Source organism: Chelmon rostratus, chromosome 2, assembly GCF_017976325.1.
Source record: "Chelmon rostratus isolate fCheRos1 chromosome 2, fCheRos1.pri, whole genome shotgun sequence".
In the NCBI taxonomy this organism is placed as follows: domain Eukaryota; kingdom Metazoa; phylum Chordata; class Actinopteri; order Chaetodontiformes; family Chaetodontidae; genus Chelmon; species Chelmon rostratus.
In genome coordinates, this window is record NC_055659.1 from 25,523,714 (window position 1) to 25,667,892 (window position 144,179).

Genomic DNA, 144,179 nt, shown 5'->3' on the forward strand with positions numbered 1-144,179 from the left:
CCAGGTACGTTCCTTTCAGAGTAAATTATGCATGCAGTAAGCGGCATAAGAGACACATTATGATCTTACTTGCCACTCAGCATGAATGCACACATTTTGTATAACAATGCGAGGCCATGCTGCAAAAGAGAGAAATCCACCAGTGGTAGTGATGACTGAAACATGAGTCCTCTCAAGCGTAAAATGTGTGAGGCTTGACGTTTAGTTTGGCTCCACACCAGCGCTAGATCACATGTTCACTGATGATGCTGTGCTCCGCACGGCAGCAGGTATTTCAGCTACTTCAACCTTTGTGTGTGTGCTGCTTCCTCCCTTGAACAGTGTGGTCGAACTTCTGTGCAGAACGGTGCCTTTAAACAGACTAACCTGCCTGTAACTAGACGACTGACACTGACACTAGTCGACTGACACTGACACACATCTGGATCACCAGTTCACACAGTAAAAGCAGCCTGGAATGCTCAATCATGACCCTCGATAGCTGACATTTGTATGTGTTGTGTTTTCTGTTTATTGATATTGAAAGAAATTTAAAGCTGACTCCTCCTGTGCTCTCAGATCCACGGCTGCAGGCTTCACCACAGCTGATGTTTTTTTTTTATGTCCTCTCTTTCTATCAGATTCTACCTTGAACAGGTCTCAGGGTAAATTTGCATGGCTCTCACTGAACAGCTTTTGATCCGGTTTTTAATTAGTTAAACTAATAGCCCAAGCACCCTCAGAGCTATTTGGCTGAGCCTCACCGTTGCTGTGTTTGATTAGAGTTTAATACTGACGCATTCGTTTAGGATGGCACCTGCATCACAGGTGTCAGGTTACTAAAAACTAATCCACAGCCCCCAGTCAGAATCAAGAATTCTCAGCAGCCATTATTCAGATATCATTAAGCTATAGTAAATAGCAGGGAGCTAATGTCCTTATGGAACACCTTCATCAAACATTTGGGTCTTATTTAACAAATTGTTATTATCTGTAGTCTTGAAAATCCTGTCGGCCCTCTTCAACCTCTGAGGGACTTTAAGTCCAAACTAAACGCTGTCTAATTATTATATCCATCACCAGAGAGAAGACACCGAGCTGCATAAAAACTCCACATCCTCAAAGTCTTTGTGCTCGCCATGTTCAGACATGTTAAAGTGGATTCCTCTTCCACTTGTTGTACACCCTGACAGCTCCATCTCTTCTATGGTAAATGAATCCTCCACAGTGCTGAAATAGTCCATGTATAATTGACGAAGACAGGATGACTGGACCTCATATGTGAGTGATGCTAAAACAGAGAGTGACTTCCTTTCTGTTTTTGTGGAAAAGACGAGGTCAGTGACTTTTCCGCTGATGATCAGAAGGCGTCCGAGCAGGTAGATAAAAACCATAAACGAGGCTGATGCGTGAACATGAATCTTATTTGGAATTCATCACGGCCTCTATCTTATTGATATGCCGCGCCACTGCTCTGGTTCTCACTAAGTCTACAAGACTCGAGTGCGGCTCAACATCCCCATGCTGTCCTTGTATTGATCATTTATTTTTTCTTGTGTTCTGCCAAGATCAGCACCAACACTGCCTCGCTCTAACACACTGACAGCGTCAGACAGCGTGTCCAGTCAGTTTGAGAAGTCAGAGATGCAGCCTACAGATTTGCAATTGAAGCTTGGTTTTAGATCATCTAATTAATAACATTTCTTTTATTCAATCGACCAAATGTACATCATGTCTGGCAAGGGGGAGAAGCGGTCCAGTGCAGCTGAAAGTACACCACGCAGCTAATGTAAGAGATGCAGAGGGCACTGAGGTTGATGGAAGTGCTGCGTTTGATGGAGGCTGTTTTTCATCACTGACTCATGGTGCTCTCAGCTTGTTCTCCATTGATGTAGCAAGCAATCTCCCAGTCAGTCTCCCTCTGTACCTATCTCCTAGTGTGTTCCCGCATACAGCTGTTGGCACCTCCATTCTCTGAACGCTTGCGTTACCTCGAGCTGCACCACAGAGCGCCATCCCAAACAAGTGAAGTCAACAGGACGGAGCTGCCGCTGCTGCCTGTTGCCCCTGATGGTTCTGAGTGAGCTACAGGACCTGGCATTACTGTCAGGATGACTGCGAAAAGTACTTGACCTGTTTCAGCTTCTCTATTTTATAAAACACAGTGATCAGTAGATCACAATTTGTCTTTGCAGAGCTGCTAAAGATCTGTCAAACTGAGGGATTGTGGGAGAGGTGTAATGTTTGAGTGAACTGCAGTCTGGACCCCAACTTGGCCACTGTTGGCCGTTGATGTTGCTGTTCTGAAGCCATTGTAGCTCGTGTCAGGTCTCCTGCAGACTGCAACAGGTTTTGTTTTTTTCTGTAGTTTGTTATTGTTGTTCGTTGTTCAGTCAATACAAATTTCATGAGCCTTCCACTACAAACTGCATCTATATTCAAATGATGGTCAGAGTGCACTTTTTGCCCACTTCACTCCTGTGTCCCACAGGCTTTGTGGAAAAAGTCTCAATGTCATGTGAGTTTTTTCAAGAGCGGTTTTCTCCTTTGTTACTGTGACAGCAGCAGTGACTGGAGAAGCAACAACACTGTCTCCTCTTTGTATCCTCCTTGTCTTTGTCTCAGCACTCTTTCACGCAGTACTCTGGATATTCTCCCCCTGTCTCTTATATTAAAATCACTTTCTGAATAATTATTGCAAACGAAAAAACCTTTCAATGTACATGTGGTCATGTGAGTAGTTTTTCCAGACAGACAGGTGTGAACCTAACCAAACGTGTAAAGACAGCTTAGTGTCAAACATGCTCTTCATCTGTGCTGGCCGTGAACCCGTCAATGCATGAGTAATAAAATGTAACTCCCAAGCCATCCATAAGAACACAGCAGGAGTCTGGTCCAACATTCTTGCATCCGGCATCCATGTTGACATTGGTATTGTGTACTGAAAGAGCCACACGGTTGGTCCATGGAATGTGGTGAGCTTGAAGTACTCCGCATTCTCCTAAATCTGGCGTCAGATTCCTGTCAAAAAACATGGATCAACCTGAGGACTGCAGAGTTTTTAGTGAGCACCGTGCCTCACTTTACATTTGGACTGAGCCGCATGCGTTGGAGCAGTCAGCAGATAACTGCTCAGCATGGAGGACCACACTCAACCGCATCACATGTGAGCCCCGTCATTAACAAGAAGAGCTCATTGAGTCCTTGCAGAATATTTAACAGCCGTCTCCGAGTCAGGAGATCACTCCTTCAAAAGAGGGTTTGGATGATCTGACGATCAGGCTGATTGAACGTTGTGCAACAACATAGTAAAAACCACTTCAACCTCAGCTCTGCTGGTCTGTGTTCAAGAGGAAACCAATTACACAGTTAACCATGGGACATATTTCAGATTCATTAAAGCAACCATGTTGTACATAGCCTAATTAGAATACTGATGGTCTGTGTATTAACTAGGCCACGTGGGTATCTATGACATATGGGATTATTGCTGCCATAGAAATGAGCAAATAATACAAGTGTATATATAAATCCATCTGGGTTAGACTGCGTATACAACAGGTAGTGAATTAAGCCAGTGAAGCCTATAGATATGAGCTGGCCTGGGCTTACAATAAATGCTCTCTAATAAACACACTGATCTCTTGTGCTTCCACTTGGACCATTTTCCTATTCTTGAAAACGTATTCATGTCCAGCTTGGATGTGCTCTCAGGAATGTCAGGTGTCCTGCCTGTCCTCCCTTACACATTGCCTTTTCTCAGCCACTGGGAGTTGAAAATACAATTGTAGGATGATCATGGTGGATGATCATGCGCTCCTTTTCTTCGGGAAGTCACCATTACTTAGCGAAGATAGGAAAATTTAAATACACTTATAAATGTGCAACCTGTTACACATTGTTTTGCAGAATATAAACCCAGCATAATAGCATAATAAAGCTGCATCGAAATGAAAGACAACAGGCAACATTTTTTTCTGGCTAAATGTTCTCTCACTTATTTATTCATCATCCACTAAACCTACCATATTTATACAGTCCAGCAGATGACTGTAGGGTGTGGTTAGGGTACAAATCAGACCTCGTAGACCAGGCATGTCAATCTGATTCCATAAAGGGCTGTGTGGCTGCAGGTTTTTATTCCAACCAAGGAGGAGCACACCAGGCTGGAATCAATTAATCAGCTGATCTCAGTCTTCAGCTGATAACTAAGTGAACCATTGATGTTGATTGGTTGGCCTTGTGTGCTCCTTTTTGGTAGGAACGAAAAACCTGCAGCCACACAGCCCTTTATGGAATCAGTTTGACATATGTGTCGTAGACACAGCTGATTTCACTAACGTGGCTGTGTTTGGTGAATTTGGTGCCACACAGTAAAGGGACTGAATACTTATGTACCATTCTGCTTTGTATTTTATATTTCTTGAAAATTTGGATGAATGTGTGTCAAAAAATCCTAACTGTGCCCACTGTGATGCAAATGTGTGAGCCATTAACACGTAATCGCTGACCTCAAACCTGCGAGTAGAAATATTTCAAAGCCACTACAACCCTTGTCTGGCCTAATAGCAGCTCTGATGAATGGACACATCCCTCAGGCCAGGGAGATAATAGGGAGTCAGACCTATTCCTGGGACTAACAGCCATCTTGAGCTCACAGCCCTGTTTCATTTTAATTAAGATGAGGTCAGGAGCATGAATTATACAGTGCTTTATTCATTTTTGCTCTCTCGTAAAAAGTTTCATGAGAAACTCACGCACGATATTAAAACCCCTCTGTGAAACATCTGGACCACAGCAGCTTTGGAGGGGTTTTCTTTCTCTCCTGTTCCCTGTGTGTCTTTGCCATAAATCCAATACAATGTGTGAAATAACTGAACTGTTACTGAAATGTGCTTTGTCTCGTAGCATCTCAATACACCCCTGACTGATTATTTATGACTTGCTGTTGAAGGCTTCCTGGATGTAACACGCGCACATTGATCAAGATCCCACTTGTGTGCGTTCTAGTTATTGACAGACAGGTGTTCAGTATGAATGGCAGCACGGTCGTAGAACTATAACATTACAAGCTATTCTTATTTCTACTATAAGATGCAGTTCAAACACACAAGGACCTCCCCCCATGTTTTACAATTCAGTGTTCAAGACATGACACATTTGCAGACACACACATAAAGACATAAAGAAATAAATCCATGAACATGTGGAGGGATCAGACGCTGATAAGCGTGAAAACATCGCTCTCTCTGGTTCATGTCATGTGTTCTTCTGTCACAGGTTTTTCCATGAAATGTGAAGAGCCTCTCTGGTATCCTCTCAGTCCAGAGACATGGAAAGGGAACAGACATGGGAAGTGGTTCCATCTATTTGAGTCATTTGACTAATTGACAGGACTTGTGTGGAGTAAATAGAATGATATGCTTCGAGCAAATAGGTGTCTACTCATTTAGAAATCAGTGAATATTTCAAACCTTGACAGCAGCATCCTCATTTCCATCTAGACACATGAACACATCTTTTTCTGATGTGTGCCTGAATGAAAAGGTAATTGTCTTGAATGTATCCAGTATGTGCAATCTGTTAAAGTGGCTTTTGATGTGAAGAGCAATTTAGACATTCAGAACACTGACTCTCTCCAAGAAAGGCTCTTACACAAATAAGCATGAGGTATGTTTACGTTCAGTTAGAGTTCTGCTTCCATTTAATCATGATTCAAAATATTGGCCTATATTAACGAGAATTACTGGTTTCACAGCACAGTGTTTATCTTAAGACCTGCATTTAATTTACATGTGGATCACAGTTCACATTTACAAGAAAACTCATGTAAATTTGCTTTTGCTTAAAAATATTTAAAAGCTACCAAATTTTATTTTGGAAGTTTTTGGTCGTCATTCCTAACAGTAATGGTAACCTTTTACTCACTTCTTAAAAAACAAGGCAGGGATTCTTTTCTGTTTTTAGTTTCATTAATGGATTTTATGTATGTTTTTTGAAAAGCATGAAAAATACCAGGGAGATAACAGCTTTAAGATTCAGTTTGCTACCATCAGGAAAAAGCACTGAGGATGCTGAGGGAAGTGCTCTTATTACAAAGTAAATACTGGGCATGAGGGCATTTTACTTATTCTGACATAGTTAATTCAATGTTAACACAGATGTGTAAACATGTACAGCATTCAGTGCTGGGCTGAAGATGTCTGGCTTTGAGCAGAGAGCCTCTGGGTAGAGTTGAATAATGGCTTTTGTGAGTCACGTGGTAACATTTGTCATTTGTCGAGTTTTCATCTCTTGTTTGTTCTTCAGCAGAAAAGAACACACACGGTGTGAAGTCTAAAAAAACCTAATACCTAACCTAAAAAATCTCACTGGCATGGTACCATGGATGTACTATCCTTTTACTTGTAATACAGTATTTTTACATTTTACATAAAGTTTTTGCAAAACTCTCTTTCTGTCACATGTCAATCAAGTAATGCAGTATTGTTATTACTGTGTGACGCTGAAAAGATTTACAGTTTCCCCTTTCGAAGGTGTGTGTACAATGAAAATCAAAATAGGGTGCTTCATACTACAGTATAGTTTATTTCTAGGTACCATCTAAATGCAAATTTGTCACTTCCTTTTTCCATCTTCTTCCTGTTTACCTACCGAGGTACCCATTAAATATTTCATTGGTCCCCCATATACAAAATATTTACAAAGTGACTTGCTGGCAGCAATCGAACACATGACCATTTTTTCCTCGAAAACAGTGTTATTGTAATGATTCCTCTTATTATATCTCAGCCCCTCTCTGACTGCCCTGCGGCCGGGAACGCTGCATTGATGGTTGCAGGTCGTTCCAATAACGTTAAAGGTCAGAGTTGAGTCGCAGCAGCTGCTGGTCAGAGCACTCGCCGCAGGATTTGCCTGTGCAGCTTGGTAAAAAAATGATTTCACAGGAATACAATACTGAAAGCTTCCATGTAGTGAAGAATATGACATTTATTACAGCCAAATATCAAAACATTAGTGTTTACCATATGCCAGTTTTCGCTCACGTTTCTCACCTAGCCTGACTAATGACCTGCTGCAGCTAATGAGACATCTGCAAATCACTGCGACAAAGCTCAGCAATTACCCTTGAAAAATGTCTTGCTGGCTGTCCCCTGATAGTTTCTTCATCTTCCCTTTCTCGCACTGGAAGATGAGGAAGCTATCAGGTGGCATACTGCCGAAATACAAGATAAACTGCAGGCAACACAAGTCTGAGAATCAAGAGAATCAAGTGCAAATAAGTATTTCAGCTCGAAATCCAGAGGGACATTTTTCTCAACAGGACTGCGCTGTTGGGAAGAAAGGAAACATGAAAAGTCACAACAGTTTATTTGGCGGCACCTCAGAGACCATCAGTCCTCAGGGGTTGAGAGCAATAGTCTATGGAAACATGGAAACATGTAACACACATCAGTGAGTATCATTCTGCATATCTGAAGATACTTAAGATTTAACAAACACAGACCCATCTATTGTGTGATAACTGACTATTTTAACCAACAACTAACAGGTGTGGTCATGATCACACTGTACATATGATCATATACAGGGATGTAAAGTGGACTGAATAATCACATTCAAAGAACAAATTATACATATTGTATATTTACAGGATAAACCACATTTACATTTGAGTGAAACACGTTCAAATCACACAGTACATTTGTACAATTTGTGAAAACTGGAAAATTATTACTCATCACTTTGCAAGATCAGCTGTTATCAGCAAGGATTGCATGCAGTGAAATACGAGGAACATAAATAAATAAAATGCAAAACAGTGTGTCAATTTCATGATACATATCGTGCTGTGGCTCCCGAATAAAATTAGTAATGTTTCAGTGGTAAAGAGTCACATTTTATGCCACCGTAAGTTTGGCTGAAGAAGGTCAAGAGTGTTTGCTCTTTGCTTGGATCGGTGTAGGATTTAAAGACGACATAATGGTACTTCATCTCAGGGCTGGAACATGCTCACAGCGACAGCGCTAAAATGCTGATGTTTGTCAGGTATGATGCTTACCACGTTCACCATCTCAGTTTAGTGTGTTAGCGTGCTAATATGTTCTAGTTAACACTAAACACAAAGCACAGCTGAGGTCTGTAGGAATTTGTAACAGCACAAATTTAAATTTCTCCTGATGATGGCGCCAGAGAAAAAGCTGGATCATGAGTTGTTAAAATTCAGCCTCTGGGTACCATAAATGTCTGTACCCAAATTTCATGGAAATCCATCCAGTAGTTGTCAAGACATTTCACTCAAAATCACAAATGTCAATCTCACGGTGGCGCTAGGCTAGAGGGAAGGTCAGGGGATCACAGAAGTCAGAAGGATCCATCCTCTGTGGACCCTGAATGTCGCTGTAACAGGTTATTACAGTTCAGTCAGTTTTTGAGCTATTTCAGTCTGGACCGAAGAGGCGGGCCAACTGATCAACAGGCTGCCATCTCTAGAACCACACCACCAGCATGGCTATACAAATCTAGAACAATTTGTCAATATTTGAAAAATGTGTGTTATGTAATAGTGACGTCATAGCAACAACATCATACTTCAACTGTCATATCCCCATTAAACCATGATGTGTCCGGTAGTCCAGAGTGAGTGTCCACATGAAAGCATTTCATGAATCACTCTTTCCTGCGATGTGGTCTCACTACAATGCTTGGTTTCTACAGGGACTGATGTCTGTCCTCGCACTTGTTTGAGGATTTTTATCTGCAGTCTGAGAGGCTCTTGAGGCTGATATACAGGGAGCTGACCACGGTGGCCTCCTCCTGGATGGACTCCTTCAGATCGGGCTGGTCCACACACATAAGGGCCACCAGTTTCCGGGGCAGCTTCCCACTGAACAGCAGGTAGATGCAGGGGTTGGCACAGCTGTTCAGACTGGCCAGCAGCATCAAGACGGTGAAGGCTGCCGCTGGAAACATGGAGGACAAAATGAGAAGAAGAAATTTAGTTGGGTTTTACAGGAGAGGACCAAATTCTAGTTATGAATATATTCTTATTTTGGAGTGCCATCATCATCATCATCATCAAGTCAGTTTGCCCTGATTTTCCTCTCAAAGTATAAGGAGTAATAACCTCACAGAGCTGACCTGATGTCCAGTTTCTATCAAAGTGAGTGAGTTTAAGTGGAGACAGCACCCTGTACTGTTATTACTGACTGAGAAATGCAGGGTTGCTATTTAAAACTCTTTTTAAGGGTGAAGATGAAACTCACAGGGAATCAAAGATTATTTCACGGTATTGTAGGTAAACAAGCCAGGACATTGGTTTTAATTCAAACCTCACACTGATCTCTTTTTCTCTGAAAATGCAACGGTTTTCTTATGTCAGGATGTCTTTTTTCTAACCCCTGTTATCTTACTCTGAGTGGGCGCCTCGACGTCCCAGACGGACCAGAGCTGCACGGTGAAGAAAGGCGTCCAGCAGACGATGTAGGCGAGCACGATGACCACGGTCATCTTCACCGTCTTCACCCTCGCCTTGGACACCCCCGCCACGCTGCTGGCCCTGGAGGACAGCGGCTTGTTGACAGCCTTCTCTCCGCCGTGGTGCGTCTTCATGTGAAAGTTTAAGTGCACGGTGCGGCAGATGCGCACCTGGCACACGATCACCGTGAGAATGGGCAGGACGAATATCACCAGAGTCGTCCAGGTCACGTAGGCTTTCGGTCCCCACGGCTTGATGAACTGCGCCCAGCAGTCGTGCACTCCGGGTGCGACCTCGACCCGAGAGAAGATGAAGATCTGCGGAAGGCTGCCGATGAGAGAGACGCACCAGGCGGCGCACACCGGCCCGTTCCAGCGCGCTCTGCCCCTCTGGAAAGTCACCATGGGGTTGCAGATGGCTTGATATCGGTCTATCGTCATCACTACGATCATGTAAGTGGAGGCAAACATCCCGACCACCTGCAGGTACTTCACCATGCGGCACAATATATCTGGACCGACGAATCTGTCAGTGATGTCCCACATGAGTTGGGGGCAAACTTGGAAGAACGTGACCACCAGATCGGCGACGCACAGGTGGGACACGAAGATGCGCATCCTGGAGAGCTGCTTCCTTCGCTTCCACAGCACCACCAAGACCCCGAAGTTTAGGACTCCTGCAGTGACGAAGATGATGGACAGAAGAGTGATTTCCACCTGAGCCAAGCGCTCATCTCGCGGCTCATCCCCGGGTAGAGCGCTGTCCAAAGTGATGTTGCTGGTATTTACACTGAACCAAGCCATGCTTTCACCCCGAATACAGCTACGAGTAGCTCAACACGCTAACATAACCATTCCCAGCTGAAGTGAGGGCATTAAAAAAAAATGTAAGCAGGCAGCCTGGGGTTCGACTTTTAACGCTTTCACAAGCAGGTAAGAGTGAATTTCCTGGAAGCAACAAGTGCTGAGAGCGTCCACTGAGGTGTTGGTAAAGCGGAGGGAGACAGCTTTATATCTCATCTCTGCAGGAGGGAGGAGCGACTACACCCCAGCACAGAAAATATTTCTCACAGTGTCAAAGACATACACGTGTAATGAATTGCAGCTGTGTACTCTGCAGTGCATGCACTTAAACAAACGAATCACCAGCTCAGTCTTTGCAAACAAAAAGGATAACCTTTTTATAGATGTTTCTTTACAAAAAACACAGCAAAGAATGAAGACATAACTGCAGTTAGAGAAAACCAAAACAATCAAAACCAAACATCTGATTTCTAATATTGTTCAACCAATGAGGATAACTATCTTCTGTAGTTACTGAACTGACATTTATTTCACTGCTCACACCAGAGTCCTGCCTTCACCTTTCACCCTCATCACACCAGTCTGACTGGTGATAGTGTGACAGATTAACAGCACTTTAACTGAGGAATATGCTCAACAGCTGAGATCTGTAATAACATGTGGTGACACATGCTTTCTCCTACGGTAGGGTATGGTCGTTGTGTTGCCGAGAGCATCTTGTGTGTGAGCCGCTCACATTTACATGGCGAAGCAGGGGAACAAAAATGGCTCTGCATGGGTTAATTTACAATGATATTTCATTCATGCTGGTCTCAGTTCTTGTCGTGTCCCTTCACAACACCACATACATCAGTCGATTTAATGAATACCTGTGAGCTGCACAATTACACTGTCAGGAGTCCAGATAATTATTGTCAGACACACAAACGCACCCCGTTTTCTGTGTGTTCAAGGCTTTACATAACTGAGGAGTTCATCTTTGTCCATCTCATAACGACTTTTCTTCCAGATGTCCCGCAGCTTCTGTAAGGTGGCACCTATCTCCTTGCCTGACGTGACACCCATCCTCCTCAGATCGTGACCGCTGACAGGGAAGCGAGGGATGGTCCATCTGCAGAGCTCTGTCAGCAGCTTCTCCTCACCTTGATACTTCAGTAGCTCACACACTTTACTCTGGGAGTCCAGCTCTCGACTCTGAAAAGGTGCAGTATGAGAGTGAATTAAAGCTCCTGAAAACTTGGTTTCAGATGGTAAGTATTCTATGACATTAGATATTTATGACTAAATAAGCAACATTCAAATTTAAAGACAGAGGACAAACCCGTTTAGGTATTATTCATTATTATTATATATTATTATTCATGATCTGCTCTATCAGGACTGTGTGGGTGTGGTTCCTGCAACTGAGCCCGGGACCACTTGAAACCAGGGAGATGAGCACAGGGAAAAAAACAAACACAGAATGGGGTCCTGTGTGCAGACACATAGAAGTATTCTACATGTAAAGTAAAGTATGTATTCGTACACATATTCTACATATTCTGAAGTGAGGTGCCAATTTCTCTGTGGTGTGCTCTCTCATCCTGTCTTGTCTACTTCTGCTTCACATCTGAATCGTTTGAAAGACATTTATGTTAAGATGTAAACTGTTTTGAGAAAAGTTAAAGTACTAGACTAAAGAACTGAAACTTCAAAGTTTGTCAATAAAAGAAATAAAATAATATTACCTAACTTTAGAGGCCAATCCTAGTGATTACAAACATTTCCTAGTATGGTGGGAACCTGTTGTATTCAGGTGTGGGTGATGGATGCAGGTGGATCTCTGTCCAGTAAGATCAAGGAAGTGATTCCTGAATTCAGAGTGGGGCTGTAACTGCAATAATTTTCATGGCTGGTCAATCTGACCCACATTTGCCTTGCAAGTTTGCCTCAGTGTCTTTGATGCATAACAACAAAACATAGTAAGTCAAAAAATCTTAAGAGAGATAAAAAGCAACTACTGCAAGTAAAGAAGCATCAACAAAAAACTGACAATATGAAAAAATACACTTAAAAAAGACAATATATGCAATATGGTATTTAAGTGAAAGTGCCAATCAATAAATTGACAGATCGTTTCAGTTCTAATGCAAAGCACGTCTTATGACTGAACTTCGTCTACTGTTTCTAGTTTTACTACTTTACTTTTTAACAGTGTTTTGGTGGACTGCTTGCAGCACTGCAGATCTTTGATCAATCAGATTCAGAACAAGCAATTAAGGTACAGCAGGCAATCACTGGCTACATTCACTTGCACATAACACAATACATGCTGATGAATAATCCTGCCTGCCTACAATGTGTGTGATTTTAGCTTTGCTGTTCTGGTACGTGTCCCACTTTAAATCTCTCCTGCCCTTTTTGTTATGAAACATGCAAACAACTGGCATCTGATTGTTTCCACAGACTACAAACTAGAAGAGGCTGAAACTTACATCGATGATAAAGTCAGTGAATGGTTTGAGGCTGTCTGGCTCATCGAGATTCTTGCGGAGCTCCCGTCTGTATTTCACCAGGAAAAGAGGCAGATTCTTCTCCTCCTTGGACACCTTCAGTCGGATGTCCATCTTTTCCACCTCCTCTGGGCAGTGGAAGAGTGCTGCCAGGATGGTCATGGGTTTGGGAGAGTGGTCTTTGGCGTTGTGCCACACTCGCTTCATCTCCTCAACATTGCCATCTGGAGGTAAACCTGAGGAGGAGCAGGGACAGAGAGGATGAGCAGCTCAAAAGAAATGACGCAATTAAAATAAATTATGTGAGAAATAGGTATTATATATATATATATATATATATATATATATATCATACCTCATACCCTTAAATCCTTCTGTCTAGTAAAAATGAATCACACCATTTAAAAATACAACCAATAAAGCATAGACTAAATCTGACCACTGTATTGCTTGTCCAAGTATGTTTTCAAGGGTTATGTTAGAGGAAACAACATTCTGATTAGCCTACTTCTTTTTTTTAAAACCATGCTATGTGGCGAACTAGTTCTTCACTGACATAGACAAAAAATGCTGCTCACTAAATTACATGGAACAAAGACTGGTGAGGATGCTGCTGGTATGCCTGGAACATTAGCTTTAACCTCAGTCTTTTAGCATTACATCATGTGCACAGTCATCAAGTCCATATTTAAGATCCCTTAAGAGGGTTCTGGTTTTAAAATGTGTCACGTGGAAACATCAGCTGGAGACGGACTTCTCAGCTCACTCAGTTTAGGCATTAGCTTACATTAGCCTGCGACACTAAATCTGCTAGCAAGAGTCATCATTTTAACAAACACAATCCATGGTCATCAGCTAGAAGCCTGCTTTTGTTTACTTCTACGTCAGTAATCAAAGAACTACTGTTACTGTGAATTATGATAGGTCACCATCATCACTGCAAACTCCATATGTGCAGTGAGAGAATGGAGCATATGACAAGGGTAGCCACAGTTACTCAGAAGGTAGGGCTCAGCAAATGCTCAATTCTCTAATGTGTGTATTGTTTTTTCTTGTTGACGTTTGTACCATAACCACCACCTCTTTATCTATTGACTGAAGACAGAAATTATGTCTTCCCTGCCTTCCCTCTTACCTATGTACTGGGCCAGTTCCAGACTGTACATCAGCTCCAGGAGATGAGCAGTATGGTTACCAACTAACATCTTCTTTAATTCAACCCAAATTCGTTCTCCTGATATGGCCGCCAGTCCATGGCCATTTTTCCTGATGGCGTCCAGTGTCTCGGACTCATGGTCATCAGGCTCCAAAGCCACCTTGCCATAGAATCTGTGGAGAAACTAAAGGTTTGAGGTCAAAATGCTCTGTTGTCAAAGAAATCTAAACAATGATTTTCTTATTTCAAGCTCTATTTTTCCATTAAAAGTTTTTCTCCAAGTAGGCAAAAAAAGAAAAAAAATCTAATTAAGCTGCCAATAAAATGAGGGAACCCACCTGAAATAGCGCAGTATTCTCAGGTAGTCTTCTTGGATTCTTTGTTCAGCATTGCCAACAAACCGAACTTTATGGTTCTGCAGGTCTTCATATCCTTTGAAATGGTCATATAGTGTGCCATCAAGGCCTGTGAGGGAGGAAAAAAGTCAGCAAAACATGCTAAAGTCTTATTAGCATAATAAAATGAGCAACAATGTCCCCTGAATGCACCAGAACTGATACCACATGCTGAACATGTCTACAACACAAGCAAACACAGAGATAACTCATTATGATTCCTCAACAAAGTTCATCTAACACACCAATACCTAAAAACATGGAGTTGATAGTGAGGTCTCTCCGCTCAGCATCTTTCTGCCAGTCAGTGGTGAATTCCACCTCTGCATGACGTCCATCTGTCTGAACATCCACTCGCAACGTGGTCACCTCAAAGTTCTCATTGTGTAGCTATGAAAGGAGACCAATAAACAAAACCCAGGTGAACAGAGGCCTTCGTGCTGCTGTCATAGAATCCTATTGACATGTACACATACCGTCTAAACCTACTCTCACTTGTGGGTACAGCAATATTTCAGAAGTCACTCAGTCGTGTCACAATCTGTACAAGGTAAAGCTACCATATGCCATTAGAACATTGCAAAGCTTCTGTATTCATCTAACGTCATGGACCATATGTTCCAGACCACAGCCTACGATCATTAGATGAAACTTATTTACATATTTCAGGAATAAACAAATCAATCAGAAGTAGAGTTTCCATTTACTGACTGCTTCTCTGTGAAACATTCTCCCATAATCCATCAGGATGGCTCCTCCATGAACATCTTAACATCAGGACTTAAGGCCCACTGGTTTGATCGATGAGATTGTATGTGGAAGAGGAAAATAGCCAACGTAGTGCTCTAGCCTCCCATGATGCAACTGGTGAGTCACTACTGCTATCCTTCAGTACAATCCCATTTTGAGTGTGTATGTGCATATACACATTTAAGTGTATGTGAATGAATTTACTCTATATATTTGTATATTTTATAGCCATGGCCATTAGCTATTCCTCTAACCTGATATGGCTGATGGTTTGTTACACAAAACCATCTGTGAAGTCGTCCATGGAAACTGGGAAGGACAACCAGTCAGATCAATGAATCTGATTTTGGGGAGAGAAACCAAAGCCAAAGCCAGTCAGGAGAGCAGTGAAAACATCTTTTTCATGGAGAAAAGCCATCAGTGTCATTCATTGCTCTTTTTTCAATGAAGAAATACTCTCCAGTTCTGATCAAATACAGCAGCATCTACACTGACCTCTTTAGGAGCTACCATTGTTGTTTTCGAAAAAAACAGTGGAGGTGTTTCACATTTAAATCACGACCACATGTAACTGCGAGTAGTTCTTATAGGATGCTGACTGGCCTGAACAACTTGTGTGGTCACAAGCGCATAAATTTAAGGCCTGGAAAGATGGATTCTCGTGTCACATGATCTCATGAATTCAGCTGCCTTGCAAGGTGACTATTCTGCAAAAGTACTGAGCAGGTAGTTTAAGTAGACTCCTAAGAAGCTTTCCAAACAAATATTTTTTGAAAAAGTAAATGCTACATCCTGCCTGCTCAAACAGGTTAGTCTCTTACTCTTGCTGTGATGGTCCCATGCTTCTCTCCTTTATTGTTGATCATCCTGATCCCAGCACTTTGGAACATACGCTTCATTTCCTCTGGAGTGGCTGTGGTGGCAAAGTCTACGTCTTCAGGCTGCTTCCCTGACAGCAGGTCACGCACAGCCCCTCCAGCTATTCTCAGCTCATGGTGGTGCTTCTCAAACAGTTCTGGAAAGAAAAACACACACTTACCCAAAGTGACCTAACTGCAACAGAGGAGGTGTGTCTGGACTGCTTGAGCGCAATGACTTCCATCATCATATATCAGTACGAAAACATTTCAGTTGTGTGCAGTTACGTTCTGACAGCAGTTCTCACTTTGCCTTTTGGACCTTTGGACTCTTTGGTTAACTGGCAAATTTTTGACTCAAACAATGAGATTATTCATACTGTCGGAGCTTCTTTGAAAACATGTTTTAGGCTTATGAGTGCTGTCCAGTCCCACAGCATATGTAGGCGTTCCAAACTGGAGGTGCAGGAGTGAAGGAGACATGTACATTTATCAGACAAAAGCCGCATTTTAAACAAACTGTATTTGTACATGTTATTATGAAAGGCAAAATTAAATAAAAAAAACCTTCCGAAATGTCACAAAAAAACTTTTTGAGTTTAATCTGCCTCTGGCCCAGTACCGCAACTTCATGATGTTATAATCACAACAGCCATTAGAACGTGCTTTGTAGATTTGGATTCACAGAGCCTGACTGATGCTGGACTTTTGAGGCAGATTTTGATATTGATATTTGCTTTTGATAAGGACCCCTTTAAAAAAAACTTTGACCAAGATCTGTACTGAGTGAGGCACTTTACAGTGAAAAATGAAAAACATGTCAGTGCTGTTTACCCTGTTTATATTAATAATTTATCTATTTTGTACATGCAGCTTCTGTTGCTCTGAATGTCCGTCCTGAAACCAGGACCCCATCTCTGTAACCCTAACTCTTACCTGAACTGAGGATAGAGAGTGTTGTATACTGTAAAGATAGTAAGAGTGCCTTGAGACAAATTTGTGATTCATGATATTGGGCTACATAGATAAAAGTGACTTTACTCTCTGGATGGCAAACTGTGTAACAGAGACGGTGTTTCCAACATATCTTAAACAGCCAACAGCAAACTGCTATGTCAATACTGTATATGCTATGAGCTAATTTATGGGCTCATGGCAGGTGTCTGGTCCCAGCTGCATCTCACCTGCTAATTTATTCAGGCCCTCGTTGAACAGAGACTGGAACTCTCTGGTCTTCAGCTGCATAGTGAAGAGACTCCTCCAATAGAAACCTGTTCTACCAATCACACGAGGACTGAAAATCCTGCTCCACATCTGTACAAACAACAAAAACAACAGTCATGCATTTCTGTTGGTTTGTCTGTCAGCTATTAAGCTAGCAACATGTCACTGAAGTCACGCATGCGACCGTTAAGGTGCGCGTGCACTGGTCACGCCGTCAACACAGGAGCAACATGGACATGTCAAATTAAACATACCAAATATAACAGACACAACTAACCTGCAACTTTACAGGAAGATTTCATGAGCATGAAACGCAGTTAACGCTTCATGATATTCTTCTGTGCTGTGAAGCTTTGTCGGAAGTATTTCGACAACGCACGGTTGCTGACCAACAGCGTGAGGTTTCGTCAGGCTCACGGGGCCGGGTTTATGAACGCGTGCTGCTCATGATATCTCGCGAGACTTGCTTGTAGCTCCGGGCTGCTGGTGTTGTGCTGTCAGATTAGCGAACGGAGCAGGAGGCAAATGGCTAAAGTGGAGCTGACGCCGCTCAGGACGTGGGAAGACTTCTTCCCTGGCTCCGAAAGATTCGCTAAACCAGATACGAGAGATTTAGCCAAATGGAACAACAGAGTTGTCAGCAACCTGCTTTACTATCAAACAAATTATTTGGCTTTGGCCGTCGTTGTTTTCCTCGTCGTCGGGTAAGTTAGCTGCTTACGGTAATTTGTGACATCAATACAGCAGCTGCCTAGTGTTTGTTTGGTGTCATCAGTTAGCAGATAAACGGAATATCCTTTCCAGGTTGTTCGTCATCTCTTCTGCGTATTGTTTTTGCTGTTGTTGCCCTTTTAGTGCAAAGCGGGATGTAGCCTACTCTAAAAGGATTTAAAATGGGGGTGTAGACAGGATGCAGACTGCGCTTATGTAGAGATGAGTTGGAAGCAGTCCCAAAAGAATGAATGGAAAGACACTGTGCCAGCTGACATGTGAGGCACTGTTGTGTTCTCGGTGTGAACTCAGTCTGTGTCCCTCGTGTAAGAATATAAATGGACATTTTCATTGGTTATTTATACACGAGTGTTGATATGCAAATATGCTGACAGGATGCACTCATGTGCGCTGTTGGAAACAGACAGACTTGGAGGGAGGAGTTTTTAGCCAGTGTTTGGACCCTGACTGATTCAGTACATGAACCAAAACTAAGATTTCCAGTGCCCTCAAGTACAAGCACATACCAAAACCATTGCAGGCAGGACCAACCTGTTGTCTGGTGTAGGTCCATACAAGGCAGATTCAGTTAGCTCTGAGAACAAGAGGTTAAATCTCTCATCTGTGAAATATGTTGGCTTTGGTTGACACTCTGTTCCTGCTGAATCCCATCTGACTAAAAATAGTGATGCCCTGTAATCCACTGAGCTGTATGATGACATATTGTTGCTATGGTCCTGAGGGCCTCATGCCGTTTGTCTAGTCAGCTGTTGCACTGCAGATAGCACAGTTGTGAGAAAACAGCAACTTAATCAGAAGCTTCTGTAACCCTGATTAGGGAGAGAATCCAGTATCATTTGTCAGTGAGTCAATCCTGACTCATGACCCAAACCAGCAAGGCCAACGCATTCAGCTGACTTGTTTTGTAAAAGCTTGTTATGTTTTTTTTTTTTAAATCCAGTTTCGAAACAGTTCAGCCGTGCGCTTTTGCATGGACCTCATTTGCATAGTGCACATTGTGCAAAGTGTTACGGGTGAGTGAGTGTGTGTGTGAGGACAGTCATTTTGTTATTGCACATTTTCATCAATCCACGCACAGTCCACGCTCAAAAATCCAAACACATCATTAGTCCTAGAGTAAAGTCCTCACCAATCAGACTGACTTTGCAGTGCATGTCAAACTGTTGTATTGAACTTAACGTGGCTATCACTGTCCTACTCTGGGTGTGAAACATAGTCTCCATATCTGGTAGGTAGTTTTATGTAGTGGCAGTTATAAATTGAATTTGCAATTTAATATTATGAGGCAGAGCTTGGCTGATATTACCTATCACTTGTATATTGATACCCGCAAAAATATCAGACAATAAGTCACAAGAAATTGCAGTAAAGAAATGCCAAAGATATTTTTGAGGTAGTTTAGAAGGAGATTTGCCATCTCATAGTCTGTCCACCAGGGGGCAGTGGCAAGTTGATTTTGTTTTTTTTTTTGTTTTTTTTTTGTTTTGTTTTGTTTTTTTTGCAATTGAAAAGTGTCCCCCTCAGTGCAACATGGTCAGCATTCTTTAAAAAAAGAAATTCCTTATCAAAAATGTTTGCACATAGTATGTGTTTATGTAATAAAAATGATATTGGCAAATATATAGTCACCACTTTTTTTTACACTTTCAAATATCCACACCAGTAACTGTATGGAAATCCAGTTTCTGTCAGGTAACTGGAGACAACTTGTGAATTCAGACTGTTTTCATAAATTTAATAATGTATTGTCAGATACATGACAGGGACTATGCGTCTTAGTGGCAGTGATTATTTGAAAAGGGAACACTTATGCACACTATTTGTTTTCTCACGCTGCATTTTGACCACACACGCCCTCATCAAGCTGCGTTTTCTGAAACTTTGTCAGACCTGGTATCCAGGATCACCAACGTTTGTGAAGCCAAAAACCTCAGAATGAGTTGAACTTGCTTTGTGCGACAGGCTCCGCTCATGGTCACAGACTTGGCCTGATGTGGTCACTGTAGTCATGCCAAGGCTGGATTTGTCACACAAAGCTTGCCTATCCAAGGTGTCTGGCCAGGGGGATTACAGCAGTAGATGCAATGTGCATGAAAGTCCATGTCCTGGTGTAAGTGACTGTTATAGCAATAAATAGCCTGTTTAGATTATTATTATTATTATTATTATTATTTGTGTCACAACTAAATTATTGCAGTTGTGAATTTATGATTTGATGTACTTTTTTGAAAAAAATGTTCATGTTATTTTGCAAAAAGAATTTGTTGTTTGTGTCAGCTATTCTTAAAATTCATGCTATTGTTATTAAAAAATACATCCAACTAATGGAGAAAGACCAATATTACATCGTAATCTGAGGTCCTACTCCTGTTCTGTTTTTATGATAACAGTCTGTGATGCTAACGGAAGTCATGTCATGTCAAACATCATCTAACCACTTGGTGGAGCCAGTGACCACACACACGTATGTCCTGCCTGTGCTGCAGCTGTATCAGAGCAGCCTTAACGTGAGCCCTGTGCTCTCACGTGTGCTGTGTCGCTGCCCCGCAGGTTCCTGAACCCTCTGGGGATGTTCACAGCCATGGCCGTGGTGTCGGGCGTCTTCCTGGGTTCAGTGTGGGCCGGAGAGAACAGAGCAGTGATCAACAACTTCAAGAGGCAGAACCCCACAGCGTTTGTGCTCGCTGTCATGGTCGCCAGCTACATCTTGATCTCTATGCTGGGGAGCGTCATGGTGTTTATGTCTGCAATCACTTTACCTCTGGCTTGTGAGTTCAAGAAGATAATGTTGGACGATAACATTTATGGCACTGGGAAGATCATTTTAATCACATAAATGAAATATATGCCTATTACTGCACTATGAATTCTGGCCAGAAAGCAAACAGACTAATATAAATTTTATTAGTTGATTAAGTACATTTTATTGCATAATAGATATGTTTTCAGAGTGTAGCGATCAGTGCATTTGAAGTATTATGAAATTAACCTAAGGCAACACAATTCAAAATCAATGAAACATGTTTTGGAATGAACCCTCTCAGATTGTCAAAGACTGATGTTATAATAGTTTGACTTGAACAAAAGTTTATAGGTTTGTTTTTGCCAAGCATTTCCAACGTTAACAGCCACTTTCCCATCTGCCGTTTCAGTGATACTTGCACATGCTTCGTTTCGCCTCCGCAACATGAAGAATAAACTGGAGAACAAGATCGAGGGAGCCGGACTGAAGAGGTCACCCATGGGCATTTTGTTGGAGGCTCTGGGTCAGCAGGAGGAGAACTTTCAAAAGATCCAGAGCTTTCTGGAGGGAAAACTGAAGGAGTGACTTGGAAAGGAGCACATACATGCACACATCTTTTGGCCAAAGATCATGACTCTTTTTCTGGGTGTAACAACACTCTGTGTCTCTCAGTCTAAACCGCTTAAAGTTTCCTGCATATGCAGTGTGTTCACCTTTGTGTGTTTTGAAAAAAGAAAGTTCCTAATCTGAAGGGCTTTATCTTTACCTCAGGGTGTCTGTCACTCCACCCAGAACTTGTCAGGGCACTTTTCTCAAACAGCGATGGGGGCAAGTTGGCGCTACCTCACATCTCTGCTATGCAATGTGTCAGTGTTCCTGTGCAACACAGCTGCAGAGTCTTTCCTAGGTATGAAATCTGTGTTTAATCAGTCTCAGAAACAGCCATCAGTCCTGCCAGTTTGAGCTCAACTAAAATTGTGAAAGCAATGCAAGCGTTGCTTTGTAACAAAGAATAAAAAGTGCACACTCGACAGACATCACTGCCAAGCTACTCCACAGGCTGGATTGTTTCGAGTTTTTGAGTAATGTTTCCGCACATAAACAGTTTACTTAAGTGCGCGTTTGAATGGAACAACCTTATATTCATGCAAATAAAAAGACAAACGAGACGGCACCACCTTGTCCCGAGCTTTGAAATACATGTGACTCCAGACAGCGACGCAGATCACTGTGTCAATATTTAAGATAAAGACTTCAAAGGAGTGTGAGGTCTTAACCCGTGGCCATCAGTATTCCTCCTGCACCCCTCACTGTTTAATCTCGACAGTGCCCCTTGGGTGATGGATGGGCTAACTTTGCTGTCCTTTCCACTTACCCCAGTTCTAATGAATGGGCTGCAGCAGATTGCAGCGTGGAGAGAGCTGAGCGCTGCACGGTGACGGAGCAGACTCATCTGCAGTCATTCATGTCCAAACCCGAGTTAGTCGCTGCGTCAGCCACTTCAGCTGTGTTCTTATTTTTTCTTTTATTGGATTCCATTTGAAATTGACTGCAGATAACAGGAATCCATGTGGAACACAGGGCTCTGTCATTTGGTTTTAAGTGGCGGTGTGTAAGGATTGGGGGAAACACGAAGATAAGATTGTCATTAAAAAGAGTAATCACTTCTGGCTGGTGCTGTGGGTCCGTGTTTGCTCTGAAAGTGATGAAACCCACTTCAGACAACATCACATCTCTGCGAGGAATCCACGGTATTTTTTAGGTGAACCTTTCTGATGACCTCTACACACTCAGGTAATAGTGTTCCAGTGGCTTCCAGTTTAACTTTGACTCAAGCTGCAAGGCTTTCCCCCCTCTGTGCTTCAGCAGTGATTTATGTCCTTTCCTGCGTTGCCTCCTCTGCATCCATATTGTGCAACGTGGAGGAGTGAACCGAAGAACTGGTGGCAATGAACTCAATTAAAGTCATGTCTCAGAGGGCACAGTGCGGGCCCTTGTTCTTGCTACCGCAGCTGCTTTAAGGATCCTACCGACACGTGTGTGCTGCTGCACACCCAACAGGTGTGCTTTTGGTGCTCAACACGTGTAATCCAGGAGAGGAAGCGCTGTAACACAGGGCAAAACAACACTTATCCTTTCTTGGCATTGTTACATGAATCGACAGCACTTGACCCACTTGTCACTTTAAAGCAACCATAATTGCTTCCAAAGGTAGTCCTCAGTGAGGCAACAGCAGTCAGTGGATGTGACACAAAAACAAAGCTGTGTACTGTTTTTGGACCAGCTGCTAAGTAACAACACTATTCTCCTTGTGCAGGCGTTTGATTTCCAACATCTGGCTCCTGTTTCATTTCCACAGCACAAAGGCGTGGGACAAGGAAGCAGTTTAGTGTGATACAGTACTTCATGTTGTTGGGTCAGGCTCACTTTGGGTTGATCCTCAGCCCGCCTGAGGGGCTTTGGCTTTCTGCAGGCCAAGCCGGTTAGCAAGCCCCATAACTCAAGCGGCCTGTCATTCAGCAGATCTGGCTGCTCGGGCCCACACTACAGCTGATCATGTGACACAATGATGATGACCCACTGTGACCTTTGTGGTCTGCAGTATCCTGTTCAACATCCCCATACACCCACAGTGCTTTTACTGCCTCCATGACAGAAGGTCAACTATATTATCCCACGGACAAGACTTGAGTGCATGCGGCTGCTAATCCAACTACTACCCTTCATAACTTGTCAGAGCCATTACTCCCTGGATCGACGTTAAATGTGCTGATCTCGGGGAAGCCACAGCACAACCTGATTTATAGTCACTTTAATCTGAGCTTGCTGATCCCTGTGGGAGAGTGTACTTGTGTGTGTGACACCTTTCTGCTCTTGCTTTCAGAAATGTTTAAGAATGCTTAAGTTGAGACTCAATTATGCTGCCTGAATAAAGTAGTCTAAATTCTGAAGTGATTTTTTTTACTTAGTGAACAGAACAAGCTGTAAATATAAGAAGGATATTATGTAACCTCATGGAGTCAGTATGGCTTATTAGCAAACAGTTGCCTATTTACGCATCCAGTAGACTCAGAGTGATACTAGTATTCCTTGAGCGTCCTATCATTGTCTAATAGGGCGGCTAAAAACGGGGTTGGTGAGAATGATGAGATGGAAGCAAAACAGTAGATTTGTGGGCAGTAAAACCAAAACAATGAGCGAAAAGATGCTAAAAGGGAACTGCAGAGTGAGGATTCCCAAACCCCAGCCCTGTAATCTGCTCCCCATATGAAAGCATTAGCGTGTTAGATGAGGGGAAAGTACATAGGAGCCCATTGTTTATGCAGTGGAGTGTCAGCTGGAACAGCCTCGCCTGATGTCTGGCTGCAGCTGGTGTGAAGCAGCAGAGGCACAGAGACAGAGGGAGACAGCTGGATACGAAACACCCCCCCCCCCACTGCCTCGGGTAAAGCCGAGGAGCTTGAAGTGTCTGAGACCTCCCCTGAGCTCGTTCAAGAAGCACAACACCGAGGGGCACCGTGAGCAAGTAAACCTGCTCAACTGCGGCCTTCCTAAAGAGGGCACCAGCGGCAGGATACACGGCGGTCGAAAATATGTGTCGGCTGGGGAAGGAAGGGAGGGAAAGGAGGTGAAGGGTTATAGAGTAATCTGTAGGGGAGGGACGGGTGCATGTGCACAGCAGACTTCTCTTACATGGATGCCTCCAGGGAGGGTTTGGTGCTATAAACACTAGTTTGTCATTCACAGGGAGGACAGAAGAACAGGTTATAGCCCCATGTTGGGTGTGACAGGTTTTAAAGACTGGTTTGGTCGGTTTATGGCTTAAGGACACAGAAAACCAGCCTGGCAACACAGCAAGATGGTGGGAACATACGGCGGCGCGACGGAGCTCTGCAGAGGAAGAGCATTTCCAAAAACAAATCATTTATTCATAATTAGCTCTCATCATGACTGATTATAGCCCCGCACTCATTCTCACAAGCTCCAAAAAGAAAAAAAAAAGAAACTGGGATGTAGCCAGTTATCTTTCTAACTATAATGGGTCTCCTTGAATGCACCCCAGATAAACAGTTTCCAAACCATTTATATGTGGAGAATGCATTTATATGTTCCACTTGACCAAGACCACCATCCAAGTGATCTAGCTATTTTCCTATGCAAATGGTGACGATCGTGCTTTCTTCAAACCCCATTTCATTAATTGAACTGGCTGAAACAGCGTTCAGTTGCTGCATTTAATGGATTTGGATTAAAATGCTGTTTTGATGCACTCAGAGGGATGAGACTTTTCCTTCTGATTAAATTTCCTGGAGAACTTAAAAAGTTGGCGCACAGTTCTTATTCATAAACATGACCTACAAACCAAACAGCTGACTCAAATGCTGATTTTTTTTAATTCAAACAAATGCAATTATACAAATTACTAAGAACCAGCTTAACAACAATTGTTTACTATATATTACATGCTTTTCAAGTACATAAAAATGCTCTAAAAAAAAAAAAAAAAGACAGAACCAGTGTATTTACAATACCAACATTTACATACAACTTCATTCTCTTGAGAGAAATTGGGAGCACCAGTCCATGATTTCCAGCATGGATGAAATAACCATGTTAAAATAAAATGAAAAAAACAAAAATGGATTTTCTGTCTTCCTGCACTGACTGATAAGATGTGGCAGTGATATTAAAGTTGGTGACATTGGGTAATACTCGAATGGTGTGACAGAAGCATTTGGCTCAATTGTATTGTAAGTACTGACAGTGAGATGGACTGAATACTTTGTAAATGACAAACAGAGTACAGGAATCACTGTGGCAGCTACAAGCAATGCTTTGATAAAACTGAATCTGGTGACTGCAGAATGTTCCAGGAAGTAGCCATCCCTTTCACTCATTTTTAATGAGTTCCTTCATTTTGATAATGTCCTTATCAATCCTTCATGGTTACAGTGCTCATACATGTGTGTAAGTGTGTGTGTGTTCATTGCGGCTCAGTATCCTCTTCCAGAGATGGTCCTAGTCCTTGGTTTGTGCTGGAGAAACTTAGTCCACATTCCCTTTGGCTAGACCACACAATCCACAGCAGGTCCTGGTTTAGTTTCAGTGCACAAGTGCAATCACCACAAACACTCGCAATCCAGACATGTAGACGCTCCCGCATGGTTTTGTTATGATTTAAAAAGTTTGGCATTTGCATTAAGAGAAGAGAAAATGAGAGGACTTCTTCCCTTTACATGCTGAATTCCGCAGAAGCTAAATTCCTTCATTCTTTGGATCCCCCATACAGAAAAACAGGTAAGTGCAGTCTAAGGCACAGTGACACCTTGTGAAGGTGAAAAATGAATATAGCACGATGACAGATCAGCAACTACACTATTGTCCCTGGTTTTGAGTCTTCGTGCCAATAAATCTGGTCTTCTGGCTCCAGGTTAGGGCTCATTTGATTACTGATGTGTGGGTCCATCTGGCTGACATCTACGTAGGATCTGTAGTAAACACAAAAGATTGATGCACATTAGAAACGGGGCAAACTGAGAGTAGCGTGTGACCAGGTTACAGGAAGTTGAGAATGAATTAACCCTGGGCTGTCAAGAGTATCTGGTCTTATTTCAGTTTTGATGATTAGATCAAGAACTAAATGAAGAAATGTAAGAACAGTTACATTGTATTACGTTACTTCATGTGAGTCAGGTTTGTTAATGTTAATCTCGATTTGAAACAAGGGTCAACCCAGGGTCAAACATTCTCACCCAACAAAAACAGCAGATGCACACAGGCATTACACGCAGAGCCTTCAAATGCAACAATATTCAGGGGTCACATTTTCCCTCTGCCACACAGGTGCTCTCCCACCACCACAAGACACCCAGAGAAATAAAGCAAGAATCGGCAAGAGTAATGTGAAGTGATTTGGAGCTTTCTCTCAGTCCCTGCCACATATTTAAAAAAAACACATCACCATCACCATAACAACCATGTGGGGAAGTTTTACATTCTCGTCTCTCACCCTTTCTTCTGTGCTGTGACTTTGATTATTGAGGGGAGAGGGTTAATTTTCCTTGTCAGTGGCATAGGCAACATCACCACACCTCTCTAAAGGCCCCGCAGGGCACGCCATCCTATCACAGCTCCGCCACTCAAACTCTGGGGGACATCTGTGCATGAGAGGGGGCAAAGGTCAAGGGTGAATGGCAGCACATGGGCAGGGAGCCTCTGCATGGGCCAAGAGGAAGGCAAACAAAAAAAAACTGAGCGGTAAAGGCACACTGCAGAGAAATGTGACCACTGGATGACAAAATGCCGGCTGGAAGAGGAAGTAGGGCAGGCATGTTTTTTTTTAAGCCATGCAGTTACCTTATCATACATGACAATGAAAGATCAGTCAAACCTCTCAAAAATGCAAAGTTCACTCAAAACATCAACAAGCAGACTATGGAGTCACGTTGCAGACAGGCTTAAAGAAGCAAACGCACAGGCTCCGGCCGTTGCTGTTTACTTACTATGAACTACCTTTCACAAAGGACACCTTACTGAGCCTGTGCCCTCTGGAGGATTGTGGCTGCGCAGGGCTGGAGGCCACCTGCCTGACCCGACAGCCAGGGGAGTAGGAGGAGGAGGGAAAGGAGGAGGAGGGCAGGGAGGAAGTGGAAGAGGAAGCTGAGGAGGAAGAACTAGCAGGGAAAAAGGCACAGCGCCTCTGGCCATCAGGGCTGTGCCAGGAACCCTTAAAAAGATGTGAGGCGCCATATCTATAAGAAAGCAGGGGCCAGTGGACAGTTAAGGAGGATAGAAGAACCAGGTTTAAGCTCTGAGGGAGGACTGACTGCTGGCTGAACAGATCCTATAATCCTACTGCTGAACCAGGCTGTCATGTGAAGCAGATGAATGTTTTCTGATTTCCTAACTTAAAGGAAAAGTTGAAGAAAATGCAACATTGGCTACACATCGATCAACAGTATTGTTGTGTTTAAAGAATAACAAAACCATATTGCAGCTTATATTTTCTGTAGCCTTCCATTCTAGGTAATTAAACACTAGCGCTTAGCTCTGGGGATAAGGAGGATCAGGGAGGGGCTTATTGGATAAGGAGCTGAGGCCAAGTTGTTTTTTTTCTCACCTGTTGTGGGCGGAGTGGCTGTAGGGGGCTGTACTGTAAGAGTAAGACTGCGGCGCATGCATGGGCATGTCATATTCCAACATACCACCGGCGCTCATGTGGCTGTGCCAGTTTCCACTGGAGGACGCTGAGGACAAAGGAGATAAAACACGGTACAAGTCAACAAATGACCCACCTACACGTGAAACCAGGGTTAACAACATAATGCACCACAGACTGTAACATATGGTGCTGCGATCTCACCTGAGGAGTAGGAGGTGTTCCTGTTGTTGTGGCTGTAGGGTGTAGGCATGGTCTGATAGCCCAGGCTTTGCTGGGAGCCTCTGTCGTAGTCGTAGTTGTATGCTGCCTGTTTGTGTGCAGCGTTGCGATGGTACCAGCCTCTCAAGTGTTCTGCCACCAAAGCCTTCTGGATGTTCTTGCTGACCTGCTCGTTGCTGCGGGGCGCCGGGCGGTTCCTGGGCGGCCGCAGTGTGGCGTACGGGTTCTGTGACATGCCGTCTATCTCGTCGTTACCATAGTGACTGTGCATGTCATGGCTGTGATAAGCTGTTGGGGTTGGGTGATAGGAAGGATTGACGTTATAGTGTCCCTCCATCTCATTGTCGTACATGTAGACTCCATTAGAGTAAGGCTCTGGTTCTGCGTAGCTGGGATAGCCTGTGACATAGTAGGCTGTCGTGGTGGGTCGGACCCGAGGCTGGTAGGCGTAACAGCGGGTGTCTGGCTGAGCCAGGTTGGGCATGCTGCCTGTGTTGGCATACATGTCTTTTCTGTGGCGTCCGCGAGCTCTGCGTCTGTGGGTGGGGTTACCGGGGACACTGTACTCCACACTAGACTGGCTTGTGTAGGAGGAGCCGTCATCAAGGACCTCAGTGCTGCTGCTGCGCTGGGCTGGGGAGAAGGTGAACACTGGCACAGGGGGTTCGGTCTCCGTCAGGAACTGGGACTGGGACTCCAGACTACCGCTACGCTGGCGGAAATGTTGTGGGGCGTCCTCTGATCTGCAGTTGGAAAACACTTCATTGAAGAGCTGTGTTTTGACTCACAGGCACACCACAACAAACCAAGAGCTGCTGATGAAGCAGATATTCAAGTGAAAAAAAGGCTCTGAGGCCTTACCTGAGCTGGGTGCTGCTGTAGGCATTGCGGGTGAGGAGGGGTGTGGGGGGCATGCTGCGGGCATCACGTGGCTGTCTGGAACCCGGTTTAAACGTGCTGCTGTGGCTTGATAAGGCATCGCGGTGACTGTAGTGGAGTGATTCCTGGACTTGGCTGTAATTTAATCTGGAACACAGATAAGAACAATGGTTTTAGGGCAGTGGCCTCTTCATGGCAGAACTTTGAGTCTCTACCCTCTCTGCACTTGCTCTCAACTGATGGAGAAACAACAACACCTTGGGTTTGCTTGAAAGAGCACTTCAGTCATTATTTACAGCTGAATGCTCGTCATTACATGCTCCACTGAGCTTTTTTTTCCCATGCAGCAGCGTGTATTATGATGGTTTAAACTGAGTTAAAATTTTGGAAACTGAGGGCGACACATCACCTATATCATACTGTAACCACTCATGAAGTAGCAGCCATTAAACTAAGGTTCCAGAGCAACTTTCCTGTTTCCCTTTCCCTCTCAGCTCTGAATTGTTGTCTGCTCCTTCACAGGCAGCGACATGTTCTTTTCCATCTATTTTTAAAGCCTGTGCATTGGGCTGATAAGAAGGAGATTGTTGGAGAGACGGGAGAAGGAGGGAGGAGGTGACTGGCAGGAATGCAGCCCTGGATCTGGTCTACAGGTCTGTACTGGCTCCATGCTTCGGCAATAACAACTGCGAGACACACTGTGAAAATTATAATACTAATATCTTTCGTGGGTGTCAGTGCTTGTTGTTTACCTGCTGTCTGCATGCTGGTCATTGGCAGAGGCCCGTCTGTCTTTGTTGTAGTGGATGTCAAGAGTTTCTGCATGGTGTGGTCTCGGGGAATACTGGACCGATCTGGACCGCTGCCTCTGGGACATGAGCTCATCATCTGGGAGATAAAAATGATCGCTTAGTTAAAATGAGAAAGAGCGAAGAGAGAATCAGAAAGGCAGTAAATGAGGGAGGAAGGAGTAAAAGCATGCACAGTGACCATGGCTATGCCTGGGCGCTTACCATCATCCAGAGTGAGGCTGTCAGATAGAGAACTGAGGTCTGAAGGGTTGACATCATCTGATAACAGAGGAGGGAAAACAGTCCTCAGATACACCTCTGATATTCAACTTCTCATAGAAATGACAGACTTTTCTTCAAATTAAAGAAAATGACAGTCCTTAAAAATGAATTCCAACATCTGATGTGCAAGCAAAGCACAGCCTGTGTAATCTTCACTGAAGCCGTTAATGATATCTACCTGCTAAGATCAGTGAGGCTCTCTGAGTGGGTTTCTTTCCTTTCTTGATCCTGTAGGCATTGATCTCTTTCTCGATCTCCTCCAGCTTCCTCATTGCATCCAAACAGTTGTTTCTCCTCTTTTTCTTCACCGTCTTGCAGAGGTCACCCTCATTGGATAGCTTGATGGCTGCTTCCACGATCTTCTGCTGCAAGGCGAACCTGCTCTCCAGATTCCTCAGATGTGGGTCCTACAGAGAAACACATAGCACACACATATTCACATTTCTTTTCTGATTCATATTCATTTTTCCAATTGACTTGGAGATGGAAACCATGTTTCTCTCAAAGCATTCTGCAATGTAAACCTCAAAACACATGTTAACCTCTTACTCCTCAGGCTCAAATAGTCAACATGATCTCTAGGTAAACACACACAGTGGTGTAAGAACTGTTTCAACAAAGTGTGACACACTACATTATATAACAGAAAGAAATATATCATAGCAACAACACAACACAGCAACAGCTATTCTAACCTCATCGTAGGGGAAAAGGTCGTCCAGCTTGAAGGCGGTGCCAACACGGCGTCGTACTTGAGGAACCTCCTCACCTGTGGCCAAGGGATAGTCTTTAGGCAATCTGCCAGTGAGCTCCTGCAAATGAGAACAACAACCAACAGTGAGCTGAGAGTGTGGATGTCTAAACTTCACTGGAAAAAAGAATAATGAAAGAGACACTCACAGCTTCTCTCATGCAGATCTTCTTCAGTTCCTCAAGTTTCTGTGTCAGTGTGTCTTGAAGCTCCTTTTCTTTCTTTTTCAGCTCAGCCACCTTCTCTTTCCTCTGTTCCTCGCTGACTTCAGAGTCTGCAGAACCTGGAATAGGCACATGTCCGATTAACTCCAAATTATAGCAATAAATCATCACTCACAATCTGATATGAACAGAAGCCATTAGCTGATTAACTCTCTGCTTACCGGCTGAGATGAGGCTCCCGTTGCTGGCCATGATAAGCTGGTCTTTGCTCTCGATGCTGGAAAGCTTAGCGATCCGCGGGGCACAGATCTCTGTGAGGTCCATGGCGATGTCGACTGAACTCCTGGTTGTGGTCATCTTTGACTGCAGGGCAGGGAAGAGGCGGTTAGGAGAGGAAACAGGGACAAGGGGGAGGGAAGTGCAGTGAAGGAGGGATTGGGAGTATTGCAGTTTTAATGATAGCACACTGCGATAGTGGTGGCCATTTGCATGCTTGGTACTCCAAGTGCGCTGCTCTCTCATCAATCAGCATGGACTCTATTCCTGGATGAACACTGACACACCATCTGCCTTTGAGGGAGACAGTGGATGAATAACCTCATTTGACTGCAGCCACACACACTCATCCATCTTCACTACAAAATGCACACACACCACTCAAACTGTATCACAGCCCCGATAAGAAATGTGCACCATACATGCTAACACACGGACCATGAGTGCATGGCATGTCGGCCACTTTCAACTCTCGCACAAGGACCTAGGCAGTGAACACATGGTGCCTTTTCCCATTTATTCTCAATGGTGCAGTCATAAAAAACGTTTATCCCTTCCAAACACTTTTTATATGACAAATTGTAGTTTATTTTGAGTTGAATGTTTCCTTCACTATATCAGAACTCAGAGCAATTACAAGCTCTTGTGCATTTCCAATTTCAGCTACCTAACCGCCCGTTACTTCAGGTTCAAAAGATAACAGCTATTGTATTCCTTTTAAAGCAAGGACGCAACAATTTTTCAACATACAACAGACCAGCATATTAGCATTAAACCTGATGGCCAGTGATGTCCCTTCACCGAGCTATTTACACATGTCACAGGCATGGGACACGGATCAGGCAGTGCATCACATGATGAATGGTCACTGTTACACCAGGCTGTGACACTTGCACAATAACCAGACAGAACAGCCCATATTCAAACTGAAGAGAAAGTCAGGCGCAGTGTTTTTTAATCAGTCTAAAGGATCATTTTACAGCTTGGAGAAAACAAAAATCGAGTTTCTAACCAGGTGACATTACTTACAAACTGAGCAGTGGACAAGACAAACACACAGTGTATATAAGCCAGTCACCACAAGCATGCACACAAACACGCATGTTCACATACTGATCTGTTGATGGGACGCCTGTGCGGGTCATTCAACATAAGGTAAGCTCTCCACACAGGTCAGTCATCAGTGTAAAAGTAGTATTAAAATTTTTCAAGTGAATCAGTGAGGAGAGAACTGACACTCACTTTACTTTGCTTTCTGTCCAGGTAGAACTGGTGCTGACTGATGGCCATCACCCAGATGGTTTTAATCAGAGAGTGGCTGGCATACCACGTGTGAATAACCAGACCAGTCTGTCCGAAAGTTCGCTTGGTCACAGTCCTTCTGTAGAGGATAATAAGACAAACACTCAGTGCTTGTGCTGATACAAAAAGGAAATCTACTTAGTAACTGCATACAAAAACTAAACAGATGATGGTAGATAAACAAGGCTTTAATCAAGATTTAAAAATATGTGTGATGAAAAGATTAGAAAAGAGATCAAATAAAACCTTTAGCCAATTAAAATTGTGGGTGCTTGTGTAATAATATACTGAAGAGGAGATGAGCAGTGGCATCAAACTCATTTTGAAACAGACAGTGGGATTTAATAACACCTTTAAGGGCTTAAGTGCCACATTAAAGTCTGTGTGAGGCACTAAGGTCTTATAAAAACCAGAGACTAATAAAGTGGCCCTTGAACAGCAGGAAAACACTCATTTCACAGACAGGTTACAGCTATTAACATGGTGTCCTAAATGGGCCACTGGCTGCAGATGACCTTCACTGTGTGTAAGGTGTATGAAAGAGGCATCGGAAGAAAGAGGGGCAGCTAAAATGGGAACACTTCAAAAACAGGAAAAAGACCCGTTAAGATCAGTTAAGGTAGATTAAGTGGTTTGTCTTCTCTGACCTGTGTGGGTCGTTCACTTCCACAGCAAATTTCTTCTCACGGAAATACAAATTCTCCAACTGCTTCCACTGAAACAACTGCATAGAGAAAGAGACAGTTCGGCAGAGAGGGGAGGGGGGGAGAGGTAGACAGATATTATACATTACTGAATACACAACCCAACAGGAGTATTGATTAAATGTGGACTAACTGTACATAAACATGCATGTCATTTGATATCACAAGCGCTGTAAAACACACAGTTGCATCAGCTTACTCACAAAAGTTAGAAGCTTCCCCAACGAGTGGGGTCAATCTCACCAAAATACAGCACGACAGGGAGGCAGGTATTAAAACAACTCGCTTTGTTTCAGCCACAGCAGCCTGCCTTTTAGCACAGATTTTACCGATCAGCTTGCAACATTAGCAGAAACATTGTAACAGCTAAAGCTTTGAATGGGGCTCAGTGGGCCGCCCAGTCAGGTATAGGTTTGGGCTAACGCAGAAGCAATTATAATGCTGCTGCAACTGCAGGGAGCAAAACCGTGCCAGGCAGCAAGCCAGCTTCTAATTTCATTCTTCTGTGGAGGAGGCAGGACTTCTCTGTGTCAGAATGAAACATCTGCTCCACTGATACTGGGCTCACGAAACACATTTGGAGCCACTTGCCTGTGAACGGCTCTTCCCTGCTTGCATTTTGGTTAAAAGAAAAGACGCTGCACAAGTGGAGCTGAGAGTAATGTAGGAGAGCGTTTACAACCACCGATTAACCTGACACTGTCCTAGAAGGTTACAACCACAATTAGTCAAAAATACAGAAACGCATCACACATCTCTTCCTCGAGTGACAGATCGTACCTACGTTAAGAAATCCCAATAAGATAACATATCTTCACTTACACAGACTTTGCTAAGCCTAATTCATACCCAACAAACCAACTACAACGCATTCCTTTACAGCAGTGGGCTGCATGTATCTAGAACACAGACAGCAGGTACAACACCACACTGAAGAGAACATTTGGAAGAGCCTGAGGACAAAATAAAAAATTAAAACCCACTGAGTATTTAAAAAAAGCTGTACAGATGATAAGTGGACATAATGAAAAGCCTTACCGTTATCAAATCCCTGCTGAATTATCTTGGGTTTGTATTGAATCCTTTGACTTTGAGTTTCCCACAGGGCTAGAGCTTCCTCGAACAATACTCTCTCTTGTCTGTCTGGAGCCAGATAGGTGTTGCAAGAGTTTCAGCTGAGCTGACCACGCCCCTTTAACCACCCCCCTCCTCTGACATCACAGATACCTCACGCTGCCTTCAAGTCTTTGTACCACTCTGCACTGCTCTCTCTCTCTCTCTCTCCCTCACAGCTCACTTCCTTTTTAGTCAGACCAGATGAGCAGGTTGTACACAACTATTTGCTGGGCAGGGTTTGTCCTTGTTTGAAGACTTTCATCTCTGCTACACTTCCCATCACTCACAGACAAGCCACAATCCTTCACAGACTTTGAATACTGCACTTCCATCTGGGAAGTTCTCTCCTTTTCATATTGTAAATACCACACAAAGCACTGCTGTGCAGCCAAATACTGTCACCATCTCCCCGGCCAGGGCAAACATGTTAGGCATCTGTTACTATGGTCCACTCATTAATAGCAGGGACTGCCTCTGTCAGGTCACTCAACCAGGCAGAAAGAAACACTATGCACCATGTTTTTACAAATACTAGCCAGGAAGCATGGAACCTCAGTTTCAAGATACACGTTTAATCTGTCTATTTAATCATTTGGCAGGAAGTTTCCATTTCATATGATTTTTTATCAATGAAGCAACATGCTGTTCCAGCCAATGTTGCACTCCTTATCAATTACATAGTCAGTCTGCCAGTGAAATGAAGACCATGGTACTTGAACAATGGGAACCAGCCAGCAGGATACCTCCAAAAAGCTCATCCCATTGTAGAGGGGACCTCATGGCAATTAACACCCCCTATTCGATATCATTAGCATCATTTGTAACAGCAGAAAACAAAGGTCTAGGCAATAAAAACACACTTTCAGAGGATCATTCCTCCTATTAGAGGAACTCCACACCTATGTGTCAGTACATAGATGAAACTAGTGAAAGACTCTCCTGTGGCTGAAGCCACAGCCTAAATATTTCAAGGACGTGACACACCTCAATCTCGACAATCACAAGACTGCAAAAAGTCCTCTTAAAGAGGAAACGGTCCAAGAAATCATTCCGCATACAAGTCAGCTGATATAGCGAGTGACTCATCAATACAACTCCTACTGCACGAACAGAGAAACGAAAGTAATCATTTTCTTAAAACCAGGAAACACACCATCTTAAAGAGTACACTCATCATTTGCGTGAATACAAAGAATTTCTGCATCTTTGTATCTTTAGTATTTCCATCTTCCTTGTTTTTGCCAAACGTCTCATTACAGGCAGGTGGAAGTGAGCCAGAAATGCCTGTGGTTTCATATGGGATCAGGCTGTTCAGATCCAGCTCACACCCACAACCCAAGGACCCCCATGGCCATGAGACAGCAAAAAATCATACATGGATGAAAATGTGTCAGAGGGCCTGACTCATACGGCCGTACAGAAAAAGATCTGCCCCACCCTTCCCATAACACGTCACATACCAGCTCTGGCTGACTGGCAACACTGTACAATTCCACAACACACGCACTGCTTAAAGCTGTGAAAACCTAACAAGAGGAGGAAACCAGAAGGAACTTGATCCCATTTGAATCATGATGGGGTTTAATCAAAATAGAATTTCAGTTTTTTTAGCTTTCTTTCTTTTTAAGATTCATCACAGTTTTTTCAGATCTTTACTTTCAGGTCATCAGTACTCCAAGGCTGACACAGTCACCCATAATAACCCAACGATTTATTTTGGTTCTGCCGGCTCATCATAAATGTGGACCAGCATGTGGTCTTAAAGAGTGTCCCATTACCCGCTGTGAGAGGGCCCAAGTGACACAGAGTGAGGAAGGGAGACAGAAATGTCTCTGGCTCACCATCTGCTTCAGTCCCATCGTGTGTCCTGAAGACACATCACACTGTAGTGGTCTTCCATTTTTCTTCTAGTGTCTAATCGTCTTCATAAAATAAAATTTTGCATCTTTTTCTCTAAACACCCCGCCCCACCCAGACCTTTGCATATAATCTATGCTTTCTATCTACATTAAACAGTTCTTATATACACTTCATCTACAGATAATGGAGATGACAGGGCATTCATATTCTTAAATGTGCCCCTTCTCTTAAACACAGCAGGGAGAGTGGGCTTTTGAGTTTCAGGCAATTCAACACAGACTGATGAAACTGGCATGCATGCTGAGAAGATAATGTGAGGTTGAGCTATTGTGTTGATTTTTTTTACAAACTTACATATTTTTAAAAAATGCACAATTGCTGAGCTCCCACCAGCACCACCTCCAAATCCAGCCCCCAGTGCCCCCCACACAGATAATTGTTTTGTATTGTTTGATCAATTGTGTTCCTTCCAAGACACACTGACACACTCACAGAGATTACCATAATGAATGCAGCATGCTGAGAGGGGCTGTGCAGAGGGCAAGGAGGGATGGGCTGAATTGAATACAGGAACTGTGAACTAAAGCAGGAAGCACTATCAATATTCACCAGATAGAGGGGTCTCCCTTGAAGGCAAAGGGAATATAGCCATACACTTCCACATCACTAAGAGCAACAAAAATGTCATTTAGAAAGCCAACCTTATTTTTTTCCCACAACAGGAAACTCTTGTCACTGCACCCCTTCTTGTGTGGAAGAGTTGGAGAAGTTTTGAACCCTCTGAGCACCCCTCCACCCTCATTGATGTCCTCCACCTCCAAACACCCACCCACCCAGCTGGCAGAGTGCCAAGCCCAGTCCCAGAGGCCTGCTGCTTCCCACAGAGAACCATAATTACACCTTCCACTCACAGGGCTGGGAGACACACACTGTGGCTGTACCCAATAATGCCTCAGTGTAACAACACACCCTGCTATGTCAATAGCTTCCTGCTATCAGTGTTGGGCAGTGGCAGCGCTTCAAGTAGGAGCGTTACTAGTTGAACTACACCTGAATCTAATAGTGTTTCACTCAGCTTACCTCTTTGATTGATCAAGAAGTGTGGCAGCGTCCACACAAACTACATGTGTATGTGCACCTGACAGAAACCCTTCCATATGACGCTGACATCACATACCAATCCTTGAAGATATGGCAGAGGGTGAGGACTGAGACGAATTGATCCTGAGGGAGTCGGGATCTTTTTCTACAGTGGTTTAAGTTGAGTTATTACATTTTGAGTTAATTTAGTTTGTCCTGAAAATTTGCCCAAGTCTAAATTGAGCATTCTCATGCAAGCACAAGTGCACACACACACACACACACACACACACACACACACACACACACACACAAACTCTTGACTCCTGCTTTTTGTTATTATGTGCAACGCACGTTTTTTGGTTTATTTTTTTGATGCCATATTGGGTTCAGAGCAGTGACAGCAGTAAACACAGCTTGTTGTTTGATAAAAAACTTAACCTGACATTTTTTGAATGCCTAGGTGATGGCACTGACTTGGAATGAAGTTGGTTCAATTAAAAAAACAAAACAAAACAAAAAAAGTTTTGATGTATTAAATGACTTTGGCCATGTTGCTGTAGCCTAGCTTGCTACATTTCTCTGAGGGGCAGTTTCTATGTGGTGAAGTTTCGTTTAATGTAGCTCACTATGAGTTCCATGTAGCTTGCCCAACACTTCCCAACAGTTATGGTGAGTCTAATGAAAGAGGCTGGGAGAAATGCTTGGTTGGGACACTACTGAATAACAAACAAAGAGGACGGGGTAAGCACAGAAAACAAGAACAAACTCAAACACTGTAGTACAGGAGCAGTGCACTTGTGAGCAGCAAGTATTTTTTCATATGGACACTCTACAGACCACATCAGTAACTTCATATCCACCACAAAGCCAAAATGTTGTGTATAGTTTAAGAAACAATCAATTCTCCTAAATGAAGGTAAATAAATAAAAGTAAGATTAGCTGTTTGAAAAGAAACAGTTTTGACACTTGGGGTGTCAAAATTCTTTATTTTACTTGAATAGTACACCGTCCCAATGATCAGCTTTCACAATAAAAAAAGAGAGTGATACACATTTTTTGCTGAGAGTCTGTTTGTGCCTTTTCCCCTTTAAACTTTGCAAGATGAGCTGTTTTATAATACTGGTGACAATTCATTCCACTGTTGCCCGTATCGTACAGTATATGTTTTCACACCTACAGCCTTGACCTCACACAGCACATACTGATACTCCAAAATATTTTCCCCCATCTGTCTTCCTCTTTGCTCTGACTGGCATGGGAACCAGGGTCTTAATTACACCTATTTACAGTGTGGATGGATCATTAACCAGCTAACAAGATGCTCTGTGCTGAAAGTTGTGTTTTCAACTAGCAAAGTGTTTCAATAGTGCTCAATACTACATAGTCCACAAGAAATTGGAAGCTAATAACTTTAAGAGTTTTACTTGTTTGAGTATAAACATCACTTTGTGAAAAAACAAGTTAAGTCGAGCTTAATTGTGTAAAGCCCACACCCCAAGTTAGTCCCAGAAGGCTTTACAATGTGTACAACATATGAATTCCCGTACCCTTAGATTGCTGACATGGATAAGGACAACCTCCTCACAAAAATAAACACCAAACACAAAAATGTGTCTTAAGTGCTTGAGTTCTGCTTTGTAAAACAACATTTCAAATGAAACACGTGGAAGGCAAAAAAAGCAGCTGTAAAAAGAGGTCAACCTACCTTTCTTGGCTTCAGTTTATCCTGCAAATCGTACTGGCCAATGCCTTTGTAGCTGACTCCCAGCCACCACGGTATTTCTTGCTTGTCCTGCATGAAAGCACACGTGTGTACACACACACAGACACACACACACACACACACACACACACACACACACACACACACACACACACACACACACACACGCACATACACACGAGCACACACACCACAACTCATTAGAGGTAGCTTTATTGGTGGGAGCTTGAAAAAAAAGCAATTACCCCATTAGGCTCACAGCAATAGCAACACAAGAAGAGATCAAATACATTACAGGCCTTAAAATCTCTGCAAGACTGACTGAGTCATTTTAACATCACCGTTTGATCTCCTCAGACACCTTGATTTAATAGGGTTTGGTCGGAAAAGTTAGTGGATGTGAGTAAAAGCAGGGAAAGTGGCAGAAATCACTTAAAACATGCTGAACCGAGCATGTGCTACAATGCTTTACTAGACTCTTCATTCACTCTATTGAATTATTTAAGGTGTAATTTTCTACTAAGCCAGTTTGTACTCTCTTATTCCACCCAAGCAGGCAGAGTATAGTCTTGTGTGTTCCTACAGTAACACGTGTTGCTGCTTTACTTTAGCACAGCTTCTAAAAAGGTAAAGACCTCAAGATTCAAGCAAAATGCAACAAAATTAAGTGAATAAACGAATGATTGATGTGTTAGATGCAGAAAAAGAAATGAAGACAGCATGTTGATAGAAGCTTGTTCAAAGGTTAAGCTTCTGTGTGAGTCAGGGCACCACCGTTACCTTCACTGGGTAATAATGGACTCCATATGTCGGCAGGGACTCCACCAGGGCCAGATACCTTCAGAGAAAAGAGGAACAGGTTAACAGCAAATCCGCCACTTACACTTCATCACTGTCAACCGGTGGCCGTTGTATAAAAGACAGAGTGGGATTTAAGCTACAGTCATTGAGAAGCCGCAGTTATTTGCAGTGGCAAGCTGATCGATTTGTTTCCGTGATGTGACAGAGGGAGGGAGAGTCCATTGATCAGTTCAAGGGCACAAATCATCCGAGGGTATATGACCCAAGGTTGCTCTGAGTTACAGTCCCCGGAAAAACACAGCGGAGGACTGACATCCTCCCAAGGCTGGCCAGCTGCCTACTCTAAGAGCACCTCTTCTAATTAATGACACATGTGACAGCCACCTCTACCACAGTGCAGACATATGAGGTTAAAGAGGAAGGCCTGAAGTACGTGCTGGAGAACTTTGCCATCAGCAGCAGTACTGTATAAGCGAGACACAAGTTCATTTGCCAAACTCAAATTAATGTTCATCATAAAAATACTACAGTTGTTTTTAACTTACTGCACAATGGCTTGTCCTCTGGTCAGCCCCTTCAGTTTCTTGTAATGTTCAATCACTTTGTCCTCACTGCAAATAGATAGATAAAACATTTAATGAATAATCCATCAAGTGTTACACATTCCAGCCACAGAGGGATTGTGAGAGGGCCCTTTATTTGACACACATTCTGCCTGCTCATGCAGAAAATTCAGTCTGGCCTACTGGCCTGCTGATGGCTCTCATCTACCTCTCCTGCAAATGCATCCCATTTACTTCCCCACTGCAATCATCCTTTTTAATAGCCTAGTGAAAGTGCAAACTCACTGCGGCTTAACAGCCAGAAAGAGACAGACACAGACGTGTTCATGTGCTCACCCATACACCGTAAAAATACAATTTTAATTTGGATATTGAAATGATGTATCCGCTTCAGAGGCTGCAGCAGCCTCAGATGACCGTTTAGCCAGAGGGCAGCGGAGCGGGTGAGGGAGGGTGAGGGAGGGTGCAATCAGTGGAGCAAAAACAGCAGTGTGAATTGAAGAGACAGACAGCAATCCTTTAGACAGCCAGTGGCTGTCAGCACCTCCCTCTGCTCACTCAGGGCTAATGGGCAAACGTAATTAACGCAACCCAGGCATTAATTAGTCACCCCATCAGAGGCGAAACCCTCTGCCAAATACCTGGCAGGACTGCAGGCTCCTTACCACCCAAAATGCTCTTCGGGGGAAATTACTGCTTTGTACACCCGAGTGTTACTGACCACTAAGGCGAGTTGACAGCTGAATCATTAGTGTATATTGCGGAGGAAGGCTGCGGTTTTGGTTGGACCACAAGTATCCACTGGGCTGTGATCCCTTAACAATGAGCCCCCTCCCCCCATTCCTCATGCATTTTGTGGTTTGTTTTCAGAGACCTCAACGGCTAAGACAACTTACCAGTAATTGAGAGATGGGTGCTCCCTTAATACTCTGGTGGGCAGAACTGGGAGCTGCTTCAAGTCTGATCTTGCAGTCTCAGCACTGTAAAAAAAAGAAGCATATACTACCTATAAGAACAGCAAACGAATGTATTCATTCAGAATAACAGGAGTCCTTTCATCTATACTTAAGAGCTGGGACAGAACAACAAAGCGCCAAAATTACACTGTTGATTGATGAAACTTGTTATTACTAACTCCAGCATGTGTAAGAATCTCTACATTTAGACATCTACAGTACCTTGTTATGATCTTAACTGAGTGCTCCAGTACACCAGCATAAGGACAATAAGGAAAGTAAAGGTACATGTTTACAAAAAAACCTGAACTGAAAGTTTAAAAATGCACAGAGAACACTTCTCCACATGCTTTCACAGTGTGGTCTGAATTTCTATCTTAAGGCATGGGAGCAATAATTCATGTTTTCAACCTTTAGAAAAGGTGCAGTGTCAGGATATTGTTTTCATCTTTCTTATCTATAAAGAGTAGCACTGCCTGCCAAGACTGAACTTGAGCTTCACTCATGTCTTGCCAGACTTAATTTATAAAAGCACATGCAGGGCCTTTAAGTCATGGGGAGCTTTTTAAGGGGGAGCTTTTTAAGGGTGAGGACTCTTTTCAAAAATATCAAAGTCATTTTGTGAACGTTCTAAACAGTAACACACTGCACAGTTATTCTATGAACTGCAGGTAAATTACGTTCACCCTCACAGATTCGCCAATGATCACACCATGACAGGTACAGTTGGTCTTTCTCACAAACTCTAACAGAAATGTTTAACAGAGGCTTCAAGTGCTGTAATACATACAGAAACTGACCATGTCATCTGTACAGACAAACTGTGGCGTTTGTCACTGTCAAGGTCTATGATAGCCAACTATGAGTCACTCTAACATCATGTAGGAGGGAGTACAGGTTCTACAGTTTCTGCTGGACAAAAAGGGCTCTTGCTTGGCGGGCCAGTCCACTGGAGACCTGAACAAAAGCCATTCACAAGCACTTGGCAGCCTCTCCCTGTGTTGAAAAGTATTGTACGAGCCCCAGCGCTCTTACAAAACAGTCTGCAGCCTCTGAGAGAGAACTCCAGTGTGAAGGTCGGACCATACTTAATATAAACTATTAGAACATCCTCAAGTGTTGTACCAGCTATAACAATAACCTCAACATAACAAAATAAGTATTGGATGATTTCAGGCCAAGGGCCATTTGACCTTAAGTTCACTTTTATGAACATCAATTTAAGCCTTCTTCTTTACAGAATAATGGAATTTAACAACCGCTGACATGGTAGGATGGAAGCATAATGATCCAGTTATGTGAACCAGCTTACTAAACAAAAAAAACAAGGGTGAGCACTGCAAGGGCAGAAGCACTTGAATCACTCTTCCCTGTAGCTACCTCTCCTAGGTTGACTGGGTTTTGCTGCCATGGCACTTCGCTGCGTGTTTGATGGCATACACTTTATGGGGAGCTGGGGCCTGGCGTTGTCGGGGTGATCTGCTCTGCAGCCGCACTGCCCTGTCAGCAATCTGGAATTCATTACTACATTGGTTATCTCCCCGCAGCCTGCAGCGTGGGGGCAATTCCTACACCCAGTACAACCCAGCCCAATGCAGCCTACCCAGTGTGGGAGAGATAATACTCATGTGTCAGCTATTCCACAGGGCTGAGACATGGTGACTGTGGAGGGAGCACAATGAGAGAGCCTGTTGCTGTGAACGAACCACTAACTACAGGCTACACCTGCAAATAGAACTGAGGACTAAAACTGTCTGGGTGTAATATTGGTTCATGTGGGTACAATTAGAACACAGCTAACATTGTGATAACCAAAACTGATTTAAAATTATGCCTGTAGCACACTCAAGTCAATTACAGCTGTACACACACACAAAAAAAAATCCCAGCTCTGTTACTCTTAAAATGTTACTGTCCATAATTTAAACCTTCTATCAGTTCACTGATTTCCTACATTTTCCACAACCCCTTTCATGAACCTCCAGAGTAGAGTTCTAACTTGTTGCATGCAGCCGTGGATTATACCTGCAGGAGGTGAGCGCAATAGCAAGAATGTGTGAATGCAATACTGACGTAGTGAAGGGAATTGTGATACAAGTGCAATGTGAAACCTAACGGTGCATTAATTCAATGCACAGCAGGGGACTGGCCCACACCACCACAATAACATGACTACAGTGAGTCCTCCTGACGCCAACTTGTCTACCATTGGACAGTGGGTCTGGCTCATCCCTCTTAAGGCAGCTGGCTGTAGGAGGAGGAGGTCTCCCTAACTCCTCCACAGCTAATCTCACTGCTCCAGGGCCCTTTACTGATACAGTGTAGAGGAGACACATTTATATTATATGCTTTATGAGGGGATTTACCAGGCCTGTTGTCTCAAAAAAGTGGAGATAAAGGACAATGCAGACAGGAATGAGAAATACCGCCACAGGACAGGGGGTGGATATATGGGCCAGTGTTACGTTCAAGTAAGAGAAGTGTGAGGTAAACAACTGTATTTCGCCATGTTCTACACGTCGCCAAAGAAAGAGACTACATTCTTATAATTGTAGACAAATTACACAAAACAAATGCTCTAAGTGTCTCACAACTTAATATCAAGAAACCATAATGGGAACGAGCATAGGGACAACCAGTGTCTGTGCAAATAAAGAAAAAGACAGCTTGATTTGGACACACTCCCATTGTTGCTGATTATACCAGAATTGTTGGCAGGTTGTCTTTTATTGTGCTTTCAGAGTCAGGACAAAGTACAACCCATCCCCACACCCACATGAGCTGCACACTACACTCCAGGGTAAAGAAGTTTGAAAGCAAAACACTGAGGCATAAATCTGTACTAAAGCTGCAATAAATAATGATTAACATTTATCAGGTCAATCATGCCTGGAGATAATGTGGTGGTTAATGAGCACAAGCAGACGCAGCCAAGTTTCAGCTTTTTTTGCAAGGGAACAAAGGCAATGGTTTGAAAGGGGTCAAACTGCATTTTCAGCATGGCATGTGTCACCATTCAAACCATACATGCACAATTCCTTACAGAGCACAAATCTTTGTGTTCACATAATGGACAGAGGCCTTCAGAGGCAACATGACTGGGACAACACACAGGTTGTGCTGCTTCGACCTGCTCAGTCACTCACTCAGACAGAGCAGTGTTTACTAATCGCAGTCAATGCCCTTCACTCCTTTGGCTGGCAAAAAAATAACATACCTTATCAGCAGGTCGAGCCTCTGAGAGCACGGCCCACTATGAAAACATTATCTCCACAAGCGAACAGATTGTGGAGTCTCCCACCAGTGTCATCGACCAAATCGTGTACGCGAAGTCCACATATTTGTACATGTGCCACACTGGCCTGGTTTGTAGGGACATGTAACATTTACTAAAAGGTGACGCAATCGCAACATGTCAGAAAAGATCCGCCATTGCATCTGCCTTCCTGGACAACCAAATTCACAAAAGTGTTCTGATTTTTAAGCCAACGTTTAGACCATGTGGATGGCTGCGAGCCAGCAGTGGTTCAGTAAGGTCAGGAGAGCAAAATCAAGGCAATTATTAACTGGGGGAAGTCTTCAATTAAATAAAATCTGAGCGAGTCAAGTTGAACATTAACCGACTATATATAGCCACCATTTATATCCTGAGCACTGACCAAACAACCTGACAAACCAAACCCTGCTCCTTGTCAGACCACAGAATCAAGCACTTCATAAATTGTGTAGAATTTGGAAACACTTGCAGACACTTGTTCATGAATTGTTTTATGTATGTCTGTGTATACCAGTAAAGCAAAATATCAACATTTCAGTGGCTGTAACTTAAGAAGATAGACAAAAACATTGCATCTGTAGATGTACTTCACTTTTTAATGACAGTATTTTTTCTTCCCAGCTAATTAATACTGTATAGCTAATTCAAAGAATGTTTTAAATGAAAGGTCAACAACCACCCATTAGAGTAACGCTACACCTTTCTACATTTATCTCACGAAGGGCTTATACGTTTTAATTTTGATATGCTCTTACCTGGTGTAATCTCCTTTGGCCTCCTTTGAAAGAGAAAGAGAAAATCATGCAGTCAGTGAAAGCATGATAAGAAAACGCAACACTAAATTGCCCAGTATGCTAATGTTAGCTAACGTTACCTGCATTATCTGCACAAAGGTAGCGTTACCCGATTCCAAATGAACACACACAATTTGACTACAATTCAATTTCTCCAATTACTCACACTGTCTCGATTTAGTCGGCAATAATAAGGTGAAAGGTTCAGTTTCTTTAACAATAGCTCGGTCCAAAGCAGCCTTCAGAGACAACTGATTTCAAATGTTGCCAGACCCGAGAGCGTCTTCATTTACATTTAGGGTGAGTGACAAAATTTCAGTCCAGAGAGCCAGCGACTAACTCTTTCTTACCTGCAGTGCGAATGCGGCTAACTTGAAAACATTTTCGCTCTCCACTTCGATGGTCCCCTGATGTAAAAATTTCCAAAATTAGCAGTGTTTTAAAATATATACACATTCAAAGTGCAGCTTGTCCGACACACTTGACTTGAGAGAAAATCTTCCCGTCCCGTACCTCGGTCCCACCGTTACCGACTGAACCACTGCCGCAGAGACAGCACGGTGTTTGAACTGTCCGTGAAGAGTGTTTAAAACAGTTTTTCAACACCTGAGTTGTCGTGAGATTTCATATTGTCGACAAAACACACACTGGTGCACAGAAGCTCTGGCTGAAGGTCCTGTCTAAAGCTACAGCCCCCTCTGTAAAGTGGTATGGTCCGAAAGCAGGTTCAACAGTCTCCGTATCCCATGGTGACCAGTCCGCGCTCCCCGCGAAAAAAACTGCAGTGCAACGTTTGATCACATGCTGCATTCAGTGCTCCTCGTACGGTCCCCCAACCCCCAAATCCGCGGATAACAACTACCTTTTAATCTGACCCATGTTAACATTTTTGAACGGAAAACACTTAGAATCACTGCTACAACTCTCGTGTTAATAAGTATTATCCTCACTCTAAAAGCTACACAATAATGTTAAGCCCATTGCTCTCAACCCCCAAAACAAAATTTTATCTAATTGACTGTCTGAACTGTAACGATTTACCAAACCGTGACTGTTGTGTAAGGTGTTCGAACGAAATGCATTAATAACATTGTACTTACATGACAGTGTAACTTTGCGTAAAAGTTTAAAATTTCCAACGGCTCATGAAAGCAGCATTCTGAATATTGCTTGAGATGTCAACAACATGCAGCAGTGTATGATCTGAAGCGTTTCAAAAATGTAAATATTGTGGGTGCATATCGCTTTAGAGGGATTACAGAGACATTTATTCCCTCAATAAATATATAATATGCTATGATAGCATAAATAGCATGCTATGAATCAAATATTATAACAACACTTCCATATGGAGATAAAAAGAGGACAAGACAAGATATGTGCAATGTAGTGATTATACGCCATCTGACCATCAACACCCAGCTGAATAAAATCTGTTCCTTATGAGTCCATGGCATTAACCATCAAGAATGATGGCAGATCAATAGTTGAATTACACATCTTAATCATCATCTCATGAAGCAACAACTATTTTGTGCATTTTGTGCATAATGTGGAACTAACGGACATGCTGAATATGATTACTATGTACAAAAACAAACATGTGAAACACGTTTTAGAAAAGGAATACTTGAAAATACTTACATTAAACACTAAATATTTAGCATTCAGGAAGAACAGCTCCACTGTTGTGTTCTCTTTCAAAAAGGTGATCTTCTCAATGTAAAACCTGTGAAGATTTTATTGGGTCAAAAAGGTTCACTTGAAATGAATTGTCAGTGCATTTTGCCGATGCTTCAGCACTGCTCACAGACTACATCATGTTCTATGGGGCTATAAGGAGTCGCAGGCTTAAAACTCTCCATCACCGTTTCATCACTGCCACCTGCTGGTCAGGACTGGCTATGGAGGCCATGAAGCTCTAAATAGGCCTCTATTATTCACAGCGAAGTCTACTAAGTGAAACAGATATTTTCATATGTCACTTTATGCTGACATGTTTTAAAAAAAAGCACACCGGTACTCCACATTTGGCAAACTTCCGATGCAAGAGCACTCACCTCACAAGAAACTTGAGTTCCAGCGGGCCCAAAGTCTTGGAGAAGTCATGATCAAGGACTTTACGATCCAGCTGGAGCCAGTTATTCTGACCACTGAGCAGAGATAAAAGAATAAATCATATGTCTGCTATTGTAATTCTTCTCTCTCCCCACCCCTGCCCCAACCCTATCATACTGCTTCTGTAAACAAGGATTGGTTCTAAATCCACCAATCCCTTTAATCAAAATTAAATGTAATGAAACAACACACACACACACACACACACACACACACACACACACACACACACACACACTATTATGACATTGCACTTTTTGTCTGTAATATAAATGTCTATTATGTTAGGACATGTACTTACGTGTCATCTATGAAGCACAATCCAAAGTATTCTTTCTCCTTCAGGTTAAAATGTGAGGCCACCAAATCTAACAGCTCACGTGACAGCAGCTTGGGCTGGAAGATGTTGATTAAAGCACAGAAGGAACCCATCAAATATTACAGAAGGAGGAAAACAAGTGCACACATGGCATTCATAAAACATTTCACTGAACAACTGGACGGACAAGATCAAGATGACCTGAAATAGATGCACAATAGGAGCCATGGAAAATAAGATTGTTGCAATTTCCAATAATTAATGGCACACATGATGAAATCCTGCACAGTTTCTGTGCATCAGTGTAATCTTTGAGGGGAGGGTGCAGCATGATTTGTGACTTCTGTGCAAGCAGAAAGTGTCCACTACCTGAACCAGCAGCTCCAGCTTCCTGCCGTCCAGGAGGTGAACCTGGCACAGGCGGCCCTCGGTCATCTAGAGGAAGACAGATAGCAAGGGACATGACAATTCCTGCAAGACAACACAGTCACTGCAGCTCCACCTGTGCCTCTCCACACAAAGCTGCTATTCCACTGTTTTAGCCCAGGGGTGAAATGGCTGCTTCTCTTTCTCTCATTGAACAGTGATTCACCTCAGTGTCATGTCTGCCTTTGTGCTGAATGAATAGGTAAGAGGAGCCACTAGGCAAGTGTCCATATGGGACCCACGCTCCAAAACATCAAAGTCATTGCAAGAAGAGCATCATCCAGTGATAGTTCAGCCAGAAATCAGCTCTTTATAAGTGCTCCATGAATCATAAACAAGTCTGAGTTTCTTTTGCCTTTGAGGCTCCACACATGCTATTGTCTTTTTCCCCCCACATATCCTTCCTCTGCAACAACACTGGGCTAATGAAAATCCCAGAAATGTCAATATCCCATGTTTTCCACTGCTGTTAAGATTTGAAACTGAAAGACAATGAAGTTCTGTGGATAGTTTAATTCAATTCTCACTGTATTGTTGAAAATGAATGGCTTCAAGATTCATTCTGTTGCCGTCAGCAGAACCGCCTTTCAGTGCAGGACAACGAAGAAACATATTATTGTGAGGCGAAGAATATTAGTCAGTCCATATTTCAGTGTGTCTGCCAACATTCAGCCTCATATTATGAATATTTTGAATTCCCCTTTACAACCCCAATCCCAAAAAAGCTGTGAAACATAAATAAAACAGAATGTGATAACTTGCTAATCATTTTCGACCCCTACTCAATTGAAAACAGTACAAAGACAATATATTTAATGTTTGACCTGATCAGCCTCAATGATTTTTGTACATTTATGCTTATTCTGAATTGAATACAACACGTTTCAATGAAGTTGGGACACGAGCAACAAGAGACTGGGAAAGATGATGCTGCTGAATGAAAATAGACCATGAACTTTCTAAATGATTCACTGAGTGACTGATTGATTTTAACAATCCTGTAGTCATTACAAGCGCATTTGGTAGAAAACAAATTAAATACATACGTTCAGTTCTATGTTAATACAGAACACAATTCGGTGAGCATTACGTTTCCTTTAAACTTATTGGCTGTTGCCAATTAGCTGTATAAAAACTTCATTTCTAGGAGACAGGGCTCCACTCTAAGCGGATCTTTTGTTGAACACCAAGCCACCAACTCACCACATGAGTATAGGCAAAGTGTGGATGAGCAAGGCTAATATATTAGAATAAATCCACATAATTAAAGCCACTATATGAATTCAAAAATCTGGCGCCCCCCAGTGGCAATATCAGAAATGATACAATGGCAAACAGCAGTGCATGCCAGAAGCCTTAAGAGGGCTTAAGGCACCAGTTTTTACCAGCTTTTATATTTTTTTATGAACACAAACTTCTTCCATCAGAAAAAAATAGAACGCTGCTGTCCGATCACATTGAAATGCTATACATAGTGGCCTTAATACATTAAAAATATGCTTTTGTGTGGTTAAGGAGTCTTTTGCTCATGCCATAAACAGATGCTACCTCATTCCGTCACTCTGTGAACATTACAGCATCAGCAGCGTTTTACTACTCTTCTCTCAGTGACAACAGGCCTGACCTCAAAGACTGTGTGTTCCTGTTGACTGGATGCTGTTTGCTGCCCAGGAATGTGTCCTGGACGCCTTTTATTTCTGTGACTTCGGTAAAAAAACATGTGGCATCCAACTACTTGGCGGAAAGCGAGGGTGATGTCGGCGTCCAGCTTGGCCGCAGGGTGGGATGACGCCCTCTGGTGTGGTGTTAAACTTCAGTCCAGCAGGACATATTGTTCTCTGCACCACATCAGAGCGGTCATTTCACTTTTATACTGTACAAGCTACTTTTCCACTTTGTTGTTTTTCAACGCCCTAAACCTCAGTGAGATTTACGGTTCTGCGGGCACGGCTGCACTTCTCAACAAAAGGGTTACATTTGCAGTCACGCTAACTTGCTATTATGCTAACTTCATATTTCAACACCGTGCCCACTCGTTCTAATGTTGCATGTGAGCTGCACAGGACCTTTATTTGAGCTCCATATGTCTGGTCCAGATGAGGAGAGACTCTGTGTCACTGACAAAAACCGGAAAAATAAAGAACCGCTGATGTTAATCTCAATGAAAACCACACCTTTACTTTAACTATATGGATGATGGCTGTTAATTGCATGTGTTCCATAGATTAATCTTATATTAATTAATCAATTTAGCAATTATGATACATTACTATAGAACCCTTTCATGAGTTGTTGTGACTATCCAGGGCACAATCCTTTAAAGAGCTCATCTATCAATGCTTCATTGTTGCAGGGCAGTGACAACAAAACATGGAGAAACAGACAAAGGCCTTCATTTAACAGTCTGATTTCAACCTTCCAACCAATGAACTAGATTCTCCTTCAAAATCTGCGCATAGAAATCCAAATCTCTTTTTAAAACTGTGTTTTTGTCTTTTCTCCAAATCTTAAACTTCCCAAAGAATTCACAAAACCTTACAAACACTATGTGGAGATGGAGCGTATCCTTTGATATGGATCCACTGTTGAATATTCACTATTGCATGAACAAAGTAGTGCTGGCAGAGCTGGCAGTGCTGAAGAGAGGACCCGAGCTTCAGAGCGAGGTCCCCGATGATAAAGAGGAAGGTCACGACCGTGTCGGGGGGTCGTGCCCCCGAAGCCCCATCATTATGGGCAGAGAGGACGGATGGTGCTCTCTTCACATGACCTCCAGCCGTGCTGACCTGCTCCGGCTGAGCTGGGCCCACCCTGCAGCTCTCCACAGCCCAACACTTCACCCGCTAACCTTAAGTAACCACAAGCTGAGTGTCATAGACTTCTTCTATCCACAGAAAGTTTACTCAAATGCTGTACTTAAGTACTTAACTTTAGTGTTTCCATGATATGTTGTTTTGCATGTTATGCATAAACTCTACTGCATTTCAAAAGGAGATTTTGTTATTTTTCCTCCACTACAATTATTTAACGACTATAGTTCCAAATTCCTTCTTAGGTTAAAATTTTACAAGCAAAACATAATTATTAATAAAATATAATGCATTGTTACGGATTAAAAGTGTATAAAGCAGTTACAATTATCTCCACCTCAACCAACTACAACATGAATGTACATGAACAGACTGGGGCCATTCATGTATTATCATTACATTTAAAGTTTGTATCAATGTTGTCTATACCTCTGTACTTTTACATGAGTGAAATGAGGAATGCATGACTTTTAATATTGTCTTTATACAAAGTGGTATTGCTACTCTCACTTAAGTAAATGTGTACTGTGTATTTCCAAACAGAAAAAAAAAAACATCTGGTATGTGGCTTAAAGGGATCTGATAATTGTGTTAAAGAGTGTCAGGTGTTATATGTATATAAAATATAGATGTATGTATAGAAAGATGTGAGAACTTATCTGAACAATTTTGACTAGCTTTTTGTACCTTGTAGCAGAATTGCAGCTAAAACAGGGTTAAACTTAGCCCCAAGTGCAATTTCATAGAAAAGAAACGTTGACATGTATGCTGGGAAAACCTGAGGGATCTGAGCACTCGCAATTACGATGCACTACCACACAGACAGTGTTCAGGTGCTCCAGAAACAATCCGTTTCAAAGACAACTTTGAAAGTTCTCCTCATCAGCCAGTGAGATCAAACGGCCGGTCATGCTGCTTTCTAATGACTGCCATATGTGTTGGGAGAGACAGACCCTTGTTAAAAAACAGCCTTTGTGACTCACCCAGAGGCAGCCTGTAGCTCCCCACATTCACACAAATAAACACATGCATACACTGATGAGCCAGATGAGAAAAACTACTGGCTCGCTTCACTCGGAGGGAAAGTTGAAGGGAGATCATAAGACACGAAAACTCAAACAAATACATCTGGCTCTGGCACAGTAATCATTCACAAATGCTGCACAAAGCAAGCTGCTATATTTAAACTCTTCTTTCTTTTTAAAGAAATCTCTGCTGCCAAAGCTCGAGGCGCTGTCATACCTGGTAGCATTTTCCAATCCTGAACCAGGCTTCTAGGAAGCGTCTGCATGGCATCAGCCCACGATTGTACCACCTCCTCAAGGTCTGATGTGCCATGCTCCAGACGAGCTGGCTGCCCGATGCCACCAGGTCCTCCATTCCACGTATGATGCGCACAGCCATGGCTAGCCGCCTTTTGTCCCCGACGGCCAGTTTCTGCCTTTCTGATGACACCTCACGGTTTCAGAACCAGGAGGAAAGATGGATCTGCAGAGCACTTTGTTTTGCTTCACAGCAACAAGCTGAAAGGAGCAGCTACACTCCAGCACACACACACACAGCCTGCTGTGTCTCCCCAGCTGATGTAATGTCAGTGAGAGTCGGCGCTCTGGAGAGGCTGGAGCGGAGCAGCGTGCCTCAGGCTTGGTCCTGGGCCTTGGTCCAAAACACTGCCTCATAGAGTGCAGGGGAGGGCAGGACAGAGCCACGAGGCCCCTGCTGCAGAGGCTCCATCTCCCCTCCACATAAACACACTTGTATACAAACACAGCGTGCACGGAAACAATCTCCGGCTGGCCAACTCAACCTCTAAAGTCATAAATAGCTCCCTCAGTGCCTCAAAGTAAAATAATGGTGAAATAATTTTGTTTTGGTGGTCAAATCTGTGATTTCTCTTCTGTAAAATAAAGATTACAAAATGAAGTTGCACCAAAATATGTTCCCTTTCAATCCTGCTTAGTGAATGACTTCATCTTTCATTTCACTTTATTTTCAGCATGGATTTCAGTTTCATTGTCTGAAAACGGGTGTGGGAACGGTCACTCTGTCTGGGATGTGGGAGCTATTTCCTGACGAGCCCAGACATCTCCACCCAGCATGTTCTGCAGGAACACTAAAAATAATTGGTCCTGTTTAGATCAAAAGGGATGGCAAGACTGACGGGGCAAAGCTAAAAGTGAAACTGCAAGCAAATAATGATAATAATAAAAATATTTAGAAAAGGCTTTGATGTAAACATGTAGAGGAAAAGTGCTTGTGACTCACAGCCAGACGTCTTCCTTTGTACGGCTGCAATTAATAAGCGAATGTCGCACACAAGCGGTACACCTGACTCGGATAAACAAGTCAGACAACAGTGAGAGAAGCAAAACAGAAGAGATGGAACAGCTCTCAGACATGTTGGGTTTCATCTGGAAACTATATCCTGCTGTTTGTTTGCGTGACCCCAGTTTCCAAGAACGCGTAAGTGTCCACAGTCAACACGTGGCCGTTTCATTGAACATGACGAGCGTAATTGTCTCCGAGCGGGCACATTGTGACCTCTACGTCTGCAGTAATAACACATAAGAAGGATGTAGACTGAAGGTTCGAGAAGCAGACCTGATACTGACTCAACTGTAACTGAAGGCAGTGAAGCTGTGAGTTCCCAGTTAGAGAACTTTCCATATGTCGCCCTCACGGCACAAACAAATAATAAAAAACATCTTAGCAGCCATGACGATCAGCCAGGCATCTAATTGCTTCGGTGCGTGCAGTAATGCATGTAAGTGTAAATCTGCTCTGAAGCATACATGTTGGAAATGAACATATCAATTACCACGCCTATGCAGCCAGTGAACCGGCTGTACTGAGCAGTTGCAGGCAGCTGTGACATTGGGATTTTATAAAAAAATTGGATTATGAGCAATTCTCAAAGAAGAACAGAATGAATCTTCATCCAGGCACAAACAGATGCTGCGCTGTACTTTCAAAGAAATAGTTTGACAGTTTGAAAAACAGGCTTATTTGCTTTCCTGTCAAGACTGTCAGTAAAGCTCACTAGTTAACACAATGCATCTCCTAGTTTGCAGGGCCAAAAGCAGAGACTCGTGACTGCTGTCGGCCGAGAAACAGTCCCACACATAACCCCTCGTAAAGCCAGTGTCACTCACGCAGCTCGTCTTAATCTGCACCATTCTGCTCACACTGTCCAGAGAGGGGCCATAATGTGGTTAATTCAGACAACAGCACAAACCTCAACCATGTTGACAAAATGGAAAGTAAGAAGAAAAAAGAAAAACATGGAGCCACAGGTGGCTGGAGGATGCAGACACTGGACTGTCTGTTCGTCTGTGAAGCTCAGTCTTAGGTCACAGCAGTCTCCACACTACGACAGTTATAGCCACAACAATAAAATGACGTGACGCCCTTCAGACAGCACAGAAAATAACAACCTGGCATGTTCTGGAAGAAATTTGGCCCAATTCTAAAATTAGACAAACAATTTGGTTTTAAAATCAGTCTCATACAATGCCTGCCCAACATTAGATGTGCTGGTAGATTTTGTTAACATTGGGCAGAACCAGGCGAGCTGTTTCCCCCAGTTTCCAGCCTTATTCCAGCTAATCTAACGAGCTCCTGATTGTAGCTTCATTCTTACCACTCAGAGCGATATCGATCTTCTCATCGAACAGTCAGCGAGAAGGCCAATGCATTTCCAACAAAATATGATTTTATTCTTTTATCTAAACTGTCTGTGGTTGCAGTGAATCTCCTGTTGCACTCTTTATTTGAATCAGAATCCACATATAAACTTCATCACCAGAGACCCATTTTGAAGGCGCAGATGCACCGTAACCAGCTAACCATGATAAACATGACAGATGCGTGAGGCCACAGCTGCCTGGAGCGACAGCCGACAAGACAGCCAAGCATATGGTGGGCACAAGCCGCTGCTGATCACACACATGACCGCCACGTGTGTAGAGAGCAGCCAGTTCTGGTCCACTTCATGCTAATAAATACAGGGTTTCTGATGCATCTGGCAGCACAGCTTTTCTTCACAGGAAAAAAAAACATGAAAATATCTGCTAACATTCCACTTGTGTAATGACTTTGACGGTGGAATCAAGAAAAGTATCATTTGGAAATATGCAATTAACATTCAATTAAAAGAATTATTTTAAGACAACACATTAAATGACCTTAACATAGTCTATGCAGAGCAGGAAAACATAACAAAACAAAAAATACAAAGAGCGGCTATATTTCAATGTAAGGGCATGCAGGCACTGTCTCTATAGTCATGCACTCTTCTTGTGAACACACACACACACACACACAAACGCACACACACATTCACACATATGCCAAATGCCTGCAGGCGTCAGATAATCCCTGTTGATTTCCATTCTCTATAGCAGGGTTTCGGTGGGGTGAAGATGCAGGAAAGGGCAGCAGCCTCAGCAAGAATCAATCTGTGCGAGTCTACAATCAGAGAGGGCATCCCAGGGGAAAGCGGGAATTAACTCTCTGCACTAACTCTGAGAGACGTACGATAAGCAGTTCATCTGATCCTCACGTTGTCTGTCTACAAGTGTCCATGTCTCAGCACTCTCTTTAGCATCTTTGCTAATGTATCTATTGTTATCGTGCATACCTTTCCGTTAAACCCTCGTAGACACGTAGCAACATTAGCATTCATTTGAGTTTGAGTTTCTCTCCACTATGCAAGTCAAGTGTTTACTCTCCTTTCAGCTCTGTTTTGGTCTCTACCAACTCCTGGGGGAAATATCTGCAAGCATAACTCTGTCTGTGAAATAAACAGGCTTCATAAGAGGCCTCGCTTCATGAGAGTGGTGACACTGAACAGAGAGTTTACATCCAGAGGACGGGCCGAGTCTTAATTCTGCAACTGCAAAGTAAGGTGATAATTTTCTGTGGATTTATCACTACGAATAACTCCTTTCACATTAGACATTAGACAATTTGATCCATTGTTATTGTTAAAATATTGATGATAGCAGCTTTAAACTTTGCATATCAAATAATCAATACAGTAACCTCAAAACGAGGTTATTATTATGTTGTTTCTTTGCCTCCTGGGTGATTTCACATAGATGGTTTCACACTGAAATGCTCCAACTCTGAAGCCAAATGTAGCATTTTGGAGTATGTGCATGAGGTATGTCCACGCTGGGTGTAAAGTGCTCCTCTGAATAATAGCTTTTCACTGGCAGCGTCCATTGCCTCAGTATTGCCAGGCACTATGGCCATCAACACCATGACCTCACACCGCAGTCCGTCACCCTCTCTGATGTCACTCTAGTGTCACTCCATTTCTCTACACAAGTCATGTGCTGCACACAAGAGCATGCTCACTTAAAGCCTCTTTCTTTTCAAGCTGATGTTATACTTTCCCCCTCAGGCAGAGCACAATCAATTGTTGTGGGAGCCCAGCAGCGGCTGACATACTTAGCGTTCATGCTGCAATGCGTCTTTACAGCCAGCAGATGGGGAAATCGAGTGTCTCACGCAACCCCCAGGGACAGAAAAGGGGAAATACGTTTAGTGCTGGAAATTGGGAAATTGTGCTGTCTGGAGGGGTTTCCTATTATCTTCAAACCAGTGTCATGCCCTTTCTCCTAATACAAGGGCCTCACTCCACTTGATGGCTGGATTTAAAGTTTAATAAGAATACAGACAGGCAGGCTGTTACAATTCAGCCCACTGCTTTGTTCAGTCCCAGAAGTTCAGTATTAATAGGCCTGAATCTGTAGAGAATACAAGGCAGGGCATGACATGGACAGCCGAGCTGCCAGGATCATCACAGTTCCCTGTCCCTGGGCTCATTTCAACATGGGATGGCAATTACCGTGTACAGTAAGTGGTAGATTGATTATCTAAAAGGGGAAGGCCTCGAGTGAACGTAACAGAGCCTGAGCAGGGCAGGGAAACAGCTGTCACCCGCACGGGCCTACAGCTGACGAGCCATGCCACATACTGAGACTGCAGCTGACACGCTGAATGGAGGGCATTCTGTGCAGTATGCCTGACACACTGCCCAACACACACACACATGCAGCATTGTTTACCCCCAGTTTTAACGTCCTTGCCTCACAGGTCTGCGGCTGCACGCCTTTCAGGCTTCCCGACGGTCACTCGCGGTTAGAAATGGAGCAGGTGGACACAGCTGTCAGAAAACATGATACTTCAGTGGAGGATGATTTGTAGTCATACATTATACATGAACTGATTAAGTTCATAAAACATGAAAGAGGGCCATCTCTGGTCATGCATCCCCACCTTTTTATAGGCTCCAAGCCTCATGTATCAAGATTCAGCATCCAGAAAATAAAATACTATGCCTTCTGTCTGTGTTTGCTATTGTTTGTTCTCGCCACATTATTTGAGAGCATTAAATCAACACAAAAGGAGGTACAAATTTCAAAATACGTCTACCCTAAGGCCCTCAGATTTGACGAGAGAGGCTGCCATTATACGTCTTGACAGAAATCGTCACTGCATATATTTCAAGAACCACAAGACATCTTAATTACAGCCAATTAACACCATACGATAAAGCTCCATTTGGCAAATGAATGGCGAGACAGAAAAGCTTTTTGTGCATTAGGCGGTACAGTCGACTCCGGCTTTGTGCAACCAGGCAGGGGGTAGAAAAAGAAAAGGCGTCAGGGAAAAAGGCGAGGGCTTGGAGGCTCCAGGCTGCCACCATCCACCTATTGGCCTGTCGGTTGCGTTTGGGGATTTGGGACCAGATCCTCTTGCTGCACGGGATGCCGCTCAGGGGCTCGCTGGAGGCCGCGGCCCATGACAAACCATGTGTGTATAAACCAGATGCTATGGAGAGGAGGAAGTCAAAAGCGGGGGGGAAGCGTGTGGGGGGCAGAGGCTGCAGTGTCAGCCATCAGCCCAACACTCTCTGCCATGTCAAAATGTTGCTCCAAGGCACTGTGGGTGCCCAGATTTGCCCAGACATTTCTTTGAAGGAGCATAAAGAGTCTGTGTCCTTAGCTTTCAATATCAGCCAATTGATGGAAAATATGAATGGCCACTGTTGACATCTCCACAGGCGTCCAAATGAAACAAAGAGACAACAAGAGAGATGAAGCAGAGGAGGGGGAAGGGAGGAGACAACACCAGTGAGGGGCTATAATGAGCCTTGAGGCGATGAAGGGGGTGAAATTATTTCAGGGACAAAAAAACTACAGAATCATTTTAAATTGTTTGACTTCTTAAGCGTATTACACTGATATCCTGTCTGAAAGAAAGAAGATATATGAAGACGGCTTCAGGTCTAAAACTGAGGAGCCAAGAGATATTTAAAAAAAAAAAAAACATTCCCTTAGGTTTTGTGACTTTCGTGAAATTATCTGTCATGCGACAAACCATCGTAGTTCACTGACAGTTCACTGTGAATAACAACAGCACAAAGCTGTTTTCATTCAGAGCGATGTTGGCGAGTAGACTGTAAATGCATATGAATTGAAACCCTTGTAGAAAAAAATATAAATGGATCAAGATCAGAATCAGAATTTAATTTCCATCCATAACTGTGGACCAAGCTGAATGGAGCGTGTGTGCGGAACCAGGAAAAGGTTGCAGTTCATATTAAGCTTCCTAATACACTTGTTTAAGAGCCACACAGCCAAATGTGAACCTCAGCTTTTAGCTGAAGTCCACAGCCACGCTAGCTGCTTTGTGAGCCTGTACTTACACACAGTGGTTTAGGTAGTTTAGTGTGTTAGCAAGAAATTTGAGAACAGCTGAGGCTGATGGGAAGTTTCACTGAAGGCTTACTGACCTTCTGACCAAAGTTACTGTACCTAATTTACTAATTCATCCCGACTGGGGATATATAGTAAATGTCTGAACCAGAGTTCATGGCAATCTATCCAATCCAGCTATCCAGCAGTTACTGAGATGTCACTGGGGCCACATCACTATGACTAAAGGCAAGGCACATTTATTTATATAGAACATTTAATATCCAAAGGCAACCCAAAGTGCTTTATAGAGCACACAGGCAACCTGAGAGGGGGTCGGGAGATCTAATAAGTATCTTGGACCTAATCCATTCAGTGATTTATGGACAAAAAACAGGATTTTGAAGTTGACTCTGTGAGAAACTGGCAGCTACTGGAGTGATCTGAGAGTTATATGCTAAGCTTTTTGTCCTTGAACCAATTCAGGACCATTTTAGAGAAGACAAACCAGCGTTCAAGTCTGTCTATTAGTACAGTATGTCATCAACCATTTCAAATGGAGAAGTAAGGTCCAATAACACAAGGACACTTTGCCAGTTGATGTCTACAGACAACTTTGTCAATAATTTGACTTAAAACAGGAGATCCTCCCTGTTTTGATGTATCATCATGTCATCAATCATGTATATTAGCCTGGCTAAGCTGCAATTACAAATTCTGGCCTTAACACGTATGGAGTCATGAGTCACCCCCTGCAAGGGTTGTAGCGCCCTTCAATTAAACCAATACATTTACATACTGTGTAGACACACTGAAGTGTCGAAACCCATTTGGCAGCTGTAATCAGCAGAGGTCTGGCAGTTGATATCTGCATTACGATGATGTTTAGTAATGAGACCCTCTGGCTTATCAATCTCAATCCAATTTACCAACGAGATAATCAGATCATGGCCTTATCTGGGCAGACGACACATGTCTGAGGAATCTCAACTGATCCAAATACCGTATGTTGAAAACTGCTATCTACAAGCCAGCGTGCTGGACAGATACTCTACAGACCCTGTGTGGCACAAGCAGACATCACTTCAACACTAAAAGTGTACAAGCTGTCAGCATTTAGCCACCTCTATTTTTGTCCTGCTTTCTAAATACAAAAAGCTCTCAACGGGCTGAAAGCTCTCAAAGGTTCCACCTCTGTCAGAGCGATTCCAAGAGGTGCCATGAATTGATGGGAGGGTGAGTTCACTGGGAGTCAAATGGGGGTTTTGTCGGTAGGCAGAGATTGTAGAGCAAAGAGGCTCAAAACAGGGCAAAACGTGCTTTCCTGCGGCTGCGCCATCTAATTCAGTGCTTTCACTGCGACTACACCATCGCATATTCTTGAACAGCTGCTACACTGCAGATGGAAAACATGTCTCATTGCTTTTCAATATTTAATTGGTTAGAAAAGACGCCACATGCGAACAAATTAACTGCACAAATGTTCTCCGAGGAGCAGTTGCTGTGGAGGCAGAAAAAGTCTCCCTGGCTGACCTCAAATGACAAACCCGAAGAACCAGAAGATGCAACGATGCAGGCAAGAGTGAGAGACGAGGCAGCAATGGAAAAAATATATCACCAGATCAGGCTGCATGTTGAAACTTAGAGCTGCAACAATTAATATTTGTATATGGTTTAAATGATGAATGTGAAATGTGAGGTAATGTGAACATGTCGCACACAACAAACCCACAGAAGAACTGCCGCTGCAGTTCCCCTCAGCTCTGCGAAGCATTTTACAATTTTTCAGCTCATTGTTTTGGTTTTAAGGCCCACAGCTTTAACGTTTTGGTTCACTCTAAAAGGCGACAGGGCCCTGGCCAAATTGTGTCAAGGTAAACTGGTCTTAGTGAAACATTTGCATGTGAGGAGTCAAGCAAAGGCATTCAATCCCTGCAAACGAACCAGACAGGCCTGTTTATTGCATGATCAAAATCTTTGGCAAAGGGTTGCGAGCTCAGAGGTTGTTGTTTTACATAGGGACAAGGTCTGAGCGGTACCAACTGCCAACTGAACTAGTCAGCCAATGGCAGGTTTATACCAACAGCTTACTTCCTGCGAGTCAGAATAACTCACAGCAGGCAGCTGTTTTCAACAAAAAAGCTCTGATAAGCCCATGGCACACCGCCTGCCCAGCACCAAATGGCGTTTGCAGGTAGAGAGTGAAAAAAGTCGACTGGCTGGCAGCAGTATTTTATCAGGAGCTGGTGGAGACCAAAACAGCGCTAAAAGCAGAGTGAATATTAGACTTTTATTCATCAGGTGGAAAGAAACACAACACTAAATGAATAAAAATGTTGCTTTATGTCTGCTGGATGTGTAAATAAATGTCTGCCTACATGCCCAGCATCTCAAATTTCTACATTAACTTGATGTGTCAGTGTCATGTTCACTGTGTTTACCGCTGCCCACAGAAAACAGCACTGAGGCCACATCAGTGTTATCACTACATATGAAAGCATTCAAAACCAACGCATTTATCCACTGAAAGTGAAATAAATAAATTTGCTTTGCCTTGTAAAATTACTGATGCCCTTTGATAAGAGTGGCAGCTTTACAGGAGTCTGAGACCGTCTGTATCCAGATCATTGTTACCAGCATGCACAGTCAAAGCCGTGTCTGTGCAGAATTAGTATTACCAGGGGATGCCGGTAATTTCATTTTAGCCATTCTCACAGATCATCAGTCATCTGGGCACGTAAATAAATTACAGGGGTCCATGCTTTTCAGGGGATGTGCCACATGGCTTCATATCAGTTTGTGCTTCATCAAATTAGAAACTTACATAGCAACTAAAATACATCTTACAAATATTACTGCAATATCCTTAATTCCTCTAAAACATGACTGTAATCTGTCACTTGACTTTTTGTCCAACCATTATAGTCCAAAACTGTCCAGATCAATGAAGTATTACTGAGAAAAGCTGCAAATCCTCACATTTGAGAAACTGCAATAATAAATATTTGGCATTTTGCTTGAGAAAGGGGGAAAAAACTTAACTTAACTAGCCGTTTCAGCACTACTGTCAAGTCATTTCCAAATCCAGTCCAGTCTGGAAGGCAGAAATACATGTATTTGTAGAAACACCACTCATTTTCTCCAGCCTAACCCACCACTGCCTTCCCCTGGGGATACAGTATCATCTTTCCTCCCAGTGTGCTTGACACCTGTTACAAATGTCCCCTGCACACCACCACCACCAGATCAGCTATCTGCCAGAGTCCAGTCCGCAGTCTCACCAAACACCGTCCTCACGTCGCTTACTTCTGCTCGTTGACCGACTCTGACTGAAGGGACTAATGTTGCTGACAGCCCCTCTCAGTAGCCATCTTGACAGGGCACACCTCTGTCAATGTGACCAATCCAGCTGGATCAGGTGCTGCTGTTACAATAGAGTACAGCACAGGACGTGAACGAGCATATGCAAACTCATGTAGGACAACAGATGGATTTCAAAAGGAAGTAGCCGAGCCTCTTAGCGACACAATGCAACCTTGAAAAGACCTCCAGATCAAAGGCAGCTTTTTCTATTGAATCTCTGACATGGCTTCCTCGCCGCTGTATCACCGCACATCTTTCCTCCATGCTACTGCTAACATGCGATAGTTCACAGCCTACTGTCCCTGTCACAGAGCTCAGACCGGCCTGTGTGAGTGGACCAGCGGGGTGCTTGGTTTCGGTCCACAGGGCAGGTGATAATGACTTCCCTCCCTTCCCTGCTCCTCCTCCTCCTCCTCCTCCTTCTCCTCCCCATCCCAAGCTGCAGTGGTGAAGGTGACTGCAGCTGGATGATTTCTTTCTTTCTAAACTGCAGGGGATGTGAGTTGGAGGGTGAGGAGTGGCTGGGATCTAGTGTGTGTCTGTGTCTGTGTGAGTATCGGTCCAGGTGGCAGTGTTGCCCTGCAGTATTAACCCAGAAGTACGAGGAGGCTCACATAACACTTCATTAAAGATGAATGTTAAGCTGTAATGGGCGAGCACCTATACAGCCTCCACCCTGACGACACCCCCACTATAAATCCACTGACAATCCAACCCAAACAAAATTAACTCATTGAGGCAAAGGTTTGAAAGAAGACAAATCTAGCACACAGACTCAACAGGAAATTACTTTGTGGGGGGTTGTGAGGCTCAGAGCATCACATATACACAGAAGTCTCCAGTGGTTCTTCTTACCAGGCCTCCATCCCCTCTGGCACTGAACGTGTGAAACACTCACATGGGGTTTTAAGCGTTGAGCGCTATCGATCACTGTGGATCTGAGGCTGTGGGGTACGTCTGCTGTGAGAGCACGGTTGATTTTTTTTTTTTTTCCAGCTTCGACACCGTGTACCTCTCTATTTGCGCCTGAGAGGGTAATAATAGCAGCTCAGGCCGTTTCCGTCCACCCCTCCCTCCTTTACCTTCTACACACTCGCAGTGTAGGGAGTCTCATTCTGGTCATTACCGTTCAGGCAGTCAAACACCCCCTCAACATCATCACTCGCTGTTCTTTCCTGGTGTGATCTGTGCAGCGTGCATTAAAGAGGAAAACAGGAAGAAAGGGAGAGCGACAGATGAGGGGGATGGATGGGTAGATAGATGGAGAGATGCAAACAAGCAGCGTAATTACAGGGAAGACTACCCCCTCCTCTTCCTCTTTCCAAAACCTCGTAGGCAAGCCAGCGGCAGCACAGGCAGAGAAAAGGGTGGCAGAGGGCTTTGCTTTGTTCTTATTTTCAATTTCTCAGCCTCACAGCAATTACATCCCAGTCTGAGAGACACATGAGGAGGAGGAGGAGGGGAACACAAACAAAAAGAGGAATATTCTGCTCCGGAGTGAAACACTGAACAGATCTGTTGAGTTCAAGGCTACCTCCACTGCCTGAGGTCGTGGATGAACCCACCAGGAGACAGGCGCTCCCTTATTTGGATCCGGTAGCAGATCTCACCTGCCCACCTGTGCCGCAGTGCACACTATCATGATTCTTGAGAGTTGTGTTAACCAGGAAATCTAAACAACCATTCCATATATCCTCATATCCTTCAACTTTGCAGGTGAAGACACATAACAAGAGATTTAAAGGTTGAGTGAGGGGTCATGCAACCTGTCGGCCTGCCTCTTAAGGGAAAGTGTTCACCTGCTGCGAATGGCCACACTCAGGGCAAACAGCCTGCTGTCACAGCGAGTGCTGGGACGTGATTAATTGTCCAGATGGGGATAAAATGGTGCACTCAGACAGTCTCGCCTCAGAGACATTCATGGTGCTACGCGCATTCACTTGAACACACGCACAGTAGACAGGAGCATTGTGTGTAGAGTGAAAAACAAGAGCTGCAGAGTCCAATCCCTGACGATTTTCTAATTTCCGCACACGTCTCCAAATGCTGCGTGCAGTGGGCGTGCTTGTCGGAAAGTTGTCGAAAGCAGAGCCCAATAGCAATGGCGGACAGGAAGTCACGTCGGATCGTCAAACAGCTCCTTGCGCACCTTTCCAACATATGATCCAACATCCGCGCCCAGTTCATGCAGCAACTGGCCAGATGTGTGGAGATGAGACAGGAACCAAGGTTTGAACATCTCTCTCGGACCCCTGCTGTCAACTTTGTGTGACACCCAGTTGATGTGTGCTGTTACCACCACATTTAACCATTATCAGCTAAACAACCTTCTACTGCACCTTTGACCGTGGCCATTCAGAACTTTTAGAAACACTCACGCCTTCACGAGTGAACACAGCTTCATTTGTTGTAACAACCACCTTAACTTCCTGGGCTTGTGGTTAGAGAGTTGAAGTCTTGACAGCTATAGCCACATTTCCACTAGAATGTGTAACTCGATGCAATTTCTCATTGAGGTATTCTGAAAAATGTGTTCCTGGGCTTTGCTGTCCACATTCAGACGTGAAACCAGGATCTACACTTACTATTGCAACGTGCTAAAAGTGGATGTTGTATTGCAAGATGAGGTATTTTGGAAGAAAACAAATAAAATACATTATAACATTTTCCTAATTCATTCAGTATCAGCATTTATAATAACAACATTTTGTCATTACTTTGATAGAAAACTGAATCCAGTCTGCATTATGTTTCTGTCAAGATGCATTTGATGTTGAATATTAGTTGTATATAATAGTAACTTCTCTGAGACATGCTGTCACCTTGCAAAACTTTACACTGTAATCCCTGCTGCCAAAAAACATGAACATGGCGTCTCTTTGGCTCTGTATGGATAAATGCAACACAGCATCTCTGAAACATCCTTTATTTATAATGAGTTCACCATCCTCTGTCTGTGGCAATTAATTCACTCATTCAATCAATTCAAACACAGAATCATGTTATGAACCTTTTAAGCTGAACATAACGGCTCCATATTAACATCTTGGCCAGAAATCACACATGCACATTGTCTTTGAAGAGTGGAGCACAAAACAAAGTCCTCTAATTGCTTTCTTTGCAGCTTCTTCTTTAAAGCAGTTGTCTTTACACTGGCTAAATGATGACGTATCACCAACCTAATGTTTCACCTAATTTGTATAGGCTGTTGTACTGGCATAACCCACACACTGTTGGAATTGTGATTAATTTCCCACTAACATTCCCCAGGGACAGGGGGCTTTTACTCTGAAGTGCCTGGGTCAATAGCCACTGATACACATGGGTAACCTATAAATCCATCCTTGCATCCTTTCTTTAAATAATTCATAAGGAGGTGGGCTTCAGCGCTGCATTTTGTGGGGAATGTGTCCACAAACTGTCAAGCGTCTGTCCTTAAACAGATTGTAGCTTTTTTTAATGCAGTCTCTTTCATCTAAATGATATGGAAACCAGCTCCCAGAGGAATTACCAACCAGCTGAGAGCCACTCTCCAGGGCTGATTCTAGTGTTTTCTGATGTATTCTAAAGGGAAATAAACACACAAACCGACCCTGAACATCATTATTCACTACAACCACATATTAAATGATCAAATCCCTAAAAATCAAACAAAAGACAACAGCATTTTTGTTTTGTATAACTCCCTGCACGTGGTATTTCTTGTGTACAAGAACGGTAAGTTTTGAAACACAGTGCGAGCGGGGTGTTTCACAATGTCTGTGTTTTGCACAAGAAACTGAGGGCCAGACTCTTTGTTTTGCTCAGGATGTCCTGTCTGACAGGACAAAGCAGACATGAAACAAGGAAAAGACGTGTAGTGTCTGCACACTGCAGGGTTGGTTCACAGCCAATGAGGAACAGATTCCTGTTGACAAAACTTTCAGTGCGAGCCATGCTTGCAGGGTTTTGCTACAGAAAGCACGAGAAGCACTGAGGACATTTCCATGAAACATAGGAGCACTAAGACGTTTGTGATAAAAGTTGTTTGTTGTGTGTGAACTAAATCTTTTTTTACTTAACATGCTCAACAAGCAAGGCCCCAGCCTCGTCCCCTCTGGACAGGGGATCTGAATTGATTTCCTCTGCTAAGCTTATAGATTACTGATGACCCACAAACACATTAACTAGAAAACAGTCCAGGCCCTGACCCTGAATCAGGCCTCGAGCAGCAAGCCTGTTTAAATGTATTAAAGTACCGATCCACAACATCTATGCTTCCAAATTCTGACAAAAGCTCAGCACTCATTGATCCGGTGTGCTTTTTGCCTATCACCTGTCAATCAAAGAGTAATGTTACACCTTTTTGCACGGATTTTCTCTAAGTTAAAGCAAGAATATGTAACTTTTGAGAGAAGAATTAACACATTTTCCTCTCACAAAGCAATAAAACACACCAGGCTGCAACAACCTTATTTGTTCCAGTAGCTTGTGGTGGCTAATGCTAGGAAATTTTAGGTTTTGCAGTATAACACACTTGTGCAGCAGTGATGACACTCTCGCTTACAAAGGTCACTCTACCCACTTCACAGGTCTCGTTCAGTTTACCCGTCAGGAGGTGTCTTACGCAGCCTCTGAACACGGAGCGCTCCAAAGTTGTACTCTGATGATGTCATGAGGGTCAAACTGTAGGATCCAGTGTTTTTCAGAGCTTGACTCATACTAAGGCTAAAAGTCTGGATTCCATGGCCTCTGCTGCTTCAATTTTGACTCCTCTTTTTTTTATTTGTCCTTTGTGAGTCCCCAGCTTCATGGCAGTGCAATGCTAAATCTCTGAAGTAACCCTTTAATTTCTTCTGAAAGAAATGTTTTTCAATTTCCTGGATATCTGATGAATTTTTAAATATGCAGTACTTATGTTAACAAATAGTGTTACCTGTACACAGAAAACTTGGATGGATTCATTGACTGGTGTCAGAACCAGTCTGGCAGGAACTTGTTTTCTACCACTAGCGCTGAATTGGACGAGCCTGCATGACAACAGTATCACATAGCCTAACTGACAAACCCTCTCATTCAGATCTCTGTGCAGAGACTTATAATAAAGACGTGTGGGAAAGCAGAAGAAAAATGCTGATGAACAACTTTTAACACAAAACAGGGGCTTGGTGGAGAGGTGGGAACACATCATCAGCTCAGGTCACACTGCCCAGGCTGGCTGGATGTCCTGTTTAATCTTGTTTACCCTTTCAAAGACCGCCTTGTATGGATAAGGCCGATAATGGGCCCTGATTGGCAAATAACTCCTATCTGTGCCGAGCCGAGCAGCGGCGTTGGAATATTCTGTGACAGTTAATAGCTTTATTGAATCGGAAGCGCTGACCTCATTAAAAGCAGCTGAACATCCGAGACTAAAGTCAACACAAAGCAGCGCTGCCTTTGCACTTTGTCTGTGTGTGCTGGAGAGAGAGAAAGAGAGGCAGCACATGTTGCCCTCATGAGGCACAAATTCAATATAGCCACCTATACAAGCCAGTCCTGAGCCTTTGTTCTGCATCACTCATGTCACTGGGTTTCCTCACCTGCTGTGTGTCATCACAAATGTGTAGCATTCATGATACTGTATGTATGAAAGCATTCATCCTGTTTTCTAACCAAGCCAGGCACAACACAAGGTTCACGGTTTGAGGTGACACATGACCCGTACAGGATATGGTGCGCCTGCTCTCCATTGTTTGTTTTGTCCAGGAAACAGGATATTCACACAGAGGAGAGGCGAGCAGCTGACCACAAAGTGCCACAAAGCAAAGAGCTACAGGTTCATCTTTACTCCAGGTTAATGTGTGTCCAGTGTGTTCCAACTGCCCCAATAACCATTAACAAGTCCAATGCAAGACACTCATGTTGACATGTCAACAGTTCAACACTCAGCTGACACTCAGTCAGCACAAGTCAAGCAAAGCACATGAAAGTATGAAAGTGCCAGCTATCAGGAGGCGTGGGTCCAGTTCTACCCAAACTGAGCAAATGAGCGCTGATTTTGTGTGGACAGGAGACGCGCTTCTCCACGGAAAACAGCGCGGAGGATGAAGCTGCACATGACGCCAACACACGTTTTACGGGAGCACATAAGAGAAAAGTGCGATTAAAACTGCGAGGTTAACAAAACGCGTCATGGAGCTGTTACAGGTGATCGCACCGGATGAACCGTCCCGGTGAGCACGAGCCAGAAACACGCCGTGAACGCTTGTGTTTGCGTGCCAGAGAAACGTTTCTCACCTTGTGTCTTTTGTTGTGATCCGATCGCTCCCACTTATTGTCTCAGCCGGCACCGGTCAGTCAGATAGAGCCACCTCTGTCCTTCAACAGCCCGGACTTTCACAATAAGAGCTGCGGGGCAATGAATGAAGACCCGGTTCTGGAGGTCATCGGGGATCCAGGAAGGTTAGCTGCTGCCTGTTCGGCATAGTAACCTCGTCTCCCACACAGTCCACACAGTCAGTGCCATCCACACACACACACAGACGCGCGCACACGCGCACACACTCCCCGCCTCCTCCTCTCCGCCGGCCGCACAGTCAGGATGGGACAGATGAGGGGCTGATGGCCGGTGGAGCAGCGCTCTCTGCTGCGAGAACACGCGACTGACAATGCAAATGAAAATAAGATGAAACGCTCTGTAGAGGCTGCAAACATCCACTTTTTGTCCAGCAAAGCCAATCAGAAAAAAAATCCATTCACATGTAGACGCTCTATTATATATTTATATATGTATAGTAAACTACTGGTTCTTTTTCAATTTCTCAAGCAAAACCCTTTTTTTTCTTAAATTCATTATACATAGGATACCTTATTTACTATTTTTTAAATTCTTTTTATTGTAACTTACTTGTACAATTACATTGTTCTTATCTGCACCTTCCAATGTCTTGTGTGTTCTAAAGAGCTTTTGTAAGAGTGAATTTCTCCACTGTGAGATGAATAAACTCTTATCTTCAATCACTTGATGGGTAAATGCATTAGAATATTTTGAGAAGCAGTTTAGGGTGGTGACATTGCACAGCATCAATCACACACCCTGTGATTGAGCTTAGTATGCTTAAATCTGCACCAATCAGTACGTTCATAGTGGTAATGGATCCGGTCACTGTGTGATGTAAAGCGGGTCTGTCTTAGTGACAGAGAATGACCACCTGTACAGCTACACAGAGCATCTTAGACTCAGTGTTTTGGTGCTCCTGCTTGCAGCTTCACTGTTCTGCATCTCTTCCAGCAGCAGCAGGCAGCTATGTTTACAGCCAAGGTGGCTCAGATAAATCACTGGAGAACATAGTGGAGCATTTAGCAGCTAATCAGCTGGGTCTTTGTCTCAGTAGTGGGTAGAGACCAAAACAGAGCTACATGGAGGCTGAATATCAGTTGAAACAGGACACCTAATGAATGCTAACGGTGGGATATTTTAAGCTTTAGCCTACACTCTCACTCACTCTCTGTTATTATTATCAGAATGTCTTTGCATCTATCATGATACCTTTTAATCCTGGCTTGTTATATAGCCTAACAGAGTTCTGTGAGTGTATACTGTCAATGTACTTTGTTAGTATTGAAGAGCAATCGTACACATTGCTGTGCTCTACTCATATACTGTTTGTTACTGAACACTATCAGGATACAGTGTGTATTAAATTCCTGTTAGTTCCTGCTTCTTATTCCTGAGCTTTTATATTACTGAAAACTTTAAAGGAAAAAACTGCTTTAAACTTTTGAAGTCAGACTCATTGTGAGGTACAACAATGGCTTTACAGGCTTGTTGGAACATTATATGTAACACTGTGGACATTGTATAGATTTTCCAGGGACCACACTGTAAGGGGAAGGAAAGGAGTGCCACGCTGTTGTGGCTTCATTACAGGCTGAACAATGGAAAAGCTCAGTAATCCACAGAAACTGCAGCAGCAAGGAAATGGGAGGGATGAAACTGGCCAGTTTATTATAAACCAGTTGAACCTAATGTCAGGGCAGCTTCACGGTGACGTTTCCTCAGATGTCTCAGCTGTGCGTACACGAGGAGGAGAGGACAAAAGAAAAGAAAAACAGGGAAAAAAGATGAGTTTTCATGTATAGGTGAAGGCTGGGCGTGTTACTGGAGCAAAATGCTTTCCTCAAAGTCTAAATGAGTCACCCCAGGGACGGCCCCCATCCCCCTACCCATTTGTGAGGATTTCTGCGAGCCCGTGATTAGGCTCACCCTAGTGCCATGTGTGCACCAAGTACCCCCACTACCCCCCCATGCACATCAAATCTCTGCTTGGCCTCAGCTCCCATTGAGATTAGCCCACCAGCTATTGTTCTGATGACACTTCCTATAAGCTCTACTCTCATTATGACAATACCAAGACAGAATTTCATTATCTGACGGGTTTGCAGAATAATGTGTAATATTCTCCGGGAATTGATTTACATTCAAAAACAAAGCAAAACATATAAAGCAGACAAAAAGATGCAGACACATTTCCAGACATAATCAAAAAGAGCAAACTTTCGTTCACATTGTGTAAATGTGCAAGTATTTTAATTTATCATTGCTCTGAAGATGATAGGAAAATGCAAAAGTCACCTGTTTAAGGCAGAGATTTGCAGTTAAACGACTAAGATTACCAGAGAATGTGAACCCTCAAAGTGAGGGGAGCTTTGTTTGTGCAGAGGGAGGAAACTATGAATTTTAAGTACAAGGGGATTATGTTGTGCTCGTGGAACAGATGTTAACATGGAGAGGTCTACCCTCGTGAGAGCGGCCCCCTTACTGACACACTGTCCCACAGCCATTGGCCCATTGTCAATGTGCATCCTGTCTTCTTGTCTTCAGTTGCAGATTGCCCCCACCCCCTCCAGGACAGATTAACTCTGCCCCCCTACCATCAGCCTTGACCTTGATGGACTGGTAATGTCATCTCTTTTGTGCTTTGACAGACATTAACTCTTGCTAACTTTCATGCTTCCCTTTAAAGCAAACTTCATGCATTCACGAGTGGCTATGGAGCTATGTGGCTATGAACAAAGGACTGCTGACAATAAGTAGCATCAACAATAAGCGAGCACTGAGCCTCCATCCCATCTCATCCTCTCATCAGACCTCTAAGCAGGTCAGCTGTTGTGCTGTTGCCCTCCTGCCACCAGTCCTCATTCTTCTTGATAGCTTGGCCATTTCACCGTGTCTTTAGTGTTTTCCAGGTCATGGTGAATAAATGAAGTAGTTCTTTGCTGTGTGTTTCTCCCCCCCCCCCATCTGAGAGGAATTATGACCGTTTTCTTGAAAAACTGGGGCCAGAAATATGATGATATGTAAAACATTCTTTATGCGACCCATTGTGTAACCAATGAAAAAACATTTCCTTTTTTTTTTTTTATAAGTGACCACACAGTTTCGTTTAAATGACAAGGGACCATTCACGAAGCCTTGCCCCCCTTTTACTCTGTTCCTGTTACTCTGCCTGTGAAGCTTTCCATTCTGGCATGACAGTTTACGATGATCACAGTGGCACTTTTACCACATGGGATTTGGCAAACAGTGTGTCTTTGATATCACACAGAGCACACAAAGCAGGGTTCTCTTTTCTAGCCCACAACCACAAATGTTTTTGTCTGAGGTGACGCCTGACGCTAGTAGATCTGATCAGCTGTAACTAGCTGGTGTTAATGCTAACTCCAAAAACTAATGGCTCTGCCTCCCTTAACTAATAACATGCCCATTGCCAGGTAGGCAGGTAGTTAGCTAGCAGTTAGCTGGGTATGCTAACATTTGCAGCTTTTTTTTCTGGTAGATAAACACACAATTAAACATATTTCTGTTCCTGTATTCCTGGGCTTAGAAAGGCAAAAAAAATCCTTCAACTGGCCTTTTTTTTAAATACATTGCTTCAGCATATCAGGAAACTCAGGAAACTGAGATGTCTTTTTACAGTAAAGGTAAACTTTCAACAATCTGTCTACATCTCCCCCCCATTAAGGTGAGATGCAATACATTTTTAAATGCATATTTTTCTATGAACAAAAGAAAAAATGCTTTTAAAAAGACAAATAAATAGAATAGAAAGTTCACTTAAGGTCACATAGAAATAAGAAAAAGTCATATGAGACGAAACACAGCTTGTGAGCTGTCAGACTGGCTCATCTGTGCGGTGGAACAACAATGGTTTTAGTCGATGGACCCTCTTCTTGTGGTTTTCTACAAACCATATATCCAAATACAGGTCAGCAAATATTTCCTCTGCTTTGAGACACACCCCTTGGACAGAAGGTGCACCACCTGGCAGCCGAAACAGTTACTGTATTGTCACAGAAAATATTGCAAGTGTTTCAGAAAATGATTCAAATATATAATGGAATAAGATTCAATTTAACACAGTCACAACAGTTTATGATCAGAAAACTCAGAAAACTGCCTGAAACTAAACTTTATGGGAAGATTTAAGTGCCTGTGAACACATTATCAGGTCACATTCCAAGACAATTCTCTGTAGCTAACGTCTTGGAGGGAAGTGACCTGAAAACATTCAACGCAGTGTTGGATATGGCTAATCAGGCTGAGTTCAGTACAGATAATTTGTCAGAATTCAAAATGTGCTCGAGAGAAAACCATTAAAGGTCATGTCCACGGGAAAAACAATGAAATGTGCTGAAACATTCATCTCAATCTGAGGTTTACGGCATGTAATATAACAAAATCGCTTTTGAACACAAATTTAAGCAGCATCTACGACTAAAATCTAAACCATCACGTAAGCGTTCAAATGAAATCACATCTGCCTGTTGCCCTTTTCCTCCACGGAAACATTTGCCCCTGACTTGACTCTGGCTGTGATTTATCTTAATCTCTGCGTTTGGAAGATAAAAATTTCCTGGATTTGGAACAAGATATGTCTGGTGTCTCAAGAATGGTCATGCATGGTAGTGTTTGTGTGACGTCCCGTGTGACTTTGCCTTGCATAGCTGCTGAGAGGACCTTGTGTCCTCAAATGTCCCATCTTGTCCTCACGTTATGAACTCTACGTGTAATTATCTTGTTGCACAGTGAGAACTAAACGTCCCACTGCACGGGATGTGGAGGACTACTGTTGTGAGATGTGTAGTTTCTCGGAAATCAGGTCTCATGACTTGTCCTTTGGCCGATCGCCTCAAAACACAACGTGGTCACACTGTGAGAGAATCGAAACCTTCAAAATGTTTTAAGATGGTCAGGACGCAGCTGGAAAGACATTGTTCATCATCAGGTGAGGATACACCACTCGCATGAAGTGAAACCAACCAGAAGACACTGCAGATGTGACAAGATAAGATCCTCTACTCAAGCCTTTCTTGTTTCATTCTTTTCCAAGTGTGCACTGATTTACTTTTCTGTTAGTTTAAAGATTTTATTATATTTATTAAAAACAAATCTGATTGGTACTCATTCCAGATATTCTTTCAGTGTTATTTCACAAGATACATTTAATGGACTTTTTTTATGTGCTGTTACACATGACACAATATTTCTATGCTCCACATTAATGTCCTAACCTTCATTTCAATCAGCAGTCATGAGGCCACTTGTCAGTCATGACTGAAACTGTCGCTCACAAGCTGTGACAGTAGATGGCTTGGGAAGAACGTCTTTCAGACTTTTCTCTAAACTCTTCGTCTTTCTTGTGAAGCACTGTTGTTTCATTCATTCAGGCCTCTAGAAATTATTCATATGAATAATATGAACACGGCATGAAAGGTGACAGAACAATCTTCCATTCAATTGCTCAACTTGCTTCATATTAAACGAAACAAATATTTAAAAATCTAGGCCACCAACAGAGTTTTAGACCCAGATCCTAAAAGGAGACAAACAACATTTACTGAAAATCATCAGCCATTGTCAATATCAGAATTACTACAGAATTTCATTTGCTAATGAAATAAAGAAAAGGAATTCAAAGTGAAGTTCACACTCCTGCTAGTTCAGCTTCTCATCTGTCTTTGGCGCCCTCTGCTGAACATTTCTGGTTATAGCAATAAGCCCCCTCAGAGAAAGCACAGGGCCTGTATTGTTGAATATCTCCCAAAGCTGCACCCGAAACACTCACAGATTGTGTCCTTTTGAGCAGAACTGACTCAAACCAAACACAAACACGAGGTGAATATTTGCAGCCAAGCACACCAAGCCAAGCACTGGAGGTGTCACATGCTGCCTTCAACTTGGTCACCTGGCTTCAATCTGGCACTGGATATGCACCTTTTAGCTGCATGACAGTCTGCAGGACCTGCAGAGATAAACTCTTCCTGCATGGGGTAATGAATGAGATATAGTAAAAAATAACTCTTATTATCATGGTGTATGCTTGGTGTTTGCCTGTAAATCGATGTTCCTATCCTATGCATTTTTTTCCTCCATCATGTCTACAACAGTATCACTCTTTGTTACATGCAGTCTCTGAAGTCATGTTCGACTATTAGATGAGCTCTACACCGCTCTGTCACACACAGAATGCACATGCTGTATGCAGAGTGTGTAACGTGGTGGAAACATGCCCATTCGAAAGACAAAGCGAACAGCCAAACGTTTTTCCCCTGTGAGACAAGGAGAATTAAATAGCACAACATAAAAGACGAACCATCTCTTTGACGTCATACGTATGTATGTATAATCAAACCTGACCTGGAACTACACTGTCGATTTGGCTTGATTTATGAAGCATTTGAACACAACAGTTTGAAGTGCTTTACAGTGAGCAGAGAAACAGCACAAAAGAGGGCAGGAGAAAATCAGAAAGGAAAAATCATTTGACAGTGCACACAGAGACAACAATTAAGTTTCGTTAATTAACAAAAGTATCAACAGAGTTAGAAAAAGGAAGGAAACGAGAGTGCCCTGTTGCCATGGCGCTTACACTAGCCCTGGATAAAGGGACGGACAGGAGCCTCAGGCCTCTGACAGTGTGATATAAATGCTTTGTAGACTGAACAGTGAGCCAGTGGAGAGAGGCCTGGATAATATGGTCCTCTTTATATAAAGGAGACATATAAAGAGATGCAAAGTGGGTGGATGTAAAGGCTTGGGTGACCCTCTCCAGGTGAGGGACACGTGGGAAGTGCTGGGAAACTTTTTCTTTGTGTCATGTATGGAGCTGGAGCCGAGAGCCAGTTAGCCCATACAGCTTCGTATGAAGACTGGAGGTTTAGGGAAAACAGCTTTATCTCCAAAGTTTAAAAAGATGGCTTCCACCCACACATTTGTTGACTGATTGATCTCATCTGTTTGATCCAGTTAAACCTTGTGTATTTATTGCATACTAGTCATTGTTGAACTTTATTTTTTGGAAAAGTGTGACCATTAGTCACATGCTGTTAATTTTTTTGAAGAAAATATGTAAGGAAATTGAGATATATATTTTTTCTGAGGTTTTGGGTTTGTGTTTAATCATTTCATCATACATATTTGATTGTGCCAGCCTGCCCTCCACTCAGGACTTCCACATCTCCAGAGTCAGGAAACAGGTCAGAAACAAAACCGCAGATTCAGCGCAGCCTGGACACAACCTGTTCCACCTTCTCCCCTCAGGTAGGTGCAACAGAGCAACTGTACACGGGAATGGTTTCCTCCCACAGGACGCCGCTCTGCTGACCAGTGACATCAGTCATGCATTGTCAGTAACCCTCTAACACCAAAACATGCCTTTAATTGTAGTATAAGATCTATCTCTACAGATTAAATGCACATTTTTAAACATGTGTGTTTCACCATGCACTGTCAGACCTATCTTTTCACACACCTGTGCATACATAATAGTCCTGTCTATCATTTACCTATATTTCTTCAGCTTTGCTTTGTTTTGAAAAGTAGAATTTCTTACACCTGTACACCTACTTGGCCAATAAAGTTGATTCAGACTATGATGTTTAAAACAGGTAAAAGGTCTGCACCACCTGCAAGGTTGTCATTGTTGTGATATTTAAAAAGAATAAAGGCTATCTCATACAGTCTGCCAGCTTTAATTAATACATCCAATGTAAGCATCAGTTTGATGACAGACAGACAAGTCTGCAGACTAATTTATCTGCTGCTGCTGTTCGCATTTCTTGCAGTCACCAGTCACGACAGTCTCTGTGTAAACTGTGGCAGCCGACAAGTGTATTATTCACGACACACTACAGGACTGTGATTCAAGCCAGCTAATGTAGCTGGCTGTCTCCCACATCACTTTATGACTCACAGTACTGGACTGCATTTATACACACCGATGGCATCAGGGGCAACTGACCAAAGACACTTTGACATGTCGACTGCAGGAGCCAAGGGTCAGACCTCAGACCTGTGGGTGACCTGCTATACCTCTTGTGCCACAGCCAGTATAAGACATTATTTAATCCTAAAAACAAGAGAAAGTTTTCAGCCATCCAGTCATTGAGGACCAGGCTCCACACGTATCCTATCTGAGTGTTGAGAGATGTGGTGTTTTTGTATAATGCAACCTAACAAGAACATACAGTTGGAGGTAAAAAAAAAAAAAAAAAGGGACCAAGTACAGAACCATGAAGGTCACCCTGGGGTTGAGGATGAAGAGGACAGTAAGTGATCTGCTGGATAAAAATGAAGAACTGTCTATTCTACATGAAAATGTCTGGTATGTTGTTAGGGACAAGGACCATCTGTGTCGCTAATAATCTGCAGTACAACTCGGAGGCTCACAACAGCTGTTTTTGGCTTCACTGGGGGCCTGAATGAAGTTGTCAGATACATAAGAGGCACCAAATATACATTTTTAGATCTCAGCTGGTGGTATTGTGCATGTCTAAGCCACACATTGTTGAGCTGGATAATAACAAAAAGGAAGCATTATCTGTACTATTCTGCTTTAGATCCTGTGAATAACCCATTATTCTGGGGAGAGAACACACAATGTTGCTTTGAATTGTCCTTTTGTGTGCTGACAACTGGCCTTGTAATGAGGCGCATCCCCACACATCAACTGGTAAAATGAATTTTTATGCTCCACCCAGTGAAGGCGCAGATACAAGGGGGCTGTTTATTCCAGTGATTCCCGCACGAAGCCAAACATGTCTGGCAATCAATATTTTGTTACTCCCAACAGCCTGCGCCACACATTATTGTAACTTTTGATGTGCTAAATGCTGATTTGTGCACTCTATTGACCATTTCTCTGTTTCTGTTCCTTTGTTATATTTCATTGTAAAGCACCTGATAGTCTTGTCTTTGATGTTGTTTAGTGCTACACTATAGTATAGTGTAGCATTTGCTGGTAATCAGAAATAAGGAAGTGTACACCAAAGTAAACTTCACCACTGAAAAAAGTCACTGAAATGAGACGATTCTTAACACGTGCTGGAGTTTTATGTTGCTCAGCGGGATCCCAGACTTACAAAAACCCTTTGAAAAGTTGAAAGAATATGTTGATTTGCTGCCAAAAATAGGTTTAGGACCACCACTGTGCTGTGAAATCCTTTGTGAAGGTGTTCAACGGGCTCTCGACTCACACAACCGGAGGAAGATGATGAAACCGTCTGGAAAAGAAAGCGCCAATATTAGAGCTACGTTTCAGCATGGAAATAGTTGAATCACAACCCGTGCTTCCTGTTTTCAGTGGCTGCAATAGCTGTGCTACATTTTCAATCCTGGAAAATACAAGCTTCGAAAGGAAAAACTGAAGTTGGACTTTAGTCATGTTATCAATATGTTCCACATGCATTTTAGCCACCTGAATGCTCACAGCGGTGTAGTAGATCTTTGCTTTTCAGGACATTACAAATCAGACAATACATACATAATTGTTTTTATAAGAGGTGGTCACTGAAATGAAGTGCTATTAAACTTCCAGTGATGACAATGAAAGGCAAAACAACCGTCTCACAAGCGGTCCCATACGACGAGTCTGCTCTCGCTCAGTGTGCACAGACATGAGCAAGCTAAAGCGAGACGTGGCTCTCTGAAGGTGAACGAGGACACTGACCCTGCAGAGTAAATAGCACGGTTTGTTTAGCGGGTCGGACCTGGTGTCATCGCTGTGAAACAAACCAGTGTGTAAAAGCTCAGCAGGCGCAGGAGCGCATCCATTGATTAAATTCATTGCGCCTTACATTTTCAGTGCAGTTACTCCGGAAGGAATGACAGTCACTGATGATCTGAGCATAATATGATTCTCCGATGTATAAACTATTTTATGGGTAGTTTGTAAAAGATTAATACAGGCTGAAAATATAATGCTGGAATAGAGATTTGGCTCTTTTTATGCTGTTTTTTATGTTTTTTTTATTACAATAATTTAAATAGGCTTTCATGGAAGACTTTGAAAAAAGGAAAAAAATTGTTGGATGCCATACTAGTCTGGTTAGTGTCTGTTAAATACTAAATATAAGACTTCAGCCAGGAGCTTGCTTCTTGCTTGTTAGATGAAAAGACTGGGAACCCTCATATCTGCCCATCAAACATAAGACAGCTATCTTAACAAAGCAGCTGGCCAGAGCCAAGCTGTTTTTTCCCTGCTGCCAGTCTTTATGCTAAGCTAAAATAACAGATTCAGGCCTTATATTTGATGGTCAGATATAAGAGTGGTATGGATCATCTAATGTTATCCTAAAAATACCAAATGAGAGTATTTTCCCATATGCCGTTTTGTATTTTTGCAGGATTCTGAAGTTTGAGTGTGAGAAGAATAAATTCTCCCTCTGTCTTTCTCTCTCAGGACTGTTCACACTTTTCTCCAGTCATGGACCTGCAGACAAGGAGATAGTGTTTAGACCTTATTACAGCTGTTAGCTAAAATATTCTGTAATCCACCACTCACTCAGCTCCATTCACCAGCAGCAGTGAATGGAGATAGATCACTGCTCCTGTTGCAAAACTACAAAACTGCTACTCCTCCTTCCCTAAACCAATATGCCCAATCAACCGCAGAAGCCGAGACATCTTGGACTCGTCATTGTGTCATCTAGCAAGTGAGACATTATTGTGTCACACCAGGAAGTCCAAAAGCATCTTAAAAGGACCTAATTCCTCAAACTGCGGCATCAAGTGGGGATCCTTGATTCACTGGCTAACATGAAAATAAAAAGGTAAGAAACCTTTTCACGTGTTCATTTTTTGTTTTCATGCCTCTTTTCATCTCATTATCCAGGTCAAAAATGTTCCTGCCCCACATTCTAAAAATTGGCAACACATCAGTGTGTCTGAGCTGCACTTGCAGGCTAATTATCTTCAGTGGGTTAAATGCAGAGCGTATAGAATCTGCCCTGCTGTTCTTTTCACAGAATCTACAGGCCTTCGCTTGGAGACAGCAGGGTCATATTCATTTTCCAGATAGAAGTCAGTGGGACAGATTTTGCTGTAGACACACTCGTGCATTTGCAGTATGTGATGTGGAAGCACTGTGTTTAAACATGGACATGGCATGGTTGACATTGTCACCGCGTCAAGCCATTGTTGTTTGGTCAGTAAAATTTCAATGAATGCAACAAATCAGTGTTCTGCCTGTTCAGGGGAAGCATGAGCAGTAAACAGCCACCAGTAGACTGCTGAGTCATGTGTATGTGCAGCTGGGAGTCTGCTTGTTGGTTATAACCTACCTTTATAATTTGACTTTGACTTTAGAAATTGTAGATATTTCATTGGCAATATAACACAACATACTGTATTTCCTAATGCAGATGTAAGGAACAAGCTAACCCAGAATATGACTCATGATGCTATTCATCGCTCAGCTTTTTTTTTTTTTGCCAGTTGTCCAGTTGTGCTGAGAAAAGAATATAAGGATTGTTAATGAACATACAACTATAAACTGTGTTTTCAACAACTTTGGGCTTCCACAGATCTGTGTCATTGATCTATTGAATGCTAGGTCAAGGTCCCTGTCAATAAACAGTACAGTACTTATTTTGGCTTCTTCATGGTTGAAGACAAACAAGTGCAAGGAATCGTGCATCATATACTGTAGTAATAGTATAAAGAAGTGGTTCTCAGACCTCACCCATGTCCCCCTTCAAAAGCTGAAAAAATGAATCATTATCCCACCCAAGACTGGTCTAACTTGTAAAAATATTGGGAAAACCACGAATAACAATACCACATTAAATGTCCCCCGCAGAGTTTTTGGGTGAGGCTATTGTTCAAAATATCTGACAATTATTTGTTACTTTTGTGTGTGTTTCTGTCATTTTTATCATAATGTTAGAGGCTCCTTTTTACAGGTGTGTACTACCTGGTGTGAGAACAGTGTTTATCAACACTACACTCAAAAATCCAACAATTTTAGTAACCACATCTACAAGTAGACTTGGATTTTTCAGTGTCAACACACGATAGGATCGCCATATAGCATGTAGTTGGAGTTGTGGTATCTGATGTTGACACAGACTGTCTGTCAGACTCTTTGTCTGAAATAGTTCACAATAAATTATTGCAGCAAATTAAAAAAAACTAATGATATCCATGAAGTTGTGAGTCAAAGTCAAATGACATTTTATTGATTTGAGAGTTATTTTCACAAACCTCTTTAACAACTGCTAACCTACTTAGACAGACATGCACGGAATACTACCATAGGTCATGCATGTGAAATCCAAGCTTTAAAATTGGGCTTTACTGTCCTCATCATGGATCATGACCATGACCAATGCTGCAAGGTCAGCTGGACATGCATGTTTCCGTTCAATGTTCTCTTCAAAATGGGATTTTCACTCGCTGTTCACACATATGTTCACTGGCCAGCACCAGCTGTATTTTGAAAAATGAACAATTAATGATTGTAATTGTAATTATAATAAACTGTGACACTTGGTGCAGAGGACTGCACTGTCAGTGAGTAACTATTCCACAATTTAGGGTCAACAACTGAAAATGCCTTTAGTTTTTAACTGGGTGCATGGCTTGGATGGGTTGTATCGAGATGCAGCCCGGTGCCAGTCCATGCAGTGCTTTAAAAACAAATAAAAGAATCTTAAAATCAGTTCTGTAGTTCACAGGCAGCCAGTGAAGAGGCCAGTGCAGGGGAGATGGAGTCAGCGCCAGTGAGGAGTGTCGCTGCTGCAGGCGAGACAGGGCTGAATGAAAAGAGACAAGTGCAGTGGTCGAGGCAGGAGGAAAGAAAAGTGTGAACTTACGTCTTTACATTTAACAGACTGGAATCATCTTAATTTAGCAAGTGCTCTAAGATAGTAGAAGCTAGTGCTGCGAATCATTAATTTTAAAGCTAATTAATAGCAATAACACCATTTTTTTTTTTGCATGACAGAGCCTGAGATCATTGATTGCAGTTGTGTGATGGGCTGAAGATTAGGACATCAGTTTCATTCAGATTTATCTGAAAGAAACTTTTTGCCAGCCAGGATTTCCCATCCTCAGTGGAATTTAAAAGGGAGTTAACGCTGTATGGATCACAGCTACAAGGTACAGCTGGGTGTCATTGGCATAGCTATGGTAGGAGATATTGTCCTTTCTAAAAATCCACCCCAAACAAAGCATGTATAGAGAAAATAAAATAGCACCTAATATGGAGCTTTGTGGTACTCCACAGAAAATGAATGCAGAGTAAGAGGACACATTATCAATTCTAACAGAGGCTGATTGGCTGGAAGCAGCTTCTATGGGCCCTAAGAACGCCAACAGCATGGTTAACGTGGTCCAAAAGGATGGGACGACTGAACGTGTTGAAGGCAGCCGAGAGATGAAAAGCTATCCCACTTTGTGCCAAAAGAAAAGGTCACCACATACCACACTATGGGTTTTCTACATAATGGGTTTTACTAAGATCATATAAAAGGATAAAAGTAATATCTATAACCCCAAACAACCATGAAGTAAAGCCAATATCAGGGTGCACTCATAGTTTATCAAAGTGTGTTTTACTAGTCTTTATGACAGGTTGCTACACAGTTATGATGTAATGCATAGGAAGTGCATGAAAACTTTTTTTATTCATTTTACTGTGAAAGTTATTTTCTAGGGAAAATATTCTACTGGCACAAAATAAGTAAGCATGAAGAGAGTGAGTCAGTGGCTAGAGCAGATGGACAAACAATGAATATTACACAACTACACAAAAAACTACTACTCTGATCACTTACACCAGTCGATCCCACTTTCCTCCCAGGGACTGGGATTTTAGGATTTAGGAAGTGCGCTCCTCTTCAATATGACCTGAAAGAATCTTTTAAAATATTTCTGTGAATAGTTTAGATATTTTTGGGTAAAAAAAGAAGAAAGAAGAAAGGGAGAGATAGATGAGAGATAAGAAAGAGAGAAAACATCGTTGTGTTGCTTAACTAGTCCTGAAGCATTGCCGTTGGTGATGTTGAAGCGATAGCTGCAGACGGGTGCTAGATTTGACATGCCAGCCTAATTAGTGCGATTATCACACAGCTGCACAGGCTGAGAGGATTTGAAGTGGTTTTATCAAAAGGATCATTTTCCCAGGGAATGCCTCATCCTGACAGCATGTGCACTGCCAGATCCATTTTGCTTTGGGATGTGCAGACGCTGTCCGCTCAGCTATGCTGCCGATTTGAAAGGGTCAAGCCAGAGCGGACAGGAGGAGAGGTCTGGAAGCACAGCGCTGAGTCCCTGCTCAGTGTATTATTGCACATGAGTAAAGCTGCGAAGTGATTAGAGTGTTTAGTAACTGAAGCAGGAACAGATGAGGCTCACCTCGATGTTATTCTGTTGTTGCTGTTTTGGGAAGCTTTTTGTTTGTTTGTGTTTATGTGTGGGTGACAGGTTTGTTCCTGTTTCCACTGCTGCTTGCTACTGTTTGCAGTTCCACGTGTAAAGTCGATTCACTCGTTTTCTGGGCTGTGTGCTCGGCTTGTTTTGTGCTTTTATGTGACCTTGATTGTTGTCTTTTTATTCTTCTTGATTTGTCCGGACCCCAGGCAGACTAGCGACCACCTTGTGGAAACTAATGAGGGTCTGAATAAAGAATTTAGATGCATTTTGTTTTTCAAAAAGGGCGCAGGTACTGCCTCAGAGCTCACAACAGACCAGTTATTGGAAGTCTGGTGGTGCATAATCACAACAGCTTACCCCAAATCATACTCTTACCTGGCAGAGTGTGGATAAACCAAATTTAGGTCTAATAATCTTACCAAACAGATTTGGCCTCCGATGGTTGGCTAATTAACAGAATTACAATTGATGTAATGCCTCAGTTCAGCCGGGGATTTGTCTTCCTAATAAAACAACCAAATAGCAATTTAAAGCTGCTCTGACCAATATTTCTATTGGTAACAGTGGCTAAAATGACTGTGAAAGGGGTCTCATATACTGATGAATGCACAAAGAATTTTCAGTGTCTGCCTCCCTGCTTTAATGTTTTGGTTACGTCTCACCATTTGCATCAGTGTCACACAGCAGGCTGCTGTTTTCAGTGGAAAAGCTGCAAAAACGCACTGTACCTGTACACCACCTGCCCAGCACCATATTTGCAGTGAGCACCTAGCTGGAGCTAGCTGCTGGACACAGTCGATCATTTAGCCAGTAAAGAGACAAATGTTCCCCTCAGGAGTTACTGGAGACCAATTCAGAGCTAAGAGCAGAGCGATTATTGGACTTACATCTTCAGGTGGCCACAAACATGACTCCAGGTTAATATTTTTCCATTACCATTTGTCAAAAAGAGCAGCTTTTAAGAGAAGTTTTTTCTACAGCATTGCTTTTCATATTATTAACATATTAAACCAGAGCAGCTGAAATCACTAAAATATACGAGACAGCACTGTGTTGATGTTAAGCAACCCTCATTCATTGTGCATAACCTCGCTGATACATAAATGCATCTTTCACCCTCATTTAAAGAACAATAACATATTCTCTGTAAAAGAATCTCTGGCTTGCCTCTCACTCAATCATCATATTGTACTCCACTACAATACCTCATACTGCTCACTGACTCAGGATGGCTCAGAGAATGCCACTGGCAGCGCATATACACACCAGCATGTTATGTAGCCTGGTCTGTTTAACTACTCCCTCCTCTCTTTGCCCGTGGGTGGGCTGGGGTCCTCAGCGCTACCTCGGACCTGCCTGGCCTCTACAAGCGCCTCCAGAGTTCCCACCCTCCACCGACTGTGACGTCACAGGTCCGGCTCCGACAGCAGCCGGTGTCTGCCCATCGCCAGGGTCAAGAGCGCAGGGAGGACCGAGACAGGAGAACCAGGAACCTTCTGCACCACGGCACCCAACACACCTGCGCCATCCAGGTCACGCCTCCCCGCAGCCGACCTGCTGTGCGCCAGCCACCCATGGAAGTTCTAAAGGTAAGCAAACCGGTATACCTGTATGAGCCGCAGCACTGGCACGAGGGGCGACAATTTTCTGTAGGCCTCATAGTGGCGGGAACTCGCCTGTGGATCCTTGATTCTACATATTCCAAACTGGATTATACATTTTCCATTTCTTTGAATCACAAACTCAACATGATTATGGGCTTCAGCTTCAGAAATTCTTATGTCTGTGTCAGCTCTTGAGACACTGTGGTAAGTCCATAGGGGGGATTATCTCTTGACAGAATTCCTGTTTCCAGACATTTGGCATTCAACACATTTAATCCTATTTGCTCCACTACACTGACATGTTTTCATTCATTTCATTCCTGGTGTGACCGAATGGACCCTACAAACGCGAAAGTATAAAGATGGGAAAAGTTTTTTTCTGAGAGAAAAAGCCCTGCACATAACCTGAAAATGACTGAGTTTAAAACATCTTAGATGTGAATATTTGCTCATTTCTGTAATGTGTCCTGACTACACACAACACTGTCAGTGTCTGTTTAAGATCAGGACCAGGCATCAGTTTTCACCCCTTCAGGAATTTCAAAGTAAATTTGTCAAAAGTGTAGAGAGAAAGTTCAAGCTGTCAGACACGTGAAAAGTAGTTGTCTGCTTTGGATTTAGTGATTTTCTGTGCCTACAAGTAAAAAAACAACAACAACAAAAAAAACCTTGTACTATTTATTCGTTATCAGTTATCACAGATATGCATGTGACATCATTAAGTCCGATACGTTCTGCAAGATAGGTGTGACGTTTCTGCCATTGGGTGGTGGTGATGTTCTTTTGAGATCATGAATGATATCAGCTGTCGACTTGTGTGAAATAGGTTTGACGCATCACTGTGTTTATTGATAGAGTCACATAATTCTTTCAGCACTTAGCTTCAACACACTTCAAGTCACATCAGCATGAAAATCAAATTCGGCCACAGTGCTACTTAGCATGCGTTGCTATTTTCACATGGAGAAAAGTACTTTGCTGCCGTGCTTCCCCTGCTAATAATATCTCAGTGCTGAAGTTTTGGTGGGAAAAGGAATATGTTGTTTTCCTGTTGTTTGTTGTTTTAAAAGAGGGATATAATAAAGCAGGCAAACTATTTTTTTTTAACAATTCAAAAGGATCTCATTCTTATTTCGATGGTGCAGAGTCCAGACAGTTTCCTGGGCTAACGCTCTTTGACTCTTTGAATCTGAACCTAACCTGTCTGTGGATTATCAAAGCCATGCAGGCAAGGCAAAATTAGCTTAGAAGTACCAGGCAGAGCTGCTGGACCATGAAAGTGAAAACATAAAGCTCAGATGAGGTTGTCCAAAAGGGGAGGGGGGGGGCTTAATTAGCCAGGCTACCTCTGACCCCTGTGAGAATGAAGTGAAAAAGCAGCTCAGGGATCAAGACAAAAGGCTGGCAGAGTTTGATCACACACTCGGCTCGCAAGTCTGCAACAAATGCTCATGTTTAGTTTGAATCTTGTGCTCATTTACTCCAAGACAATATACGTTAAAAAAGACATTGGCCTCAACAGTAAAAGCACTGTAAGGAAATGAGTTTAACCTGAAGCCTCAGTGGCCATCACATGAAAGTTCAAAATTCATCTGCTCTGCTGTGTTTTTACACAAAAGCATTATATATTTTCTTCATAACGATACTTGACGTTATATATGTGTCTTTAAAAAGGCTACATATGGCTAATGTTAAAGGGGTCTCTTATAGTGGTGACCTACACACAACCGTCATCCAAACCAGTAAAGCATACGGTTCTGAGTGATGTAGCATCTTTCAGCCCACTGCTTTGGCTTTGCTACCCACAGCTTCACTGGTTTGGTTCACTCTCACCGTTCCCATAGTGCGGTTTTCAACTGCAGCAGGCAGCTGCTTTCAGTGAGAAAGCCCCTTACAGCCCACTGTACTCTACCTGTGTGCTGGAGGGAAAGGACACTGACGACAAGGTGTAGCAGAGGCAGCCAGAGGGAGACTTCAGCACGTCACGCTGTGACCGTCACAAACTTATTTTGAGAAGATGTCCAGCCAGAGACACTGGTTCACTTCAGGTCATAGTCCTGAACTGGTGTTGTTATGGCGAATGTGGCGGGTTATCATGACCTAAGCCTTCCTGTTATCTATCCGAGGTCTGAACATTCACAAGATACGCACTGTTGAGTGTCCTGTTTCTGCAAGGGCATCTGATCCCTAACATCGGCAGAACACAGCAGACAGATGCCGGCAACAACTAGCTGGTGAACACCGAGCAGCATTTAGCAGCTAAAGAGACAGATACTCAGTCAGAGACCAGACTAAGGAAACTAAAGACAGTGCTAAAAGACAATGAATATTGGATTTGGTAATCTGCAAGCAGCAGGCAGCCTTTTGCAGCCTTCAGCAAAAGTGTGACCACAATAACAGATTTGAAATTGTGGATTTTTAAGATCTGATCATGTGACTAAGACAGACAAGTTCTGAGAAATATAAAAATGCAATGAACAATATTTCATCCACCAGGGGAGTTTTCTACATACTGTAGCTAAAGAAGACATAGGACAGTGTTGGGCAACAGTCTGTTAAACAGAGGACTATGCTGCCTCAAAATAAGCAAGGGGCCTCATATTGGACAACCAAATTGAAACATGGTGAAACACATTGTGCTGAATTATGAATTTGGACCTGACAGACTGTTTCACAGCAGGCTCTTTGCCAGCCGATAAGGCCTGGGTCCTTTTTTTCAAAAGCCATTTCCAATGGAAAATGTATTTTCCAGCTATACGTGTTAACCTGCTTCACTCTGAGGCCACAATGAAAGGATGACTTACATAAAGCAATCCACTTAAATACAGTATCAGCTTCTAAATTAGCCCACGTCCTGCCCCCCTGATGTGCATCACTGCGTAGGTCACTGATGAAACACAATGCATTAAGTTTTAAATACGGGTAGGTAGGTGCAGTACATACCTGCTTCGATAAGTGAAGAAAATATGAATGAAGAAATGCTGGAGCTAATATTTGCTATTTTTGAACAAACACATTGTCTCATACATGACTACATCAATTCATTTTCTGTCCTGTTTTGCTCATGTAACTGTAAATAACCTAGGACAATGAATTAGAGCTGTGGTATAGTTCTGATGGCAACATGAAAAGCATTGCCTACCCATGTAATTTAGCGGAACAACTGAGATGGTCACCTCTCTGCAAGAAGATCAATGTCTGGCGTCATGTTTGATGCTGAAAAACGCAGCACAGAGGGAAGATGTAAATCCATTCGACGTGATCTGTAACGTGACTTGTTGCAGTCACATTGTAGTGGCTGCAGTTGTAGTTCATCACAGAAAAAGGTTTGTTTTGCACACATATGCAGAGCCAAACAAAATAAGCATCGGCTTTGTCTGTCTGTGCAGGTTTGAAAAGTGTGTTTCCTCCAGAGATCTGTTTTAAGCTGCCCTGTGTGGATGTGGCTACTTCTTTGCTTTATCAGGCAGTTCGAGTTGCACATCCAGGAGCGCCTTCTCGCTGTCAAATGAAAGAGGAGAGGACAAGAGCTCCAGTTCTCGACCGAATCCTAGCAAGCTCAAACGTCGATTGGAAAGTAGTGGTGCATTTGTCGTTGTGGCAGGGTGGCACATCCAGGCTAGCCGGCGTTGGGAAATGTGTGATGGACTAGTTGGTCATTTGCCGGGAAAGTCAGCTTGGCTTTGAATGTTCCCACAAAACGTTCTTCCCCTTCAGATTGAGGTCGTTCAGACGGCCCGTTGCATCCAGCCCGAGTGCAACGTCACACACCCGCAACTCTGCAAACCTCAAGCTTTAAGAGCAGACATCGTAAACTTCTCTCCTCTCATCTCACACAGGCGACGAAACACCTTCCCCACGCTCAGCCGGCGAACATTTGGGTGGCACAAGACAACTGTGCGTTCTGCCTCACTGTCTTCCAGTGGCTGGATAAAACGGTGATGTTAAGCCCTCTGGCCCAGATAAAGTTCTTGAGTTTCACCACCAGTTTTAGCGACATGATCAAGTTGCAACACAGATTCACACAGAGATTCCTTTTGAATGATGCACTGTAGGGAGAGCAAAGATTAAATCTGCGCTGGGGTTGTCCTCTCTCACCCGGTGCTGTATCCCTCGCAGGAGGCTGATGTCCTTCCCTGTAAGGTTCAGAGATCTATCAGTGATCACATTCAGCAAATTATTCCATTGCAGGCTCTGTCTCGCCAAACATCCTGCCACTCTGTCAACTTCCCCCACTATTTCAATCCTTTATCCATTCAATCCCTCAGATGGAGATAAGAGCTGGGTGGTATCTTTGATATCTATGCTCCCATCCAGCACGATGAAAAAATATGTGAAGAGCGGCTCTTTTTGACAATTCAGTGGACAACCCTCAGCATCGGAGAAAGGCTTGCTCCGTTTCGTGAGCTTGTAATGCCGCATGTAGCTGACTTTTGTTGCCGGTTATTGGATGGTCAACTGCTTTGTAAAACTTTTCTGCCTGGCAATTAAGTTGGAAGACAATTTCAAGGCTTTCTCTTCTCTTTCCCGTGATGCTAAGTTTGTGGCACAGTGAGCGTGTTTGGTTGAAAATGTCTCCTGATGTTACATTCCGTCTCTCAGATACCCTCTAACATGTGCAGAGTCAACTTTTCTCTTTTTGGAGGCATTTTTCCTCACTCATGATCCTGTTATCACTACTGCCACTTACTAACTTGTCACCTGAGGTGAGCAAGAGTCGACTTGTGTCTTTTAGTCCAATCTGAATATAGACAGCGCTCTCTGTTGAACTCGAGTTGAACAGCAGGCTCGTTCTACTCATTTGCCTCGAGATTTTTTATCATTATTCTGCGTTTTATTTAATTATTGTGCCTTTTTCTTTTTCTCTCGAAGACGTTGTGGGTTGGATTGAGATGGTCAATGAGCCCGTTCCGGCTCTCAGGCCATATTTTGCCCATCCGTGATCTAGGGCAAGGAAGATCTTACCTATGTTGAGGTTAAATAAGACCTTGCTTTATACAATGGGACCTTGTTGGTGCTTCCACAGTACAGTGAAGTAAGGAAAGTTAGTTTTGTGTTTGTGTGCTGCTACTGTTCTCCTTGGATTTGATTTGTGCGGAAATCCGTGCCTTTTTAGATTTTATCAGGGCTGTTACGGAACAGTGACGGTAGTAGATATTCACCAGTGGAAGTGACTTCAGCACTGGATTGAAAAAAAAAAAAAAACTCAACAGATCTAAGCAGGCAAAAGGTGTGTCAGAAAAATATTCATTCAACTTAAGAAAATGTTACAATGATCATTTAGCACAACCATCTGATATTAGTAACAATGTTATGCTTTTGGAGCTCAACTCACATGACTGTAAAACATTGATGATCAGTGATGTTGCTACCACATTAGCCATGTCAGCATCATATGGTCATATATCCTTGTTGATGTTGGTGATTTGTGCTTGAGAGTCATTCTGCCTATGTCTTATGATTTAAATGCGCTTGTTTTCTTTGTTCTAATAGTCTATGCATAAAACTCATTCTGTTTAAGTTAGTAAACATGTATTAAAACTGCTGGACGGTATATAAAAGCACATTTCAGTTACGTTCTTTGCTATCTTTATGGACACATTTGTAATAGTGGCAGCATTTACAGTAGAGTGAAGTGAGTGAAGCTGACAGACATCTTTGACTCACACATAACGTCTTGTTTCTGTATTAGTGATTCTTATTTCTGTCTATTCACTTTTTTAAAAGAGAAACATTAAGAGGCAAATCTTCTGACTTTTAAAAGTAGGATCAAAGACAGTCGTGTATTAGATGGCCCAGAAGAGTCCTGACTTTTAAAAATCATCAGATTCAACTCCACGTGCAGACCTCCGTGGTTTACACTGACCTTTTCCTCAAACTCCAGGCACATTGAGCCGAATAATACTCCATCTTTGTTCTCTTTCATTCTGAGGTCTCAAACTTGGCTGAAGCTGAGCTAAAAGAGCCTGTTTGTTTCTTAAACTCATAGGCGTATACCTAGCGCTCTGTTCTCAGTTTCTAGTAGTCAGTAGATGTATCAAGATAAGGTTTTGAAAAAGTAGGACATGTCTGCACAAGTTTCCGAATCCACCACAAGAATTTGTTTTCCTTATGTAAAATTGGGTGTATTTTGCTGTTTGGTGCTGCACTTCATCTGTAAAATATGATAGAAATGGATTGTGTGACCTTTCTCTTGCTGCCTGCTGAAAACATGCAGTATCTTGTTTGCACATTTTTAACCGTTTCACTCTGTTGGAGCAAGCTTAGCTGGTTGCATACCCCTCATCATGCATGATAACGAGGCTCTGTGTGTTTATATAGCTGCTAAATTAAGCTCCATTGTTGGTCACTTAAGCAAGTGCATGTTCCTTATCTCACACAGACTGGACAATGTGTCTCATTCTTGGAAAAGGATGTTACATTCTTGCTAATGTTACCCTGTTGCCACAGGGTAAGGAGAAGAGAAGACATCTCTTTGTCCCAAGCCCCTCCTCCTGATGGAGAGGCCTGTCTCTGCTGTAGCTGCTGTTTGCTATAGAGAATTGTTACTAAGGGCATTAGGCAAGAGACCAAAATCTACTTCCTCGAGGCGATGGCGGAACTCAAGTAGTCGTTCAACTCAAAATCCTCCTTATTAGCACAGCCTCAGTGTCACGTGTTGACAACCAGCTCATGGATCAGCCTCCTAGTTCCTCTTCTCTCACCTCTTCTGGGATTCACAGATAAAATGGAAACGCTGGTAAATGCTGGCCAACAAGCACATTCTGTAACACCAACCTTGCTGATAACAAAGACGACAAAAAGAGACAACAGTTCTCTCCTGCCTGGGCTGGTGAGAGAAAGAGGGCCAGCAAGCTCACCAAATGTTCGCCTTGTCAGTCCTCCCCCTTACAGAGATATCTTCATGAAAGTATACTGACGACAAAAGATTTAAGAGAGGACAAAACTAATTTGAATGCTATACTCAGTCTGCAAGTCAACCTTTGAGAGTGCACAGGCGTAGATTTGTAAGAGCAGAATTAGATTTGTGCACAGAATCGTAGGCACAACAGATGATTTGAACATGCAAGAGAAATTGTGGTAATGCATTTAAGTCAGCAATGGGGATTCTCACTGCTTATGCTCACTTCTGTGCAAACTTTGTTAATGACTCCAATTTACTGCTGTCTATCATGTGCAACTGTGGACCTCAGCATATGAGGTGGGCCCCTGATTGTGTGTGGGCTCTGACACACAGTAAGGGGCCCACTCTGGACTTAATCACCTCCAACAGTCTTAACGTTTCAAAGGTTGTGGTGACCGATGCTGCTCTTTTTGCTCATTCCTGTGTTTACTTTGAGATGACTATCTCTGTGCACACAAATGTTCAGAGTTAATCGCAAATGGTAAAAATTATCCTCCACACTTGGGTCTCAGTCACTGATCTTCTTATAAAATGACAAATGTTGTTGCCATGTTGCCTAAAGTGATGAGTGTAATGCTTTGGTGATTATCTGAGGAGAGTGAAAAGCTGAACACAGACTGAAAAACATATTTCAGGTGCATTATGACCTCTATAAAGAGAGACTTTGTATTTTTAAGGTAATCCTTACCAATCACAATAGTTTGCGTCATTAGTGACTGAGAAAAGTTTGAAAAGTAGAGTTCAGTTCTGGCTGCCTTTGTTTTTGCATGGCATCAGATCTTCTGCAAATAGTCAACACTTACTTGTCCAGCCCGTCTTAAGCATGAATAATGTAGACAGCTCAGTAATGAACAATAACAGGACGATGTCATACCTGGCAGTTTTAAGTTAAATTACTGACAAGGCGCTCTGTTTTTCAACAGCTGAACACCCTCTTGGCACTAAACACTTGTTTTGATGTTTTCCAGTCAGGATATCGACCACATAGCACTGAGACAGCTCTTGTTAAGGTCTTAAGTGTCTAATGATCTCCACTCAAACACAGACAGTGAAAAAGCCTCAGTCTTGGTATTATTAGATCTCAGTGCTGCATTCAACACGGCTGACCACAACACATTACGACACAGACTGAAAAACTGGGTGGGACTTTCTGGCACAGTGTTGAACTGGCTTGACTCCTATTTGATGGACAGGGACTACTTTGTGCCGGTTAGTGATCACTTATCTGAGCATACAGAAATGGAGTCCCCCAAGGGTCCAGTATTGGGCCTGCTCTGTTCTGTATATGCATATTCCCATCATTGCAGATTATGGAAAACCACAAAGTATCTTATCAAGATAATATACACAAACGTATAGACCATTTTCATCAGTCGATTAGACAGCTGCAGCTGAAGCAGACCACTGCTGCAAGAGTCCTCACTAAGACCACGACAGTAGATCACATCCAGTTCTTACATCTTTTGGCTTCTTCTTTACACTGTGTCAAATAATGAACTTTAAAATTCCAGCGTTGGTTAATAAAGCACAGCATTGTGTCTCCATTCCTGGCCCCTAAAATTTTATTTCATTTTAGTGGACTGCACTATAATGAAATAAAATTTTAGTTACATATTGTAACTCTGGATTCTAGGAGTATAGGCAAAATCATTATCTACCAACAGCTGAAGGTAGGTTAATGCGAGATGGAGTATGCTATGTGGAATCTAAGCCTCCCTCCACAGACCAGTGTTGAAAAACAGCTTGGCTGTCATAGTGGCTGAGGTCGCAGGTTGTTCTGTCAGCATCATGATGACCCTCAGGTCTGCCACCCACCCGATGATGCCTGGAAAGCCCTGGGGCCTGTCTGAAATTCCTACTCACATTTTATTGATTATGCTTAAATAGTTGTTGGTATGTGAGATTTTTTGTTATGTCCGAGACCAAAGTATGAAAAAAATTGTATGTGAGGTGCATACTACTTCTGGTAAATATTTCAGTATGCAAACACTGGACACTACACACAATATCCCACAATGCAATGTGGAATTGATGACAATAGCGGACGGTGACCAAGGCAGCTCCATCTTTGGTAACTAGAAATAAGTTTAACTTTGCTAGACGTAATATGTTTTTGAATTAGATCATCGTTTGAACGGAGTTGGCTAACTAAGGAGCTAACATTAGCTATCACTGATTAAGAAACTAACGTTACAGACGTTAGAAATGTTAACATAAATGATAGAGGAACACAGGACGTAACATTAGCTTATTTACTCAGACGATTTAGGACATTAACATTACTGCTTTCTTCCCTTGCGTATTGCTAAAATACATTTAACATTAAATTAATGTTGATTGTCCAGGGACAGACGAGCAAACAGACATCGAAAGCCTGTTTATAGGCAAAATGTAGCCATCAAAGGATTTGAGTAAGTTCAAAGAAGCAGCTAATGTAAATAAACTAATTATATATATATATATATATGACAAGCCCAGAGGCAAGAGGTTTCAGGACTCAAGGAATGCAGACTTCAGACACCACAGCGAGGTTTCAAAAAATGAAATAATTTATTAACAAAAGTCGCTCAGGATATTTCACAACAGAACAGGCTAGGTAAGACAACAAAGTACAAACAAAAGCGCTAAGGATAATTTGGCTGGCAAAGAACAAACTCTCAATGGCTCAAAATGGCTCGATAACAAAGTAACAAAAGAATCAATGCTTGACTAGAAAAACTCAAGAGGATCACTTACAAGACTTACAAGGCAACAACGAGAGACAAGGATTATGGAATGCTAGATAGATCAAGGCTGGTACATCACATGGCACGAGACAATCTGGCACAGGACAAAAGGAGATGCGGACTATATATACACGAGGTAACAAGGAACAGGTGGAGACAATTAGGGCGGGGTAGACAATCAGACAGGCGGGAAACACACCAGGAAGTCAAGGGCCTGAAACGAGAGGAGAGTTAGGTTTCACAATAAAACAGGAAGTGTAAGACAAGACATGACGCTCGTGAACAAAACACATTAACAGATTCGACGAGACATGACAATATATATGTTGTATATATGTTATTTTTCTTACTTGATTTTCCTCTGGCAACATAGAAAAATTTGGAGTGAACATTTTAACTCTACAATAATGGCAATAACAATAAACATAGCAATAAATAATTGAACTAAAGTTAGACGCTACATGTTAAAAAACAGTTGGAGTAACATAAGTTGCTTACCTATTCCATTAATTTGAGGATAATTTGGCAACAAAGATACATTAGGGATTACAATTCAGTACAACCATTGTAGATACTGACCCTAGTGTCACTGTTATTTCAGTCCAGAATGTGCGAACATGGTGCAGGTGCTGGAGGTGGGGGAAGGCAGCAAGCCTCACCCAAAAGTAAAAGAGCAATTTTGTTTGAAATCATAGTTTGATATGACTGACTGTATTAGCACACAAAACCTACCAGAGCAGGGAGAAATCTCGTGGACATGTCATATATTCGCTCTGTTTTACCTGAAAATCTGTTTCGGATCACAATAAATAAATTCATACATGCGGCCACTATTGTAATCTCTTGCGTTTTTTCTTCTTATTTTTCATAATTTTCAGAATTTCGGCATGTAACTAGTCCCGCATCTTTAAGAAAACCCTCGCAAACTACATATCAAAATGTGCGGCTCGATTGGGAATGGTGTGCTACGTACTTATGACAGGATTCGTTAATAATTTGCAAAGTTATTCGCAAAAAACTGGGAAAAATTTCCTATAAGAAATGAATGGGAAATTTCCTCAAATTTCAGCCTTTTTCAAGTTTCCGCTGCCTCACCATACTTTCTCCTAGAGACTTCATTCAAACTTTAAAACGTAGATAATTTTGTCGGCTCAAAATGAACCTCGGCACATTTTTTGATATCTCTTACGGTTTTCGATCCCTGACTATCTGAAGATCATAAAGTTTCTCAAAAAATGCTCAGAATTTCTGCCCCTAGAGTGGGTGACATCATCAGCTAGAGTGCGAGAGGCAGTGAGAAATCGCCTGAATTTTTTTTTTAAATTGCCATAAACTCCAAACGGTGAATAGGAGACACATAATTGTTGGATCCTTCTCGCCTCTGATTTCAATTTTAAAGGGTTAGCCCCCACCAAATTTAAATAAAGAGGGATTTTGCACCAGCTGCCCTGCTCTGCTGCTCCATGTAAGGTGTGCTCCAACACACCTGATTCAAATGCTCAGCTCGTTACTGGGCTCTGCTGAGGCCTGATAACGAGCCATTCATTTGAATCAGTGTGCTGGAGTGGGGATACATCGAAAACATGCAGGGCAGTGGTACTCCAGGACCAGGCTTGAGAAACAGGGGTATAGATAACACCAGCAGCCCCCTCGTGCCACTGTCAAAAGTTCGGTGGCGCCGGAATCTAGTTTTATTTATTTATGTGTCATAGTCCTGATCATGTGACAGACTATTTAGTACTTCAATACATTCTGACCTTTGCCAAGTCAGAGTTTTTCAGTACAGAAGCAAGTCAGGTTTCAATGTAAGGAGTCATTGTTGGAGCGATTCTAACAGATTTTCTTTCTTCCCTCTACAGCAGCAACAAGCATTTCTTCCGCCTCACTGCTAATGCGGTCACACTGTGTGTGTTACAGTATTTACTAAAACATGCATCTCAAATTGCACCAACAGAATGTGTCAAGAGCCAAGGTGACAAGCCACCTTCCTCATATAGACTCTCTATTTAAAGAGAACTACATGCCAAACTCCATTCAAAAACTGTGATGTTTAAATAATCCATGGAACTGCAGTGTATTTTAATAAAACTATAACTTAATTTTTAAATGTAAAGGTCAGTTCACAGAGTCGCATTTTTATTAAGATTTCGAACATAATATGTTTGCAATTACATATGAAGAAGGACACTGTCAGACATTTTTAATAACAACTTCTGTTCAAAGTCCAGTTATACCAAAGTCACTCTTCTACATTTGAACAAAATCACACCTGGTATTGACAGGACACACGTGAGTTATTGATCACAACAAGAATTAGTTTCTGTGTGGAAAGTCATCTTTAAAAACGATGCTTATCTGAGTTAACTATCGCACCAGCTCTCCCCTTCTTTGTTTTTCATGCTAAGTACCATTCTAACACAGCACACCACTCCAGTGGTGAACATAGTAAAGATTATATAGTACAGCCTTCCAGAGCTGCTAGCATGGCTGCAGTTTTGACCTGTTTGTGAGCGACTGTGTGATCAGGGTTTTGTTAGTAGTTAAACGAGATGTGGACTTGGATCACTGATTACAGCATAACAAAGCGTGTAGTAAATATCACAATCTTTTGGAAATAATAACAAAGTTTTTGCCAACTGATAACCCCACACACTGCTCTTCTTGCTACAACCAACAGACTAACATGCAGGCTTATGGTGCAGGTCAGATAATCACGGCGTTTGATCAGATGCATTTATTTGTATGTCCCTGACTTCAAGATGAGTAATCAAAATTATTTTAACACAATCTTTGACAAAGAGAAAAAAACGATGGATTTAAATACTCAATCAGTTTTACAATGAGCATTCACTTTTAAATCTTTAATTAATGCCACATTAACTGGACTCTGGTGAAAAGTCTTCTACGGGGTCGCTTTCATGTGTACACGTGTACAGTAGTTGCCAGGCTCATGAGTCCTCCACTCACATAAGAGGAACTTCATAGTAACATTGGCTATTCTGACAAAAGCTAACCTTGTTATTAGTCGCCTTTCTTAAACTAGTCTCTTCAGCGACTGTGTCACATGTTGTGACGACAATATCCCTGATGAGCCCCTGAAGACAGTGGCACCAAACGTCTGGATAAGTCTTGATTGATGACGCACAAAAATTATTCACAATGGTTTCTGACGGGGGAAGTCCAGTCTGTAATTCTGTGCAACAGTGACAATATGCTCTCCCGGTTACATGTCTTGTGTTTTATCTGATGTGTGGGCTTGAGTGGAGCTTCAGAGATGAGAGTGGCTGTGGAAGAAAGCATTTTACAAGGAGAGGAAAACTTACTGCTGCTCTGTGTTTACATGTAGAAAAGTAACACTAAAGGCACTGATCTCGCAACTTTTCCACTGTCAGTAAGCATTTGTAATTTCTCTCCAAGCTTATTAGCACTGCTGCTAATCGAATAAACTGCAGCTTTCTGTAAATGCTACCGTTCATTCACATGAAGTCAAAATAAAGATAGATGCTAAGCAAGGATTTTACATTTGTCTGTTGGTAGCTACAGAGGCGAATGGGGGCATAGAAGACAACGTAATCACCAAGGACATAGATCTTACTGTCCACGTGCAGCAGTTCCCTAACAGCTGCTGAAGTCTGAAACAAATGTGTATGACTTGTATCTAATAGTTAATGGATAATGGTTATACTGTCGAAGCATTCCTCCAGCTCACGTTGGCTAGATCCACCACAACCGATCACTGGAGGGGGGGTGGGGGGGGGGGGGGGGTGGGTGGGGGGGGGTCTGGTCGGCTACAAGTTGGCAACTGTCACTGGCATTGTGTGGGAGGTCTATCATTGTGTGCACACAATCCATTTTGTGCTTGAAAACTGCTTGGATCGTAGTGCAGCTGGCCTCATTATTACACATTTAAGATGTCAATAATAGGTAGGGTATGCATTTCTATCAACTCCAAAATCACTATGTCTTCTATGAAAAAATATGTGACAACATCTGCTCTGATGTAATTACATGTTAAATAACATCCGGATTTAATTAATGTAGTACTTATCTATCGATCCACTGTTCACTTGTTTTATTGACTTGTGTCGCTTTTGATGTGATCTGAAAGGTAGTAATCAGTAGCTCTACTGTAACCATCCCTCTAAATATTAGCACACAGTAAATGTTACTCCTTTGACAAAATGCCCCCAAGTGTGGAGCAGGGTGGAGCTGGTTGCGAGACATGAATGGATCTGCTTCTTTTCAGGGGTCAAGGAGTGATGACTTTCTCTCGAAATGCTACTGGTCCTCAAGGCATGAGTCTAAAACATCGACCCATGTGCTCTCCTTGAGAAGGTAATAAACCTCTGTCTCACAAAGAGTCTATAAATAAAGTGAGAGATTGGCTTGCTGAAGGGATAAATGAAATACATCCCTTGTTAATTGTTCCTTATAAACCCAAAGATTTGGCTAAAGGAAAAGGCCACACTGCAGAGGGGAGACAAAGAAACGCTCTACTATGAGTTTACAAAGAATGCTCTCTCTGTTTTATCGTCTAAGGCTCCGTCCAACCAGAGGGCACATCCCCTGTGTTTGTGTTCACCTCTCCAGCTCCTACTGAGTTTCCAATAATCCAGACAAAGACGTGATGCTCTGCGTTCCAGCAGCGTAACACGAGATGCAGCGGCAGACATTTGCATTAATTAGCTGCACGACTGATAGTGTGTCAGCACACGTGAAGATCCTGATAAGCAGCACAGTTCCTGTGAGAAGTGTTCAGTTATGGAGATTACTCCTCAACGTCTTGACTAAAGAAGCAAAAGAATCTGCTTTCAGTGCAGTGCAACTTTTTCTTCTTTGTGTGCTTTGCTTGTAACAACAGATTCCCATCAATCAATTCAGTGCTTATTACACCGCTGACAGGAGTTTTCCTTAGTGTGGTTACTAAAAACAGACAGTTATGTGGAATGTGCTCATCACCTGCACAGTATCATCTTCTGAGGGGAAAAAGTCCTAAAGTGCTTTAAGTCCTCTACATCGTCAGCAGTGACAAAATGTAACTTGAACTAGTGTTAATAATCGATGCTTTACTTCTCTTTGGAGCAAAACATTTTATGTAATTACAGTTGAGCGCATTCATAATCAGCAGCACTGTAACAATATACTCAACTGTTCAAAAAAAGGCCAAATTGAAAATTATTTGGTGTGAGATTGATTTTATGAGCAATAATTGCAGCCTAAACAGCTGCAATTATTGTGTTGATGGCACATACACATAATGTATCCAATGTCACTGTGAGACAAATAAGTCAGTACGGACAAAGTAAACATTTTAAGTAAATGATAAGCGGTCATTTTGAAATGGACAGAGTCTTTTATCTTTTATCTGACATAAAAGTCTACATGTGGAACTATAGAGAACTGTACAGAAGTCGCTTTCAGATTTTTCCATTTTTTGCCCAAAGCAAAGGTACAAGGAACATAAGTTGTTTTTATGAGTTGTTATACAGTCAATGTATGGACAAAGAGCCATAAAATTCACATTTCCTTCTTGTAACAGCAGATGTTATTGAAAATGGTTTGTCTTTGACTAAGACACTGAACCACAGTATATTAACTTCTTCAAATGACCGGCAACTAAATGTCCAGAGTGGACATTAATGACTGATTTGGTTTATGCTTGCTTACACTGTTTTATTCCCATATCACTCCCAGCGTGCTAGCATCACTTCAGCAAACTCTCATGTATCTATGTAAATGTATTTATGTTCATTCAATGTTGAATGTTTTCTGACTGGAATTCTGACATTGTGTTCATCCGGCATGTGATTGGACACTCCTTCTGACGGCAAAATGTGCTTCAATCGTGAAGCAGACAATTCCGGAAAATTGAGATGGAAACGGACACGAACCCCAGACTCCTGGATGAAAGTCATGTGTTTGTTTGACCCATCCATCCGTCCCACTTGTGGACTTTCTTGCTCTTTATACTACATCAGCTGTGTGGATGGGTCTACAGTGTTAGTTGAAAGCCTGGTGCCTCTCGTACAGATGCTACAGCGTCCTTGTGTGTTTGTATAACCCACAGGGGCGTGTCGAGGCGTTGGTATCTGACACTGGGAGTGAGACCAGGCTCATGCAGCAGTGTGTCATCTAGGGTCTTCTCCTTAAAAAAAGGGTTACTAGATGTGAACAGCCACAAATCAAAGATGGAAAACAAATAAAGCTCATTCAGTATGTATAACAAACTGAAAAAAAGCACAATACAAATCTTTGTGGATGCAGCCAATGCTCATGTGGGATTCATTCTTCCAGAAATGTGCACTTTTCTGCCACTTCCCAAATGACAAACGTATTGCCTAAATCCAGATATAATGGCAAGACACAATGAATACAGTGTTCCAGTGCATTGTGAGAGGGTGCATGTTTTAAACAAACTAACACTGGATACACGGTGAGCAGTTGAACTTCTCCTTACATTTGACATTTAAAACTTGTCTAATGCTGTACCTCCAAGATGACATAACTGAGGGGATCATGTTGTATGTTAGCTTGAAGCAATTTGGACGACCAAGCTGGGATGGGATCAAGTTTACTGTTCTGTGATTTACTCCATCTCATTTGATGGGTCGTGATGACGGTGCTGCAGTTCCTCCATGCACCTCTGGCCACAGATTCTTTTAACATTCAATCACTGGACCCTCTGGGCCCCTTGCAGCGCACCATTGACTCTGCTTGGCGCCATGATCAACTAATTCACAAAAATAAACCCTATAAAAAGCTTTGGAAGAGACAAACTCCCTTTCACGGCTGCTCTATTAATATCTGGGTTGATAACAAATGCTTTCTGATACAAAGAGAACTGACCTAGGCTGGACTAGAGCATATCTTGATAGTCAAACTTTATGTTTCTTGTAGCCCTCAAGCCTAAAAAAACTTTTCCCTTAAATCAAGCTATTCATCTTTTTTATCCTGCAAATGTGGCTGCATAACAATTGACAGATAAATGTAATTAACCTCTAAAAATCTCCAAACCGGGAGGGGTTGGTTAACATCCTATACATTTGGCTTTTCATATGGCTAGTTTGTAGTGAAACAGTGGTGTCAATTGTGTTCTCGCTGCTCAGAACAAATAATGTTTTATACTAGATGAGCAGAACTAAAGATTAAACGTTAGTTGGCCTTAAGCAAGCTTCAGTTCGCAGACTACTGGCCAACCAGTAAAAAGACCTCTTTGTGGAGGCGGTGACGTCAAATGGGCTCAATAAAGACACAAATTCATAGTTAAGCTGGAACAACACAGAGGGAGGATGAGTCTCAGTGTCCTCATCCATTCCTTAACTTGCATAACTAATGAGCTTTAAGCGCTGGATAAATGAAGCAGGACAAGTGACTGCCCTCAGATTTGCACATACTAGCTTACGGTCCACAGTGTAGGCTAGCAAAATAAAGGGATTATATACTGTATGTAGATTATTCTGATCAATTACTACTCAAATAACATGTTGGAGATGCTTGAATACAGCCACTATCAGGTGAGATGGATTGTTTTCTTCTTCTTTAATGTTTTTCCAAAAACGAAAATGTAGACACTAAAATAGAGTCTTAACATAAACCTTCATTTGTTTATTGTGTTTTTTTTAATCATTTATTCTAACAGTATATAGTGTTGTAGACTGTTATTATCCTGCCTCGACTGTTATCCACACTCGCTGAACATGAAGCGCTGATGTCACGGGAACTAAGCAGTAATGTAGAAAAGCTAATGAATTCAAACTCTTCTTCTTCTTCTTATATTGCTGCATGAACCGCAGCTTGCCGTAGATCCTGTGCCACCATAGAGAGTTTCTGCTTTGAGTAAATGGGCCAGTGTCAGGGTGACTGATGCTGTCCAGATAATCTGGACATCCCCCTTGTAATTTCATCAACTGAGTTGTAATGTAAGGAGAGAGAGTTGTGTGTCAACACATCTCTGCAACTTCGCATGAAGCCAATAGTTGTTCCAGCCTGCACTGAGCCTTGAAAAGTTGGGTTTAAAAGATCTATTGATCGGCATAGTACAACAGAGATCCGTTTGCTCACGTAGGTGCAGTCCCACCTGGAGAATCCCACCAAATACCACATCCAGCAGGCCCAGAGGCAGCAGGTCCGGCAGTATCTGTCCACCACCCTGGGTGGTAAAGCAGGCAGCCAGTGCCCCAGCCAGCCCCCCGAGCACGGCATGCCACCCGGGCCCGGCAGCAGCGCTCCCAACAGTCCCATGGCCCTGCTCACCCTCAGCTCCAACTGTGAGAAAGAGGTACACCTGCTCATGAGCACACGCCTTCATCATATTCCGTTCAGTTACCCTGATAAATGGTCATTATTCTTCAATCCAATGTGGTTGTGTGCTCTACAGATGGATGATGTCATTGACGACATTATTAGCTTGGAGTCAAGTTACAATGAAGATGTTCTTGGACTTATGGACCCAGGCCTCCAAATAAACAACCCGGTAATTTTTCAAGACTCTATCTATTGTAAATACTAATGTATAGGGATGCATCTGGAGTCACTATAAGTTTGTCAAGAATAATTACTGTTAAGAACTGTGTCTTTGAATTGAATTTATATACAAGGCAGTTGTTCTAGAATGCATTGACTGAATGACATGTTTTCTTTTAATAATCTGTAGCTCCCTGTGTCTGGTAACCTTCTTGATGTGTACGGCAACCAAGGTCTTCCACTCCCCGGCCTCGCCATCAGCAACTCCTGTCCACCCAACATTAAGAGGGAATACACAGGTAACTACTGAGAAACCTGCATCCCAGATGATGACTGTTTATTCCTTTAACTGTTAGTTTACTGCACTTGTGTATCATTGGGGCTGAGTCGTGAACAATGTGAGTGACATAAATTCAAAGTGTGAAATCATTTGACAGTCAAGTTAGTACACTTCTCTGTGACTGATGACTGACTCTAAGCCAGCTCTCTCAAAGTAAAACCTCATCTGGAAGTCAAATCTGACTGAAAAAGACAGTGAGAGAAGTTATTTGTCAAAGATCTGATTAGTATTTGTGTAAATGTACTGTAGATTATTTTGTTCATTGTGATGAAATCCTGAGAATATCAATACATTCATTAGGATGTAGAAGGTGACAGCATTGCTATGGGCCATTGTCAACATTGTGTGCAATTTGGAAATGCACAAGATACTATTAAGTCAATTATTTGCCAAATAATTACTCCAGCTCCTGGTATGAAGCAAGTACTGGACAAGCCTGGATCCTGTGGCCAGTATGAAAACTATCAAAGGTCAGAAGGCTTTCCAGGAGGTAAGCAAAGCAAAGTGAGGCAAGTCAAACAGATGATGTTTTGTGACTGTAAAAGCTGTTTTCACTCAGATGTAACTGTATGTAAAGTATTTTGTGTATGACTAAATCGCACACAATATGAATCAGCTGGAATAACGTTAGCTTCACTTCCTTTAACATGTAACTGATTTCTCATTGGCTGTGATTATCCTAGGCTTCAAATGTGGTACAAGACAGAGTAACAGATTTACTGTACAGTGTGTGAAATACCAAAATGTAATCCTATTTATTTTATAGACTTAGTGGCTTATTACCCATTTCATGAACTGATGACGTTTCTCACAGTGCTGACATTGACGTCTGCCTTCGATTCACAGAGGCTGAAGTTCGTGCTCTTGCTAAAGAGAGACAGAAGAAAGACAACCACAACTTGAGTGAGTCAATCAAATTAGAACGTGTTCTTCATAGCTAATTTCCTCAATGACTGTCGTGAGGGTGACGTAATAGAGTTCTATTGCAAAATGGCAACTTACAGTCTGAAAGACCATTCTATGATATGATATGTATGTATGTATGTATGTATGTATGTATTATTATTATTATTATTATTATTATTATTATTATTATCTTTAGAACAAAAGTTCTGAAAAAAATAAAATTATGAATAATTTTTGTACAACTACAGTTGATTTATGTGTAAATTTTCAATTCATTTTTAATTTTATTTGACAAATTTTAGTTGAACGCAGACGGAGATTCAACATAAACGATCGCATCAAGGAGCTGGGAACCTTGATACCCAAGTCAAATGATCCGTAAGTGTGTTTTTGAATCATGAATACGCATGCTATCCTTCAATCTGTCTATTCACGGACGTTGCTGTTACTTCCTCCTCTGCACATGTCAAGTTATCCGGAATGTATAATGGCTTATTTGCTCAGAGGGGCCGCAAAAAATCCTGTGCTGCTGTGGTCAGCTGGTCAGCTGACTCTGACTGTAGACCTTTGTCTCCTGTATGCCCCAGAGACATGCGCTGGAATAAGGGTACCATTCTGAAAGCCTCAGTTGACTACATCAGGAGGCTACAGCGGGAGCAGCAGAGAGCAAAGGAGCTCGAGTGCAGACAGAGGAAGCTGGAGCATGCAAACCGTCATCTGATGCTTCGTATACAGGTAGGTCAGACTAAACAGAGCCCAGAGGGGCACTGTGTTTCACTAATGCAATCATATTTGGGCAAATTTCGTCTATTCCCCAGAAGCTAAAGTTAGCAGTTGCAGTGGTAGTTAGTTGTTTATAATGTCATACCCATGTTATATGGCTACACAAGTACATTTCTTGAAATATCTCAGCAATGACTGGATGGAATTATTGATATTTGTGGATTTGAGTTGTGAATGACTCAGCTATTGAATGGTTGGCATGAAATTTGGTTCACATGTTCATTTTCACATTTGATGAATTGTAATAACTTTGGTTTATCCCCCTGATTTATCCTGTAAAGCTTTCAATTTGATTCAATATTTTGGTTTGCAAAAACGTTAACATGCTAACATGCTGCTACTTTCACACATATTATGTCCATAAGTGGGCAAACCAACACAACGAGAGGCATACTACTTGTACATTATTTCAGCATTAACTTGTCTTTCAAAAGAGCTGCATGCCTACACATTACAAAATAAACAAATCAAATCATGTCCTGCACCGCATTGTTGAATCTTTCACTTGGTTTAGCTTTTATTTTCAATCAATGAAAGTGACGTTGTGTGCAGAGTTTCTGCTCCACGTGTCCTGGAAGACTTCCCATTAAAAAATGATAATGACTGGATAACAGAAACTGTATAACTCCTGCCAGTCATGCAGTGCAGTCAGAGTAGTGGCCCAGGCGAGAACAATGGAATATCACTTTTCGCAAACGAATTCAACAAACTGAACTGAATTGTCTACATCCCTTTTTTTTTTTTTTTGTACAATCACGTAGGAGTTGGAGATCCAGGCCCGTGCTCATGGTCTCACAGTGGTGTCATCCCCGTCTGTCTGCACATCGGATTTGATGGCGAGAGCCATTAAACAGGAGCCCGTCCTCGGCGACTGCCCCTCAGATCTCTACCACCATAGCTCGACTCCTGACATGTCCCCACCAACCACACTGGACCTCAACAACGGCACCATCACCTTCGACCAGATTCCCGCAGACGCTGGGGACCCTGACCCCTACGGAAACTCCAGGACCTGTAAAATGAAGGAATTGGTAAGGGACAACACCCTGTCACCAATTTCCCCCAGTGATCCCCTGCTGTCCTCGATGTCCCCTGATGGCTCAAACAACATCTGCAGCAGTCACCACAGTTCCTGCTCTAGCATGGAGGAGAAGGAGCAAGGCTGTTAGCACTGCCCAGTGCCACGAGCCACACTGACACTTTCTATCCGTAGCATCCTCACTGCAAAGTGACGCCATATTGTTTTCTTACTTTTTGCCCATTTATTGCTGAACTCTCATGTCCAAATACTGTATGCTGATGTGACCGAGCCATTTCAGCTCCTCATTGTACGCAGTATTTTTACATTCTTCTAATCTTGATGCCCTTTAGGTGAATAGCTGAGAATCACTTGGCATACACAAGGTGACTGATAAACATGAGTACAATCTGCTGTCATTATAGACTGGTCAACATAATGACTTTATAGTGTTTAGACTGTTTATTCTTCTAGAGTTATTCACATTTGTCCCAGATATACTCTATATTGAACTGGACTGAGATCACATATATTTGAAAATGTACTGGCAGTAAAGTAACCTGACACGTCATTTGATTTGCTACATAGAACCATTTGGGAAGTCATCCATGGAAACTGTTTGGAGAGCCACTTTCAAAAAAGAGCAGCCACTTTCAGAAAATACTGGGCAGGTGGTCGGATGAACCATCTGTCTATCACTGTCTATCACGGCTAACTTTAGCCAATCAGATCAAACATATGACGTAGTAGTCATTTTCATTGAGAAAAGCCTTCATTGTCATTCTTTGCTCTTCTTTCAGTGAAGAAATCCTCTCCAGTTCTGATATAACTGATGTGACAGCAGCAGCCTCGTAGGGTGTGTAATAAAGTGCAAAAGTTTTAAACTTGCCAGAAGAAAATTAATCTAACAGTGCCTAAATTAGGATAGTTCCATTAATGCAAGAAGATACATGCACAAAATATAAATTAGTATTTAAATATCAAAGGATTAAGTGTTGCATATTATTGCATATTAGTAATTGTTTCTAAAAATATTTAAATGTATATTATTTTTTACCCCACTGTCTTAATCTATTCTGAATAAATAATAAAACCTTGACCAATGACAAGTATTGTTATTGGTATTATTAAGCATTATATTATCATCATCATTTATTTATTTGGTTCAGTTTGTTTTCTTTTATCCACTCATTTTGTTTGAGATTTATACCAGTAAGTCAGAAATCTTTTCATTCATAAATCTATGACTGATCTTTTTTGATTATCTCAGACATCACAACTTTAATTTAATTTGTACTTCATATACTAGTCGTTTTTTAACTGTGGGTCAGGGTGCCAAAAAAGAATAAAAAAAGAAATAATTAAAAAAAATAGCCTTGTTTTGGGCCCACAGATGACCAAAGCACTATATATAGACACAGGTGGAGTCCAATCAAGTTGTAGAAACACCTCAAACCATTAATAGAGGTAAGATGCACAAGAGCTCAACTGTGAGTGTTATAAGAAAGGGTCTAAATGTAAATAAGCTGTTTCAGTCTTTTATTTTTATTAAATTTACAAAGCACTCCAAAAGCCTTTTTTGTTGTTGTTTTTGCTTTGTCGTGGTGGAGTATTGTGTGTAGATTGATGAGAAAAAAAATAAAAAGGTTTTAAATCATTTTAAGATGAGTCTGAAACATAACAAAATGTGGAAAACTTCTGAAAACTCACCACATGCACTGTACACTATACCTGATCCACTGAGCAGAGCTGAGCCTATTAGCCTTTACATTATGATACTTTGTTTATGATAAACAAAATGTACCAAGGGCTCACAGGAGATTTTCATCAGTAGCTTGTTTGCATGTGACTTCACATCAGTTTTTTGTTGTGGCACTAACTGCAAAACCAAAGACCAAAGGAGAGCTGACAGGGAGTGAACTTTGGCTAGAGACAAGACTCTAAACGAATGTGGTAATGTACAATAAAAGAAGTGTAGGAGCTGCTCTGACAGTGTCATGAAATTCTTATGACCAAGAATTACTTACATGTGTGTTGTGAATTGTTTTAAACTCTGCCTGCTGCACTCTGACCTTTTGATTGACACCTTACTTGACCAATTAGAATCTTCCATCTCATGTCCACAGCAGATAATAGCCGACGAGAGTCTGCATAAAAAGGAAGTGACTCATTCTCTTCTTCTTTGTAACTATTGAGGCAGTTGCAACTGATGGTGCAGATGACTGGCGCTTCAAACAGCCAATGAAATTACAAAAATGAGGTTATGCTGCCTCAGGAGGTAATTTACAGCCAAATCAAGGAGCTCAGTGCATTACAGAGAGTTTGAAATGATAAATATAGTAATATCGCAATACAAAACCTAAATAAGCATGGATACTCTAAATATAAAGATGTATGGATATTTATCTAGCTGTAGATGGCCATTTTTTGGTGAACACCTACATACCTACACCTTTATTGAACTTGGACTAGGGTGTGGCTTCATGATGTCATAGCACTGTGTTTTCCAGTCATCTGAAGGCATGTCTTTGCACAAAAAAATAAAATTAAAATAATAATAATATATATAATATTTAATCTTCGACTAGAGTGAGTTCAAACTTACTCAGTGCAAGTAGCACCTACAGTGATTCTGACTGCTGGGGGCAACATTTCAAACAAGACCAAAACCCAAATGATTCAAGAGCTTTCAATTTACTTTGGATTTGCCTTTGATTTGCATTTTAGACCAATTTTACAGGAATTGTAAATGGTTTTAATATGGTTTTAATGAAACGAATGAAGTAGATTTAAGCTAGACTAACTTCCATTTGTCAGCAGTGGCCTTGCCTTATTGTACAAAAGCTGGAATAATTTACATAGCACTGGAAATGAAGTCAGTGGAAGTAAGGAGAAAGTCAACATGAAACACACTGTTTTATAAGCAGTAAAAATTTTAATGAGCCATACTTACAAGTACATTTAAGAGATATGACAAGAGAATGATTGTTGCTTGTTACATTTTTACGTTTTATATATAAGGATATATATATATATATATATATATATATATATATATATATATATATATATATATATATCCTTATTTGATCATTTGATCTGTTATGCAGCACTTCAAATTCATGGATAAGGCAGGTAGTATCTGTCATTGTCACCATTTGAAGATAAAGGATTGTAAGAACACTGTAACAGGGCTAACATGGTTACCCCACATTTGGCCTTGCTGCATTGTCAAAATGCAGTAGGCGAACATTTTTAATGAAACGTTTTTTTCCAACAATAATTTGGACAATGAAAAGCTGGAGTACATACACTTCACAACAAGATGCAAAAATCGTCTTAAAAACAGACTGAAATGATGCAGTCGTGGGCAGGTCAATGGCCACAGCTGCTGTCAGAGGAGATGCTCAGCTCATCGCACCATTTTTCATAAGCTCTGTGCAGGATCTCACAAGGTGTGGTGTTAAAAATGTCTGCAATGAAGGAAAGAAAAGAGAATTATGCTTTACATATATTACAGAAAGTATGAATAACATAGCTCATACAACAAATCTTACAGGAAAAAAATTGTTACCTGTAAGTGCATTGAAAAGATCCATACAAGCTAATCTGATGTCATCCTTTTTAGGACAAACACACACGAGCAGTATTTTTTTTTTTTCACGTTTAGGCGGGACCCAGTCTCCGTTGTGGGAGCTTTTTTTGTATGCCCATTCTAACTGACCAGCATTCGTGGCAGCAAATAATTTTTGGGGAAAATACATTTTCAAGGAATTTCCATAGATGAATATTCTCTCAGAAGCAAAGTACATTCATGCTGAGCTTTCGCCCAACTGTGGTAAATTAAGCAAATTCCCACTATTGAGAAACAGCACACATTGTTGACCTTTGAGAGAATGGAGAGCCAAAGAGAGTCCAAAACAGAGAAAATCATCATTAGCTGTGCTGCACCATCAAGGTTTTTACAACATCCCTCCATCAGAGAATAAGCTGCTAAGCAAAAGAGCCATGGCTTACATGTAAAAGTACAAAAAACACTGAATTTGAATGAACTGTGTTTTGTGTCAAGTTGTTGTCTGGTTAGCAATCGTGCTAGCAAGCTTGCTAACCGGCCACTAGCGTTGTAATGCAGGCTTGCCTGGAGAGCAAATGTCTTTCTCGCCCACCTGATTCTAGTATAATAATCATACTGTTCCCTTGGTAGGCTGGCTATCAATACAAAAAAGGCGCACCAGAGACCACCAGCTTGAACACAGGCTGAGAGTCTTTGTGGCAGTGGAAAGAACATCACATTGGGCTCGACACTGAGCATGTTTTAAGCTATGGGAACGCTGATGTTCATTTTGTTAAGCACAGTCTCATCCTAGTGACTCTTACCTGCTTGGCCCAGACCAACAGGCAGAGGCATTCTGACCAGGCCTCCAGAGTGCTTCAGCCTGTCCTGCAGGGACCTCTGTATGAGCTCCATGGTACACGCCTCATGCCAGACAGGCAGCTCCAGGCCCACCATGCAGCTGATGATCCTTTGCTTTTCCTCTTCTGTTAATAGGCCACTCTCTTTGGACACGTAAACCATGTAAGACATGTCAATGTTAACTGCCTCACCATGCAGCAGGGATGGGAGAACTTTCTGTTTGAAAAGGAAAAAAGTGAGATAATGTGAGTATGTGACCACTTGTCATCAAAAACTAATGAGCCAGTGAAAACTTTACACTCCATACAATCTCAGGAGTGTTGCTGACTCACATAGAATTAAATGTATGCTAAATGAAGTATGTCCAGCATACTGCATGACAAAGCTTTTAAATAGAGGCACATATGAGATCAATCACCATCTCTAATGCTGGGCTGATAAGGTGGCCGAAGTCCACAAGTCTGTTTAGGTCGTCCTCCCAAAGGTTTGGTGCAAGCTCCTCCAGCATGGTTGTGATGGCAATGCGAGTTGCTTGTGATGCAGCCTGCGAGCAGCTGCGCCCAAACACACTGTTGTCAGCTTGGAATTTCGTGTCCAACAGCATGCGGCCGTGAGTCTCAAGAAGCTCAAAGAGGCCTCTGTGTTTCATCAAAGCCATCTGCAAAGAAAAAAAAAAAAACAGAGAAACCCGAAAGCAGTTCAAAGATGAAAAATACATCAATAAAAATGCATCATCTCTCACACTCAGTAGGCGTATCAGGCCACCACTTCTGCTAAGATCAGTGGAATTTAAAATGCCCCTTTGGTGACTCCTGTACTGTAAAATAGGACTCTAATACTTCTGTTGTTATGGAGTTCGTCAGTGGAGAAGCTGCTATTAGCTGATGCACATCCAGGGACTTTAACATACCTTTAACATCTCTGCCAGCCCGTTGGAGATGTGTCGTCGGGGAACAGTTTGTATGAAGGACAGGTCGAGGAAGGCAGCGGTGGGTGGAATGTAGGCACCAAGCTTGTTCTTGCAGTTTGCAAAGTTAACCCCGGTCTTTGCTCCCACGCTGGCATCGATGTAGGAGAGCAGTGTGGTCGGGACCCTGATGTAAGGGGTGCGTCTTCTGTAGAGTGAGGCGGCCAGGCCCACTATGTCCAGGCACACCCCTCCACCGATGGCAATGATTGGCTCTGTGCGGCGGTCAAGGGAGAAGTTGTTGACCTCTTCTAGGATCTTTAAGGCCATTTCCATTGATTTGTTCTCCTCAGTGGTGGGTAGAGCCAAGATCTTGTACACCACGTTGTTGGCCTTCATATATTCAGTTAGCTTTGGAGCGTAGATTTTGTAGACTTCCTGGTCAACGACCACAAAGCGTTTGATTGGCTTGTTTGATGTTTTAACGTCCTCAAGCTGCTGCGGGTCGGTGATGTGGCCAAGCAGGAGTGTGTCGTTGACTGGGTCCAGCAAGTCCTGAGTCTCCATTACCTTGTAAGTAAAGACGATGGGGCTGACCACTGTCCAACTGGTGCCCTTCTCTGTGATGCTCTCATAGCTGCAACACAAAACACATGAGGAAATATTAATTGTAATACCAATTACTGTAAACTGTTTAACTTTTGGCGTAAAGCACTGGGACATAGGGAACTAAATCAAAACTCATTTGTGGAATAGAAAAAACTTGTATTGCATAAAAAAACGACAACTTGAAATAAAGGAAACTTAAAATAACTTTGAACAAAAAGGAATTTCATACACCTTTTAAAAGTGCATGTGGCAAACTACAACCAAATCAGATTGTTCACTGGTATCAGCAACCTATTACCCAACTAGGCCAAACCACAAACAGCAGCTGACGTTACCAGGGCCCTTGTCTCTTCAACACCAGTTTCTCAAATGGTTTCTCTGTTAGACAGAGGCCCCCGTCTGACTCTCAAGGACCATTTAGCTGGAGCATAATGAAAATCTTTCTGCCCCCATCCAACAGCAATAAGATGTTAAATGTCAGTGCCTCCAAAAACCTCTTGCCCTGTTTTGGCTCGAAGCAGAATAAACAAGTTATTATCAGACCACTCCACTGTCTTCTGAAGGGAAAAAACATGGCAAAAAAAATTAAAAGTATTCCTGTCCAAAACACACAAGCTGGCACGCAAACAATACTCAGCGTGGTAGTCAACATTAAGGTCTGTATCATGCAAATGTCATAATAAAATTACTTTACGTCTTTACATATCTCTTATCTGGGCTGTATTTTTCTTAGCCGAGACCTGGCTTGAAGCAGGGCAGTGCTTTTGGACACCCCAACACCTAATTTCACTGTCACATGGAGAGGAGAGGAAAATGAGGTGGCCATTGTGTCCACTTGCCCTCAAAAACAATCCCAGTTTCTTCTCTCTTCATCGAAATCTATTACCTTTGCAGGTATTCCAGAGACAAGTTGTCAAACATTACGTCACATACTGGTCATGTCAGAGTCAAATCTGCAGCATTTCTCCCCGAACTTGCAAACTTTTCTAAATCACTGCAGTGAATACTGGCATGCTAAATAGATTGCTATCCTCCATTAAGCCTACTGCATGTGCCACTAATAACTTTCTAAAGACATTTGGTTGATTGACAGCAGAATTTCTCCACATCTGTTAGTACAGCCTCTCTCGCTGAGAATGTGAACGGCTGCAGGCCATATTTGCACTTTTTATCTATTATTGAAAAATGTCAGTCAGTCTCTTGTGTTACACACAAGTCAGATAAGACCTGGATTCCAGAGAAACATCTGGCACTACTTGATCTCACATTTGATTACATGACTATAATATTGTTAGCATGCAGCAACATATCCCATGAGTCTTAGCCCCTGCTGTATTGTAAAACCACAAATGAACCATAAGCAACCTTTATATAACTTGTTCAAATTAAGGTAACATGACTTCGTGCATGTTAACCTCTTGCACATGTGCAAACTATGTAAATAAATAAATGGACTGTATTTATATGGCGCGTTTCTACTCTGACAACCACTCAAAGTGCTTTTTACACAAGTCTGCACAAGTCTACATGAATGTGTGTGTGAATGCTAGGTGGTATACGCTAGGCCAGCTGCGGATTATGAGCTTTAACCATTCACACACCGATGGCACAGCATCCGGAGCAATTTGGGGTTCAGTATCTTGCCCATGGATACTTCGACATGTTGGCAGCCAAGGCCAGGGTCGGTGGGTCGACCTTCTGATAAGAGGACGACCGCTCTACCTCCTGAGCCACAGCTGTTAGTCAGCACAGTAGTGAAGCTCAAAAATCACACAGCATGTGACACTGACACTGGAGACTGCAGTTCTAATCTTATCTCCTCCCGGGAGTCAGCCTATAGTTTACTTTAACCAGGAGGGCAACTTTTCCTCACTACGACCACAGTTTCTCCCTGACCATAGCTCAACTTAAGTAGTTTGTTGCTTAAACTGAACCGTGCTGTGACTGCTTCTTTTTCTCATCATCATAACTAAAAAAACAGAAAATGTCACTGTAAGAAAATAAGACACTTGCAAAAGAGATAATGAAAAAGACTAATTTCACATGATAAAAGCATCAGTTAACAACTTAACTCCAATCTATTAAATCTGTTTAGAGAGTCAGAGATGGAGGAAAGCTTTTCGCATAGGAAATCTAAAGAAATATGCAAAGTAAAAGTCCTCAAAAGAGAAGATAAACAGAGCCAGTGTCATGTAGTACTTGTGTGATATGACTTGCCACTTGCATGATACCTTTTCTCTGTAATTACAGTAAGTTACATGACTGTGAGTAAAGAGCAATGTTATACTTACATTTTTGCAGGGGAGACACAGTCACCTGTGTCCTTATTGACCTTATTTCTGAGTTTGCGCTTCCAGGTACCTTTAACCCGTACTAAGCTAAACTCGGTTTTCCTTTCTGTGGTTTCATTGTCGTCCAGTTGAACCTTTCCCATTTTTGTGGTGATGGCTGTGAGTTAGAGGTGTGAACAGAGCAACAGTCGGAGCAATGAGAGGCTCGCTCTAGGAGTCTTTAAATACAGTGTAGTATTTAGAGGATGCCCCTGAAACCAGGGAGGAGCATTTTCCCTCCGTCTGCTTCACATGTCATTACATGTGTCATTCACTTATACAATTTTTTGTGTAACTGTGAGGTAACACCTGTCCTGCTGACTGAAAAATGCCAGTTTTATGCATCAATGCATTGCATTTCTTAGTTGTATAACGTGCCAGTCATTAAATGAAGAAATGTGGTTATGGTGGAAAGAATGACAAGTTTTTATTTGTTTTTCAAATGACAAATTTACTCAGGGGAAAAAATATTTAACTTGAATTAGGAAAAATGAAGGAGACCCACCAATCCCCACATGATGACACCACTTTAGAATATCCCTACATGATGAAGACAGAATAAATAAGGTTTATAAAAGTGATAATGTACAAAGTAATCTGTAACTTTAATCCACTATCAGCATTGCAGTACATAAACCATTATTGCCGTCACCTGATGAGATTTAGAAATTAGTTTTCATTTGAAGTCTTTCTCCTGCCCTCGTTGTCTCAGCCTCTCTCTTCTGTGCACCTCTTATCTGAAGGACAGCTGCAATATCTTTGTGCTTCACTGCAGGCCTGAGAGGGCACAAAATGAAAGAGACCACACAGTAAATACAGATTTTAAGACATGTGAAGAGGAAATAAAAAAATCTGAACAACATTGCACTTCTTCAGTAAACTCAGCACAGGCAAAGGTGTGCTGTTGCATTTTTTGATGGCTAACACACAGGTGACCATTCGGGTTACCCAAAACAGTCACTATTCAGGTGTTCTACTCACATTCCTAAAACTTTTAATTCTATGAATGATGAAAATTTGGCCCCATTTCATATTTAAAATGGGGCAAACTCAAACACAAACTCAGAAAAAAATGCATTTTCCTTTGCTGTCTCTTGCTTTCTCTCTCTTGCTGAAGGACCCCTTATCTGCCTTCCATTCCCACTTTAACCTGATGGCAGACTATCTGTAGTGGTGGAAGACTAATATATCTCCAATTTATGCTGCACTTTCATTCCAGTGAAACGGTAACGGTAACTCTGACAGACTAGTGTTGTGTGAGTCAGATGAACCCTCTCACTCCAAGTTGTTTGATTTTTCTGGCATTGTGACATGAAACAGCAGCTCCCTGTGTGAAAAAGCATGACGATCCAATGAGTGTCACTGGGACAAGTGATTAGCAGGCGTTGGTCTCTAGATCAAATCCGCCTCACCCATTGAAATCTGTAAGAATGGACCATATATCAGACATAAGGAAGCAGAGTGCAACAAGTAGACAGTTCTGTCTGATATCAGGAAAAGATGATCCTTCCTGTACATACCATTTCTTGCAGGTTGAGGGTGTGGTACTAGCCTGAGGCTAGAGTCGAGAACTATTAACCCCTTGACGCCTGAATTTATTTAGAATTATATATAAAAAATAATTCCTTATGTTTTTGCTTTCAAATTGATCCTAAATTAAGAGGAGGAGTTAATTCTTGCATTTAAGCATTAACGCCATAAATGTGCCTCATAAAAGCCACAAAATTGGCTTACAGCCATCACACTGTAACAACAACACGACGGTTGTAGTTTTCACTTTGACCAGTCCGACGAGAAACCAGTGCTTGCAAAAGGTTCCTAGGTGTGCGTTGAATATGCACAAACCGGCATTAGAGGAATGCATGCACGATTCGGCTGCAATGTGGATTAAAGCAGTATGATGTGAATTCGTGACAATAGGCGTTAAGGGGTTAATGGCACTGATCCAAATGTTGGCTATGCATCAGTCTAACTACCAGGGTAATGCAAAGAGTTGGCTGACACGCCGCCCTGGACATGTACTAACGCCACTGGATCAGCTGTCGATGTTTCTTACTGGCACAGCACTGGTGTCAGACCAATAGCATCCACTCTAGCCGGGACTTGGGCTGACGTTGTCCACCCCAAAGGCAAACCCAGCAAGAAATTAAATAATAGGACACCAATGCTCACTCCACCACTTGAACTCTCACTGCAATTACGGGTGTGACCCACTGAATGAATGACGAAAGGTGTTATAATACTAACTATACTGAGGCAAGGGAAACTAATCACACCATCACTGGCCAAAACCCAAGAAATAGCCCCAAGATCACTGCCAGCCCCAAGGCCAGGAGAAACGTTGTTAACTCCCTGTGTGACAAACAGAGGGCCAGAAATAATACCAGTAAACCCACACCTCACCATTCTGATTGGGGAGTCTACAATCAGGCTTTTAAGAATATCAAAGACTGAAAATAACTTCATGAATGACACATTGTCAGGGCACTAACAGAGCTGTTACCAGCTATCCTCTCTGCACATCCAAGTGGCTGGAATATTATTAACGTTGGATCTTCTGACATTCTGCAAAAGAAAAAGCAACTTTTGCCTGCTACTGCAGAAACTGATCGTATGTCAGCCGCAACATGTATTCACGTCAGGCCCCATTCCAACCTTGGGGAGAGTCATTGAATCGCTCAGCAGACTCCTCGCCCTGAACACACCATGAGATAAAGTTTATTGACAATTTCAATATCTTTTGGAAGTGTAAAGACCACTTTAGGCCTGATGGGCTTCATCCAAACATCCTTGGTTGCAGACTGTTCGGCGCCAGCGCGCATCTGCATCCTATTGGCACGCTGTACCAAAATAAGAATGTACAGATAGGCGGCAAGGTCAGCCTGCACAGGCAGAAAACCTCACCTGACCCTCAGCCTCACATCGCCCAAAGCATTCAGAGGATGTCTCCGTCCCAGTCAGGGATCCAATGCTGACTGGGACAGAGACAATGAGACAGACACCATGCTGCTTCCTTAAACATAACGTTGATCCTGAACAGCCGGTGGCATGGTAGAACACATCGTAGCCATCACAGACCATCTGGTACCTGTCTCTGTAATCTTAAATTTGTCATCATTCAGCCACAGTAGGTCTCCTCTCCTGTCACAGAATCCCTGCAGCTGAAATGAGCTCTTCTTAATGTCAGATTGTTGGCTCACAAATCCTTTTTCATGAATGATCTGATAAGAAAACAACTTGCTTTTTATGTTTTTAGTTGAGTCCTGGCTAAACAGCACTGCTGCCAGGGTGACACTGATAGAGGCCTGTCCTCCAAATGATCATTCCTATCAGGCAGTCAGACAAAACAGGAAAGGAGGAGGCATCACAGCCATTTTTTCTACACAGTTTGTGTGTAATGACATTGACCTGGTGAATTTCTCTTGAGCTCAAAGCAGAATTATCAGTGCTCATCACTACATTGTGTTGGCCACAAAGATAATTAGCACTGTTTATGCAGGAAATCTCAGAGCTGATCACACTTTGTGTCACCACAGTAGATATGACAGATTAATCCTGAATGGAGACCTGAACATTCATATCAACAAAAACAATGACTCTAAAGCTGTGGAGATTTACTGGGCAACTTTGAACTTACACAACATGTGAATGAAGCCACTCATCACCATGGTAACATTCTGGACTTTGTAATAACATCAGGGTTAAACACTGACAGTGTTTCAGTAGTAGAATTACCTGTTTCTGACCATCACTGTGTGTTTTTTGATTCCAAACTAAGACAAAAAGGGAATTTCTCATTCAAAGAGGATTCCTTGATGGCTGAAGGCTGAAGCAACGTTCTGTAATGTAGTCAGTATGAGATGATTTGAGTCACACACTGCTGACTGCTTTTTATATTACATGCTTGAACATTTCAACAATACTTTGTCATCTGCATTAACTACTGTTGCTCCACTGAAGGTTAAAAAGAGGTTGACTAACAGAATCTCCCCATGGTTAAACAGTAACAGTGATAATGAGAGGAAGAAAATTTGTCGAACAGCTAAATGAAAATGAAGGTGAACTGGGCTCACTGTTAACTGTCATATATATACAAAGAAGCCATTACTGTCTATAACAAAGCAAAATGTCTGCCAAGAAAGGATTACCTTCCGAAGATTATGACAGAGAATGCTGGGAACTCTGGGATATTATTCTTCACTACTGACCATCTACTCAGCTCTGCCCCCACCGGTCCACAGTTCTCTACATCAAACTGTGAAGACCTTTCATCATTAATCAATAACCAGATAACCTCAATCAGAGCCAGCACTGCTGCTGACGTGAACACAGATGAGCTCAGCAAACCCAGTAAAAAAGGTGAGACCATGGGAAAATTCACCCCCATTATCACTGAGTCTAAGTCCATCTCCCGTGTTGACCCTGAACCTGCAGCATTCTCAAAGCAGGTGTTTGACAGTGTTTCAAGTGATGTCCTGAAGACTGTAAATACATCTCTGCAAACAGAGAAAACCTTTACTAAAGAAACCCAGCTTGGAAAGCAATGCACTCACTAACTCTTGGCCGATATCCAACCTTCCATTCATCAGTAAGATACTGGAAAAGAGAATTTCAGTGCAAATTACCTCCTTTCTTAAAGGATATAATATAGTCCTATAACATGACTTTTCTGTCTTTTCTATGCAAAGCTCTCACTTGGTGCATGTGATTTTTTTCTTGCAAAGTATTTTGAGCTGCAATTCCTGTATGAAAGGTGCTATACAAAACAAGTCTATTATTGTATTATTATTTTTATAAGTTCAATGTAAAGGGTCAGGTTTAATTCAGTGTTGATCTTGTTAAATCAGTGTGAATGAACTAAATTACTTAGATTTGAAATGAAAAGATTCTAAACTGAATCTAGATAGATAGATAGATAGATAGATAGATAGATAGATAGATAGATAGATAGATAGATAGATAGATAGACAGACAGACAGACAGACAGAGAGACAGACAGACTTTATTTATCCCAAGCTGGGAAATTGCAGTGCAGCAGCAGCATTACAAACAGTGAAATAAGTGTGTAATCTAAACAAATCGAGTAAACTTTATTTTACCAGATGCCATACAGAGGCTGTGTGAGAGAGGAAAAACTTATGTTTTGATGTTGTGATGTTTTAGACTTTTTTTTTTAAAATGCTGATACACACTCTCTCTCTCGCACACAGACAGACACACACACACAGGCTTTGAGCTCACCTCTGCCTCCTGACCCCATCTTGATGTGTGTGTCATCCTGCTATGTTTTTCAAGGTGTCTTGTGGATTATGTTGTTGTCATTGTCTTTCTTGTACTTTTGGAAAAATACAAATCATAAATAAATAAAAATAAGCTTGTTCATGGCTATGCAAATAAGCAACTGTTTGTAAGCACATTTGACAATAAATAACTGGCCAATAAATTAATCAATAAATAAGTAAGCAGCTCTTGAGAGTCTGTAAGGATTCTCAGTCATCCAGGTCATGATTATCCAATGAGGGCTGAATCTAGTGCAAATGAACTTGCTTGTAGATATTTGAAACCATTGGGCCTCTCATCCAAGGGGCCTCTTCTGTTCCGACTGACTGGTGGGGGGCAGGTATTTAACCTCTGTGGGCTCATTTTCACGTCATTGATACCACCTGGTTCGTTGGTGCTCCTGTCGAGAGACAAAACTCTTTGAGGCCAATATTCTGCAATTAAAGGACCAGCATGTAGGATTTAGTGGGATTTTAGGTCGTCCTAATTTGGTGGGACTGGGGCAGTTTGTTGCATCTGCAACCTCATTACTAGATGCCCCCTAAATCAGGCATGAGCAAACTATTCCATAAAGGGCCATGTGGCTGGTGGTTTACGTTCCAACCAATCAAGAGGTCAGCTAATTATCATCTGAGGACTGAGATTAGATGATTAAATGAGTCCGGCCTGGTGTGCTCCTCCTCTGTTGGAATGAAAACCTGCAGCCACACCTCTCTGTATGGAAAAGATTGTACATGGCCGCACTAAATCCTACACACTGGACTATTTCATAAGTGTCACAAGATTTTCATCAATCTCATTCCATCACATTTAGCTTCAGTGGGCCTTTTCCACTGTAGACCTGAGCAGAAACCCCGGGTGTAGCTAAAGATTAAAGATCTCTGATGACCCAGCGAACCAACAATGAAACCCTCAAAGCAGCACACCTGAATGGAATACAGCCAATAATATTTTTATGCAAAGTTCTATGTGAGTTTGGCGCTTTTTAATTGACATTAATGGTCACACTTCTGAAGAGGGGTGGGCTTAAATATGTGACCAGGCAGACAGACGAAGAATCTCAAGTGCTAGTTTGCTTTCACTTCCGCCAATGTCCGGTCATGTGGCTCAAAATAAATCAAAACCCAACCAAAAAAACAATGTGTATCCGGCACATTGAACCAGGTAACCCTGTTAGATAATCCTCCTGTGCGCCACGTGATCTGTGGTGCGCGTGTCCCTGACTTCCAGCGTGAAACTTCTGAATGTTGTCAGCGGGGCGCAGCCGGGGGGGCGCACGTGCCGCGTGCTGTTGGGTAAGGTTTCGCGAGTGGCGCGAGCCTGCAGTCACTCCCCTCACTCCGCAATTTGCATAGTTGCTGTGATATAACCGAAACTCCACCACCACGTACGCAGGTACCGCCGCCGAGGCTGACAGCTCTCCGAATCGTCCACGCCCATAAACGCGCAGCATGTCGGCCGAAAAAGGTAAGATTGTTTGTTTACCGGCGCTGTGGCGGAGTCCCAGGAAATTTCACAAGCGCTGAACACGCATCAGAAGTCCTGGAGACGAGCTGCAGCGCAGTACGGAGCCATCAGCGCCTGGTTACCCGACCAGCTGCAGGCTGCAGGCTGCAGGCTGCCCTCACACAAGCCTGGTGTCATACCGAAAAAATGTAGACATGATGTAAAAAGTGTGTGTGTGTGTGTGTGTGTGTACACACACTCAGAAAAATGACTGTTCAAGCTTGTCACCTGTATGATTTTCTGCTTTTCTTTGTCTTGTGTGATAAATGATTATACTTTTGGACTGTTTGTCACATTTGGGCATGATTTTCACCATTTTCTGCCATTTTTCTAGAACGAGCAATTAATCGAGTATTCGAGACAGTAACTGCACATCTCTGGATAATGAACAGAATTTCTAGTTGCGGCATCATATTGCCTGGAGCAGGAACGAGTCATTGAGAAAGCAGTTGATCACTGCACATCGCATTATGTTCTTCTCCCAGTTCCTGACACCCCAGTGGAAGTCCTTGTGGATCTCCTAACAAAAGCTAAGGAGATCGCTGCAGCAAATGCCGCTGTGCCAGAAGAGTTGACGAGTCACCTGCAGAAGGCTGTGGATATCGCCCGCGGCCTGGATGACTACCTGGAGGAAATGACTACACGGGAAAGCGAACCTCTGGCGGAGCTTTACAAGTACGCCTTGACTTCCCGCTCCTAAGCATCTAGAGCTCAACATACTTACTGTGCAAAGTTAATGTGTTCATATCTTCATTCATGCTTCACTGTAGAAAAACAATTTCCCATGACTGGGATCAAGCACACAAGGAGGGCAAAACCATGTTCCGGCTTCCCAAGGAGTGCATCACTGGCCATGTTGAAGGTTGGACGCTTGCATGTGTGCTGCTCACTGCCATTACATTCACTGATTTACCATATTGCCATAACTTGCTCTCTGGTGTCTTTTTTTTTGAAAGGCCAGACCTTGAAGATGCTGATCCACATGAGCCAAGCTAAGAGGGTCCTAGAGATCGGGATGTTCACTGGCTACGGTGCGCTGTCCATGGCTGAAGGGCTACCTGAGGATGGCTGCTTGATTGCCTGTGAGTTAGAGCCGTACCTCAAAGACTTTGCCCAGCCCATTTTTGACAAGTCCCCACATGGGAAGAAGATTACTGTCAAGACTGGATCTGCCATGGACACCCTGAAGGTGAGACAAAGAAAACCCATCAACTTTGAAGGGCTGTCAGAAGATGACAGACTTTTAACAATCCTTTCGAAGATTAAGTGAACTGTTTTGCAAAGTAATTATATATTTATGTTGCACTTTTCCTTTTAGCACTTAGAATTGTAGTTCCTGTGTGTTCTGTCACAATAAGGTGTCAATAAGTTAAAAAACTGGCCTAATATCCTAATAGCTCTTCGTCCCTTCCAGGAATTGGCTGATGCGGGTGAGCAGTTTGACATGGTCTTCATTGATGCTGACAAGCACAATTACATCAACTACTACAACTTTATTCTGGACAACAATCTGCTGAGATTGCAGGGGGTCATTTGTGTAGATAACTCGCTGTTCAAAGCCAAGGTTTATCTCAAAGACACCACAGATAACAACGGGCTGGCGCTGAGAGAGTTCAACCAGTTTGTCGCCAGTGACCCACGCGTGGAGCAGGTGAGTTTCCAGCCTTTACATGCTACGACTTATGTTTGACGGGTATTCTAACAGCATCCTTCTCGTCTTAAAGGTCATTATCCCTCTTAGAGACGGCATCAGTCTTATCCGCCGGGTGTCTGTGGCCTCTGAGTGTTCAGTGACACAGGTACTGTTCAGATAACCCCAAAGTTCGGGCCTCAGGGAGCCAGTGCAGCTGTCGTCAGACCTTCACTGAGGACTTTCTCTTCTCACTGATCATTTCTGCTACTCTTGTTTATTTGCATTAGAGTAAAATAACGGATGATGAAGTTTTCCGTGGGGTCAGGGGGCGTCCCATCCTCGAGCGGCTGCGTCTTGATGGGAAGGTGGCCTATGTGACGGGGGCTGGGCAGGGCATAGGCCGAGCATTTGCTCATGCCCTGGGTGAGGCTGGTGCAAAGGTGGCCGTGGTAGACCTGGACCAACATAAAGCCGAGGCGGTGGCCAAAGAGCTCTTTCTTAAAGGTAAGCGGTGTTAACACAACAGGTGTAGACTCAGGCATGAGCAGCATGTACAGGCAGACTGCTGCAGGGCCACAGGGGGAACAAATCACAGGGGCCCCAGGTGAGAAAGTGGTGATTCATTTGTGGTGAAACAGTGCCAAACCCTGGTTAAGAATAAAACTGCTCTAATTTTCTAGCTTGTGGGACAGCCTATATGGTACAGCATCATGTTTTGTCCACTGGACCGGCAACGCAGAGCGAAAAGAAAAATACAGCACAATTCTCATAATATCCTTAAAGTTCCTGTAATTGTCACAAAGTTTGAATTAGACAAAATATCTAATATGAAATTGATTTTCTTTTCTTCTTTTGTGACAAACTGACACAACAGCTGTAGATCAGATCAACACTAACAACATCAGGAAGTGTGTCATTAATCATTCAATTCTAATTAGTTTAGATGTGGTTGTGTGCAGTATGTTGTACATTCAAAGATTCGAAGACTGCTGGGGCAAGATAAGACAACTTAATTGCATTAAGTTGATCTTAAACTGGTGAAAGTTGTCAGTCTGCAATGACAGACTCATCAGATCTCATAGCATTTGACGATTGCCCCTATCAGTACTGAAGGATCTTTAACCAGCTTGTGACTACACTCAAACTGGGTTTGTGCACTAAAAACTTTTAGTTTCATAAATTGTCAGGTTGGGCAGTTTGTGGTTATTGACCAGCAGATGGCAGCATACTACAGCACAAGATATACTGTGTCAGGTTATACATGTTCCTCTGAACCCCTGTATGTGTGGTTTTGTTTCCATCCTCTGTTTTCTTCTTAAAGAATGAAATGTCCAACACTAAAAAAAAAGAAAGCAGAATTCATTTTAACAGGTTTTTTTTCAGAACTTGTGTTCTTTTTTTGTATTTTTTTATTTTTTGTACATCTCGAGCCACATTGTTCATTTCAAAACTGTAAAATGTGCGGTTGCTTTTACCTCATGCATGAGATTACAACGTGTACGAAGCATTCTAACAGACAGCCACACCTTTTCATACAGGTATCAATGCTACATCGATCACAGCCGACATAAGCAAATCAGATGACGTTCAGAGGATGATTGACAACATCGTCTCCAAATGGGGGGCGATCCACATCGCCTGTAACAATGCCGGCATCAACATGAACTCGGCCAGTGAAGACACCAGTCTGGAGGAGTGGGACCAAACCTTTAGCGTCAACCTGAGGGGGACTTTCATGTGCTGTCAGGTGTGTATCACGTGATGTGCAATTTTGAGATGAACGAAAATGCACATATGGTATCAAATTTGAGGTTTTTTTTTAATAGTTTAACTGTAAAATAGAACAAACAAAATTCTGCTCCTGACAGTCTAAACCCTTCACTGTTTCTTTGACAAACACTTTGTAAACTTTCCACTGGTCCCAGAGGTTTTCTGAATATTACACAGAGGAGGAAAATGGAAAAGACTACAGCAGTGCTTGATTCCACAGTTCCCGAAACAATGAGAAGCTCCTGACTGTGCATGAATTACTGTAATATGAAGGTAGCATTTGTTCATCTTTGGACGGCTGGAATTCTAGTACTAAAATTCCATCTTTAACAAGAAAACAACATTTGATAATGATAGTCAGGTAGACTTAAAATGAATATGTGATAAATGTATTTATCTTTTTTATAGATCACGTCAACCTTGCTGTGAGAAGGTGATTCAATTTAATCATGAGTTAAGAAAAACATAATCCAATAGGTTTTTAAATGATGTCTGCAGCTTTAGAAGCAGGAGGATTTCCCCAGCCCATAAAGAAACACCTAATCATTTGTTTTATCCAGAATCACAACCATCACATTTGGAAATGTATGTTTGTCACTGGACAGAGAGGGTGAGCAGACACACTGTACAACAGGAGCAAACGATGCACAGGCAGTTCACAATGGTAAAACCTGGCTTTCCCATACTGAGAAAATAATCTTTAGCAATGTGTTGTGGAGAAATGCATCAATTCCAAATATAATAATAATAATAACGTATTATTCCATAAAGAAAGTACGCCTAAAGAACCAAACTGATTATTGATCATGTATTCCTTCAGTAATCTAGTCAGAGCTAGTTAGATTAGGACCTAATTACTGATGGTCCAACCAGCTCTGTAGTAGTTACTAATATTAGTTCTAAATTATATATGTATGTGAGTGTGTGTATATGCCCCACCATCACTTATGTGTGGCTTAAAAATCCACTCAAGTGCTCCAAATGTTGTTTAACCACTATCTCTGTCTCCGAGGATAAACTACATGTTTTTGTGTTGATCCGTGCTCAGGCCTTTGGTAGCATATCAGCGCCATAATAAGGTGTTTAATGTGTCCCCCGAATCCTTGCCTTAGGCGGCAGGTCGAGTGATGTTGAAGCAAGGATACGGCAAGATTATCAACACAGCCTCCATGGCCAGTCTAATAGGTAAGTGATGATTCTATTCCCCCACCTTCTCTCTGGAGCCCCTCCATGTCTGCTTTTAATCTCTCCATTTGGCGTGGAGAGCTGGGTCGAGAGGAGGAGGGGGAGGAAGGGAGAGTTAAATACATGTGTGCTGTACAGCTATGTGCGGGAGTGCACATCACATTAAATTTGTTAAAGTCGTCGTATCTGGCTTTAGATCATTACTGTGGCAAAGTCGAAATAAGAAAAAAAAACTTCAGCTGCAGTTTTCCTGTTCATGAGAAACCTAAGGTGAACCTGCACATCTAAATCAGGATTAGCCAGCCTGTCGCCTTTGCAACTTTTACCCCAGTTACACTGTTCTATAGCGATGCATCCACCCCTTCATACAGTAAGCATAGCAGGAAAGTGTTGTGATTGCGCCTTGCCGAGGCAGTTTTGCATCATAATAAACATCCCCTCTCTGCGGAGCTGTCTGGAGGATGTGGAAGGCAACCTGAGGTCCAACTTGGGAAGGGAGGGTTCCTGTGCAACGGCAAAACCCCAGCCTGTGCCAGCAGCCGTGTTTGAACAGCGGAAGACACTTTAAGAGTTTAGTGAGAGCCTGGTAAAAGCCTTGTAATTCGCAGCACCGGTGTAATGTTCCTCCTCCAACAGGTTCCTCCAGAGGAACAGCAACACTTCATCAGCAGTATAGTCAAATCGCCAGTAAACCGCTGTGCCATATGGGCCCCAGTCCCGACTGCAGGGGCAATCTGTAAAACAGGAGCATGCTGGTAAATAGAGGCCGGCATAAAAAAAATGATCAATTACTCACATTACGTACAGTCCTTCAGGAATTTACTTTATTGGTCTGGACATCTGTTATAATATTGTCATAATGTGTAATCAGATGGGACCTGTTCTAGCCAAGTGGAAGCCCAAAAAGCAGCCGTAAATGCCCAATTAAAATGCACAATGACAGCTTTTTGTCCATCTGCTGAATGGAACGTGTGTGCCCACTAACACCCTGTACACACACACACACACACACACACACAGCCCCGACCGTCAAGCACCATTTTTTTCTGAATAATGGCCAGCAGCTCAAAGATCCCCAGACAGGAAATATCCAAGTTGATATGGTCACACTCAGTTTTTTTGGCTGCATGATGACCTTACTGAGGGATTTGTGACCCTCACACTACCTGCAGACCGCAGCTGCATAGTAATGTACATTACAACGGCCACGCCATCCTGGGAAAAGAGTGCATCATTTGAACTGAGGAATTCAAAATGTAAAGGCGTGCCTAATAAAGAGCATGTTTTCTCCCACTTGAAATGGGCAATAAGTAGCAGGGTGAATGTTAAAGAGGGCTTTGGAGAATGCTTCTCCTTCTACCTCCTTTTCCCTTCTCTGGGGATTACTGCTCTTTAAGACGGGGAAAACATCAATGCAGGTTTATTTAAAGGATGAAGGCATTTTCTGAATGGTATTTTGGGGCCGTATCATCAGGTCTTGAGCGAGGATTAGTGCTGTTAGGCATTTTGAGCTGTGTTTCCTGTCCTGATAAGTCGGATTTCACCTTCAATCTGCGTGTAAGCCCTGGGCTCTGCTCCTCCTCGCCTGCTCCTCTGAGGTCCTAGGCTACCCTTATCCAGCCCAGCCAAACCCAATCTCACCTTCCCCTGCTATCTCGCCACACTCTACACAATCCCACTCAACCACAGTCTCAACTACGGTGCCGTCGCCCCACCCTTACATCTCATTTCTCAACTTTTAGCTCTATCCTGCACATTTTATCTGAGCAATGTATGCAGGATGCTCCTTTTCTCCCCAGGACCGGTCCCTGCCTCTCTGCAGCTGGCCGGTATTTATCATCCCGGCCTCACACTGAAGCCATTTGGCAGTCAGATCGGCGGGTGATGAGGTTAACTACTAAAGTTGTATGTAACTTGGAGCCTTCCTTGTGATGATTAATCAACCAGCAGAAAATGAGCCCCTGTCCCGGCATCCCATGCAGTGTGCAGCATCTGTGATGGTCAGGGCAAACAAATGGCTCCCTGTCTTTGTTGCTGAGGACAGAGCATAACTGGACATTATAAGCAATTAATTTTACATGGCTTCATCCGCAGCAGTCCCCAGCAGCTAATGGAAGAGCTTTTATGTTGTATCCACAAGAAACCACATGAGCTGCAATATAAAGCGTATACTGTATGTCGTCAGCTTTTGTGAGAAAGAAGTCTCTTTTTTTTTCTCTGTAAAGAAACTACCCATAAAAACAAAATATTTTTTAATAACTACCTGAGAATTTCATAAGTGCACACCGTTATTAATGATGCAGTAAATGTAATCTTTATAAAACGCTGTGCTGTGTCCATTTAGGGTAACCTTTCCCTTCTCTACCCTGCAGTCCCTCATCCCCAGAAGCAGCTTTCATACAACACATCCAAGGCTGGAGTGGTCAAACTGACTCAGACTCTGGGCACCGAATGGATTGACAGAGGAGTGCGAGTCAACTGCATCTCACCGTAAGTGCTGTCCATCCTCGCCCTCCTTCTCTTACCGCCTTGTGCCAAAGCGTGCCGGTCCACCTTTTGAGTGTTGCGAGGGATTGAGCTGCAAAAGGAAGTGGCGATTAGCGTGTTTGCTTTCATATGAAGAGCCCCATTTGAGAATGATGCACTAATTTAAGTCTTCAAACAATACATCCGTGCTTAATTAGATGACGTCTTGAGGGATAAATCAACCAAACACTTGCTCTAATTGTTCTATTCAATTAGGGAATCAAATTTGCAACCTCACTCCAAGTGTCTCCACAACAATAGCGCCTTGTTTGTATCTATTTGTCTGTGAAGCTGAGCAGGGGAAGAAAAGGGTAGAACACAGGAAGGGGTCTGTGTGTGTGTGTGTGTGTGTGTGTGCGCGCGTGTTAAGTGGAGCATCCCTTAGCCCCAGCCAACCCTGAGCAAATCCGTCCGGTGGCACGGGGCGAGCCAGGCCCAGTCACAGCCCCAGAACAAAGCCCTCACACACGCGCCTCGCTCAGCTTTATTTATCGGCAGCTTGTTTGCTAATTTTAATTTGCAAAGAAGCAATTCTGTCTCCCCTCGCTAACCGGGTGTCTCAATGGGCCGCTGATTTCTTTGAAGTGACAGTCGGTAAATATGCATAAAAAAGGGACACAATTAGCGCTCACGAGGTTGACTGGAGCCTGATTCCATTGGCAACTTTAGCCGCAGCGGTGATAAGCTGCATTATCTAGAAAATTGGCTGAGGGAAAACAGTACCTCTGATTGCCAGCAAAGGTTCCAGATAACAGGGCAGCTGAAGAGAAATATAATTGAGGTGGAATATGTTAACCAAGGTGTCACACGCTCCTTGGAAGTGCTAATTTATCCAATGTTGGAATTCCATATCAAGGCGCCAGGATACATCGAACAATGATTCAGGCCTCACGGCGTTTAGTCACTGTCACGTCGATTGTGTAGAAAGTCAGATGTCGTCTCATATTTGGCGCAGGAGGCGGTGTTGACACAATTGGTCGAATGTAAGCTCTGTGATATTTAACTGCAGAAAAAAGGAGAGAGCTGCATTTGTTGTGGCTGAGTATTGGTGTCACAGATTTATTAGACGCCAGTGCAGTCTCAAAACCATAACCAGCGCACGTGTTTTCTTAGAAATTCCACCTAAATGCTGTCTCGTTTCAATCAGGAGTCGGAGCAGGAACGTGAGGTAGTTGCTTATAATAAGTACTTAACCAACGGCTTTGGGCGAATGATGGCAGACGTCCCCTCATACCCGTGGGCTCTTCCTGAGATGTGCCAGTCGTCTGAGTGCCACCGGTCCCACAGTAAACATCATCAAGATGCCACTCCGTGCCCTTTCTTCAAAGGATAATTGGGTTTATTTTTGTCACCAAAGTGGTGGCTCTGAAACGACGCTGTCACTCCTGGCTCTGAACTGTGATGCCTTCTGATTTCATTGTGCCCCCCCTCCCTCCCTTTTCTCTGTCTCTCTTTTCAGGGGGATTGTTGACACCCCTCTCATCCACTCGGAGAGTCTGAGGCCCCTGGTGCAGCGCTGGCTGTCAGATATCCCTGCTGGTAGACTGGCTCAAGTGACAGACCTGCAAGCTGCAGTGGTCTACTTGGCATCTGACGCCTCCGACTACATGACAGGGCATAACTTAGTCATAGAGGGTGGGCAAAGTCTGTGGTAGAGGGGGCAGATGAAGAGATGAAAAGTTTTTTTTTTTTCCCCCCCTCTTCACTCTCCTGGGATCAGTCTCCGAAATAGGTGACACACACATTATCCCTTCCTGTCCCATTCACCGCAGTGTTAGTATAACTCCTACTGGATGTTTAACTTTTGGTCAGTAAACATCACTTTTATGGTGTGATGAGATGACTGGCAGCTTGTCTGTGCGTCCTGCACAGATTCGGTTTGCCGTCAGGTGTGTTATGACTTTGGCACACTGAATCATGTCAAATACTAAAAAGAGGTACAGCAGCTGCCAGTCACACAGTGGAAATTTGCTAACATGTCAGCGAAAGTATCTGTAAAGTTAAAGAAAGTAAAGAAAAACTGTTACGACTGCATGCCTTCACACCCCACACAATGTTTGTATGTCCTCATGTCATTATTTTATACATCAAAAAGCTGCTTAAACATTTTTGATATGTGACTGTTAAATACCTCTGAAAGACACTGATCGTTTTTATTGTATCTGTGACACAAAGACTGAACACACTTGAAAAGTTTACTTGATTTTTCCAGCACTATTTCATACACATGAATGAAAGAAATGACAGTTACGTATGGTTGCAAAGGGGTGGCTTTTTTTTGCATGAGTACGTGAAAAGTGCATGACTGACTGACACATGTAAGTGTTTTACACTTTATGTCCACACCAAAGGAAAAATCTTGTTTACTCGGTCTAAATGTTCTCACAAGTGCCTATTACAGAATGATTGGTTCAGTGCTGGCCACCAGTTTACAGCGGAATGGGATGCCAGCAAGTTATATCGCGCACCTTGACTTACCACTCCCTCTGGTCCAAGACTCTTGTGTACCGTGTGCGGGATTACAGCATCCCAGTCCGCCTCTCTCCAGCTCTTTCTTGCCAAATGGTCCCCACAAGTGGTACTTGTGAGCGCCATCTTAATTGCTCCATTAACTGTTTGTGTGCTGAAAAACAATACTTAAAGGAGAGGTTAGCGGAGGACGTGACCCCAGCTGCTGCAATTATATGAAAAGTAGCGGCCAATTAGCACTCTCTGCAATGTGACACTGTTGGTGTTTATGTGAGCAACTTCAACTTCTCACTGTTAGTGACCGTTCTCTGATTTACATAATTGGGGGATTGGTCATTAATGGGAATGGCGTGTGAGAGGATCCCATTAAGATATGGAGTGAGATCTGATCATCTCCTCTGCTCTGTGTGATTTATCTCCAGCTGCATTGGCACATTAGAAATTATTGGGATTCTTATCCTCCTATTTTATGGTGAAATGTCGAAGTTTGCCATAGTGTGTGCATGCAAGGTCTTGCAGAATTTGTTCACAGGAGGGCAAATTGTCTGTTGGAGGCCATTTCCCTGTCTTGCCACTGAGGGGCAGTATAAAGTCAGGCAGCAGCAGCACTGACACAAGGACACAAAGTTGCAGCACGAGGTTATCACATTATTTGCCACCATCTAAAGGTAATAACAGTGAACTCTGTCTTACGTGTATGTGATAAAATAAGAACACCTCTCCAATTCTAGTATGCAAACAGCTCTACAGGAGAGACAATCATAGAAATACTGAATAAATGGTCATACTTTCAATTAAATGTGGTTTGATAGTGGACAGCTGCATTTCAAATGCATTAAAAATGTAATTATATCCATCACTTTTCAAGAGGAGATTGGAATAGTCTTTAAAGTCCAAAGACAATGAGGTGCAAATAGGAGTCTGTGGCAGCAGTCAATAAAGTGCAATATCCATTTGCATCTGCAGACCAAATCTTTACTGAAGACAAACACGATTCAACCTCAGGGTTTTTCATTTATATTTTTCCAAGTTGAATAAAGTTGGGACACGTACTGTGGTTAGTTTTGACAGTTGGTACAAATAAAAGCGTTTGTTCCATCCCTAAGTCTGCCAGAAAGGATGCATAAAGACACCCATTTGAGACCAAAAGCTTGTTTTACCCACAGTCCTGTTTTGCTGTCATCATTCAGCGGCAGTGTCTAAACTGTTGTTTTGCCGTCATGTTTTGCACCATATTAAACTCGTTCAAAGCCCTCTTGGCAAGGTCTTGTTTTCCTTTACAATTGCTGCCAGAAGAGCCAAATCTATAATTTGAGCAGCAAAATGTGATATCCCCTCGTACGCCACAGCCTGCTTCATGAGGTGTAAGTGATCTTGAATCCATTATTTATGACCTCCTTACCATTACAGTGAAGAGTGGGACCCTGTTGTACACGGCGCTGTTGTGCTAAACAGTTCTCCTGCAGAAAAAGGCACTTGCGCCCTCACACTGAAAATCAACTTTGATTAATGCTCCGCTCTGTCACGGCATGCAACATTTTACAGCAGCAGCCATTCAGAGGGAGACCCGGGTCGATGCCGAACAACACGTTGAGGCAGTACGTGTTGCAGAGGAGGCTGTGTCCTGGTGACAAGAGGACCCAAGGGTTTATGGGTGACATATTAACATTTGACAATATCAATACACTTTTATTGATGGATTATAGCGTCCTGTTACCTACCCACTCAGTGAGGTGTTTGAGGATGAAATGTTACCCTGTATAAATTGAGTTGAGCCCCCTGATGCTATCATCAAAGGTAGGGCTGTGCAACAGCAAAATGAAAATGTCAACATTTATCTTCTAATAAAGACAGGTGGTGCTGTGCTGACTTCAAACTCATTGACCCAAGAAGATTTAATTTGGCTAATCACCTGATGGAAAATCTGATCGTCATTGCAGCCAAATGGCTTTGCTTCAAATGCAAAACTTTGTTGTGTCAGGCGTCGCTTTCTGCTCATTCCAGAACATGTCCTCAATCCACTGAAATGAACGAAAACAGTAGCTGGAAAAGATAAATGCAGCAGCCAGCGTATCGGACAGTTCACAGACCTCACACAAACCTGTAAATATCAGAGTAAAAATGTTTATCCACCATGTGTGTCGTGTTGAGCTTAAAGGAATAGTTTGACATTTTGGGATATGGGCTTATTTACTTTCTTGATAAGAGTAAGATGAAAAAATTGGGTATTATTCATACAATATATGTTTGTACTGTGATTATGAAACAACCGTTAGCTTAGCATATTTTAGCATAGATTAACATAGCACCACAAACTGCCATTTTTAAGTTTTGGTGTTTGTATGGATTAAACAAGATATAATGCAGCTAGAACTAGCTTCCCATGAGAGTCTAACTCTCGGCGAGAAAGCAAAATATCAAACTATTCTATTCTAACTGTTCCTTTAAAACAGAAATTAGACATGCTAATTATCTTTCACTAAAGCACTGGCATTAACCACTGACTGCTGTTTCATTTTGATCATGAGACGTTGCGTCAAGTTTGTTTAGCCTTTCATGTCCATGTGCGTAAGTGTGTGTGTGCACGCTTGTCCTGCTGAAGGCACTGGATCATTGTCTACCAGTGTTTGTTATCTCATGTGTTATTCATTGAAAAGCTGTTTTGCTGTTTGCTCTCCTCATGCTACCTGCTGACTTCACATGGGGTGACTTTAACTGGCTGCTGTGTGTACTCAGATGGATTGCCAATAAATAAAAGTGTGAGGACTTTGTCAGGCTGCATTATTCTATCGTATTCCTTTTGAACGCTTGTGCCATCAGGCTTTATGAAGAGCCATTCACCAAAGTCGAGTTTCACATGCATTTGTTGTGTCCAGGATTTTTCAGAATCAACTCAGATTATTCCCAATCAAATCGAGACGTACCTGACATGTTTTTCTTTCATCATGTGTACTCCTGCTGCTGTATCAGACACAGGGCTGGATAAGCTCTGTATTCTTTTGTGTGTATAAGGTTTGATACTAATGCACTTACCCAACATCATTATGATTGCTTTTTTTTTTTCAAAGATGCCTCCTATGACATCTCAAGAGGTGTCTCAAAAACAATTCAAGTGTCCACATCCTGTATCCACATTGTAAATGTATCAGGCTTTTATTCAGCATTAATACTGAACCGGGGAAACATTGCACTCCGAATTCTCTAATTACAATGCAGCTAATGTGTTATTTCCTCCCCATGTGGGATTACTTTCATCTTTCCCATTAAGATGCACATTTTGTTTGGATACTCAAATTACAAACTCCATATTAAATCTGACTGTGCAAAAGGCATTGATCATAGCCCCGATAGCTGCACTCCAACTTTGATTTAATTTGCACTTCCATTAATATCTATGAGACGTCCGATTGTCGTCTTGGGCATATTGATGGTATTGTAAGCCCTGCCTTCATATAATGTTCCCCAGCGGCAATGAGGAAATGTTACAGAGAATTAGGCCGAGAAGCAGGCTCAGTGGAACTGGCACTGCAGTCGGAAATTCATTACCCTAATAAATAGAGGGGAAAAAAAGCGAGAATCTTAAGAGAAATTTCTCTCTCCCTCTCTCTCCCTCTCTCTCGCTCTCTCTCTCTCTCTCACCACAAAAACACAAAAAAAGCCTTCACTTTGGGCTGAGAGCGGATGACTGTAACTTAGGCGCTTCTCATTATTGCTGCCCGTGCACCCAAGGGTCTTCTTGGGACCCCGAGAGGTCTTTAAAATGTGCCTGATGATTCAATAGAAAAGCAGTCGCTTGCTGCCTGTCCATCATGAAGCTTTATGTCTACATACTGAGCTACTTGGGTACATGTGGCTGCATCTCTTTGATCACTGCATTAGTGAAAACGCAGCCTAAATCTCATTAAAATCTTCCGAATAGAATGAAAGAATGCACAATACAGTAGTAGGTTCATTGTGAGCTAGATGAGTGTCAAGCCATGCTGATTTCTTATGTTGATTAATGAAGTGCCAAGTGAGTATATGTACTGTTGCCTTCCTTTGTTGAAGCCTTGACACGCTGTTTTCTGTGGGGAAAACACCACTGGAGCCAAGAGACGTGAGTTACGCTGTAATTAATGCAATCATGAAGATGAAAATAGCTGTTGTTGCAACTAGAAAACGACAATGAAGAGCGTGTGAAGTGAGGAGGAGAAAGATTCATTGTTAGGTGACTGCGTTCAGAGACTGTGCTGTCCTCTGAGGCCCTCGCCGCGGCTCAAGTGTACCTTTCAGTAAGCAGCATCTCTGAAACAAATATGTTTTACTGCATCCCTCACTTCCTGCCGCCCGGCTTTCATTCCAGACATCTGCAAGCTTTTTCAGTGGATGGCACAATTTCCCTTTTTGTTTTCAAAAAGGGGGAGGGCTCCGCTTCTCTTACGATTCTGCCAGAGTGATTCATTTGCAGGTCATTAAAAAACTCGTCTTTTGAAAGCGTTAGGCTGCTCAGGTGGCGAAGCCTGTGCAGGGGAGACATGTCGTAAATAAAGGCAGCTACATTTCAAATGCCATAAATAGGGGACACCTAAGGACCTTGCATGATTGCAGACATCTAATCATTTAATTTATGCGTGTCTAAAGGAGCCCTCATTAACATTCAAGTAGCACTCATCTGTCTAGCGGGATCATTCCGAAGGCTGCATCACTCTCGGATGGAACGTATCTATTTGGGCAACACAGCATGGCTACACACTCAGCAAGCACCTTCTCGCTTTCTCCCTCAATGTCATGAGAGACACAGCATGTAACTCTCATAACTTACAGTGTGTGATTTGTGATCCAGTGATTGTGTTGCTGTTAATGTGGGGAACCTTTGACAAAGTTAAAGTCATATTCTCGAGGTCACAGTACAGTGTTGGGACTAACACTTCTGACTGTGTTGCAGCGAATCATTTAACCTTTTCTCAAAGCGGTCTGGAAAAAAAGGTGCATCTTGGACTGTATTTGCAGACGATCATCAGCAGCCTTTTGATGAAGACAAGTGAAGCCTGTGATGTTTATTTTTGAAAACTGTCTGAAGTCTTTGTTAGCACTGCGATACTGTAACACACCTCAGTGTCTGCACAGCAGATGCATGCATGACAGAAACTCAATAATAATTGCCGTGGATTGCTTTTGACACGTGCTGGTTGCTGACAGCTGCTTTGTTCTATGGTCAGATTTCATATTTAACACATCAAAGAGTTGGGATACTTCACACTCCGCTAAGGACTGATAGCAAGTCTGACACTTTGCTGTTAAGAGAGGAGAGACTTGGTCTTTCTCTGGCGGAGAATAAAGTCAAGTTGCATTCAGTGTTCCTTTTTTCACTTTGCTTCCAGATGAATGAAGTTATTCACAGGCAGTCTTTCACAGGGAACGCAGCAAACACCGTAGAGGAAGTGTCATGTTTACAATGATAATGAAAGAAGTATTGGCAGGAAATACCTGCTGCATGAAAGCATACTTAAAAACTGTCCCTTGCATGTGGATTTCATAACTGTTGTGAACATGACATGCTCTGGCAGTGACACTGTGCATGTGTTTGTACATTAAAAATGCCAGATTAGGTGATTTACACCAGCTAAATGGTGAAAATGGAAAAGAAAAAAAGACTTTATGCTAAACCCCAATCAAAACAGCGATCAATCGTATCTTTTACCTTTTCAAAACCAGAAACTCAGGAGCAAAAGCGCGAGGAATGTATTTATCCACACTAATGTAAGCTGCAGTTGTTAGCATGTCCAGCTAACTAGCTTACCATCACAGTAAGAATTAGCATATTAGCCGACTCCAGAAAAAGCTCTGTTCACTACTAGCACATCCGCTGTGTAATATTTCCCCTCTGAGAGAAAGCTGGAGATGCTACGCTAATATTAGCGGCACAGCCTTGCTCTGTAAAAGCCTTAAAAGCCCCTTTTCTCATAATGTTAAAAATCAAAGTATATAAGGGGCCAAACAGGGTTACAATGAAGTTTTATCTTAGATTTTTTCCTTATCATACATATCGGATGGACTAACCACACTGCAATATTTATTTTCATGTTGTCTACATATGGACTGCATGGTGAGAAGGATGGTTTTGGCACATGTAGCTTAGCGTCAGTCTTATATTTGAGACACTTTTCACAGGTTTCTTGTTTTAATTAGTCAACTGGACACATAAAAAACTCTGCAGCAAACGTTAGCAGAATTAAATAGCTCACTGGCTGATAAAATGGTTTCTGGCTATAAATCAGCTTCTACTGTTTGAAATCAAGAAACCAGTGTTTCAGAGAACTTTGCAAATTTTGATCTGCCACCATTATCGTTGCCGGATGGAAAGCTTGACAGGTGTAGTGAACAGTCAATTAAGGCTTAAACATCATGAGCGCAAGCCTCAGTCGATGCAGCTCTCGTTAGGTTTTAGTATGAACCACGAGGGCCTGGAGGAAAGTGGAAGTATGTAAGCACGTATGTAAGTCCCCTCATCAGCCCACAACACCTGCAACGGCCCCACTTCAAAAAGTAAGGCAAAGCAAGGCGGGGGCTTTTTAATGGCTTAAACGCCACATTTGAACTGATGCACAAAGAGTGTGAAAGGAGTGTGAGAGGCATGCTCTCCTCTATAGGCAGTATTCAGCAGCATTTTGATGTCTCTAACAAGAACACAATAAATTGTTCCTCATTATTCAGTAATTAACTCCAATGCGCCGGGTCCCCATCCCCATGCGCCACGCTCTAAATCACCACCCTCCTCCCCTCTTCTCCTCCTGCTACACAGCTCTTTAATTTCCTCTATGCTGTGGGGGGTGGGGGCAAGAGTGGGTGGAAGGGGGGGCACGCACAGCTTGATGCACTCCATCATCCCCTTGCCACCCTCTTGTCACCCCTTCGCCTGATCCCAGCCACACCCTCCTCCTCCCTCCACCCCCACCCCCATCCCCATGCCAGCCCCTCACCAATGTGTGCTCTCCCTGCAGGACGCCACCTGGTTAAAGGAGACAGAGGTCACCTGAGCCGGGACCGCAGGCTCCAGTCACGTTCGACATGGTGAGATCGCAGCGCCTTGTACTATCAAGGCATCAAAACTCAGCCCCCGGCCCTCGTCGCTGTCTTTTCACGGGGCTTTCCCCGTCCTCCTCTGCTCTTAATTGTTAAAATGAGGTCATTAATTGGAGACGGAGTCAAATCACCTGTCATTTCAGCTGGGAATCATCCGCTGATTGAAAGGTATCATAAAAACCTGCCCAGGGCCTGGTTTTTGCCGTGCCTGCTGGGAGCTCCCTTTGTGCCTTGACAATCTCCGCCCATGGGCACGCAACTCACTTTACTTTCTCTGGCGGAGATTAGGCGAGTAGTCTTGGGTGACACACATCCACACGCGTGGCCCAAATATAGATTCAAGAGAGTCAGTAGTGTCAGGCGCAATTCCTGGAGGATGGTGTGGGGAGTGTTCGTTTTCCACTGTACTATTAACGCCCCTGACCTAATTGAGGATGATGCTCACACACACCACTTCCCTATATGAGAGTGAGGTCAGGTTCAATTGAGGGGGTAATTGTGAAATTGGCATGTAAACTAGGACAATAGAACAAATGACAAAAAAAATGAGGACAGATGACAAATTTCTTGATAGGTTTTTAATAAATGTAGACATGTCCTGCTGCATTCACTGATGTAGTGTGGTAGTCCAGCAGTGAACGTAAATGGTATGAGATTGTGTTGAGGAACTGAGTTTTGTAATGTTTGCTAATGTCATAATTTGGTGGGGCTGAATGTTATTTTCTTACACATCATGCCCGACAGTGTTCCGCATCATGGGTGTAACGGCAAAAAGGGCTTATGGGAAACACATGCATCAAATATTTGAAGTGACGTCAACTTAAATGCACCAAAACATTCTTCACCTCGTGACAGCTACATTGCACGCTGCAAGGTACAGAAAGCACTACTCTCAGCCACTTAAAAATGCTCCATTTACTTATGAAAATCACAGTGAAAATGTTGGCAATATTAACACAGAAAGACCATTAGAAAAGCAGGCCTAAATTATTCTGAAGGCACAATGCTACACAAAGCTTCGGGACCCCATTTTCCACATGGACTTAATCTTGAAGAACACTACATAAGATGCTGACAAACCCGCTGTTTGAAATAAAAACCCTCTAAACACATGGCATTAATATTTAATGGTGCTGCTTCCTCGGGAGGCCTCTCTGGGCTGCAGCGCCGTGTCTGAAGGGAGACGGTATTAGTGCTGTGTGCTCTGGAGGAAGAGCAGCTTCACACTAATGAAGCGATCAGGGCCTGAACTCTGAAGAAACCTCATATCCGATTAGTGAGCAGAGATGCATGTAAACACGGTGAAGCAGCACGCGATTAGATCACTTTGTTAATGCAAGTCTTGTGTCACTAAACACAACAGCGGAGCGGCGTGCAGCGTTTTGAAGTGTTTTGCTAGCAACAACACATTTCACATTTAATCACTTCAATATTACAGTTTCTTTTTGACCCTCTACACAAGTGTTTTGAATTAAGCTGCAAACTAGAGGAGTTGTATGCAAGCTAATGGGTTAACACTATCCTCTGAGCAGCCATTAAGGTGCATGCATGTGTTGTGCAGCAGTGAAAACCACCTGACCTTGTCCACATCCGCTCGGCCGGGATGGGACATCATTTGAACCTGCCCAGTAAAGGACAGGCCATTTGGATGTTATTAAAAAACATTAGAGTTGCTGAAGCCCATGCAACTCCCAAAGCCATCAGGTAATTTGAAAGAGATCCAGCGAGTTTAAGATGTGCAGATGTTTTCGCTTTAAAACTGGCATCTGTTTATGCAGACACACTTTATGTTCGAAAAACCACAAAGGACCTCCAATAGGTTTTATGGAGCAGTATCAGCTAGAGCACTCAGCTTTGTAATTGTGCTGCACCAGGTAATGAGAAAATTGGTCACAAGCAGTGTTCCCTGTAGATGTAACCCGCAACATACAATTTTGCACAGCATGTGCTGTATCTACATTTATTTTTTTAGTCAGTGCAGTGCTGTCTGAGCTCCTGTGCTGCTTTCAGGAGGAGCCTAATTCATGTACCGCAAGAGGACTAATCCCATCTAAAAAATGCATATGCAGACACAATAGATTTCATTGAACTTCATACAATACCTATCAAATACTACATCAAGTACATAGAAGGTTACCATTGTCAGATTTTCACTAGGGACGTATAAATGGTAACGTGAGACAATTCTCCATCCCCTCTGTTAAAAATACTCCAACACACACAAGCTTTGGAGTAAATATAAATTCTGAGTAATGTGCAAACCCTTTGTGTTTCAGTCTGGTTTCATAAACTAACAGAGGTGAAACAGCCTCTCTCACAGTTGCTGGTGATTCGCTGGTGAATGCAGACTAATTGTTGTTTGTGCTGTCTGACTAAACTGCCACTTTCAATACAACTGATTGAAGTATTCTAATTAAAAGATGGAGGGCTTGGATTATTATCTCTCTGGCCAGGTTTTAATATTACTTGTTAAAAAAAAACCTTTAGCCTCTGCAAAGTATTTCTTAAATATGACTTAATCCAGTTCTTCGGTTAGTATTATAATTTTGCCCGATATATCATGTTATCAGGATATTAATATGTTCACATATTCATGATTATCACCTGGACATACACACTATGGACAAAAACATGTAGGGCCAAGTAAGGCCATTATTTAAGTTGAACAATGACATCATTCCTCTACCTGCTGCTGTTATTTATCATCTTAAACTGTAACTAGTGGAAACTGGACTTTTCATCTAAAAGGAAATCAATTTGCTTCATTTCCCCTTCTATCATAGATCAACAAACGTGTTCGGCACATCACTTTTTCACGTTAGTGAACAGTGATGTAACAATGTCATTTTTGTTTACCTCAATATTATTCACTATTCATGAAGAAAGAATCTGTCTGCTTCAGACAAGACAGTGAATTTCCACACACACACACACACACACACACACACACACACACACACACACACACACACACACACACACGTCTCAGTGCTGCACTTATACAGCACCATTATCACAGTGTATAACTGGAGCAGCAAGAGTGCTTCTGACAACTGCAGTCTAATAGTGTCCTTGTTTGTAGAGTGAGATCACTCTCTTGGTCTTTATACTGTATGGAATGGCAGAAAACAAATGTTTGGTAATTGAAGATAATCCAGTAACAGTGTGTTGTGCACCTCCACTCTCGCGGGGACCTCTCTGGGAAACAGATGATGCTTAAGAACAATGTTGTCCTGTGTACTGTTCTCACACTGACATAGCAGCGCCATTTCCCATTATGTGACAAGGACATAGTATTTGAGACTGAAGTGATCCAAACAGTGATCTACCACTTGAGAGAACTGTCTTTGAGAACTGAGGTCGAGGGGGAGCGACAAGGACGAGTGTCCTACAAATGCCATATCCAACATCTCCTGTGTTTCCAGTGGCACTTGAACTGAAATAGACACGCTCAACAGGGGACAGGCTTCAAGATCTTTTTTTTTTTCCATACTTGAGAAAGACTATGATATCGAAGCTGGAGAGCTTGTTGGTGTGTCAGTGTGTGTATCAACAGAGCAGAGATGGAATTCGCAGGCCTCAAGGCCAGTGTATTGTTTGTGATGACAGTGCTCCCTTGCTGCATAGTGATTTGGTACTGTACAATTGAAATTCAAGACACTACATTAGTCAGAGTGTGAAGGTATTATTTCATTCAGTATCTACGATAGATAGTGACTATTACAGCTATGATGCGAGTTTTTGTAACAACCAAGTTGAAGCAGGTTAGAGATAAAGAAATATTTATTTACAAAGGCGTTTTGGGATGCGAATACATCAATCAGTTATCAACTGTCCTTCCTTAAAGCAGCAATATAAAATCTGGGTGAATACTAATTCAGGGTCTATTTCATACATACAGGAGGCATATAAACACAAGGTCACATGCATAAACAGATGGATAATGTATATCTTTATTGTCATTTTAAAAGTTGTTGTGTAAAACATAAATCAGACTGTGATAACATCCGAATCCTTTTTGACATAAACTCAATTGAAAACAGTACAAAGTCAATCTATTTAATGTTTAACCTCATCAGCTTGATTGATTTTTGTAAATATCTGCTTATTCTGTTTTAGATGCAGCAACACGATTCAAACAAGTTGGGACAGGAGCAACAAAAGACTGGGAAAGTTGTGGAACACTCCAAAAATACCTGTTTGGATCATTCCACAGGTAAACAGGTTGGTTGGTAACAGGTGATAGTATCATGATTGGGTATGAAAGGAGCTTCCTGGAAAGGCTCAGTCGTTCACAAGCGAGGATGGAGCGAGGTTCAACACTTTGTGAACACATGATTGTACAAAGGATGTTTCTACAAATGATTGCCTTCTGTTTTATTTCCATATTACACTGTGTCCCAACTTTTTAGGAATTGGGTTTGTATCACAAATGTTTTACAGCTTTAATTAGCCCTTAGAAACCCTTCAATTCATACAGGGTAGCCTGATCTTTGATTATTCAACCAGTTTCTTATCATGATTGGTGATTAGTCTGGGTTTCCTACTAATGATAGCATAATTCAGACATCTCCATAGCCAGCTCCAGGCAGTCACTTGCATCCTGACAGGAGCTGAACAGACCACAGTCCAAGTCCATGCAAGAGTCATCATTACTGTTGGGTGTAGACTCCACTGTGGTAATGACTTGTTTGTAGCTTGGGCAGCAGTGATGCACAATCCTCTCGCAGGAGTCAGGTAGCATCAGGATCATATCGTAGAACCGGCAGAAGAGAAAGTTCAGGACGATCCCTGCACAGTCAACTGAGGGAGACCCATGCAGTGAGGAAGGACAATTAAAATGTGCTTTGCTTTATTGTATTTATTCAACAATAAGTTATCTTTCTTGTGTTGTTGGTCTTCTAAAAAGGGCCTCCCCTCTTCACACCTCTTTGAGATGATGTGCGATGAATTGTGTTTAAACCATATCTTGGGACATAAATCATCTGTGCTGCTGTAAGAGCTGCTGCTCTTCACTTCTGTCTTGTAACATTTTAAAAGCCTCCTTTCCTTCCTTTACACATGCATAATTTAAGAAATCAAGCCTTGATCCCTCACAGAGAGACAAGCAAGAAAGCCGTTTGGAGACATAATCAATTACCAGTAGTCTCTCCTGTATACTTTGCCAAGAGCATTTCTAAGTTGCGTTGTGGTTGCAGTGAAACAATGTGCAATGTGTCTTCCCAGCAGCCTTTGCCAAATGGTGCCCCCATGGGTGCTATGAAGCATGAGCTCATCAAATGACACTGACCATGAACAGACAGTTACTCACCAAAGACATGTCGTAGGAAAGCCCTTTTGCCTTGTGTTGCAAAGAATTTAGCAAATGCGTACCTCCTACAAGGCTACATGATCATCTATTTTTTATTTATGTTTTATTTATTTATTTATGTTTTCTGCACCTGGATCTCGATGAAAATATTACTGAAAATAGACATTCCTATTTTTGGAGGATATCATATATGATATTATAAAGGCTTTGTACAAGGGTGAATTCTGTAAATTATCAGGTTATTCAGACGTACAACCACTAAGTTAGCTGTTTAAATTCATGATGTTGCTGTAGCGTCACCTATTGGTAAATTGCCGTTACATTTTGCAGGATCACCCATCACCCAGCTGATGTAGGTAGTAAATATTTTATGAACGTGGTTGCAGTTTCACCATACATTCAAAGGTTATATCAGTTTAGCTCAGATAGTTTACAAAAATGTGAGGGAAAAAATGGAAAAATAAAAAATGAATGGAAGATCAGAAATGAATGACTTTTTCAGGGTAACTGGTGTATGATGTGGAGCAAATTTGTGAAGATTAGATGAAATGTGTAAACATGTGAAGCAAAAAATGGCGGGAAATATGTGACGTGCTTTAAACGAAGGAATAAAAAAAAAAGATTTTTGCTTCTACGCATTTCAGGAGTTGAGAAAGAAGGAAAATATTTATTTATAAACAGCCACATGGTGGCACTATCTGCACAAAAATTACCAAAATTGGTTCAGCACAAATATGGAAATATGCTTAATATTTATTGAGATCTGATTGCTTCAAGCTATTGGACACAGGTAGCGTCCAATAGCTAGAAGTGGAGGTCGTGATCCGTTGAGACAAAGTTACTAGCAGCTGAATTGATGCCATTGAGATCTTGACATTGCCATCTAGTGGTGTATGTTATAAACAACAGTAGTTAATTCATTGTTTTTTCATGAATCACTTTTTAAACGGGTCAGTTCCCACCATGTGACCACTTGTCTCATCAGGAAATACATGTAAGTAATGCCTATAATTGTCCCCACTCAGGAGTTTTCATGCCTGAAACATTAGCATGCATTAGCATGCAACTGCAATTCAATATTGGTGATGACTGGATGTTGGAACCTGAACGAAAATGGGTGATTGCGTAAAGCTTCCCTGCGACGTATGCCAAAAAGCTGTGGTCACTGACCATATCTGGCAACCCACACTGTAACTGGAGACGCTGCACAGAAGTGCTGGGCAGATGGATAAAGTGTTGTTTGTTACAAAGAAGTTCAAGCCTTTCATTCCTTCTAAAACCACAGTCATTGTTACATTTCAGTCCCTGTGGATTAGTCAAAGCAGATCATCAATCAACAATCATTAGTGAACTGAAGTGTAGGTATAGGTTAGGTACTTAGAAGTGTAGGTATAAGTTCTGAACTTTGAACAAAGACTAGCTGTTTCCCCCTGTTTCCAGTCTTCATGCTAAGCTAGGCTAGCCACGTTAATGCCGAGACATGTGGTTGACATGTATTTGATAGTTGTTTGTAAAGAAAGTGATTAAGGGTATTTCCTAAAAAGCTTTACTATTTCTTTAACAACAATTAGTAACCATTACTAGGCGTTATCTGATACTTAATTTAATACAAGTGGATAAAGGCATAAACAGTGTGTGGTGTGATCTCTTATGCTGCTGCATCTACAGCAGCGAGTCTACTTTGGTGGCTATTTTTTTGCA

At 42.4% G+C, this 144,179-nt stretch overlaps 7 protein-coding genes across 14 annotated transcripts; 3 read left to right on the forward strand and 4 right to left on the reverse strand.

The window, feature by feature from the left end:
- Positions 1-8,733: 8,733 nt before the first annotated feature.
- si:dkey-178o16.4 (vasopressin V2 receptor) lies at positions 8,734-10,260 on the reverse strand. Its single transcript, XM_041949925.1, has 2 exons — positions 9,393-10,260; positions 8,734-8,942 (listed from the first exon to the last, which is right to left on the reverse strand). Exons 1-2 carry the CDS (start codon positions 10,258-10,260, stop codon positions 8,734-8,736), a joined length of 1,077 nt encoding a protein of 358 aa, XP_041805859.1.
- A 352-nt stretch (positions 10,261-10,612) lies between these two features.
- trnt1 (tRNA nucleotidyl transferase, CCA-adding, 1) lies at positions 10,613-17,552 on the reverse strand. Its single transcript, XM_041959625.1, has 8 exons — positions 17,412-17,552; positions 17,095-17,224; positions 15,875-16,068; positions 14,555-14,693; positions 14,247-14,373; positions 13,888-14,081; positions 12,735-12,988; positions 10,613-11,454 (listed from the first exon to the last, which is right to left on the reverse strand). Exons 2-8 carry the CDS (start codon positions 17,222-17,224, stop codon positions 11,209-11,211), a joined length of 1,284 nt encoding a protein of 427 aa, XP_041815559.1. The 5' UTR covers positions 17,412-17,552; the 3' UTR covers positions 10,613-11,208.
- Positions 17,553-17,623: 71 nt separating this feature from the next.
- On the forward strand, positions 17,624-23,537 carry arl6ip5a (ADP-ribosylation factor-like 6 interacting protein 5a). Its single transcript, XM_041959637.1, has 3 exons — positions 17,624-17,838; positions 20,417-20,634; positions 21,019-23,537. The coding sequence occupies exons 1-3, from the start codon at positions 17,660-17,662 to the stop codon at positions 21,192-21,194; spliced, it is 573 nt and encodes a 190-aa protein (XP_041815571.1). The 5' UTR covers positions 17,624-17,659; the 3' UTR covers positions 21,195-23,537.
- A 1,447-nt stretch (positions 23,538-24,984) lies between these two features.
- frmd4ba (FERM domain containing 4Ba) lies at positions 24,985-68,530 on the reverse strand. 2 transcript variants are annotated; one of them, XM_041955515.1, is made up of 24 exons: positions 68,314-68,530; positions 48,120-48,185; positions 47,733-47,827; positions 47,374-47,466; positions 46,958-47,042; positions 45,664-45,720; positions 45,275-45,297; positions 41,183-41,266; positions 40,269-40,334; positions 39,703-39,760; positions 38,905-38,991; positions 33,083-33,159; positions 32,376-32,514; positions 31,079-31,220; positions 30,843-30,976; positions 30,638-30,754; positions 30,121-30,349; positions 29,883-29,939; positions 29,622-29,757; positions 28,852-29,016; positions 27,973-28,733; positions 27,730-27,856; positions 26,620-26,767; positions 25,961-26,098 (listed from the first exon to the last, which is right to left on the reverse strand). In XM_041955515.1, the coding sequence occupies exons 2-23, from the start codon at positions 48,183-48,185 to the stop codon at positions 26,662-26,664; spliced, it is 2,904 nt and encodes a 967-aa protein (XP_041811449.1). In that variant the 5' UTR covers positions 68,314-68,530; the 3' UTR covers positions 25,961-26,098; positions 26,620-26,661. The 2 variants fall into 2 exon arrangements, with proteins under 2 accessions (XP_041811441.1, XP_041811449.1); XM_041955507.1 differs by lacking the exon at positions 26,620-26,767 and having other exon boundaries at positions 24,985-26,098; positions 68,314-68,529.
- Positions 68,531-101,359: 32,829 nt separating this feature from the next.
- On the forward strand, positions 101,360-105,640 carry mitfa (melanocyte inducing transcription factor a). Of its 6 annotated transcripts, none has more exons than XM_041946250.1 (9): positions 101,360-101,480; positions 102,032-102,244; positions 102,344-102,439; positions 102,620-102,728; positions 103,167-103,259; positions 103,616-103,672; positions 103,978-104,053; positions 104,263-104,410; positions 105,220-105,640. In XM_041946250.1, the coding sequence occupies exons 1-9, from the start codon at positions 101,448-101,450 to the stop codon at positions 105,625-105,627; spliced, it is 1,233 nt and encodes a 410-aa protein (XP_041802184.1). In that variant the 5' UTR covers positions 101,360-101,447; the 3' UTR covers positions 105,628-105,640. The 6 variants fall into 6 exon arrangements, with proteins under 6 accessions (XP_041802184.1, XP_041802193.1, XP_041802201.1 ...); XM_041946259.1 differs by having other exon boundaries at positions 103,176-103,259; XM_041946267.1 differs by lacking the exon at positions 103,167-103,259.
- A 2,895-nt stretch (positions 105,641-108,535) lies between these two features.
- Positions 108,536-113,878, reverse strand: eevs (2-epi-5-epi-valiolone synthase). Its single transcript, XM_041960781.1, has 5 exons — positions 113,698-113,878; positions 110,801-111,434; positions 110,309-110,548; positions 109,854-110,106; positions 108,536-108,949 (listed from the first exon to the last, which is right to left on the reverse strand). Exons 1-5 carry the CDS (start codon positions 113,838-113,840, stop codon positions 108,852-108,854), a joined length of 1,368 nt encoding a protein of 455 aa, XP_041816715.1. The 5' UTR covers positions 113,841-113,878; the 3' UTR covers positions 108,536-108,851.
- A 6,467-nt stretch (positions 113,879-120,345) lies between these two features.
- zgc:113054 (uncharacterized protein LOC541322 homolog) lies at positions 120,346-131,928 on the forward strand. Of its 2 annotated transcripts, XM_041955985.1 has the most exons (12): positions 120,346-120,483; positions 121,008-121,197; positions 121,293-121,384; positions 121,479-121,711; positions 121,937-121,952; positions 122,100-122,173; positions 122,247-122,321; positions 122,443-122,659; positions 123,694-123,902; positions 125,038-125,110; positions 127,483-127,600; positions 129,096-131,928. In XM_041955985.1, the coding sequence occupies exons 1-12, from the start codon at positions 120,468-120,470 to the stop codon at positions 129,289-129,291; spliced, it is 1,509 nt and encodes a 502-aa protein (XP_041811919.1). In that variant the 5' UTR covers positions 120,346-120,467; the 3' UTR covers positions 129,292-131,928. The 2 variants fall into 2 exon arrangements, with proteins under 2 accessions (XP_041811919.1, XP_041811913.1); XM_041955979.1 differs by having other exon boundaries at positions 121,937-122,173.
- The last annotated feature ends 12,251 nt before the right edge of the window (positions 131,929-144,179 follow it).

Coding starts and splice junctions, on each gene's coding strand:
- zgc:113054 (XM_041955979.1), top strand. Junction 122,660..123,693: donor CAAAGAGCTCTTTCTTAAAG/GTAAGCGGTGTT, acceptor CTTTTCATACAG/GTATCAATGCTACATCGATC. Junction 123,903..125,037: donor GGACTTTCATGTGCTGTCAG/GTGTGTATCACG, acceptor TCCTTGCCTTAG/GCGGCAGGTCGAGTGATGTT.
- mitfa (XM_041946232.1), top strand. CDS start 101,448: ATGTTGGAGATGCTTGAATACAGCCACTATCAG. Junction 102,727..103,595: donor AACATTAAGAGGGAATACAC/AGGTAACTACTG, acceptor TGCTGACATTGA/CGTCTGCCTTCGATTCACAG. Junction 104,411..105,219: donor ATCTGATGCTTCGTATACAG/GTAGGTCAGACT, acceptor ACAATCACGTAG/GAGTTGGAGATCCAGGCCCG.
- eevs (XM_041960781.1), bottom strand. CDS start 113,840: ATGGGAAAGGTTCAACTGGACGACAATGAAACCACAGAAAGGAAAACC. Junction 110,107..110,308: donor TCAGCCCAGCATTAGAGATG/GTGATTGATCTC, acceptor CTTTTCAAACAG/AAAGTTCTCCCATCCCTGCT. Junction 108,950..109,853: donor TGTTGGTCTGGGCCAAGCAG/GTAAGAGTCACT, acceptor CCTTCATTGCAG/ACATTTTTAACACCACACCT.
- trnt1 (XM_041959625.1), bottom strand. CDS start 17,224: ATGTGGAGCAGGATTTTCAGTCCTCGTGTGATTGGTAGAACAGGTTTC. Junction 14,374..14,554: donor TATCAACTCCATGTTTTTAG/GTATTGGTGTGT, acceptor CCTCCCTCACAG/GCCTTGATGGCACACTATAT. Junction 14,082..14,246: donor AGAATACTGCGCTATTTCAG/GTGGGTTCCCTC, acceptor GTTTCTCCACAG/ATTCTATGGCAAGGTGGCTT.
- frmd4ba (XM_041955507.1), bottom strand. CDS start 48,185: ATGACCGAGGGCCGCCTGTGCCAGGTTCACCTCCTGGACGGCAGGAAG. Junction 45,721..46,957: donor CTAAATATTTAGTGTTTAAT/GTAAGTATTTTC, acceptor TTTTTACATCAG/GGGACCATCGAAGTGGAGAG. Junction 41,267..45,274: donor GCCAAAGGAGATTACACCAG/GTAAGAGCATAT, acceptor TTTTTTTTACAG/TGCTGAGACTGCAAGATCAG.
- si:dkey-178o16.4 (XM_041949925.1), bottom strand. CDS start 10,260: ATGGCTTGGTTCAGTGTAAATACCAGCAACATCACTTTGGACAGCGCT. Junction 8,943..9,392: donor CGTCGAGGCGCCCACTCAGA/GTAAGATAACAG, acceptor CCATGTTTCCAG/CGGCAGCCTTCACCGTCTTG.
- arl6ip5a (XM_041959637.1), top strand. CDS start 17,660: ATGGCTAAAGTGGAGCTGACGCCGCTCAGGACGTGGGAAGACTTCTTC. Junction 17,839..20,416: donor GTTGTTTTCCTCGTCGTCGG/GTAAGTTAGCTG, acceptor GCTGCCCCGCAG/GTTCCTGAACCCTCTGGGGA. Junction 20,635..21,018: donor AATCACTTTACCTCTGGCTT/GTGAGTTCAAGA, acceptor CTGCCGTTTCAG/TGATACTTGCACATGCTTCG.